This window comes from Ambystoma mexicanum, chromosome 6q (genome assembly GCF_040938575.1).
Source record: "Ambystoma mexicanum isolate Mex_15411 chromosome 6q, UKY_AmexF1_1, whole genome shotgun sequence".
Classification (NCBI taxonomy): Eukaryota; Metazoa; Chordata; class Amphibia; order Caudata; family Ambystomatidae; genus Ambystoma; species Ambystoma mexicanum.
Genome location: NC_090937.1, coordinates 469,681,400 through 469,825,578, shown reverse-complemented (window position 1 = coordinate 469,825,578; position 144,179 = coordinate 469,681,400). Strand labels below are relative to the sequence as shown.

At 44.7% G+C, this 144,179-nt stretch overlaps 1 protein-coding gene across 10 annotated transcripts; it reads left to right on the top strand.

The window, feature by feature from the left end:
* The first annotated feature begins 33,537 nt into the window (after window positions 1–33,537).
* On the top strand, window positions 33,538–121,336 carry CXXC4 (CXXC finger protein 4). 10 transcript variants are annotated; one of them, XM_069630966.1, is made up of 3 exons: window positions 33,538–34,112; window positions 36,819–38,086; window positions 109,528–121,336. In XM_069630966.1, the coding sequence occupies exons 2-3, from the start codon at window positions 37,046–37,048 to the stop codon at window positions 109,570–109,572; spliced, it is 1,086 nt and encodes a 361-aa protein (XP_069487067.1). In that variant the 5' UTR covers window positions 33,538–34,112; window positions 36,819–37,045; the 3' UTR covers window positions 109,573–121,336. The 10 variants fall into 10 exon arrangements, with proteins under 10 accessions (XP_069487067.1, XP_069487061.1, XP_069487058.1 ...); XM_069630960.1 differs by lacking the exon at window positions 109,528–121,336 and having other exon boundaries at window positions 33,551–33,916; window positions 36,819–40,074; XM_069630957.1 differs by lacking the exon at window positions 109,528–121,336 and having other exon boundaries at window positions 33,551–34,112; window positions 36,819–40,074.
* Window positions 121,337–144,179: the final 22,843 nt, after the last annotated feature.

Sequence of the window (144,179 nt, the reverse complement as noted above, 5' to 3'; positions counted from 1 at the left end):
GGAGGCCCACCAGCTAACCTGGTGGTTCTCAGAGGAGCACCTATATAGTCCTCTGGCTTGAGCAGGGTCCTGTCCACCACTGTCATGCTTGCCCAGTGTCTCTCAAACCAGTAGAAGGCTGGCCATTCAAGAGGACACTTCTCAAAAACCTACAAGTGTTTTGCGTGATAGTCACCAGTACTTCTGCGTACTGGTCCCAGGCCCCAAGGGACACTAAAGAAATCTCTACGGGAGCACTGAAGGTGATCCCAGTAGAGGAGGACGGTGGCCTCCACCTCAGGTACGGAGTAGGGATAGGTCAGGCTGACAGCCTGGACTCCAAAGTGCCTTACCCCTAGTTGGGGTCACCACTTCGGTGATCCAGAGCCCCACAATCCCAACATGTGCCCAATGCTCAAAAAACAAGAGGTGAGACAATTCAACAAACGTTTTCACTTTGTAACCATCAATCCACCCCATCATGTTCATGTGCGCTGCACTCACCCAGTCAACCCAAGACACATTCTCTCGTTTCTTAAAATCCCTCAACCATTTAAGATATTGGGTAGGCGTTTTGCCAAACTTGGCGATTAAAGCAGACTTCATGTACTCATACTGACCCCTTTCTTCCACACTCAGCTTCAGAATACAGTCATATCCAGTTTGAGGCACTCTGCTTAACAAACACTTAGCCCATTCTCTCTTATCAACATCATGAACTGCACAAGCCATCCCAAATGCTTCAATACATGGGAGGATATCAGAACCCTCCGCATACACACCAACCAAATCTTTCATAAACTTGGTTGCTGGGGACCTGACACTCACGACTGATTTAGCGGAAGTCTCCACTCGAGCTTTCTATAGCTGGATTCGCTGACATTCAGTGTCCTTGTCTTTGAGTTCAAGATCCCTATTTTTGAGCTCCACTTGCTGTGCCAACTCCTCTTTCTTAATCTCAGCATCTAGCTCCAACTTGCGATATTCAAAGGCTAACTTCATCCTCAATAACTCAAGCTCTAAAGAATTGCTGGGGTTCGGAACAGAGGCAGCAGGAATGGCGGCATTCCCAGAATCATTTTCGGGGACAACCCTCGGGGTAGAGTTTCACAATCGATCTGGTAGTCCACCAGGGCAGCTATCAGCTCCGCCCTAGACTTATCCACAAAGTCTAATTCCCTGGCTTCACAAGCACTCTGGAGAGCCTCTAAGCTCATCCGAGTCAATTTACCATTCGCAATAGATTCCATTGCTTGTAATACAGTTATCTCGTATACGACTAAACCTTAATTTAACAAAGTGCAGATATCCTTCGTAAGTGGCACAGTTATACACTGAGTCTTAAAACCATAAGCATCCGACGGCTGCACCAGTGTAAAGATACCGGTGGGGGGTGCCTGTACTTCCGCTCTCTATATGGTAGAGGAGAGGCACAGAGGACCCCAGCCAAGATTCTCTATTATGGTAACGTAGTCGAGCAATCAAGGCCTAGCTTCTCAAGAGGTGATGCGAGCTGGTTCTTAAGTACAGTGTAGTCCCTGAGCCCCCACGACGGAATGTCCACACACTGTATCGGTTAAACACAGTCTTTATATAATTAATATTTAAGGTCATATACACACAATCACGATAACTCACTTTGTACTCCGAAAATCAACAATGGTAAATATGTACAGTTCTAAAGTGGTACCACTAACGTTACTCGATCTTATTAAAGTGCATATGGTCAGAATGACACACAGATCAAAATAAAGAGGAAACCAGCAGTAGAGAGAGGAAGGAAAGCAGGATGGTTGAGCAATAGGCAGAATACTGGTAACTACCGTTAAACACAGCTCTGTGTGGAGATCCCCCCCACCTGGGCAACCTGTAGAAGAAAGATACAAGCCCAGTCCATATATTGTTCACCCTTAGATTTCCCAATAGTTCTGCAACCCCAAAGTACCTTTGTGTTGTAGCGCTCCGCATTGGGGAAATCGACAACACTTCTTGAGTGTCCTCCCTTTCAGGTAGGAGTCATGGGTCGTCGAGCGTCCGACGGAGAACAGGTCGAGCTACGAAGTTGAGGTGGCCGCGTCGTTCCTAGCGGTGCTCGTTGACAGGGAAGCGTAAACGTCCTGCAAGGAAGAGGCGTGCGGGGCACCTCGGTGTCGATAGTTCTGGACCGCAAAGAGTTGAGGAACTGTGGCCCCGCAAGGACGTCGAGTCGTCGGCATCTCTGTGGTCTTTGGGTGGCGGGAAACCCACCGGTGGATGTTCCTCGGTGCGTCAACAGTCAGGCCTTCTCCAGCAGGATACAGCGGCGACGATGCGGACGAGAGCGTCCTTGGATCACAGTAGTTTCTTAGGCAACAGGAGCACGGCGGCTCCGGTCGGCAACGGCGGTCGGAGACAGTGGCGGTCAACAGTCCGGGTGCTTCTCCTTGGAGTTCCGCAGCAATCCCTGTATCGGGTCGGCAGCCTGTCGAAGGTCTGTCTACCAGGGAGCTTAGGCAAAGATCAGCTGTGCACGATGGTCCCTCGTAGCACGGGAAGAGGGCGCCTTACCAGGTCCTCTCTGGGTCAGTTCTTAAAGCACAGCAGCTTTCCGATTGCGAAGGAGAGCAACAGCAATTCTTCTCGTCCTGCAGGGCTCAAGGTTAAGCTTCACTCCAGTTACTCGTCGTAGTGGACTTCAGCTTCTGAACACGATACCTAGCAGTGAGAGGTCCCCAGATACTGTTGATCTCCCATTCATTCCGCGGGGTCGCACTCAAGCATCCAATCACGACTACGGGCATTCATGCAGGCAGTCAACCAATCAGGTACACGAGGTATTCAGGCCATTCACTTCTCTCCAGACACTCACAACAAGTTATGTGTATTGGGAGAAGTACCGAGCCATTCAACACTCCAAGCTGCATTCATACCGGTTTCGGGCAGGGCTGTCTCAACCCTTGTGTCAAACACCAGATACTAGACAGTCACAACATAGAATGTATATTCGTCACACACTCCATTCACCCAGGTCCCACCCACAGGCGTACCCACAACATACGGTCGTTGAGAAGGCTCCAACCAGTCTGGTCGGCACTTCCCCACACTACCATATGCAGAACTTCCACCCAACATCCAGTTGGGAGAAGGGACAGAGGCAGGGCTTCCCGGGACTTCGGGAAGATCAGGGTAACAGGTGATGGAAGGCAAGAGGCCATGGGGGCCATTTTGTCTCCATAAGGAATCTACCGATTCATGACAGGGCCTGGGTATCCCAAAATGGAGGACGCCACCAGCCCGTACCCTGCTCTATGGGTCACACACAGGTGCCCAAAAACATACACTAGGGGCACAGGGTTGTACCCCTACCCATAAGTAGTAGGGGTACAACCCCTACCACTTAGCCGTAAGGGTATCGTAGCCATAAGGGTATCCCATGGGTCTGTTCACCAAACCAAAAGAGAGAGAGCTGCACCGCCAGGAGTCCCACAAGAACTCCTGCGCGGAAACCACGACAGAACACACGATAAAAAGGCAGTAAAGGACACGGATACGGAGGCCCTGTCCCTCCGATGCATTTCCAGCATCACATCCACAAATTGTATAACAGTTCTTTTGTCAATGAACTGTGTTGGTGGTAACTTTCAACCCTTGGGCTTCCCTCGGCCGGGCTCAGACCCGCAAAATGCCAAGCGGGATCGTTCTTCTCTTTGCTTTATACTGTCTATTGGTTTCTCACTCAGTCGGGCTCAGACCCCAAATGACAAGCGGGCCAGTGCACTTCTCCTTGTCTTCTTAATGTCTTTTCGAACAGTTCATAGTAGACATCCCTCGGCCGTGTTCACGTTTGTGCACATTCTGTTTCTTGTGACTTTAGACTTTGCCCCCTTTTTGTCAGCATCCCTCGGTTGGGTTCACTCTTGCCAACTTCACATTCATAATGGTTTGCGGGACTCACTTCCCTTGCTTTCTCAAAGTTCGCAGGTCAAAGGCTTTCGAAAGTACAGGGATTTTGCTTGACCTCCTGTATGACCACGTGTTGCCAAAAAATGGGGTTGTTTGGGGCTGACTTCTTGCACCAGAAATTTGTTTTCCAACAATTAATTATGGTGTTAGTTGCACTCAATGGAGTCGCTAGGCGGTGAGGAGTACAGGCTGAATGCCGTGGGGCGGCGAGGAGTTAATGTCAGCTGAAGCCGTGGAGCGGCGAAGAGTTGATTTCAATTGAAGCCGCGAGGTGGCGAAGAGTTTAATTCAATTGAAGCCGCAAGATGGCAAAGAGTTTCTGGCTGAGGACCGCGGGCAGTGAGGAGGCAAAGCTGAGGAATAGCTGGAAACTGGATCGAGGGTAGCAACAGTAGAAATGCTGCTGGAGCTGCACCAGGAAGAACCGCTAAGGGTATCGGTGTAACTTCAATCAGAAGCACTGATACTCTAAAGCATTCTGAGTTATTAGCAGCCGGAAGTCAATCAGGTTAGCGTAGGGTCCTCGCATCGGGTATCCGTGGCAACAGAGGAATCAACCCGACGTGAAGGAGCAAACAAGGAAGTAGTTATAGAACGTTATCTCAAGCGCCACGGGAACCACCATCTTAGCCACATAGATGAGGGATGACCAAGCCGTTTGCCAGACAGGCTGGGCTTGGCATTGCGTGTTGTGACAGTACCCTTCCCCAAAGAAGCAGACACCCTGTGGGAGCTGCGAAACCGGGACAACAACAAAGGAGCATGTACATCGGTGGCCCGCTCCCATGTCCTATCCTCCGGGCCGTAGCCTTTCCAGTCTATAAGATAGAAACGAGTACCTTGACCACTTTGGTGTCAATTATAGCGCTGACTTCAAATTCCTCAGAACCCTCTACCATTACTGGTGCAGGCGGACCAGTCATCCTGGTATGGGAACTGAAAGGTTTCAATAACGAAACGTGGAATACCGGGTGAATATGCCAATGAGCGGGAAGAGACGCACCACAGCAGGATTCAAAACACTAATGATGTTGTAAGGACCAATGTAGCGGGGTAGCAGGTTTCAGGTGCTTAGTTAACAGCCAGACCTTCATACCTGTCCGGTACAATGGAGTGTGGGTGCGGCGAGTGTCAGCATACCTTTTAGAGCGTGCCTGAGCCTGCAGGAAATGGATTTTCACTTCACTCTGCAAAGCGAACAAATCATGGACCCAATGCGTCGCTGCTGGGTTATCCAATGGAAGAGTTGGGTCCAAGTGAATGGAATGAGGGTGTCGACCGTACAGTGCAAAGGAAGGCGATGTTTTGGTGGAGTTTTGGTGGAGGAATGAAGTGAATTGTTGTATGCAAATTTGGCCTTCGACAGGACCGACATCCAGCTAGACTGGTGCTGAGACAAAGACAACAGAGATACTGTTCTAGTGTAGCGTTCAGCCTCCGCGTTTCGCTGTCTGTTTGCGGATGATAAGCACTAGAATAGCAAAACTCAATACCAAATGAGGCGGTCACAGCCGCCCAAAAGTGCGAGGTGAATTGGAAACCCCTTTCCGAAACAATGACAGAAGTCAAACCAAAGAATCGAAAAATGTGTTTTGAAAACAGGTCAGCCAGTACTGGTGCGGAAGGAATAACCTGGCAAGGAACAAAAACATCCATTTTGGTAAAATAATTGACAACCACACAGATAGTGTCATAGCCTTGTACTGGAAGAAGTTCCACAATGAAATCCATTGAAATCATGTACCAAGGCATGTGAGGAACAGGAAGAGGCCGTAACAGACCCATAGGTTTTGTACATTGACTTTTACACTGAGCACAAAGGGAGCAAGTGGTAACATATTGCAGAGCATCACGTGACATGGAAGGCCACCAGCACCATTGTTGCAGTAATTCCAGGGTTTTTTGCCTGCCCCTATGTACTGAAATTCGGGAATCATGACACCAGTGAAGAGCGCTCCTTTTCGTCTCTGGGGTAGGCATATAAATCTTCTGCCGGATGTAGGGTAGTCCACTCATAACTGTGATCTTCAGATCAATGAGTGCCTGAGGCGATTGCACCACGCTTGGAGCTGTTCCCTGAGTAAGGGATGAGGCATACAACCGCAGGCCACCTGGTGAGGCAATAAAAAGGTTGGCTCCCCTTTTCCCTGGGGAGTCATATCACCAATTCATGAGAGGGCATCAGCCTTTAAATGAAGAACAGCGGGGAGGTAAGTGATGACAAATTCAAACAGTGAAAAGAAAGAATGCCAACGCGCCTGTCGAGCAGTTAGGCATTTCATAGTGTTATGGGCCAACAAATTACAATGATCCGTATACACCGTGATTGTGTACCGCGCCCCCAAGAGATGAAGACGCCATTCCATAAAGGCGGCTTTGATGGCCAGTAGTTAGCGTTCTGTTATGGTGCAGTTTCTTTCCAACTGGTTCAATTTATTCAATTCAAGAGAGAAGAAGGCCACAGGATGAACGCTTTCAGTGCTCGTGCAATTTTTGTGAGAGGACAGTGCCTATAGCAATGCTGGAAGCATCTGCCTTGACAAAAATAGGCCATAAAGGGTCCGGGTTTTGCAAAACTGGAGCAGTGGTAAAGGCGGTTTTGAGCACAACAAAGGCTGCATGAGCAGCTGGGGTCCAACAAAAGGGCGTCTTGGCACTCGTAAAGCTAGTCAAGGGCAAAGCAATGGGAGGAAAAAGAATGCATGAATCTCCTGTAAAGGTTAGCAAAACCCACAAATGATTGTAACGATTTAACAGAAGTAGGAACAGGCCACTCCAAAACAGCCTTGACCTTAGAGTTGCTCATCTTAACCCCCTCGTCAGTTAGGTTGTACCCTAGGAACTCACCCATGTTAGTGTTGAAGACACATTTTTCTGCCTTGGCATACAGCTTATTCTCCCGTAATCTCTGTAGAACTGAACGGATGTGCTCGACATGCTGGTCTTAGGATCCAGAATATATCAGGATGTCATCCAAATAGATAACAACATATTGGTCCAGCATGTCATGAAAGACGTCGTTCATGAAGTATTGAAAAGATGCAGAGGCCAAAAGGCATTACCAAATACTCAAACAACCCATGGTGTGTCTTACAGGCTGTTTTCCATTCATCTCTGTCCCGGATACGCACCGATTATAATCCCCTTTGTGTTCCAATTTAGAAAAGATCACAGACGATCCCAATTGGTCCAACAAGATGGAGATGGGTGGCAGTGGATACTGGTTTTTTATGTTTATGGCATTAAGGGACCTATAGTCGATGTAGGCTCTGAAATCCCTACCTTTATTTGGTACAAAGAATAGTGGAGAAGCCACGGGAGTCTTTGAAGGACGGATGAAGCCATGCACCATTGAGTCCTCGAGATATTATTTGAGAACCTCATCTTCCTTCAGTTTCAATGAGTAGACACGACCACCTGGGAACTTTGAACCGGGAATCAGGTCAATGGGGCAATCGTATGGCCAGTGAGGCGGTAGTTGTTCAGGCTTTTTCTTTTCAAATACATCAGAGAAATCCTGATGCACATCTGGGATATTGGTCTCAGAACACTTGGTAATCGCCCTGAGCGAAGAAATAGATTCAAAGATAGAACAACAAGGAGAACACGAAACAACGTTGTCAATAGAAATACAACTAGAATCACAGTAATCAGAAGAAAAAGTTACCTCATACTTTAACCAGACTATCTGAGGGTTGTGTGGCCTGGTAATACCATACTGTGGTGTGGTGATCAGATCAAATGTGATCTGTTCCTCATGTCCTGTTTGTGTGGCCATGCAAATGGAATCCATCTGTTCGGTAACTAGACTGGAAATAAGTGTAGACCCATCCACCGTGTTAACAACTTCGTGCTTACATTTGGGCAAAATAGGAGCACCCGCCTGTTTGGCAAATTGTATGTTCATATAGTTGCCAGTGGCACCAGAATCGATATTGCATTTTGGGCACTGGGGTAGGAGGTGATCGGCAGAGCCACAGTACATGCACAGGTTGCCTTTGCAAAAGTTTTCTCTCTCTGCATTGGTCAAAGGACCTTGTACCGTGCCTATCTGCATGGGTTCACCTTTGGTGTGGCTAACAGCCGAGTCCCGAGTCTTGACAGCTGCTGGAACAGGAGTTCTTCATTCTCGCATTCTTTCCGCTCATCTGGCGCCGATCTGCAGAATTAGATCCAACAGTTCAGAAATACCTATAGGCACAATTGGAACCGTAGCAAGCGTGTCCTTAAGACCTTCAGACAAGCCTTTGTAGAACACAGCAGCCTTTTTGTCTTCTGGCCATCTGGTTTCCACCACTAATTGGTTGCATTTAGCCAAATATGAGAGATGGGAAGAATTCCCCCGACTAAGGCTCAGGAATTCCAGGTCCGTGGCTTGCGTTTTGTATCTCTTATCAAAAATGTGATTCATTGCTGTGATCAATGCATCACAATCGTACAGCATATGACTATTTGCTTCCAACAGCGGATTAGCCCAAGCAGCCGCTGTTCCGTCGAGATAAGAAAGCACAAATGCCGCCTTGGTGGTGGAGTCAGGAAACAAGGCAAGGCGACAAAGAAAATGCAGTTTGCATTGATTAATGAAGGTTCTATAGTTCTTTGGATCACCGTTGAATTTTTCAGGTGGAGCTAGAGGGAACTGAGTGGACATCAGCACGGGTACAGGAGTTTGACCTGGAGCTGAATAGGGAGAACGAGACGCTGAAGGGCCCGCCTGGGCACGTCCTGTATGTCCGAACGTGCAACATCTTGGAAAGTATCCATGCTATGGCAGAGATTGTCATAAGCAGTGAGCAAATCACTGTATAGTTCCACCACTAACTGAATAACAGTGGCCAGAGCCTAAGTGCCATCCATGGCTTCTGAATCTGTTACGCCACTACCATGGAAGTATACTCACAAACAGGAGACAGAATGAAACTTCCTATTTCTTTCTTGAACCCCTTGACAGGGGTCTCCTGATAACAGGGCAACCTTTTCCTCTAAACACCCACCATCTGTGGAAAGTACAAACAGGATGGTTGTTAGAGTAAAAGAGCAGTATACCAACTGGTAAGCGCCAAGCTGTAAAGGAGAAAGAAAGAAGGTAATTAGCTGGAAGTTCATAAACAATAATGATCTCTAAGAGATAGTAAAGAACTGACCTGATAGTTAAGCACTATATCCTTTATCCTATATGATGAGTGACTGTTCTAGCTTCAGTGTTTCTGAGCATGGAGCTTTCACCATCGGAGAAATATGTGACCAGCAAGAGTGAATAACAGGTAACGTAAAGTATAAAATAAGAAAGGGAAGGTTAGTAAGAACATACCCGAACGGAATGAGGACAAACTAACGAGTCTTCAGATCTCCACATCCCAGAAGAGCGTCTCTCATATGAGAAGTCCCAAAGTCTTAGTTACAAGAGCACAACAGAAAAGGAAGCTAAATCTGAGTTCATCTGATCCGAAAGGAATCCAAAACCAATCCAAATAAGCAGTCCGAGGTCAAAAGGCTGTGGTCTATTTCTTCCAGTAAAGTTGCTATTTCTTCTTCTGATGTTGAGTAGGAGTAACACCACGTTGCTGCAGAATAGATGTAAGAGACGCTGTGGAGAGGTTACAATGCTGCGGGCGGCGTGAAGCAGAAATGTATGTTTGCCGTGGGACAAATGAAAGGTAAAAGCTGCAGGCGGCTGGGAGCTGGAAGGCTGAGGGCCGGGCGGCGATGAAGTGTTAAATGTGGGATGTTTTTACCCATGCATCCAAGCTCTACCTCAAAAACTGTGCAGTACTGGCATTGAAAACATCATGATGGCCAGAGCTTCCCAGAAAATGCCCAGGGAAAGGCATGAAGAATAGGCTGCTACCCATTTTTGCCGATGTTATGGGCTCAGAAGGGCACTGCCTAAAACCACCATTGGACTACCCACACAGTACCCTGAAACCATTGGGAATGGCAATGGTGATTGCCAAAAGCAACCTAGAATTGTGGGGAATTCATTTTCTTAAATCCCAAAAATGGGTGCATTACCAGTACTCACCACTATCAGAAAGCCGGCATTTTAAAACAACACCAGATTTTTTTTTTGTGTAAAACTGAATAAATGAACCCAAAGCAGGCCAAAGAAAGACTTACTGAGGGGTGGATACAATGTAAAGTTATATTCTGAAGTGACTTGAAGGTTTATAACAAGACTGGCTGAGCTGTGGATTTCAGCAGTTTAAGTAAATTTGGACTGAAAGACACTAAAAATCTAAATGTTTAAAAGAAATGAGTGACCTACTTTTGAGTGTCACATAGGTTTCAATTGTTTAAATGTCATAGTTTTAAACTTAGAATCAGCATTCTAGCTGCATATGTAAAAATGGTTAGTTTTATTTGAATGCAGAAAACTGGGTAACTAAAAGTGACATTAGCTGGGGCCTGGCTTAAGGAACTGAATTCTGCCCACATTTTAAGAGGTTTTTAGAACCGGTGGCATGATCTGGGGGCAAACTAGCAGTTAAGAGGGTATTACTTAAAATGTCTGCATGTGAAAAGTCTGATACTTCATCAATTAATGCCTGCATGCCTTGCACACATTTGGGTAAATTTGAGTAAGAATCCGATATTGGTAACCAGTTAAAAAGTGCAAATGTTGCCATTTCTCAATGCAAGCTCTCAGGAAGAGCAGATTTGGACAGGGTATACCTCCTGTGATATGTGATGGGTGCATGTAATTTTAAACAAATGTGTACCTGTGCAAATATGTCTTTTGGGTCAAAATATAGATTGTGTGTAATTTGACAGGGGTGGGTTCTCTGTATCATAAACAGACCTCATCATGATGACACTTCATTTCATTCCCCCAATCAAGGGGAAGAGGATGAAGTGGCCAATGACAAGTGGAGAGGGGTAGGGTCTAGAAAGCTAGCCTCTCCACCCACTTTCAAAACACATAAAAGCAGACAGTCAGGACAGATAGGGACATTCAATTCCATTTGCTGCAACGCGCTCTGCCGGACCACACAACATCCAGAAGATACCAGATTCAACACTTAGACTTTAAAACTCCAAAGAACTTGATTCAGAACTCAAAGCAAGGGCCTAAACCCACAAACTGAGAACTCTTCTCAGTGGGCCTCAGCATCCAGCAAACCTAACAGCGATAGCAGCATCCAGGAGCCGTGCAGATCAGCGCTGGGTCCAGAGAAAGCTGTGCAGAAAGATCCAGAAGCAGTGCTGTACCCAGAGAAAGCAGAGCAGTATCCAGAACCAGAGGCAGAGCAGAGCTGACCCAGACCGCTGTTCGCAGAACTAGAGAGCTGACCCAGACGCTGTGCGCAGAAACCGTCCGTGGCGAGTGAAGAAAACCTGTTGACCAGATCCGTGGCGAGGCCCATTTATTTCAAAAATATATTGTGAGTACCTAGCAGAACTGTGCAGAACCAATCTCTTAGTTAAAATAATATAATTCAATCTATTTTAATCTAACCAGAACTGTCTCCTAACTGTCACCTGTCATTTGCAAAGCTGTCACCTGTCATTTCTAGTTGCTAGCTGTAACTTGTCACTTTGAACTTTTAAAATTTCAAATCTGAAAAACGACCTTTACCATATCGCTCATATCTCCGTGACGCGATTTGCAAATTTCTCCACGTGTGAAAACAGCAGCTTCCTTGCTTTCATTTGCCAAAAATTCGTTTAACCTGCCAATCATTCCTAGAACATTGCTAAAGTAAGCCTGAACTAATTTAAACCAACTAATCCTCAACCTGAACCTCCTGAAGGGAATTAAAAGCATTTTCAGCATATTTCTCACTGCATTGTCACCATATTAAAAGCATTTTGAGCCTGTGTAAAACTCATATCTATTCTCCTCTAAGCTTGCTGGGAAACTGGAACTCTGTATTACATTGTGATTGTATACCTGAACTGTGTGCTCTTCCTTCAATCTCCTTACATTGTATAGGGGGGGTGAATTGCCACAAAGGGAAAGTGATTACCTTGTCTTTTGTGAAACCATATCAGTTTATTTTCTATACTGCATTTCATTCATTCAACCTTGCATTTCCTTGAACCCTATAAAGCATTCTCTACCACATTATTCTTCTGTCCCTATTTACCAGTGTGCTACCTTATCCATTTCATGTCAACTCCTTAGTGATTATAAAGAAGTGGGCTAGTGCCAGATTCTCCGTTGTTAATCTTTATCATGTCAGATTAAGTGTGATATTCAATTATTAATTTATTATAAAGTGTGATATATATATAAATATATATTGTTTAAATTCTCAAATAAACCTTTTAACTTGCAAAACAGAACTACTTCTTGGCTCAGTGGGGTCAGGGGGATTCCAAGAGAGGGGTGTTATATAGGGGTAGTCATCCAGAACGCATGAACTGGACATAAAGATATATCAATAAGGGTTTCCATTCAGTATCCCAGACTGGCATTGACTTAGCTGTAGTGTTGAATTGAATCCTCTTACATAAATGAATTAGGAAGCTGCGAGGTGGTGAAAAGTAGAATCTCAATTGAAGCCGCAATGCAGCGAGGAGTTGAGGGTTAGAATCCGCGGAACAGTATAGAGTTAAAGTTCAATGGAGCCACGAAGCAGAGAGGAGTGCAGGCTGAATGCTGCACGGCGGCGATGAGTTATTGTCAGCTGAAGATGCAGAGGAGCGAAGAGTTGATTTCAATTGAAGCCGCGAGGCGGCGAAGAGTTTCATTCAATTGAAGACGCAAGGCGGAAAAGAGTTTCCAGCTGAGGACCGCGGGCGGTGAGGAGGCAAAGCCGAGGAATAGCTGGAAACTGGATCGAGGATAGCAACAGTAGAAACGCTGCTGGAGTTGCACCAGGAAGAACCGCTAAGAGTATTGGAGTAACTTAAATCAGAAGCACCGATACCTGGAAGCGTTCTGAGTTATAAGCAGCAAATACTGATATCTTAGACTTTGGAAGGTCATCTCTCACTTTCCTCAGTGAAAGCTAAATTAGCCATATATGTTATGCCACATGTAAGTGTTTTCCCGTTTACCTTCTCACACATCTCTAAATTTGTTTACAAAAGGTCCCCATTTCGGTATCTATATTCAAACCGAATTCAATTGCTTGCATTTGACAAATTATTTTGGCTTCCATTTGGCTCAAGAGGAGTTCCTTGGTTCCCCCTATTTTACGTAATTGCATTTTCCTTAATCCAATGAATCTGATGTCTTGTTTATTGTTCATTTGATGTGTGTCCCTCCAATTTTGGGCCAGTGGAAATTTAGGATCTTGACTACCAATATTCGCTAAATGTTCTCTTGTTCGCATTCTCTGTTCTCTAATTGTGCTCCCAATGTAAACTCTATTACACACACAGATAATTGCATAAACAACAAATTTCGATTCACAATTTTTGGATTGATTAATCTGAATTTTAGTGCCTCTTTAGTCTGTGAATGTCTCTCTATTCCTATGAGCAAATGTACACAGGGTGCACATCCCTCATTTGAAGAAACCCTTTTTATTTGGTTGTAGCCATGTATGTATTGGCTTAGTGTCCACAATCACTAAAAAGGACGGACTTAGTTTGTATTTAAGTGTCTCTGCTCTTTTGAAAACGATTTAGGAACTTGGTTCTAGAAATATACTTAAATCCTTGCCCATTAGCAAAAGGCGCCAATGTTTCTTGATGATGCTCTTAATCTTGAAATTGTTCTTCCATTACCTTGTTACAAAATGTATCTTAAACGTTTCCGAATCATCAGACTTGGATTTCTGTTTCAGCGTTTCTGCTCTTGGTAATTCAATTCCTTTTCTGCACGCATTCTGGATACTCTGACTTGAGTAGACCCTTTTTCATAATCTGCTCCTTAAGAGATGGCATTCATCTTCAAATATATTGGGGTCTTCAAAGTTTGTCACATGGCCTAATGTTGCAGATTTCGGAGACCTCGCTCTGGAATTGTGGGCGAGAATGTTCTAGGTGTATGATGGGTTGGACGTTCCGGATGGGTGCGATTTCTAGGTGTATGATGGGTTGGACGTTATCCCGGTGGTCAACGCTGTATGTGAGGTGGGAACTGAAAAACCAAAGGCCATCATTGTAGTTGATGGAGTGGGTGTGGAGATGCTTATTGAGAGTGCGGCTGACTACACTCTGATAAGCGGGGAAGCATGGGAAAGTGATTTGGCATGCTGTGAAAGCCAGGGTCAGAGCTAACGCCTATGGTAATAAGCCCATTGTGTTCATAGGGGAGTTGCAGGCCACCCTGATGTTTAAGGGAAGGAGTATTGGTAGTCGGTGTTTGTCATTAATGTTGGCAGGAATCTGCTTTCATGGAGCTGGCAAGTGGCACTCAGGATTAAACTTGATCCCAACGCAGATTAACACGTTTATACTGGAGAAAACACTGATGTGTCTGCTGTCGGAGCATTGGAAGGTGGCAAACTGGTTACGTGGACACCCAGTGAATTGGAAAAGATTCTTGGATGTCTCAGAGGATTCATCCACAGGATCGGGTTGAAGGGAGGTGCGATTCCTTTTGCAGCCAAACTCAGGTCCGTGCCTTTATCACTTCAAAATGAGGTGGAGTTGGAATTAAAGATATTACTAAAGGATGGTGTCATAGACCCTTCAGAGGCTTCAGAATGGGTGATCCTAATTGTAGTGCTAAGAAAGGGCAACTGGACCATCAGGTTGTGCATTGACCTATTGACCTCAGGGAAGTCAACAAGAATGTGGTGTCAGAAAGATTCCTGTTGCCAAAGATTGATGAGATGATCTCAGATTTAGCTAGTTCCTTGTTGGATTTGAGGTTGGCGTACCATCAGGTCTGCATGCATCCAGACTCCTACAACATACTGACGTTTATCACACACATTGGCTTGTTTCTGTGTGTCAGAATGCCATTCGGTTTGGTGTCTGCAGCCAGTATTTTCCAGAGAATAGTGCACACCCTCTTGGGTGATATCAAGGGAGTGAAGGTTTACCAGGATGACATTTTGGTGTGGGGCTGTGAGAGGAACGAGCATGATGTAGGTTAAGATTGGTTTTGAAGAAACTAGGAGATGCTGAATAACTTGTTGATTAACTTTGACATTGGAGAAATGATGTTTTGGGACTTCCTCAGTAGATTATCTAGGATACAACATTTCAGGTGAGTGCATAAGACCCAAGCTTAGCACCGTCAAGGCAATAGCTGAACCCCCAAGACTGAGTCGGAGGTGGCCTCATTTTCGGGGCTCATTGAATATTATGCCAAGCTTCTGAGGAGTTTGGCAGATAAAACTGTGGCTTTCAGGAGGTTGACTAGGAGAGGAATACAATTTGAATAGTCTGCTGCCTGTGAGGAAGAGTTTGGGGTGGTCAAGCAGAACATTCTTCACCTGTGTTGCAGGGGTTCAGAGAGAGCTGGAAGATGGTTGTTAACACTGATGCCTCTGAGTTTGGTTTGGGAGCGGTGCTCACGCAAGAATACAGCACATCACAGCAAACAAAAGCAGATTCCTCTCACATGCTTAAGGATTTTGAAGGTCGCTATTATGTTATAGAGCAGGAGGCACTTGCTGTGATCTGGGCTGTTCTTAAGTTCAGAGTGTATTTGTTTGTTAGGCAGTTTGTGATACTCACCGATCACAAGCCGTTGGTCTCCATTTTCAAAAGCAAAGGTCTGGATGGGGTGTCAAGGAGGATTTTAAGATGGATCCCGAGGCTTCAGGGTTTCGATTTTACGGTTGAACATGCTCTATGGCAGTGAAAATGTGGTTGCTGATGCTCTCTCTAGGAACCTGGATAGTGACAAGATTGGGGGTGGTGAGACCAGGATGATATCAGAGACATGTTTGTAGTGGATTACAGTTTACAGGAAAGTCATTGGGCAACAGCGTGCCTAGAGGATGAGGAGTACCAAATCGTCAAGAGGCTGATCAAAGACAAGGGGTGGGGGGAGAATCACTTGTTAGACGCCAATCTTGATGTCTACAGGAGAGTGAATGAGGAGTTGAGCCTTGAAGGAGGATTTCTTTGTAGGGGACAGAGACTTTTGGTTCTGTGAGAAATGCGGGAGATAATTTTTTAATCAGGCAATAGAAGCCACATGGGGATTTGCAGGACAAAATGTATCAATTTGATGGATTTCTGGTGGCTGACCATGGACGCTTTCATAGAGATATTGGTCACGGATTGTGATGTGTGTCGCAGCAGTGACAAGGTGTTGGAAAAACGGGTGCCACCCATGGTGGTTTCCCAGGTGCCGTTGTTGCCATTGGGCACCATTGCAATTGATCTGTTGGGTCCTTTGAGTGTTGCTAGTTGCAGGGGCAGCAGCACAGTGGTGGTGATGGATCTGCTTTAGAAATGGCCTGGGTTGGGGTCATCAGAGATGCCACTTCTAGGAAGGATTGGAAGAGGTGAAGAAGGGCTAAGTAGAAAACCACTGGAAGAGAGGGAGGTGGGGAAGATGTAAGGAGAAGCAGCTGGAGAAGAACATGAGAGGGGGGACAGTGGGAAGTCCTTTGGAGAATCAGGGAGAGTGCCAGAAGGAGAGCGAGACAACACAAGTCTATTTCTTGTGGATGAGAAATAGGAGGAACAACGATCAGGTGGCGGAAAGTCGAGGGCAGTAGATGACAGCTAGCTCAAGCCCTAAAGAAGAGGGCTAGGGCCAATCCCATAGGCACGAAGGAGTGCAGGTTTGATCGTGGAGGGAAGCGAGATAGGGTGTGGAGATCATAGGTTCAGGTCCCCAAGGCAGGGACGTGATCCAGAACCCAATGAAGCACCTAGACACTCTCTGGGCCTATGTCACCTCTGTGAGAGGCTGTGGACTCTGCTACAGAAGAACCCGGACCTTTAACAAAAGTACATGAAGGATCTTGTCAATGGTATCCACCCAGTGGCCATTCGAGGAGGGTCACTCACCGACAAAGACATCCTCCAACAGAGCAATGCTGTGCCAGAGACAATGAGTGATAATGGAGAGTGACCTGAAAGAGACTCTGGAGAATGCTATTTTTTGTATTGTTCTTTATTGAAGTTTGAGTCAGAACCAAGCAAATACAATAATGATAAACAGTGTCGAGCTTCATATCAATGACAGTAAAAAGCAACTCCAAAAGACAAATCATAATTAAGGATGTCCATGTAACTACTCTTGTAGGCTCCTCACCCAACCTATAAACCCTACCCCTCCCCTCGCCTTATCACCCTCTCTGTGTCACCGTATTTACAGGGAAAAAACAAGAATAATCCTATGGCCATTTTGTAAGTGTTAAACTCTCATCTTGCCTATATCTTGTCAGTACTGGGTTTCCTGACATTTTCTTAGTGCACATTATCTTTCAGTCTCTTGCATCACCCTTCCCTGGTCCCTCATTCTTATAGAACTCTAAGAAGGGGGTTCACTCCATTTCTACATGTGCATGGGTTCCTAATAAAGCTGCTGTAAGGCTTTCCATCTCATATATCTCGTGAGCTGTAGTTAACCATTCAGGTTTTGTAGGGAGGAAGTTCCTTTTCCAATTAATAGTGAGACAAACTTGTGCATCAATAACAGATTCTTTGACATGTGTGATAACAATGCATAGCCATCATCCCAGGTTTCTATCCCAAATAAAGTAATTCTGTTATCTATGAATCCCATCTATGGCATGTATCCATCCTAGGATTTCCTTCCAATAGTGTTGTACTAAAGGGCAACTGCACAACATATGCAAATAATCACAGACAGTGGTACAGTTCCTCCAGCAGTTGGTGCTTCGTCCAGGATACATTTTCGAAAGTCTATGGGGAGTTAGATGACATTGAAATAACAAGCTGCTGTTGTGCATCTTATATCGTGGAGCACCACACTGCCTTATAAATCGTTGTCCACACTTCTACATCTTCTTGCAGCCCTAGGTCTTTCACCCAATTTGTCTGTTTTCTAGGTGTGGTTAAGTGGCCTCTTTCTAGAAGAGAAGCATACAGTTTGGAGACAAGCCCTCTGAGAATTAAGTGTTTGTTTAAAGGGTGTCAACAGATGCTGCAACTGTCTATCCCATTGTGGATCCAGCAAAGCGCCCCTTAGCTGCAACAATGCAAATGGTTATATTGTTTCTATGTGTAAGGCCTGTTCCAAATCCTCTTTAGTGAGGAGCGCACCCTCTTTCCACATCTGTCCCACTCTCACTAATCCTGCCTCGTATTGAGATTGAAAGAGGTTGTGGTCTGCTATAAGATCCCAAATGCAGCTAAGAGGTGACAGCCACAACGTGACGCCATTCATGTCTTTAGATCTCGACCACAGGGACCAGAGAACTGTGAGGACCGGGTGCGTTCATTTCCTGCAAGCGCTTATGGGGACCCATAGTCATTTTCCCATGGTCACCGGGCAGAAGAGACCATTTTCTAAATTCACCCACTACTTTTATGCTTTGTCTCGTGAGTGGTCATGCAAGATCCTAAATTGCGAGGCCGTGAAATATTCATAAATATCTGGATAGCTCATGCGTCCATTTTCTTTCGGCAATATAATGGAGTCATATGCTACCTGTGGCCTTTTTCCTGCCCATAAAAAAGATAAGAGCGCATGCTTTATTTTGCCATGAAAGGTGGCTGGTATTGCGACTGGTAAGAACAGAAATAAGAATAGCAGCCTCACCAGGATGTTCATTTTAATCATCACAAATACCTCTGCCGATGACAGGGTAATATTAGAACATTTCTGTAAGTCTCTGGTAATATTTTCCCATAATGGCAGGTAGTTGGTTTTATAAAGAACGCCAAACAGTCTAGTTATAGTCACACCTAAGTATATGATGCCATCTGTTCAAATCTGGATGCCACGGTCGGTTAGGAATAGTGAGGATTGGGAAGGATCCTCTGACGAAGGGATGGCCATTGGTTTATTCAAGTTGATCTAGAAACCTGTTAACGTACCATAGTTTGTTATTGCTGTTATAAGAGATGGTACCGACGTTTCCGGATGACTGATGTATGCCAAGATGTCACCAGCAAACAGGACAAGCTTGTATTCCTTCCCAAACTTTTGCAAACCTTGTATGTCCTCCTTCAAACAAATGGTTTGAGTCAAGGGCTCCAAGACTAGGGCAAACAGCAGAGGTGAAAGTGGGGCCTTGTCGAGTTGTTGTTACGCTGACCCAGGAACGTGTGATGACCAAGTCTACTCTGGAGGAGCTACCAGGGGTAAGTGACCTCTTCCTGAAGCTCGCGGCTTAGAGGAGGAAAGTCTATGCAAGTGTTAACCTTGTATTTCCATTCCCTTTGCAGGCGCTGCTGATCGATGCTTGATGGGCGGCTTCCGAACTCCTACAGGCAGCCGGAGATGAAGATCCCTGAGGATGGTGCGTTGGAAGAAGTTCCCGTGTTGATGGAAGTTCGGGACTGGTAAGGATGCCGGGCGGCACTCTCGAGGGGCTGCAGATCCAGGTAAGATATGTGCGTGGCTGCAGAAGGGGGAAGCAATAGCAGTGCTTCCAGCAATGATGCGGCTGACTCAGGTAAGAGGCGCGCGTAGTTGCAGAAGTGAAGCGATAGCAGCGTTTCCAGCGATGGCGTGGCTGACTCGGGTAAGATGCGTGCGTAGCTGCAGAAGTGAAGCGATGGTGTGGCTGACCTCAAGGTAAGATGCTGGAGGGCTCCAGAGTGGGAGGATACACGTGCTGAAACAGGTAAGGTCTTCGGAGCGGCGGTAAGTGTTACGCTGCACTAGCAGACTAAAGAGAAGCGCCAGCATGTGGGGGGGCCGGCTTATATAGCCTGGCCCCAGCGACTCCCTTTAGGCCCCGCCCTGAGGCCCCACCTTGCCACTCCTCCTGCCTTCTGCACGTGCCTTCCATGCATTGCTAGGGCCCCGCCCTGGTCAGAAGCATGTGCCTTCAACAGTCTGTGTGCAAAGCACACTTTATAATGAGCTTGGTGCCAAAGGCGCCAAGACTGGGTCCATTGGGACCCTGCAGGATGTGAAGTAACTGGACAATGACCAGTGGCCAAGACAGTTGCATGGTTTAGGGAAAACGCTGGAGATGCCACCCTGTTAACCACTATATTTTCTGTTGTGTTTCGATAGAGTGCTTAGATACCTGCGATCCATTTTGGGATGAGGCCTACCTTCCACATGACTGCTCACATAAAGGACCATTTAACCCTATCAAATGCTTTTTCAGTATCAATAGAAGTCAGGGTGGGGTTGTCATCTTAGGTACAAAGTTTTACGAATGTTGTCTGCACCTTGCCGTCCTTTTATATTCCCAACCTGATCGTTATGAACAAGCTTGGGCAGGACCATACTGAGTCTTTCCGCTAGTAGACCCGCATACATTTTGGCATCTACATTGATCAGAGATATAAGGCGATAGGAGTCACATTCGGTTTTATCTCTGCCATCTTTTGGGAGGACTATTATCCTGGCTGGCGTAAATGTTTCTGGGGTCATGCTAGTTTCAAGGATGTTGTTGAAGAGCTTTGCTAGAAAGGAAGCCAGCACTCCACCATATGCCTTGTAAAAAGCAGATGTAAAGCTGTCTTGCCCTGATGGCGACCTTGCAATCAGCCTTGATATAGCTCTGAGTACTTTGCTAACTTCTATGTGAGTATTGAGTGTTTCACTGTCCTCCACAACGCTTGAGGCATGAGCCTTGCTAGATAGTCCTCAAGACAGTGGTCAGCGCATGTATTTTTAGTGGTAAAAGTTTTGTATAGAATTGGGCAAATCATTGTGTAATATCTAAAGGATTAACCAATGTTTCTCCCAGGCTATTTTTCATTTTAAATATTGTTCTTTCTGCTCTCTGGCCTCTTAAATGTGCCGTATGAAGGGTTTGGGCTTTGTCGCCTTTTTTATAAAATGTTTGTTTCAAGTAATGGTGCTGAGATAAGGCTCTCCCATTCCAAATACCATTAAGTTCTTTCCTTAGTTCTCTAAGTTCAGCTAGCAGCTCTTCTCATGAATCTATATGTCAGCAGGATCGTCTCCTTTGATATAATGTTATGTTACAATACTAATTCCTGCAGCATTCTTGTTCTCTTTTTAGCTGTTCCATCTGCGATTAACACACAACAAATGGTAACTTTGGCAGCCTCCCATGCCTTGTTAAGGGCAACCTCTCCTGTGTCATTTTGCAAGAATAAATCATTGATTTCAGTGTGAAGTGTCTCTTTAAAAACTATGTCCTTGTATAGCGTGTCATTGCAAACCCCCCTCTTGCCAATCGGAACGTGTGTCTCTGCGTCTAATTTTAGTGCATCTGAACATCCCACTATGCTAATAGTTGCTTCCAGTATTGTGTATTGCTGGACTGCGTCCAACAAAATGTAATTGATATCTGAGTACGTCTGATGTGGTGGTGAATAAAAAGTGAATGCCTTTGACAATGGATGTGTAGCACTCCTAGTATCAAGTAAAAGTCATGCAAGAGGGAGGATACCCTGTCAAGTATTGGCAGAGGAAGCGCTCTAGCTCTTAGTGAATCCCAATCTAATGTTGGATCTAGCAACGTATTGAGATCTCCCCCACAAATAAGCAGGTCTGTTTTCCATTTCTCTAAGAATGCAAAGACTTCCCTGCAGAACGGAAGTTGCCGCTGGTTAGGTGCATATGCCGAGCATAGTCTAACTGTAAACGACCATATTGTCCCATTTATCACCAGGTATCGGCCATCTGAACTTCTATAAATCTGTGCAAGTTCTAAACCTAATGATGTTCGGTATAATATACCCACTCCTGCTTTTTTTACAGGGCCTGAAGCCCAAATGGCCCTGCCAAGGTTTTGCCTCTAAAGACACATTCATCCCCTTTTTTGAACTTTGAATCTTGAATAAACAGTACATCCAACCCTGACTGTTTAAATTCAAGTTAAGTCATGTCAAAAAGTTTATTTCGGTAATACAAAATATACCATAAAAACCACAGCAATAATCAACAATCTGCAATATTACAAGCATAATTAAAAATAATAAAAAATACCAACATCATTAAAACCATAAAAACATTAACAAGATGCTCAGGTTCAAACAAACCTTAATATAAACTTTCTCAGAGACAAGGCACACCGTAAAAAGAACAGAAGTGCCCACCCTGCATAACATGAGTCTGCCCATAAGAAATAATGCAAAGCAGGCTCATAACAACGGAATACTTGGCCTTGCAAAACTGGTTTTAATGTATGCTCTCTAATGGATAAGAATACAGCACAAAACAATAGAAAATGTACTAAATCTTCTTTGGCCGCCGCACAAAATACACAAGATTGGTCCTCTTTCCCTTGGACCAAGCCGCCATCACTGCTCTCAAGTGAATGCTATTAAAACACGCCCTTGTGATAAGTATACGCTGAGAAGGATTCTGAGCCCAAGAGAGATACTTCCTGATACCTGGGGTCCTAATATTCATGTATCACCTGTTAGCAGGTCTCATGATCTCCAATGACTCTCTTCTCTCTAAAAGACTGACGTACACTGGCTTTCACTGTTTTTACAACATTAGAAGATATAAGATCTACTGAGTATAAGCATTGAATCGCACCCACTGCCACCAGTGAGGCTTTAACATACCTGAGCCAGGGGATCTTGAACTGGGGTCCCTAGGCACCAGATTTAATTAGCTCATGAGTCAAACTTCTAACTTCTAAACTTAAAAAACTGTGAAAAAGAACTCCTTAAGCTCCTTCCCCTCCCTTCCGGGAGAAGTTTCACATGGCAACATTCCTAGCACCGCTATGATCATATACAAAATAGAACACTGTACTCAGTACATTACTGACTGAAGGTCTCAGAGCGTGGAACTGCTGTTCATGGGGTGTTGAATCTGTGAAATGCCCTGGATCAAAAGGCACAGCCTCTTCTGGGCTGGGGTTTGCGATTTACTTCTGTAGCTTCTTGAGATTTCCTCACATCTTCCAACTCTGAGCCACGATCTTCAGATCTCAAAGGTTTCAACATGCTTGTTGCTTCTTCTTCACCTGATACAATTCTGTATTCCACCCAGGAATGATCAAAGTTTAAGGAAAAAGGGAACCCCATCTATACCGAATGCCCTGCTCTTGTAGCCATGCTGTCAATTGGTAGCAGTCTTTCCTCTTTCAAAGGGTGGTTGATAATAGATCCTGGTACTTCCTGATGCGTGACCCCTCAAAGTCTATCAGGTCTCTCTCTCTCACCTTCTGAACAATGTTCATCTTTTGTCTGAAATAGTGGCATTTTGCTAAGACCGATCTCAGACCATTTGGAGGGCCACCGCCCCTGTGGATCCTATCAAATGCTATTTCTAGTGTTGGAGGTGTCTCAAAGAGACAGTTTATTAGGGCTACCACTTGCCGTTCTAGAGAAGGAGCGGTCTCACCTGGTGCTTCTTTCATCCCCATTATATGAATGTTATAACGTTGTTGTCTGTTTTCAAGATCATCTGCCCTGGCTGCCAGATCCTATTCTCTTTGTTCCAGGTCTAGGAAACAACCTTCCATTTTCATCTCTGGAAGGTCTGCTAACATCTGATTGTGCTCTAGTGACTCTAATGTATCCTCTACTTTGTCCATCCCGGTCTGCACGTCTGTTATGGTTGCGGTGATACTGCTTTTCAAGGATCTTATTTTCTCCAATAATAAGCGCACATCCGCTTTGGTTGGCGGCTCTTGGTTGATACCCGGAATGCATGGCAAATCGGCTGAGTGGTGTTGCTCAATTGCAGCTGTGCCGTGGCAAAAGCTCTGCAAGATTGCTGGAGTGTTGGGGTCCAGCGTGGCCTCTGCAGATAGCACTTGATAGCAAACAAAGTTATATTGCTGTCAGCTTTTCACTGTTCTGAATGTCTGAACCTCACAAGCCACTGGCTGTGTGGGGGCCTGCTAATGATTATTGTAACCCTCATCACTTCTCGTGAAGCAGTGCACTGTTAAACCTTTCCAACTAGGCAAAGGCTGCTGCTCAATCCCATCATTGTTGTCGTCCTCTCTGGTCTGTGAACTAAAGGCAGTTAGCTTGCTTTGTTGGCGGGTTGTGCCATGTAAAGCCTGCCTTCAATGACAACGCTTGCTGAGCATCAGATAGTGCAACCCGTACAAGGGGAGTATCTGGGGGCACGCCATCTCCAAATTATTTACGCACCAGGATGTCAAGACTGACCGTCCACCAAAGTGTCTCCTAGCAAGAGGACCTCTCGGCTTGCAGTGATAGCCCATTGATGTGTGTTCCTGTGGCTCATGCTCCTGGTGTCCCGATGGTTAGTGGTGGGCTTTATTTCATTTCCTCTCTTATGTGGGCCCACTATAATTCATCTGAGCGCTAGGCCATGCATTCATATGTACGGCATAGGTTTAGTGTTCTCATGATGGCTTCGTGCAGCTAACAAACTTAATGCACAAAATAATCTCCTCATCGTCTTCCTGTTGTGGTATCCTGTAGATAGGGCCCATGTAGTTATTGCGTTCCTCAACCTATGTGCAACCCTCGGTAGGGGGGTTGATTAATGAAAGGATCCCTGGTGTGTGAAACTGCGCCGGGGATCCCAAATAGAAAAAAAGGAATCAGATCCCCAGTACGAGAGCCGCGCCGGGGACCACGAGAAAGGAAAAAGAAATAGAGTAAAGGAACCTTGCGCATGGGTCCCTTTACTCTTAAAAGTAAAAAGAATATGTTGCATATGCGAGCGGTGCGCCCCTGAACAACAGTAAAACCCTGCTAAACGGTTAGAGGCGGTCCATTTCACGCCATTACACCTCCGCAGCCCGGGCCTCTACGCTGGTGTTGCCCTTGTTAGGGGAACGCTGTGAACACTGTGCTGCTGCCCCTTCAGGTGGTCGCCGATTGCTGGACACCGGGCAACTTTGATGACTGGCGCGCCCCATGGCTGGGGAGGGCCCAATGTATTTTTAGTCCCCCTTGGGCTGATTTTAAATCAAGTGGCCACCTTCCCATTGACAGGTGGCCCACATGGACTCCCTGGGACACACCTGACAGATGTGGCCCAGGTGGAGTGGAGTTGTAGGGGGGGGGGCGCTGCGTATATGTGCTGGGCTGCTGCTTGCTATGCAGCCCAACCCAAACAAGAACTTTGGGGTCCCCCACACTGTTGCTGCCTGCTGAAGTCTGCTGCCATCATCTGCCATGAAAGTCATCACAGAAGAGCGCAGGAAGACAGAAGATAAAGAGAGCAGCAGCAGGAGACGTCGAGACAGCCCTGGCCAGATTGTCTAGCAAGTAAGGTCTTTATAAATAGTTTTTTGTTAATACAGTGCACTGTATAACCTTTTTATATATTTTTAAAGACACTTTAATATTTTTTACGGACTCTTTTGATATTTGTGAGTTTTATTTGTTATTGCGCAGCTGCTAGGTTTAAGGTAATTTGTTTGTAGTGACTTGTGTTTTTCCCCTTTTTGTAAAAGAACTCACAAAACCTGGCTTGTGTGCCAACTAAAAAGAAACGTACACCAGCATTCCATTGTCCGACTTTCCTTTTGTGCTCCGGTTACCTTAACCGTCTGTTTTCTCATTAGGGGTATTTTGGGGCAACCTGCATGCCCTAACCTCTTGATCTTACCTACCCTTACCATCATCCTAGCGAGGTACACCGGGGGGATCTTGAACCCAGGACAGCGGGGTTTGGCGACAGGTAAAAGGCGGGTCAAGTTAAAAGTGAAGGTTTAACTATATATTGTGTACCCGCCTACACCTGTCTCCCAATAAGGTGCATTGGAAGATCACCCCGCTACATGTGGAAGGGAGATCGCTGCTCTGTCAACTACACAGCATTGGGCTGCGGAGTAGACAGAGTCACCCTTGAATGCTTCCAACAGGGCTTCCATATTCGGCCATAGGTGTTGTCACAACGCACTTCTGTGCCTGTGTTCTATGGGCACAATGGTGGCCTGCCGTGAGAAGGACAGTGTGTCTCTGCCCAGCCAAATGTAATCTGAGCTAGTATCAGTGTTGGGGCCTCACGCCGCGCTGGGTGCAACTTGGTTCACCTTATCTAGTGCTGCGTGTCCTGTGTTCAACGCTGCCTTGCCGTTGGATGTCTGACTCGATAGCTCGGCTTCCCAGACAGGTCTTGGGCCTCCCTTGTGCTGCTTAAAACATTCTTCCAACGGTCACCCTCCCATTGCAACTCGAAGCAGCACCGAGCTGTGAAGTACCTCAGCCCGCTGGGGTCTGTGTCTGCTGCTCTCTGCTGGACCGCCTATGTGTCAGGGCCAAAAACGTTGTACCTCGTCGCTCCTGAACCTTCACCTTTGGTGTGAGCATGCCTGACTACTTCCCTCAGTGTTTGGTGCTGTTAAATCCGACAGGGAAGGTCTTTACATTTCTTGTGCCACCATGAAACTTTGCTGGCGAGGGAGATGATGGTTCAGGCAGCCATGTCGTCTGCGCCCACTGGTGGTCCCTGGAGAATGCTTTAAAACTAAGGAGACTTTGTTGACACTGAGACTCAAACATTTTGAGTTGCCTAACATTCTATTTTCATAGTCCTTCTTAGACCTTGTAAAACTAAAACCTTGAGTCGGGTTCTTTGTGGAGTGTACCTGGCTTTGGGACACTGGTGGGGGGAAGATTGATGGTGTGAGTCACTGGCTAGGTGGCCCCTTACAATGTTCGGCCCTGTGCTAGCAAATTGGATGGCTATTGCTGGAGGGCAGTTTGCTTCACTTGCTTTAGAGTTTCTTGTCCCAGCCCCTTGAGCCTCAGAGCATGGATTATTAGTGGGCCAGCAAACCATTTCCCATAGGTTTGCTGGCAAGGCCCAAAGACTGCTTGGACTTCCGCCTATGCTGTGTTTCTCAGCAGGGAACATAAATACAGAAGGACACTGTTATATGAGGTTATCTTCGGGGTCACAAAGTTATTACTACTATAAAACTGTGAGGCCATTTTGGGCTATGTGGCCCTCGAGTGCAGACTTTGTGGAGCTCTAGTGATTCTTTGCCGGGCTGGGTTCTGAACGATTCTGTCCTTGCCCCTTACCATCTGTGCTGTGAGATGCCCTTACTTTGGCGATAAAGCACTATGCAAGCAATCAGCACATCATAACATTATGACACTCATCTGACAGAGCTATGTCTTGTTCCTACATGCAATAAAAACATGTTTCTGGTTGATTTGTCTTAAACTCACTCCTCTTACCCTGCATCAGGATGTCCCCCACAACCACCATCTACTTCCACTTTACGGCCCTGCCCACCTACACTTACCCTCACTAGCCTCCTATTGTTCATCTCCCTTTCTTTTCTGGCGGAAATGCTATTTTCGGTTGTATGGACCATGGCAAGAGGCACAAACCCCATACAGTCCCCTGCAGAGGAACTATGAGATGTGCATCGAATGACCTCTCAGACTATGGTACTGCACGGTGAAATCATACCAATGACAACTGGGTGCTATACAAAACACTGTTGACTTTGACACTGGCATTTTTCGGTGTCCCCCTACACCTCTCTCTCCCCGGGCTCTTTTGGTATTTGAGACAACCTAAGAGCTATGAAGGCGCTAAACAAAACCAAATATCAACAGGTTCTTCCCTCCCCGGTTATTGCGCTCTACTCCTCCATTTCCAGCCTTCCCTTTTCCGACAGCATGTTGAACTGGCGCCAACTCAGAGAAAGTTCACAGCTGGGCATTCGCACCTGAGGAGGGCAAATTGCCCTCCAAATCGTTCTCCTTAAAGACATGATATTTCAACTGGAAATGGAAAAGGAGGATATTTGTGTTGGTGAGTTGAAAGCAACTTTTGCATTTGGAGTGTGGGGCGTTAGTGGCACTTGGGAGGGCGGGGGTGCCAATTAAATATATGGGGGTCATTACAGTTTTGTCAGTGTGGTGAAATTTCCGGTAATTCTGGCACCAGCATTTTAACCACACCGGCAAAACAAGTTTGTCAGTGGGGGCACTGATTTACCTCTGGTCCTGAGATGCCGTTAAATTAGGCCCCCACTGGCAAAATAAATGCTGAAATTGTCTCCATGGACCCCTACGGGAGTCCATGGAATGGGGAATTACTGATGTTTCCGCACCTGGAATATTCCGGTAATACTGGGATATCAGGCAGCGGAAACGGGAGGGTCAGTTTGCCGGTATCCCGTCAGAATTACTGGCAGGATACCGGCAAACTCTTAATGACCCCCTGGGTCCTCGTTCTGCTTACACCAAATACACAGATGTGTGAATGCTCCCCTGGGCCAGAACTCAGTTAAAGCAAAAGAGATTTGATTTGTTTATTTATATTGTGCATCATGACGGAAACTGGCTCCACAGTATTGGGAAAGTGTTTGGATTAACTAAAATACATTTCTCTATTTTGCAAGCATACAGATGCAGTCACTTGTACTGGGATAGCTTGATGTGATATAAACTGGCCCTCGACGTATCTTATGCACTGCAACAAGCTTATTCCCAACTCCTCACTGGTCCAAAAGACATAACCTGTACACAGACAATGCATAGTCCATCCCAACCACACACATAATAAACTATTACAAAAATACCAACATTGACTCGGTGTAGCCAACTCAGTCATTATAAAGTCCCGTATTATGGACTGTTCTGCTTGAGTGCTTACTGCCATGTTGGTGCATACTGGCAGAACACTTCAAGGCCATACCAGTGGCAGGTGAATGCTTTACAAATAGCTCATGCTCGAACACATTTTGTACACCCTTAACTTAAGTCATGTACACCCTCAGTCTGCCATGCACAATCACAGCCAACTCCGAACACACAAGCCATGATGCTTGACAAATGGCCCTTAAATTACTTGGTGTAATCTTCTAAGTACGTACTGCAGGGTCAATTGTCAGGTGGACATTCAAGGAGTTAAGGTAGTCCTTTGTAACATTTATGCTCCCTCTGTGGATGATGGCTCCTTTTTTGGTAAAGTCGCTCAAATTCTGCAGGATTTTGATTCCCCTAATATTGTTTTGGGGGGTGATTTCAATCTGGCTCTTGATCCAATCAAGGATCGTACTCGATTGCAAATGAGTCAGAGGAGGGATCCTACTTTTTGTTTGTTACAGTCACTTGTTGCTGAGTTTGACTTGAAGGATTGTTGGAGATTGCAGAATCCAGATTTGAGAGAATTCACATTTTTTTCTGGATCCCACAATACACACTCCCGTATTGATATGTTCCTTACTGCTGGCTCGATGACAGCGAATCTGGCAAATTGTAGAATTGGCAGTATTGCAGTTACAGACCATGCACCAGTGTTCTTAGACTTGAAACTAGGATATGATATTCGCAGGTCATTCTGTTGGAAAATTAATACCTCTATTTTACAGGATGAGGAATTAGTGGAGAAAATTAGATCGGAGGCGGATCATTTTATGTCAGAGAACAGAACTGATGGGCTAAGTATTAAGACTATTTGGGAGGCCTTCAAATGTACTATGAGAGGTCTTTTATTGGGATTGTCAAGCAGTAAGAGGAGGAAAGTGGAGAAAGAGAGATTGAATGTGGAGGAACGCATTAAAGAGATTACAAGAGATTTGGTAAATGATCTTAATGATGCTGCTAAGAGATTGATACTTAAAAAGTTAAAGAGAAAATAGGATATTTTGGCAGCAAAGGCTGAGGAGGACTTATACAGATTAAAATGCTCGTATTTTGAATGAGGGGAGAAATGCGACCGTTGGCTTGTCCATAGACTTCAGCAACAACAATCAGAGAGGGCAATAACCTCTATTACAGGAGTGAATGGTCTCATAACGTTCAACCCTAGTGAGATTAATGAGACTTTCAAGGAATATTATATGAAGTTGTATCAGAATGAGTCTGGTATCAGTGGTTTAGGAGAAACATTTCTGGACGGTATTGAAATACCAAAAATTACGGAATGTGAAAAATTGCTTCTTGATAAGTTGGTGACTATTGATGAGGTTAGGTTTGCCATTGCTAAGCTGAATTCGGGCAAAACTCCCGGACCAGACGGTTTGCGGGCTGAAGATTTTACCAGAGTCAGCTGTGGTACTTTTGAGGGATATGTTTACTGAGTCTGAAGAAGTTGGTCTATTGCCAACTTCTACCAATCATGCCACTATATCGGTTTTCTTGAAGAAGGATAAAGACAGTAGTTTGACACCTAGTTATCGCCCGATAAACTTCATAAACACAGACAAGAAAATATTAGCGAAATTATTGGCCATTTGTATTGAAAAATTACTTAAGAAGCTGGTGCACACAGACCAATCAGGCTTTGATCAAGATCGTAGAACTTCTAGCAATATTAGAAACCTGTTGATGTTGATGTCGCAGGCCCAGGATTCATGATGATATTGCGGTGTTCCCTCTAGACGCTGAAAAAGCATTTGATCGGCTTAACTGGCAGTATCTATTTTCAGTCTTGCGTGCTATGAACTTAGGTGAGGAATATATTTCATGGATTGCCCTGTTATATACATGTCCAACGGCCAATGTCAAAACTAATGGACAATTATCAAATTATTTTGTGTTACAGAGAGGTACAAGACAGGGGTGCCCACTATTGCCACTGTTATTTGTTTTAGCCATTGAACCACTGGCAGTTGCTTTGAGGTGTGATGCTGGGATTAAAGGACTAAACTTTCAGGGTGTTGAGCAAAAGATATGGTTATATGCGGACGACTTACTGGTGGTATTGAAGGATTTGGCTACATCACTGCCTATCTTGTTGAATCTATTGTACAAATTCCATGATGTTGCTGGCTACCAGATCAATTGGTCTAAGTCTGAGGTTTTACCTATTACACAATGTTGGTGTCTGATTTCCAATGGTGTGACAAAAGGATATGATATTTGGGTGTTTGGCTAACACAGGTGATGGAAGATATGGTGGTAGAGAACATGGCGGATGTGTGTAAAGATCTAAAAATGAGTCTTCAGAGGTGGACTTTATTGCGTTTGTCGCTTTGGGGCAAGATGAACGCTCTAAAGATGAATGCAGTTCCGAAAATTAATTACATATCGGGCATGCTCCCCATGAAGATAAGTCAGTTTTATTGGAAAAAAATGGATAGCTTGCTGCAATCGTTTCTTTGGGATGATAAACCGCCAAGGCTTCAGCTATGGAAGCTTCAACTGCCTATGGAGAAAGGGGGACTTGGTGTACCAAATTTTAAAGCTTATCATCTGGCCTTTTGTAGTCACTTTATAGTCCCATTCTTGAAGGAAACGACAGATAGGTGGGCTGTGGCAGAGGCAAATCTATTAGGCCCACTTCCCCCTAGAGCAATCCTCATGGCCAAAATAGACAATGTAGGAAAGTTCCATTAACTGTGTTCTTGAGGGAGACTTGGAAGAGTATACACGAAATGTTGGGCTCGAAGGCTTTGAAGACTTCCCATGCTTCAATTTAGTTGAACCCGGGAATAGCTGAGAGGAGTAAACCTTTATTTTGGCCAGAGTGGTCTCTCGGTGGAATAAATTGGATTAGTGATGTTCATAAGGATGGTAAATGGATTGATGAAGAAGAGTTATGTGCTAAATATAACATTGATGCTTATTCCAATGGTGACTTCAGGAAATTGAAAAGATGTATAAGGGAGGTGGATAAGCAGGGTGGTACTATTGTGGACCTCTTTCTAAAGGAAAATGAACCAGGTTGTGGATCCATAGCGAGCAGCATGTACAATCGAATTGTGTCCAATTATAGAGAGAATACAGAACAGAGAGCAGATTGGGGCAGGAGATTGGACTGTGTGATTTCTTCTGAGATGTGGATGGGGATGTGTGCTAATGTTAAACTTTGCTCCATAAACTTAGAAGAACATTCAAGACAAATTAAAATCCTCAACAGAGTGTACTGGAGTCCAGAAAGATTGATGAAGAGAGGTTTGATGGATTCCGATGACTGCTGGAACTGTGATAATGGAGTGGGTAGTAAAGAGCATATGATCTGGGACTGTACACGTGTCCGCGGATTTTGGCAAGATGTATGTAGCATTTGCCTGCGGATTTTAAATCAGGATATTGCTCTGGATTTCAAAACGATGGTTTGGGTTGTGATGAGTTGCTTGACGATCTTTCAGTCTCTCATTAAAAAATGTTTTTCAGGGGGGCTTGTATATGCAAAAAGATTATATTAAGGAGCTGGAAATCTCGGATTGTTCCGACGGTGGTGCATTGGATTGAGGAGATGACCTGTCTTGCCAACATGGAGAGAGTGATTTATAGGAAACAAGGGAAGCTTAACTTGTATACTAAATTTGGGATGAATTTCTTAAAATGTACTAGCTCTGAGTTTGTAAATATGTATTCTCTTATCTGCATGTAACAATATTGTTTTACTATTTACTGTTAACTGTTCCTTGCTGTTTTGTAAAATGTACAAATAAATATATTTTTTAAAAAAAAATAAAAATAAAAATAAATTGTTAATGCCCAATGAAATTGGTGCTCATTTTGTCGACCTCAGAAGGATGAAATCAAACTGTGCTGGCAGTGTTTGGCCATCCTCCACTTTATCTCCCCGGCTCAGCAAGCACAACCCAAACCATGCATGGCCTCGCCGATCCACTCTCAGCCACAATATGGCAGAGTAGACATTGCCACCACTCACACTCTGCGCAGCATTAGGTATCCTCTGCACACCCACAGCCACACTCACTCTGCATCCAAGTTGCCAATGAAAAACATGAGTAAGAATTGAATGGGCAAAGCGAGGGGTCGTCTAAGCCGTTTGGGTCTGGTGCGGTTGGCATCATTTGGGCCCTTAAATCCAAAGATTGACGGAATGTTATCTTGCGAGTTACGTTATAAAGTTTGTGATTTATTTTTGGTATTAGCAATCATTTTATTTTGAGAGTTTATTCGCTTGCAAAGGAAGGGGGGTGCATGATGTGCCCATTGGCAATTCGTTGCCCGCTGCATAGGGAATGATGGAGAATGCGGGGTTGGTGAGCCCCCTTCACCATGGGGATCCGAACTGTGGTGACACCATTGGTGTAGGGACCTGAAGTTCACTCACCCTAATCCCGGCGAGATCCACTTGGTTTTTGTCACCCCTTTTTGAGGTAAATAAAACTATTCAGACTATGACGTAGTATGCTGCACTCCAGTGTGAGGACCAGCCACAAATACCGTCATCATGCATTAGGACGGTGTATTTCCCCAAAGCTTATGAAATCCAAATATTTGTACTGGACGCTGTGTAGTTTAATATGGTTCACCAGTAGAGCTTCAATAACTTCCTTATTCTGTCATTCGAACGCAGGTGCGTTGCCATTAAGGCGATAGATTGTTCTAATTCAGCATGGTGTTCGTTTGCAGGAAGAAAAAAAAACAGAATAACAGTGCACCTCCTCCTTACGCTGCTGCTTGGCCAAGGGGCAGTAACAAAGAGCGAAACCGAAGAGGAAAGCGACCACCCCACAGAACGGCCCACCGCACACTTATTTTTTTTTGTGTGGGTAAATGTAACACTTAATCTCAACTCAAAGTTTTTCGCCAAGTCCCTTGGTGTCTGGGAGCAATCGCGCACCCAGCTATCTTGAAAGCAAATATGAAGAAAAAAAATCATGGGAAAAAAACATGGACAGCGCCAGGCTAATGGGTACGCCTGGGTGGATGGAGCGGGCAGGCGGCAGGAGACGTGGCTTCCTAGACGAGGCTGAGCACAGGATTTGCTCTGGGAGGCAGAGAGCGAGGTGGGAGGGACGGGGGGCGACGAGGAGGTGGAGGACGGGGGCAGAGCGAGCAGGGCCCGCGTGTGCCTCTGATTCCCGGTGTAATTTGCAGCCAATCATCAGTAGGTGTCCACATCCCTGCATCCTCCTCACCTCGGCGCCAATCCCCCCCCCGTCCTCCCCCTCAACCCTCCCTCCCTCTGTGCCTTCCAGCCACACGCACACACACACACCAACAGAGAGAGAGAGAGAGGGGGAGAGGCTGCCCTCCCTCCCTCCCTCACACACTGAGCGGCTGGAGAGCGGCGGAGAGCCACGCACAGGGAGAGGGGGGAGCGCCAGCAAGAGACCACCGAGAATAGCAGGCGCGCTCTGCCGCCTGATCCCTGCCCCCTCCTCCCACTCCTCCTCCTTCCTCCTGCCAGCAGCTCTCCAGCACTAAAAAAAGCCATTCACAGGTAGCTTTTTCCCCCCTTTTCGCGCATTTCTGGGGCTTTTTCCTCCCCGCTTCCGCTCTCCGCAGTTTGTTTACAAGTATTAAAGTTGTCCCTGAAACCCGCCGGGGCACCTCTGGATCTGGTTTTCCTCTCTGTGGTTGGAGGTGATGGGCAAGACTGGCGGCGTCTACACGGCCGCTTCCTGCGAGGCTCTCTGGTGAGTGCTTATTTATTGTTATTTTTTTTTTTTTGATCCCCCGGTGGCTGCGTTTTGTTTCGCTGATTTTTTTTTTCTTATCGCCGTCGGTCATTAGCAGGGAAGTAAATGCGCGAAGGGCGACGCAAAGCCCCTGCCGGCGGATTAATATATTAATTAAACCGCGGCGGCCCCTCCCCCTGAATGTTAAATATGACCTTTGATCCCCATGTCTCCGGTAGAGCAGGGCAGACATGTAATATTGAACGAGCTGCAGTCAAGTTGCTTTCTGGAACAACACCAGCCACCTAGTGTGCCCAGATCCAGAATCTTCCTTTATTTTTATTTTTCGGTATGCTTTCTTTTCTGTTCCTGTTTAGTTGGCCACCTGCATTAACAGCCTAGGTAGGTGTTCGCTAGTTTTGCTTGTCTCTCCTGCCTGAAGGTTTTAACAATATCTGTGCATTTAGCATGGCAGGCTTTTGATTTTTGTGGTGGTGGCAGGAATAGTTTAAAAAATGAGCTTTATTTATTTTTCCTGTCAGATTTTATCGTGTATTCCGATGAGAAATCACATTTTTTTGATTTAAAAAATGTGAAAAGGGAGTTCTGTGGATTAATCTTCCTTTGGGATAACGCACATTCTTCGAGCAGGTATTGTGATGGGGATTGGGGGGTGTTTTGTACTGGGCTGAGGTGGTAGGTAATGTCTTGTATGCTCTGTGCCGGGAGCCTTCTGGGGCAGCCTTTGTGCTGCCGTCAGACCTCCCTGTGCATGAGCCGTGGGTGGAAAGGTGGGTTCTGAACATGCACAGTGCAATGCCCTTGCCCCCTTTCCTCCCCCTCCACCGTGATACCGAGGCCGGTTCCGATCTGGATGATTGGAACGTGGTTTACTACCTCCCTCCCCGCCCGTGTGGAGGCAGCGATTTAATATAAACTGGCCCTGCTCTCTCGCTTTGGGATTTTAACGGTTCGTTACTCTAAGCACGAGTCTAATTACTGTAATTGATCACCATTGCAAAGTTGGAATTCGAGTACGTAACTCTGCATGCGCTTGAAATTCAAACTTTGAGTTGTTCGAAGAGCATTGTTTCCACGCATTGTGCACGGGTGTGTGTGGAACCGTGTTGGGTGTCGAGGGGAGCGTGATGTCTGCCTTGTGTGCTAATCGCGGGTTCTTCGCCCGCGTTCCTTGGCACACAGGGGACACCTATTACGCATGCACGGTGGGGACTCAGGAGCACGCTGCCCCCGGCCCCTGTTGGTTTCAGAGGCGTCGGCCTCCCAGCAGCCTGCCAGAGCGCTGTGCCCGCAGGAGGCGTTACATTGTGCGCCTCCCGTGCAGCCACCATGCATTGGAGAAGAAGCGTTGCTCGGAGGCTTCTCCGGTGATTGCCACGGTACAGCTGCTGCTCCCTGGTGAAACTGCACGGCTCGGCTGGTATGCACGGAGTGCACTGCGCCCCCCCCCCCACTCCACGCCTGATGACTGCTCCAGCACAGACCTGTCCCTGGTACATTGAATTAAAGCCCTAGCAGAGCCAGCTGTGCTGGGGATGCAGCCCTCGCAGAGCCAGCTGTGCCAGGGACACACACTAATGACCGTCAGACTCGGAAGGACACTCTGGCAGCTGGTAGCTGATTTTATTTCCCCTGCCTCTTCAGTAGAGATTGCATGTGGGCAGACTCTCTGGTCTCGGATGTGCTGTTGCTTATGGAACACGTCCTGCAATGCATTGCTTCCCATTCACAGATACTTCTTTTCCCCCCAGTTTACTGGTATATTTCCTTGGCGTGCGAAATCGGCGTGTATTCCCCAATATTGGAACCATTCTGGTCTCCTAGGGTGCCCATGCCTCGTTTGCATGCCTAACAGCTCCCCCGCGGGGGTTGTCAGTTGTTCCCCGCCTCCACCCCGCAGGTTATTCGCGTAGCTGTCGGTGTAATTAGGCGCGTGGGGTGCGGGCGCACTTTACACTCTGCATCGGGGACAATGATTGCTTGGGCTGCTGTTATTTGTAGCAGTGTACTAATGAGGTTGATGGGGGGGGGGAGGTGGTTGACTTTTCCCTGGTTAAGGCCACCTTTCCTAATTTGCCTTTCGGGATGCGGTTTGACAGTTGTCTGTCTGCTGATTTGCTTGACAGTTGCCTGTCTGGGGTGAAGCTTGTTCACAGCCCTTTGCAGTTTTGGGCGTCTCACAGAAGTACCATATTTTGTGTCATTATCCTGCACGGGATATGTGGCAATTGTCTGTGTGATATTGGTGTTTTTGATAGTGCCCGGCTTTGTGTGCGTGTTTTTTTTTAAGATGTGTTTCGCATGATGTTTTTTGAGATTGTAATCGAACCTGTATTTTTTTAATAACATTCCTGATTGGAATACTTTATTTTGTTTTTGTGTAGGACGGTTGTCAGTTTCCTGGCCGACGCGACTTTTGGCAATCCCATGTGTGGCTGTGTGCGGTTGTTATGTGACAGCCTCCTGTGGTGGGGGATATTGACAGCGGGGTGGTGATGTTTGACAGTCCAGTTTGGGTAGTGGTTTCCGGTGTGTGACAGGTCCCTCCTTGGTCTGTTATTTTGAAATCAAATGCCTCCTATGCACTAGTGCAAGAGCCTGGGTAATAATCCTTGAAAGTTTGCAAAGACTGGCAGATGTCTGTCTCCTGATTGTCATGTGAACCTGGAACGTGCATTTACTTTGTTTTCTTCTTTTTGACAGATTCGTGGTGCCATGATGCAGGGGAGGATGCAGCGTGAAAAAATGTTGTCTGCCAAGATACCTGTGAAAGAGGAATAAAAGGGGGGGACAAGAAGGCATCCCGGTGCCAGCCGCCCACCCAGCAGAGGAAGGAATATACCAAGGGTTGGAAAAGGGGAGCACAGAAGGCTTGCATCATAGGTGACTACAGCATTGTGGTCCCCTGGTGGCCGCCCTCCTGCCTGGACATGGCCGGCATGAGCGCCAACGTGTGTGTGGAGAGCGGCCAGGCGGGCGCCGAGGCAGCGGGGCTGCCCAAGGCGGATGGCGGCCTCAGCCTGGTGGAGGGCGCGCTCAACAGCCTGGTGGATTACAACTCGGAGATGGAGCGCTACCGGTCCTTTGCCACCTTCTACAAGAGCAACGGGGCCGCCGCGGCGGCCGCAGCTGCCGCCTTCCCGCAGGCCGCCAAGATCGCCCGCATCACCACCCCCATCTTCCCCAGCGCCCGCATCGGCATGTCCCCGTGGAACTGCGACAACGCCATGCAGCAGCTGTGGGGGGCCGCCGCCGCCACCGGGGGAGGCGGTGGCGGGGGAGGGGGCGGCGGCGGGAGCAGCAGCAGGAAATCCGCCATCAATCCCCCGCCGCCCCCGGCGGCTCCCGCCAACAGGACCGGCAGTGGCGGCGGCATGCACAGGAACAACGACCCCCAGCGGCTCCTAGGGGGCAAGCAGCCCGAGCCGCCGCCGCCCCCCTCCTCCGCCGCCTCGTCCTCCTCGCTGCAAATGGCAAACAATAATTTCCTCTCTAGCCTGTCCCCGGAGCACTGCAGGCCCCTGGCGGCGGGGGAGTGCATGAACAAGCTCAAGTGCGGCGCCTCTGAGGCGGACATCATGAACCTCCCCGACCGCGTCGGGACCTTCTCTGCCATCCCGGCCCTGGGGGGCCTCTCCCTGCCTCCGGGGGTCATCGTCATGACAGCCCTGCACTCGCCCGCCGCCTCGGCCGCCGCAGCCGCCGCTGTCACGGACAGCGCCTTTCAGATTGCCAACCTGGCGGACTGCCCGCAGGGAGGAGGCGGCGGCGGGGGTGGCGGCGGTGGCTCCGCCGGCGGCGGTAACCCGGCCAAGAAGAAGCGCAAGCGCTGCGGGGTGTGCGTGCCCTGCAAGCGGCTCATCAACTGCGGCGTCTGCAGCAGCTGCAGGAACCGCAAGACGGGACACCAGATCTGCAAGTTTAGGAAGTGCGAGGAGCTCAAGAAAAAGCCCGGCACGGCCCTCGGAGAGGTCAGAGGCGACGATTACTTCTTCCCCTGCCTGCCCCAGTCCCTGCTCTCGGCCGCCGCCTCCTCGACCGCCTCCCCCCACCAGCCCCCGCCCCTGCAGTGCTTCTTGTCTGGCTTCAAGATGCAGTACCCCTTCAACGAGGCCTCCTTCAGGCTGTGAGGCCCTGCCGCCGCACCATGACACTGGCTCACCTAGCAAGTCACCTTTAGTTTTATAAGGGGGAGGAGGAGGGGAGCCCGGCCCTCTGGGGTGTTTTTGTCTCTGGGGAGTCTCCTTACCAGCTCTGAAAACACCAGAATATAATCACTACATACAAACCAGGATCATTTTGTGTTGAACCTTCCCGTTTTCTCTGTTCTGTGTTTTCTTTCGTGTGTTATATTTCCGTTTAATTGTGTTCATCTCAGCACTTGACACCCACTGGGGTTGGGCCTATTAAATTATGCACATTCTCTCTGCTGCCTGACACAACAGGACTTAAATAGATAAACATCAGTGGAATTGTAGAAATTGTTGTGTTAAAAAAGAGACGCCTGAACGTGTAAAGGCACTTAAAAAATGGAAAAAAAAGAAATTCTAGGTTTGCCCGGGCTAGCGTGTGGCCCTTTTTTCTCCCAACGGACTCTTCGGCTTTAGGCCTTGTTTGCTCAAATCGAGCCACCGGATGGAAGCGCTGAGCGCCTAACCCCTTTCATGGTCACTAGCCCAGAACAGGTTTATATCTGTTCCAGTCTCACAGGCACTACGCATTATTTGGTTCAAAACAGCCACCTGGTCCCCGAGCTTGCCTCCGATTGAAAGAATGGCTCGCATAAGAAAACAATTCATGCATCCTTTTTGACATCACATTTCTCACACCTTTTGTTGACACCTAACTTCATTTGGAGATGAATTTAGTGCAGGTCTGGTAAGATGGCGTAGGACTGAACTGAATCCCTGCTCACTCGCAACTGGCACCCAGAGGCACCATGGCCAGTATCTTCCTAAAACTTATTTCAGGATTACCCACTAGTATTGGAGAGAAACAGGCACTTATTGTTTCATTTTTTTAATATATATATATGTATATATATATATTATTGAACACTAAAGGAAGGAAAATTAGAATCTAAAATTAAATAGACTTTTCGGTGGGTCACACTTAGAAACAAACCATAAACAACTTCACTGACAGAGCTCTGCCAGAAATGAACCTTAAGCAACTATTCACTGATAGAGCTCCGCCATTTTTGGTGCTCTCTGTATGCATAAGATGGAATGGATGGCCGGCATAAGTAAAAACACAGCCCTCGACTGGCCAGCTCGTTAGACTCTGAAATGCTGCTCCAAATGGAGCTTTCCCTAAAACAATCGCCTTGGACTGGATGCACAATTTGTGGGGCAATAGCAAAGTAGCTGTTTTTTTTTTTGTTGGCTAAATGCGAGGGTTAGAGTCACCACTTTAGGTTCACTTCACATCTAAAGGTACCCATGTTGGGTCAGGTTGGGGCGTCCAGCCACGAATGCATTGTGAAGGAGGGGTGATCACGGCCGATACTTGGGCTGTCCTGTTCAGACTTCATGCGGGGTTCTTTCCCTATGACTGCCATAGCAAGCAGGTGTTTGGGGGTAAGGTCCAGCTCTTGTTGAGAACCGCAGTTGAAACATGCAGTGCCCTTCGACATCTTTCGACACTTTTTCACAAGATGTGCTACCTCGTGTTGTAAACTGCTGTTTTAAGAAAGAGGAATTTGAGTGGCCCAACACGCTGCTCGGTCTGTCTTTGAATGTTCAGTCCTGTATCTTGGTGGGCTCTTAGGTCATCTTGCATAGGGCTGATGATAAGGCCCCCTTTTTATGTAGCTAAATGTGTGTGTCAGGACTTTTTAAGGTGTAACGCCTTCTGTTGCAATATCGTGATTCGACGTGGTTTGCATTCCTTTGTTTCCCTCATTTCTTTTCTAAGAACGTGCTATTTTTTAAACAATAAACCTTTTATTTGCTCTAGGCTTCATGGCCATTCTCTTCATTCGCAGGTGCATGTTGGTAGCCTACTGAGCTCACTTTGAATGTCCTGACACTGGAGAACTATGCGTGCATCAGCTGTGCTCCCCAATCAGCAGGGAAGGCAATTCAACCCTGTGGTGACATGCAACTTCATTTTTAAAATACCAAAGATGTTAGAATGAAAAACATGCTAGCAGAAAATAGCACATGTGTTGCACTGTGACAAAGACACCACAAAGGAATGCATCTTAACATCACAACTCATGATAGTATTTCTTACCCCCGTACCCCACTTTATAAGTAACAGGGCTGTAGTTGTAAGGCACATTTGTGGTGTTCCACTGACTTTTTAGCTAACTTGTGCCGTTACAATAGAGGAGAGTCCAGCACGACACAGTACCAAATGTGGAGGTCAAGCCCATACTGCTGGGTCACACCTCTTCTGCTCGAGATCTTAAGGTAGCAAGACTCTGGGCAGGTTTATGCCTTATTGGAATTCTTCCACGAGATATGGCTCGAGTCTATGCACAGCAAGCAATGGGTCCACATCTGCTCACATCCCCTTTCACAAGTTAATAAGCACAGGCTTCCTTCACTGTAAGTGATGTTTCTTAACTCCACCTGTGTTAGGTGGGTGGAGGGTGATATTCCCAATCATTGACCCCCTGGTTCACTGTGACAAGAGCAGAGGGTCTGCAACCTGCTGCGCACCAGATATTTTGAACTATGACTCCAATTATCACTATAAATCACTCCAATCATCCCTGACTGACTGGTTCTATTTAATTTCATCGACGGTTGTAATTTCAATGGGTTTTTTAACGAGTATTTTTTACTGAAAAAACGATCGAAATTTTTGGGGGGGCTCCCCCCAAGACCCCCAATTCCCAATTGTTTTTTTAACAATTTCCAACCCCCACCCCTTATATACACCTTCCCACCCCCGCCCCTATATGTTTTGATGAGTTTATTTCAGTAAAAAATACTTCTAAAAACCCCCATTGAAATTAACTCTGTCGATGAAGGAACGCTATACCCCCCTGACCATTGACTTCTGAGGGCTGATGGGAGTTGTAGTCCAAAGCATCTGGAGAGCTAAAGGTTGCAGATCCCTGGCCTAGAGCCGACAACTACGATTCACTAGCAAGGTCAATGTGGGAGCTCGACATCTGGTCTTGCGCAGCAGTTCCGGATTGAAGGGGTGCATTGCAGGGAGCAAAATAACTGGCTTAGCTGTCAAGTGGCCCTGTGCCATGCATGACACCTTGAGCCAGTTCTCGTTTTTCCAACTACACGGTAGAACTTGGAAACGGTTCCGCATGTCCCAGGCCGCAAAGTTAAAAGCTGGGGCTAGCTCAAGGTGTCACACGTGTGGACTTTTGCCCAGAAGCTAGAAGAGCCTGTTCAGCTTGACACCAACAGGCTAATTGCTGCCATACAAACGTACGTGTGTGTCATTATCTATGTGTTTTGCAAATTGTAAAAAGGAGTGTCTTAACCATAGTTCTGAGCCCTATGATTCAAGGGTTTTAATAATGGCAATCTACCCAGTTTCCTGTGCGCATTTGAAATGCCACAGGGTAGACAGCCATTCATTCATTCAATTTAAACTTTAATAATATGAGAACTTCTCTTAAACAATTTCTCCGTTATGCAGTGAAACATTAAAAAGACCATAGACTCCATTTAACGCATGGCGGGTCCTATGTTACGCACAAAAAGGTATAGTTTCAATCTCATGTAGATATTAGGTATGTATCGCGCTCTGTGCTAGCTCGTCCATCCCCAGAATTGGCGCGAGCTACACAGGTCACCAGGGAACTGCTTTTAGTTCCTGCTCGTTTGCACTTTCTTTGACTCCTGGTACTGCAGGGCTTCAGGGTCGGACTGACATGTATGTGGTTTGTCCTTTTGTGAAATAGCATCATACAGCTAAGGAGCTCAGTGCATGCTGCCATGAGTGCATAAAGCGTCCCCATGACCGAAAGCTACATTCAGAGGTTTCCTTGCTTAATGCCACGTGTTGACTTATGCCAGGGATCTCTAAACTTTGGCTCCCCAGATGTTTTGGACTAAAACTCTCACTAGCCCCTGCCAACATAGTTGGCAGTGTAGGATCATGGGAGGTGTAGTGCAAAACATCTGGAGACACAAGTTGCAGCTACCTGATTTAGGCTGACCTAAGTCAACAACTAACTGCATGTTTTCACGTTATGTGCCACCAATGAGCCTACAGCTTTACATAGGAAAAACATTGCTGTGTGTGCCCATCAAAGGTCACTGTATGGTGCAGGCTCCTTCATTTAATGACCCTGTTGCAAACAAAATGCCTCCCATGAACAGTCAGTCAGGCCTCGGGAGCGATAGGTTCTCCATCATGTACCAAACTTCATCTGTCTGTGTTTAGCATTAAAATAATCAGTTTTAGTTTTTGGAATCTTAACGAAGGAATTGAATCAGAGAAAATGTTCTCTTTATTGTCTGCCCCCTAAATCAATATGCTGCTGGCGCCATGATTAACTCTATGCAGCTCCTGCACATATTGTAATGTCTGGTGCTTATTTGAGCCTCATATCTGAAAAAATAGATTCAATTTGGCGGTCTGTTACACTTCCAGGGCTTTCTGTGGTAGCTGAAGTCACATCACACGGATCCTCTGCAAATCGTGTCCATTGACAGGAAAACCGGTACTAGGCCTTCCCACGGGCCGACCAATAACAAAAACCATCTCTACTTCCAATGTAGTGTGGCTGTTTTCTGCTGGATTGTGAAGTTGGCATTGTTTGTTACCATACACGTTACTAGGACAGAGTGATTGTGCTTTTTGTGAAGCTCCCCGGGGATAGTTTTGGGGGTAGGAGGCGCTATTATGAATAATGTATTTTTTCAGATAGTCGAGTTCCACTATTAACATTTTGCAAGCATTTTTCCCACACTCTGCATACAATTTCCATATTAATAATAATAAATATAACTTGCATTAAAGCACACGAGATTTCTGACCGTTTTCTTGTAGTCCCAGAGCTTTTAAGGCAAACCGTAACATGGTGGCAAGCAAAGAGGGGTGCATACACTTCCTTGTGGCCTAGTGCAGTGCATTCCTCTTGCTTGCTGTTCTTAATGTTATGATTTGGTGGTGGTGGGCGACCTGAGTTTTTTCCTAGAGCTGGTGTCCATGTTCTGCTCTTGTGGGAAACTGCTCTGCTAATGTTGACACAAACTTTTTATCCCAAAGGACCGTGAAACCGAGGCGCACTGGCCAGTGCATGTACTTTTCAGAAAGTTATGGGTGCTTCTCCAGGGCAGACTTGTACAGGTTTGGACTTTAAGGCCGATGACACACACTGAGCGACGACGGGCACAGGTGGGTCAGCTCTTGTGCACCCACCAAAGTTTAGCCCCCTGCATAGTGGTAACTCTTTGAGAGCATTATTGCTGGCTGCGTCTACTGATGTTTGGAGTAGTCCACTGGGGAGTCACACGCTGTTCGTTTATTAAGGTGCCACTTAAGTTTCTCTTTGGCTGATTACTGTGGAAGAATCTTGGTTTGTCTAGGGCTCCAATTGGCTGGTTTTATTTATGTGTATTTGCAAGTGAAGTCCACTATGCTACTTTTGGTTCCTTTCCTGTTTCTGTGCAATTCTGTACCAGTTCCATTTCAGAGGTTTTACCATAGAGGACAGAAAATACGTAGGCTGTATCTCAGTTTCTTAAAACGTCGCCATGGTATGAAATGTTACCTTTCACTGACAAGGCTTTATTTCTCTGCTTGTACATTGATAACATGGAAATATAAATGCCTTTTAAATGGACACATGCGCAGTCGAATGCACTCTTTTCCCCCCATCTATCCCAACCAAGTGATGGTGCTTTCTGCTACTTGCAAGTTACTGGCCTAAGTTTGTTTTTTTGTTTGTGTAATGGAGTTTCTAACTCACTTGTGAGCATCATGTTTCCTTATGATTAATGTCGTCCCCAGATTTCTCTTTATGTTGTTATGAAAATAATATAAATTCTTTGATTAGCTTTCACTTGCTCGGGGCAGTTGGGCGTTTGCCACTGCAGTTGTTGATCAGTACCATGCAGGGATACACATTTCAGGTTGCAAGCTACTAGCCAACCATTGAAAGTCACTACCTCCGTTCTACACATACATGCAGCACACCATTTCTTGCTCGCCAGCATTCAAGCATCACCAGCCAATGGCTTGTGGCAAGTGCACATTTTGAGCACTGGTACTGCTATTCCATTTACCCACGCCCCTGCGCCACTGTGCAAGACAAGCATCTTCCCCAGCATCACAGGGGGCTTGGCTTGTCCGTTTGCACTCGGAACAGTGGGGGAAAGAGTGGAAAACCAGTGCAAATGAGTGGTTTTACCCAGCCAATGGCTCTGCTCATACCATGCGCTACCCACCCAGCTTCTCGTCCCATGCCTCCCCTTGCCACTGCTGGCACAACTTCTAATTTTCACTATCCGCTTATGCAAGTTCCGAAGCTCATTCTTTTCTGTACTTTTGTGGGAAGTTTTGTTCCGCCTGCCAGCTTCATCGCCCTTTCATTTCAAAGTGCCGGTCTTAACTGTACACAACTGGCGCATAAATACTTCAAACGAATGGCTGCCCGTAGGTCTCAGCATTTTTTAAATTACCACCAGTATGAAGTGCATGGGCTACAACCATCCCTATTGACCGAAGAATCGAAGAAGACTTCTGACCCAAATACCCTTCCCCGTCAAATAACCTGTCTCTGTTTTTAATTATATGTTAATCTTCCAGGATCCTAATTTTTTTCTTAGTGATCTATTGATCATATAAGACGTACACAAATCTCCGAGTCACAACTATTTTTTGCATGAGGTGAAGAAACAGCTGAGATGCTGTGGGGTTTGTGCACTGTTTTTTTGCGGCAGTCAAGAGTCTTGTTCTTCTGAAGGATACCTCCACATTGTTAATCCTGCACAAATCCTGTCCTGCTTTCAAGAGGGCGGCCTACTCTGAGTTTTAGATTGGCTTGATGCATATTCGTGTTTGGAGATGTAGTCAGTCACACAGGTGGTTTCCACAGTTCATAGTCTGATATGTCAACTACAAATATAACGTGTGATATTTTGGTCTGAGCTCTGCCCTATGCGATTTGTTTTATCAAAGTAATGCTTTTGGCTCACATGTGGTGAAGAGGGGGTACACATTCCCCCCACTTTGGTAATTGACTGATCTCAGCTCTCTGGCTTCAGAAATCTATAGAACTTTTACACCAGGTGGCAACATAGCTGCTTATCAGGCAGGCCTTGTCTGTCAACTCACGGAGAGCTTCTCTGACTCATGCCGAGCAAATGTTCTTCATTAGGCGGTTAGTGGATTCTGGGCCGAGAACAGCTGTGCTCTGAAGGTGAGGGTGGCATCTCTTCAGGTCCCAGCAAAGCTCAATCTTCCAACATAGCCTAGAGTGCCAATGCGTGTGGTTTGATGCCAATCTGTTGAATACAACAGAACATTTGCTTGACTTTTCTCAACACCACAACACTTCCTTGACTTTTCTCAGGAGCAACAGTGCCACAAAGGATTCTGACGAGTGCAGTTCTAGGGCCCCTCGGAACATGATACAAGATCACAACTTTTGGTCTGCAGAAGGCGTATTGTCATTCCAATATTGAATTTGATGCGTGACTCTTGAGGCCCTCTTTTAAATATGGTGTTAGGAAAACGTCTATTTATCCTCTAAAACCATGGCACTACAACATTTTGCATCGAAAGGCAAAGCCACAATCTACCTCGGTTAATGCTTACTTGTGTTGGAAAGGTGGATGTTGACCTTTTTAGAAGTCATCATTTTCTCCTCAATCCAGTGTAGTATATGTCCAGAATACCTAGGTCCTTATAGAAGTCATCATTTTCTCCTCAATCCAGTGTAGTATATGTCCAGAATACCTAGGTCCTTATAGAATGCTAATACGGTAGGTCCCAGGATTTGTAAAGTGACGACCAGTAATATATATTTGAAGTGCCTGATCGACAAGCACTCTATTTGCCGTAGAAACAAAGGGGCGTACTCTCGGCCCTCCCATCAGTTGAACATTCCACTGTGTTTGGGGGAGAGACTCTGGTTTCTGCTCGGTTTGAGGTTGATTACACAGGATGCATGTTTTTTGTGAGTGTTTATACAAGGACACGAAACCCCATGCTCAGAATGAGGATTCCATGGTCTCCATGGATCTTTGGGCAGTTTCCTATTCAAATAGGGCTCTTCCTCCTCCATTCATTGTCATGCAATTAGGGACAAGGAGACGGCCGGGTGCCTGCCAAAGGCATACTCCTCAGGATGTCACTTTGTGAGAGACTGTGCCTTTTTCAATCACTGAACTGGACATCAGCTACAGAGCTTAACTTAGAGCATGCTGAGTAATAGATTATTTGGCTGTGCCCTCTGAGGCTTTTGTGGGGTGGTGCTTCTATAAAGAGCTGAGAAATAAGGTTTGTGTAAGTAGGATGACTTTCTTGTACTTTCGATGGTACTCTTCGTCCACCAGACCCCTTTCCTAGACTGCAGATATGGCATCTCTGCTGTCTACTCTCTATATAAAACATGGACGTGAGCCAGGACCCTTCCCACTTACCCTGTGCCCTGCTCCATAGTATCCGCGCCTCTTTATTTGATAGAACTCTGTTGCTTTCCATCTTGCATGGTGCCGGGTGGAAAGAAACCACTGCAGGAGCTATGGCGCTCCTAAGATTAATTGAAGAGCAGCGTCCTCAGTTTCTTTTTGAAATTCTCAATGACACTATAATCTTTCTAAGTTCCTCTGGGAGACCATTCCAAGCCATAGGCGCAGCAGCAAAGAAAGCACCCTTCTTTACTTGAGAGAGCAAGCATCTCGGCTTCCTGAGCTGCTGTGTATTGTTGGATCTGAGTGTTCTGGCATTAGCTTTAATATGCAGTACCTCGTTCAGATAAGTGGGACCCATGCCCTGGAGGCATTTATATGCTATAAACAGCAAGTGAAACGTAGTCCTTGCTTCGATAGGTAACCAAAACTTTCATTCGGACATTGGAATTGGGGCTGGGCGATATATCAAGTTTTGGACATAAATCGATATATTTTCTAAAGCGATATAGTATTAGACAATATCGTTAACATCAAGATATATGTATATATCTGTCACCCATTAAATTAAGATGACAAATCAATATGACAAAATGTCCCTTCCTACTTCAGTGCGTATAGGGATCAGTATCCTACTTGCTTTTTTTGTTAGTGTTGCCATTATTGTTGAGATTATGTCCTTTCGATCGCAATCGATTGCAATTTTAGGTGTTTTGCATCTACTGTTCAGTATTATTACTGTTGGCATCTCACATATAGTTGGCTTACAAATGAGCATTTAACTCACATAAACAATATCGAGATATATATCGTATATCGCCATTGTATACCTCCATTCAGCCCGGAAATAACGAGACGACTGTAGGTCCCTATCGTCCAGCCTAATAAGAATAGTCACATAATTGAGGAGAATGTCCCTCATATTGTATTTACTGAATGAATCAACTTTGTTTATCAACTATTACCCTTCCCATAAGACAGGTAAAGTGCACTGGAGAAGGTAAACATGATACAGCTACCCTCATAATGTTGCTAGCCGTGGCAAAAGAGCAAGCGCAGTAAATATGAAAACATTGCTCATGTAAATGTCCCCTCCCTCGACAAAGACTGATATGTAAATAAATATTTCTCCTGTATGAAGGGTGCAGTGAGTTAAAACGTGGTTGTAGACCCTCCTGAGTAGAAGAAATTCCATAGAACAGGGTATTTGTCCCATGTTCTTTCTCAGTAGAGGGGTTTCCACACTCCTTTTTAATTTTGTGATGCAAATACTAAGAACACAGTCCAATTGCTCGGAATTTTCATCGCCCTTAAGCACCCTTATATATAAACTCTCAGACGCCCAATAATTCCCCTTCCAGAGAGTTTCTTCCCTCCCATTACTCATCACCCAACCTGGAAAAAAGGAACATCACCTATCACTTCAAACCTATATAGAGCAATGCATTGGTCTAGGGGTCATGTCTGGAAATGTTAGTCCAGCTGAGGTCACTGCACTTCCCAGATGGACTTCAAAATCATAAACGGTGTAAATGGGAGGCACTGCTTCCAAAAATGTGGAGTCGTTATTTTTGTTGGAGTTGGTAACCCTTGAATGAATGCTCTAGTGGCACCGTGAATGTCTAGACCGCATGTACCACCACTGTGTCCTGGATGCAAGGCAACCAGCTGGAGGCATGTCAGGGGGAGCGCCCGCCATGCCCTGGGTGGGTGAGGGGACTCCACCTGCCGTGTTGACATTTCCCGCCTGTTTTTCACTGCGGTACCGCGAGGTGATGCATAATGGATGGAGGAAGGATCCTGGCGCGAGGACGCGCAATGAGGTCGTCAATTTGGAACGTGAGTTTTATAAGCAGCCCTTTTCCCCCCATGAACCCAATCTTCCTAGCCGTGATTTATAGAGATACAGCGAATATATTTAATTCTTATGAAAATGTATGAATGATACAAAGAAGGCCGTGAAAAGTCGCGCAGTGCATCATGGCGGCAGACACGTGGTGATCTAATGGCACCGCTGATGTGAGCCCGCCATGATTGATGTGTGCGCTGGCCTATGCGCTGCTTGCTATTCCAGTCACACGTCCTCTAATCTTTCGCTCTGCGCTGCAAGTTGGAACAAGCAAGTTGCCTTTCTGGCATTTTTTGGTTTTATGTGACAAAAAAAAACTCTGATGAAAGGTATGTTACAAAATAAACGCGGCCTGCAACCCGTCACTGACTTGAGCGGCGCCCACGCCCCCCATTAATTCTCTTCATTTCCGTCTTCCTCTAGCCCCCAATCTGTGAAGAATATTGGAGAGCCGTTCTGGGATCCACAGTTCCTTGCTGCCGATTCTATATTTTGTTTGTTTTCCAGGGAGGATCTTGGTTTGTAGGTTACATTGGGCACAGAAGGGGGAAGCGTGTTTGGTTTGTACAGATGCAGATACAGCATGGCGTTCTTAATTGCACTTTTTAATAGTGCTTCAAGTTGTGTCATCAAATTATGATGAAAAGGTGCATTTTAGACTTGGGTTTTGGACTTACGTCTGAGAACATAAGTATTGTGTTTCACAAACTGCACGGCTGCAAAAAGGTGATTTTTGCTGAACTGTATGTACTGTGCACTGCACTCGAGCGGATAGGTTTTACGGAAAGGGCCTCGTGGTCCAGTCTTTTCTTTTATTTATGGCTCAGGCAGTGATGATGTTTCATTATATTATATGCAATCCATTTTTACAATAGATGTTAACCCGCACTTTAAATCCAGGTGCATTTGAGCTAGGTGTTTTTCAGACATTGAGAGACATGGGGTCTGATTTACAAAAGTATTTTACAATGGCACAATCCCATTGAAAACGCTTGGTACATTAGGCCCATTATGTTCTAAAGCTTTTATATTGTGCCAGTCACCCACCACCCCCACAGCAGTGTTAAGGCTCTGGTACCTTGTCTGGGAAAATGGCACATTTTGTCCCCACCCAGGGTAACTAGTCTGTTGCCTGTCATGGAAGAAGCCAGGAAAACAGGGCGACAATTGTGTGTGGGTGGAGCAGGCATATGAGTAGGACGCACAGCAGTAACACATGGGGTAGACATAATGGTAGTGAGACCAGGCATCATTATTGCGCAAGGAGGGGTCTGTGTCTAATGGTGGGCAGTGAATCGTGTGGAAGGCTGATCTAGAAAGAGGGACTATAGGAACTCATGGTAACAGGTATTTTCCAGTGATGCCAGTTTCTAGGCCCTTGGCAGAAGTACTAGAATTAGTAAAAGCATGGTTGCGGATGGCCCCAAGATGTGTCCGAGAACCAATGGAAGTCTGGAGGCCAGAATTGTCAGATAGTCTTTATTCTGGGCACCCACCGCAAATAGAGCAGGTACCTAATCTGGCACTACAAAGAGGGGAGTGTTCCCATTGGACTAAGGTTAAACAAAATGTGTTAATTAGTCAAGTATCACAATCAATGTGTGTGTATTGGGCAACCTTTTGTCATGTCTAGTTCAACAAGTTTCCTATAAGTCTCAAAGTTTACAATTGTATTAAACAAAGTTACCGGCATTATTAGACAGAGATCGCTCGAAGATTAAGAAGTAATTCAGAGGAACATATCAAAGTTGTCTATATGCCATAGACACACGAGACCAGGACCAGACATAAACTAGCATCCAAGAAAGATAAAAATTCAAGCACATTGAACAGGTAAATGAAGCATAGGTGAAAAACCTTGTCTTTTAGACAATGTTTAAATTATCTAAATTAAATATAAACTAGCAGATTACAAACAGTCACTTCTTTTATCCCCTGTGGGTAGCTTCACGGTTTTGAGATTGTGATGAGTTCATATGGGCAACATCAGATCCAGTGCATACATTATATCACCTTCTAGGCAGCTAAAACAGTTTTTAGTGTCTATAAAGTCTATTGTTGCTTTTCATGTGCGCAAGATCAAATCAAGGTCATAGATTATATCCTGTTCAGAAAGGCCATGAATCTGTGTAGGCATGGTTGTGCGGTAGCCCCAAGATGTGCTCGAGAAACGACGGAAGTGTGGAGGCCAGAATTGTCAGGTATTGTGTTAGGCACCCGCTGCAATTCCCAGGTATACAATCTGGGAATGCCAGGAGTGACTGAATCAAGGATTGGCTGTGTACAAAGATGGATGCAGGGAACCATGATGGGAGAAAGGATAGGAAGGACGGAGGCGATGATATTTTGTTCCGTTTGTTATTCACAAGTTACGGAATTAGACTTTGTGGGTTAGCTGTGCCACTTCTTGCTCTTTCTCATGCACCGCGTGGTACTGCAGAACACATAGGGCATTGCTTCATAAATTTAATGCACCAAACCCGCACCCCAAGTTGTTAATCATGGAATAGTAATGAATAGGGCAAGTTTCCCAAAGGTATCTTCTAAAGGCTAATATAAGTATAAACCAGCAATACGGTTAGCATACGGAAGCCTATACTTTTTAACCAATGGCAATATTCATGATGTATTTTGGGTGTTTCCAGGCAGTCTTCCTGAATATGCCTTTCTAGATGTCAACTTGGCACCACGTGACAGCCACATGTACGGTTCTGTGGTAAACCCAGTAACTGGCAATGAGGAAGCTTAGTCTCTAAACCCCCACATATTCGTAATGTGTTGCCTGTGTTAGGTTAGCATCTTTGGGATCATGATTGTGCCCAAAATAGGGAAAGTACATGTATCTGCTACCTGCCTTTTCTGCATCGCCTTTCCTCCGACTATGCTCTCTTGATGCCCACTGTGGCAATAAGTCTGCTTTTTCCTCTCAGGCTGTTCCTCCATTTCTCAGGGGACACTTATTGGCCCTTCAGCAATATTATGCACTTGCTTTCCCTCTTGATATTTGGTTTGTAGTCTCGTGCTGTTGAGAATACTCCTTTGCTTTGCATCCACCGGATATTCTACTTGTGTGTACCATGCATTGAGGCACGCAGAGGCTGGCTACGCGGTCCCCCAAATTCATCATCACACTTGTAGATTGATTAAACACACCATGCATGTCCCCCCGCCCCGACCCCCGAGCCCACATTCACACCCAAACAGAATTTTGGTTTTCCAACAGATACAAGAAAAGGAATTCAAATTTAAAAGATTCCCAGATAATACATTGTTTATTTATAAACAAAGTCAACATTAGCAAAGAAAATGTGGGAGGAGTTGTTAGAGTTACAGACTTTTGGATCTTTGTGGGTATAAAAATGGTACGCTCTTTGCTTCCCGCCAAGATAGAATTGATGATGCAGGCCCAGGGACTGAACAGTGCAGTTAAGAAGGTCAGACCACATATAACCCATAGGGATATGGCTTCAACAAAAGCACAGCTGCAGATCCACCAACTAATTAATCACGACTGGGTCTGCATTTCCAGCCCTAAACGGTATCCACTGTCTGCAACCCCTCTATCCCCTCCCTCCATATCCCTTAATAGTCGATCCTGAGAATATACATATTGTTTTACCCATCCCTGTCGCCCCACGTTGTATAGCACTCTAATTGCTGCACCTCAGGGGGAGCATTACCCAGCACACACACACACATACATGCATCAAATGACTGCTAAAAGAAAAAAAAACACGAAAGTATAACAGGAATCTACCACAGGAAGCCTACAAGCCCCTCCAATCGTTCATGCGACTAATTCAAGCCAGAATCGAAGCCTACGTGGTATTTGCACTGAGGCATAACCCGCTTCTGAGCTTCACTGATTGAATCTAAAGCACGGCTAATGTTTTATTTAAAGACAATGACACGCACTAGAAGTGTGACTTTGGCCTTTCAAAACAGACGTTGCCCAGACGTGTGATGCAATACTGTGTCCGCACTTGCACAGTGTGTCTAAATTCTCGTACGAAAATTGCCTACTTTTTCGGTTTGGGCTACTTCTAGATGCGTAATGCAAAGACCATATCGATATTCATTGCAGTTGGGTCACGGGTCTCATATCGTTTTAAGATCTCATGTATTAATATAACACTAGCAATGTATACTATCTTGCATGAAACGAATTCAACGTTACAAATTGGAGAAACACGTCCATTTGTTTACTTTGTCCTAGAAAAAGAGCACTAGAAGTAGTTGTTTTGCTTAACAAATGTAGCTCTTAATTTAGGAGTAATACTTTGACATTTTCTTTTCCTGCCAGGGCCCAGGGGTGGCCTTGTCGCGTTTCTTACTCTCTGGAAGTGAACAATATAACTCCGGCTTCCGTGTAACTCCCACTCAATATATTCTGGGGTGAATATAAACGCTGGTGCTCTCGTCCCCAATAGTGGGTGGTCAAAAACAGACCTGAAGGCGGCAAGGTCCGCAATGACGGGCCCGATTTGTCTGAAAGTGGGTGCGGTGATTAATAGGGGTTGGGGTGAAATACTGACCTATTTAGGCCCCTGCTGCTCTCCAATGCTGCAATTTCTGATATAGATCATTCATAGCTAATTGTGCGGATAAGCAGTTTTCCTGGCACAGGTGCCCATAACCAACATGCTCGCCTGAGACTCGGTTTGCAGGGCTCTGTGGTGAGACCATGTCCGTGCAGTGACTTGAGCAGTTTGCTTCCTGCTGCCCAGCTAGTGGGCTTGTTTTTCTTTGTTCTTTGTGGATGATTTGTACATTCTAGATTCAACATTTGCGAATCAGACATTATGTTCCTAGCTACAGTATCTTTGCAGCTTGTCAAGCTTGTGATGATGGTGACTTCTGGTATTTGAAGACCGTGCATAGGGTCCAGCAGCACTGGTTTCGGTGCCCAGCATAATTACCAGCCCATCGGTCACATGTTGGAGGCAGCTAAGCAAGGGCATGGAAGGGGGTGTTCAGTTAGCACGTTATGGCAAAGCAACCTGTCCGGTCAAGCCTGTCGTCATATCATTCTGTCTCACGACCACTTCTAGCCACCTTATAAAGCTGCACAATTGTGGGTGAGTGATACCAGGGTTAAGTCACAAAGATATGGGCAGCCAAAGTCTTTAAAAAAAATCAAACATACTACTGAGCACTGTGTTCATGCACACCACTGTCATGCCACAGCTAGCCGGGCAGAATTGTACCTCAGGTGTCAGCCGGGCACACTATCCCGAAATGTACAATGAGTATTTTGTAGCCTGCCACCATGTAAACTCAAACTTGACTTTCCCAAGTCTAGTTGCCTGCTTCGTTGCATATTGCACATTATTTCACTAATCGTTGGCAATGCTTGGACACATTTTCACCCAGTAGGATCTGTCTGGTCCATGCTTGTATGTGTTGCATGGCATACTTCTTTGTTTCTGCAAAAGCAACACGGTGGACCTCTCCACTGATTGCACGCTCATGTTCTGCAATGCAGCAATCTTTTTGAGGGACAGAGAAGTTGAGGAACAGTGGGGACATTTCACAGAACCCACAGGGGAACCAGACTTGACACGACTCTGATCCAATAACATCACAGCCCGTGACATTGCCCAACCGTTTGCTTGGATGACAGGCCAGTAATGGTTGTAACTAGGACTCTTGCTTGTCGATCCTCCAAGTGGTGGGATAGAGTGAGGTTTGAGTCTCACAATAAATATCTATGAGAAAAACACATGCATAATGAGTTTAAGTAGAATAGGTACTAACTGCATATGTTTTGATGATGATAAAAAAAATCTGGATTGTACTGTTTTGAGGTTTGATGATGCAATCCCTAGTTTTCCTCCCCATTCTTTTAACGAACAGTCATTGATAAATAGCACTAGCAACCAGCTATGAGAAAACAAAAGCTCTCCAGGCAAATTGACATTGCAAAGGAGAGAAGCAAATGGGTTTAATACGGTGCAAATTGCTGCATAAGGGCTGGCGTTGCCATGCCCGCTACCACCAGAGTGATGTACCTGGTTAGAGACGCCCTTTGGAAAAATCTGAGTTTGGAGACGCTGGCCTTGCTCCATCCAGCTATGAAACATTCATGGAGTTGTTTCCACTCGAGGGAATGCCTACCAATGTCTACACCCCCATTGCTGTGTGGTTCCACGGGGCATATATACTTTGGCCCGGTTTACTCCGGAAAGGCCTGTGCAGAAGGATGGGGATGAAAGAAGGGTTGTGTGTCATTTCATCCCAATTCCAATGTTACAGGATATAGAAGAAGGACCAAGGAAACGTGATTTCTTTTGCTGGAGTTTAACCACATGTTCAAAGGTTAAGAGGGAGGCTTGAGCTGAATAGCTTGAAGGAGAAGCTATGAATGCTGTCCTAAATGAAGGCTGTACCACTGTGAACACAGCCTTTTGGCGCGCATGCGTCCTAATGCTGTAGGTTAGGCCTAAAGACACCTAGAGGTCTTAAAATAACATGTTGATTTCAGGAATGTTCGTGGTTGACCTGACTTGTAAAGCGGGTGGGACCTGCAGTTTCCTACATTCATTCCACATGGTTTCAGTGAAGTCTGTGGCGGCCATGTGATGGACACACCTGCAAAAGATCCTCTGGCCCTTTTAGATGGGCCCCCGCACCCCCCAACCCCAGACATAGGCAAAAGACTTGAGTTTTTTGCACTTGCAATGTTTCCAGCCATGTTTACGATTCTGTGTTCACTGTGTGCATTGTAAAGAGGAAAGTGGCTAATACTCCGGTCTGCGCGACGTTTTCAAACTATAGGCACCCAAATGGTATAGTAACTCATCCCCCCTCCCCCATTCCACCTTCTCACCTGCCAAGCATGCAAGACTATGGAACCTAAAAGTAGCTTTTCTGTGTAGAAAGTGTAACGATTTCCCTGGGAAGCGGAGCATGTCAAATCAGAGGCACGTCGGCCTCTGTCCAAATGGCTGCTGTCAGGGAGTAAAATATTTGGAGCTGCTGAAGCAAAAAATGAAATGAATGAGAAAGGCCGCATTGTCTAGTTGGCGGCCTGATGAAAGCTCTGTTGGAAAGGTCAGGTAATTATGCACGCAGCGCCTGGTGGAGAGGTCCATTAATGTGTTTTTCCTATACTGACCATCGGGGTATTAATAGCCCCGTACATCTGAGCCGAGATTAATTTCAAAGTATACTGAAAGATCAGCATTCATGTCCATGGGAGGAATGTCTGCTTCTGTTTTCCCTCTACGTGTTCAAGGGATTAGGTCTGGCCAGAGGAAGTGCCCCAGTGAAATGCGTGCCCGCAGTCTAATGCGGGCCGCTCACCTGAATGCGTATTACAGCATGCCCATTGGCCGGGGCATGGAATGCCCGCTAATTGCATTGGCAGCCGCTGTACCTGGCGCTGTGGCCTTGTATCTAAGCATGATCCACGAAAAACACGTTCACGGTGGTCTGCGGTGGCAGTTGCAGCCCCGACGGCACATCACAGAACGTCCCAATCCCATAATTCCCCAAGCAGCGCCAGGGAAGCAGCAGGAAAATTAGACCAGTGATTTCCGGCGCCCTCCCCACGTCATATCCGGTTCCATCAGCTGCAAACACCTCTCTGGAAACTGCATTATCCTGCAGGGTAATGCAAGGCCCCCTGCCACTCCGCATCCTATGCTTTCTGTTGCTTATTGAGTTATGTTGCGCCAAGCTTCAGATGCGACAGACATTTAATAATGTGGAGGCCTCGGCTCGGCAGGGGCTAAAAAGATCCCAGCAGGCTTGTTAACGTCTACTCCCGCACATTATGGGAATCGTGTTTCTCCTCCCTGGAACTCTATTCATTTATTTTAGGGCTATAAAAAAACCTGCAGCGTGCTGTGTGCTAAGCCCATTGAATAGCTTTCCTCTTTAAAAGTTTTTTGTATCGTTCTTCAAATATGTACGACTAAAAAGCCCCCTCCCACGTGTATTGTGGCGCGTGGAAAGTGTGTGCTACATAGCAGTACTGTGTGCAAAAGGAAGGCGCATGGTTGGACAAATGTGATCATTTGTATTCTCTTTCTCTGCACACTGTGTATAATAGTGCCCGTGCGTTATAAGAGGTGTGACATGCGTTCCTCGCTCCACTCAGTAGTCGAATGGCTTCATCGTAATCCTGCAGTGCAGTGGTTCAGTTGGCTAGAACTTGACCTACCAGAGAACATATCAACTCTATCCTTGGCGGGTCACTGGTCAATTCCAGACCTGCACAGGTATCTCGGATATAACTTGCATGCCCACATGGCTTCAGACTCTGCTGTCTTTTGAGGTTTTTATCTTTTGGAAAGAGAATTTAATAGGAAAACCGAATTTGCAAAAGTGTGGAGGGTCCCTCTACTAAGAACGAACATGCTCCATATAACCTGCTGTGTGGGATGTAGGAAAACGGGTTCTTTATACAGTAGTGTCAAGGATTTCTTTTGTATCTTTATTTAGCTAGTATCCTTTCTATCAAGTAATTGAATGACAGTGTTTTTTTAAAAAAATATTAATGGATAGGGAAAATACTAAAACGTTGACAACAATTTAATTTGTTATGGAGAAAAAAAATAATGTTTAATCTTCACTGCCTGCTGTCTGTTCTTAATACATATTTTTTGAGTTGTGGCCAAATTTGCCCGTAGTCGTCCTTGTGGCCATACCTTAACAACATTGGCCTTTCAGTATGAAAAACATCTAAAAGTTTAAAACTCCTGCAACTCATTCAAAATCCCAGGGAAGCTGATTGATTCCACTTGCCTGCCAACCCAATAAAGACAACCGTTATGCCCTCCAGGGCTCCATTTTGGCCCATATGCCTCCCCCTTACTAGGAATCTTTGGGCCGCCGATCAGTGCGGCAGTGTGGGTTATGGAATCTCTCGCTGCCTTACGTACCAGCTTAGTAAACCCCGTCCACTATTCATTTAGGGCAGGTGGCTCACGAAGGGTATCGTTGATTTCCACGTTATGTTGATGGCAGTGTCACCATCCATAGGCTGTGTTTGCATTTCACCTCTTAACCTTAGCTGCAGTGTAGTACAGCCTGTATTGATTTAAAATTAATTCATTTTTTCTACCATTTCGGCAGCCTGTCCCAGTCACTGACCTTTCTCTGATTGCACCCACAGCTGAGTGTCTTGAAATGATTCTTGCCATTTAAGATTTGAAGTGGCAGTTTTCAAGTCTATTGCTGCCAAAACCTGTTGGTAATGTCTAAGTATTGACCCCTGTCCATAGAACACATTTCCCAGTACTTCACTGCAGGGGGCTCGCTACTTAACATACGTTTCTGAAGTACACTGCCTTAAAGAGCCTCAACATAGCTTTCAGTTGCTCAAACGGTCCCACAGACCCCTTTATCGACAGTGGACCCGTTGCTCCCCACGCCCCGGCTTGTTGCCATATACTCATGACCAGATCAGTTAATATCTTGAGCAGGGCTCTAGTGTTGCAAACTGGTGTTCTACAATGCACTTTGGACTTTTCAAAGGCCTTGCACTTTGCACATACACTAATTCCATAGATTAAGAGCCGGCAAGGCCGGGCTTTAATCCAGTTTATTATGTCTGTCCTGCGTCGCCGACAGTCTTAAATACGAAAACGTGTTTCTGGAAATGGAAAAATGTGTTTCTGGAAACGGATGCCATTATATTTCAGTTAGACCACATCCTCTTTATCCTGTTGCAGGGAGCAGCCCGGGTACATACCCATAATTATAAGAGCAATAAACCCCTACAGGTAACCCTTTACACAGTTTAGGCTGTTCCACCCTAGTCGCTTGCCCAATAGAATTGGTGATCAAAGCAGTAATGCACATTATCTGCTACTTAGTCAGATCATTTGAAATTGGCTTACTAACATAAAGATATTTAGGTAAAATGAACATTTGAATTGAGTTGATTCGGCCGATCAATGGTATAGGATAGTGTGAACATAGCTGGCAACGGGGGTTTTATGTATCTCCTTGTTGATGTTAAACCCATTATTTTCTGGATTATTACTCAAGTCTCTGCTCAAGGATGCAGAATGATCTGCAGTTGCACCTGAGTGACGAGGTAGATGGCAACATATAATATGTTCATTTTGTACCCTGACACTGGAAAGATTGGGGATTCTAGCCTGTTTCTGGATTCACAGTGACTACTGAAGCCTCCCCCGTCTGGAGTGCAAGTTTATGCTAACATCAGAGGTTTGTAAGGTACAATATTTCCTGTTCCTCTCCATTCATATACAACATGTCTACGAGAATGTGGACATTCCTGTGGTCTTAATTCTTAGGTGTGAAGTCATTTCCATTAGCTGTGAGTTTCGTTCCAAAAGGAAACGTAAAAAAAAGATGGTTGTCCTTTTTTGCACCTCTGCCAAACCCACAACTGTTAATAATGGTCCCATTCTACCATGCCAGGTATCTCATGGCATTTACGAACCACTTGGCACATTATCTGACCCTCTCAGTGCAATTATGGCACCCAAAAACATGTTTACCCGTGATAGACTGACCACAAAAGTGATGGGTGGAAGGTTTCGAATGAATCTAAACCACTGGCAATTGCTCTGGGCAACCTTCCACACCACCGTTTTTTAGCCCGTCTGCGCCATTGCAAAAGGGGACCAGCCATGTGCAAATCAGTCAGCAGCTGCTGCCACATCAGGTAGCAGCCCAGCCTGAACTGCTAGGCCAGGTCCCCCCTGCACAGAAAACCAAGCAACCCCAGACATGTTTCGGCCTTGCTGGACTTCCTCAGTGAGGTGCAGCCTGGTTCCCTGTGGCGCAGCGAGCAAGGGACCCACGTCTGGGCATACCCTCTCTCACAAGGAGAAACAAACTGACCACAAAAGTGATGGGTAGAAGGTTTCGAATGAATCAAAACCACAGGCAATTGCTCTGGGCAACCTTCCACACCACCGTTTTTTAGCCCGTCTGCGCCATTGCAAAAGGGGACCAGCCATGTGCAAATCAGTCAGCAGCTGCTGCCACATCAGGTAGCAGCCCAGCCCGAACTGCTAGGCCAGGTCCCCTCTGCACAGAAAACCAAGCAACCCCAGACATGTTTCGGGCTTGTTGGACCTCCTCAGTGAGGTGCAGCCTGGACACGTGTCTGGGGTTTCTGTTGGTACTCTTGTTCAGAGGAGAATTGCCTAGCATTTCGGTGCTGGACTGCCCCAGGGCAGGACAAAGACTGATATGTTTGGGATATTTCTTCTCTGTGAAAGATAGTGAGCTAAAGACTCTGGGTAAGTCTCTCGTAACCAGGACTAATGTCTGGCAGAGGGACTCCCAGGACCCCCCTTGTTAATTTGCATACCCGTGATAGACCGCATTTGTTTCTTTTTGCCAGAATGCAACTGCGCCTCATGTGGCTCACTTGAGACGTCAGAACCTTCAGTGCCCTACGGCTCATTGCAATCCTCTCTGTCTGTCCAGCTTAGAATTTCATGTTGGTCCTTTAAAATCCCAGGGAAGCTGATTCTTCATTGAAGTTTAGTCTTCATCCCTTCTTTTAGATCCAAATTTTCGCATAAGGTATTCCTCAACTGGATCGTGTTTATGGCAGCCCTGTTCCTCATGTCGAAGTTTGGTCTTCATCCCTTCTTTTAGATCCAAATCTTCACGTAAGGTATTCCTCAACTGGATCGTGTTTATGGTAGCCTTACCATGTGTGCCGCTCACAAAGCGGTAAACAGAAGAAGATGCAGCACGTCTTTCTAGGAAGTTCTAGAAGGAGTTGTCAAGGCTGTTGCTGGATATCCTCACGGTGCACAGGAAACACATTCTGTTATAGCAAATAATCATAAGAACCAAAGATGGAACATACTTAACAGTTTTGCAGCGCCAAATAACTATTTCAGCATGAAGCCATGCAATTGTTTCCCATACACAGTGGACCAAACTCCGAGGTACAGAGCGGTCGCGGCAGGTGACCCCTGCCATGTGAGAATTCCAGCAGATGTTAGATTTGAGTGTGTATCCCAGGTTCACTGCAAGATGGATACTGGTAGTGTAGTACAAATTATAAATATACTACACTGTAGGTAGCCCACTCATTCTGCCATGGACTCCTGTAGTGCATGATCTGACAAAGTGTAGTTCTACAAAACCGTTTTGTGTGTAACAGAATTTGTCTCTTCCTGACATTGAGCTTTCAGCATCCATGAACACAAGCAAATGTATGTGTTAGACCATGTGCTGTTATGTGTATTACATATTATAGAAGATTATGCTGGCCTTTCATAAACCTGGTTTTAGTAGAAGATCCAGCCTTGACTTGGTAAAGTCGCCTTTGTTTTGTTTGCTGCTTCATAGCCTGATAACTTCGCAGAAAATGCATTCATACGCCAATACACTTCTTTTAAGCTAACCTTTTCCAAATTATTTGTTTTAAATTTGATTAGTTGTCCCAAAACAAAGGAGTTTACCCTAGAACATTATTCCATGTAGTTCTGGGTATTTTCTGACATGTTGCGTCACAGTGGACAACCTCTACCAAGACCATTCCATTGGGATTCTCTAGTGGTTATCATTTTTCTATTAGGTGCCAATAGGGAAACTGTTGAGCCTTATTTTGTGATCTGCACTCTTTTCTTTATGCAGTATGGGAAATCCTCGCAGTCATTGGTTTCAATGGGAAAATCACATCTCCAATTGAATCCTGTGGTCTGAGGGATCTCATTTGTTAGTATGCAGTGTACTGACTGGGAGACGTATGTAGGAGTTTCCTTGTGCACTGGACATGCATGTAGAGGTAGTAAGCAAGGGACCTGGGGGCTGAGGGAATAAGGAAGGCACATACCTTCTAATGGCTTGCAGTTACTCTTTAGACATGGTTACATCAAGCAGGCATAGTAGAAAGACACCCATTCAGCACAGTGAGCAGAAGTCATTTTACTATGTCTGTGCTTAAAGTAATACTGTGCAAACCCCATCTTGCACATGTTTCTAAGATATTTAGTAAGCACATGAGCATTTTATAAGTACGCTTTGTCAAATTACAGCAAATTCTGAGAAGTTGCCATCGCCATCTCTGAATGTCCTGTAATTTGACGCAGAGTACTTACAGCCCATAAACCAAGTAAACACATTTCAGTTCTCAAAACACACGCACACACTACCCCATTAAGCAAAGACACAGCAAAAAGACTTTTTAGCTAGGTCTTTCCTTAATGTAATTTGTTAAATGTGTCCCTGTGCAAATGTTGGCACATAATCATCACAGGTATGTTCTGACAGAAGCCAATTGCAGGCATGTTGGGGCAAAACCATCTTTGTTGTGTATTTACGAATTCAATTATTTGGAGCCAACTAGTGGCATTGCCACTTTGATTGGTAATTAGTATTGTTTTTATATAATACATTCTACCAGGTCTTTTTCATATTAGTAGCTGAGAACAACATTTTAAATGTTAGTTGCTCTCGATCTAGGATTTTTCTTCACTGCTATGGTTTACACATATTTAATGACTGAGCCTATGGAGGTCTCCTATTGCCTGCTTGTCTATTATGATATCATAGGTTCGCACATGTTAACTCACATAATCAATTTCTGGATCCTTTGTTAATGTGACATTTTGTTGGGGATCCTGTGGTCACTCTGTTTCAAAAAATCCAAAAGGAATATGCAGTGGGATCAGTAGGGATCGGAATTTCCATAATGCTCCTGAATTTGGACTTCGCTCCGTGGCACAGGACAGTCTCTATTGTCCCTGAAGTCCCCTCACCCATCCCTGGAGGGCAGCTACCATTCTGCATACCTAGCCCTACAGATAAGGGGTGTGTCAGCCACTTTTACTCCCTAAAAGTAGGCAAATACTCCCTAAAAATAAAACTAGCGAGCAAAAGTACTCCCAACAAAAAATAGAAAACAGACCGTGTGCTCCGACTTTCACCCACACAGCTCCATGGATAGGTTTGGACCAGTAAAGCACGTAGTACCACAGGAAGAAACTACTATGGCTGCCTGATCAGAAGAAAAGCTGTAGCTTTCGATGATCAAGAATACCTAGCTGCCAAGAAATGATTACCAAAACAAATCCATTTTCCAGTTAAAAAATACTCTCATTGGAAATTCGAATTACTTTTTTACTCCCTATTAATTCATTTTACTCCCAACTTAAAAAAATAGGAAGTCAAATACTCCCACTTCTGAATCTTATCTGGTGCACTGTGCATACCCATTGAATAACACTTACCTTCCCTTCGAACACAATGCCCACCCACCAGTCCCGGGCTAACATTTCTTTACATTTCTAATGCAAAGCTCAACCCAAGCGATAATGTGTTTTTCTTCTTTTTGATTGTAAATATGTCTTGCTAGAAAACAAGTCTTATTTCGCTAGAAATAAAACGAGTAATATTTGTAGACCACAAGGCCATCTGTAATTTGGGGGCAAGGCCAGGCACCAGAAGAGCAGTGGGGCATATTTTAGGGGCCTCTGGAGAATGACTGCTTGTGCTTCCCTTCAGAGACATGTTGACTGAATCCCCCCAAACGTTTGATGGTACAAGATACTTTGAATCATCCAAAATTCAAGTGTTTTGAAGTTTTCTCACACTTGTTCGAGCAGGTCTAGTCTTGGCACACCAAGAGAGTTGGGATTCAAAGTGGTTTTCCCAATTCCCTGTGGAAAACGTTTGCCTGTTTGCTGTGCTTTATTTGGAGTGAGCAGTAGAGATGAAACTAGGACATTCTTACGCACGCTGTGCCGTTTTTGTTGTATGCTATTCTCTGGAGTGGATGACAGGAAGCCAGTTGCTCCTGACATCAAGCACAGTTATGCTTTCACACCTGAACTTGTCTTCACCTTGGAATCTTCCATTTGAACCCATTGTGATCCCATCTGAATACCTAGGTAACATACTCTGAATCCATGTAACGTGGTCCACGTGATGAAAGTTTCTCAAGTTCACCTGTAATGCTCCGAGGGAGAAGGGTGTCTGCTTAAAACTCGAACCCCCAGTCAACAGCAAAGTAATGAATGAGATGGACCACAAGCCCGAGAGTGGTTTATTGACTTCTTGTGCCAAACCAGTCAACGCTGCCACTCAATGGATTTCTACAGATAACTGGAATCTGTGCCTGCAGCCGGCCGGGATGTTGGAAATTCTTGTTTGGAATCGCCCTTTCTTTTTGATGCTCAATAACGTGGAAGCCATCCGAAGTTCTTTTTGCCCCAGTTTGCGTTTCTTTCCAAACATTTTCATTTGCAGTCTGGAGTGGGACAACCGTCGCTGCCACTTGGGAACGTGTAAACTAGCAGCCTTTTGCCTTTCAATATCTTTCTACTTTTGGGAATAAACAATGTGTATTAAGAGACGCCTTTATGAACCCGGCATATTTTGCATTAGATCCGTGCCAGCGTATACTTGTGGGAAGCACTGTAATAATAACTCGGCGGACGACGCACGTCTGGTGTTTCTGGAAACCGTTTAGGCTCTCTTCTGATCAAGACCTGTTTTCTGGAATCTTGTGTTGTAAATCTTTACATTAATAGGGTCTGCTGCATACCAGAAAAAGTCCATCCACTGGAAGCAAAGCTTTGCTACGCTTTTTCTAAAGGCACTCTCGTCCCCATCAACTCGGTTTTGGATTGATCGTGTCTGACTAGCCTGATCTTGTTGGATTTGGCAGGTGTTTTTCATTTCATACCGAGGGACTTGACACATTGTTGCCCATGTCTTGAAGAAGGATGGAGCTCCACAGAGCAGCACTAGCCAAGTTGTGTTTGTCGAGACAATATGTCACCAAGCGAGTATTAATGGAGATTGCTCCCCTCCTGGATCAGCTACGCCACCTTTATTATCAGACAGCTGTTCAGACAGAGAGGCCCAATTGGATATCGCCATTTATAGTTTCAGGTGGCCACGTTGTGAATCAGAGATGCTTCTGTTAGTGGGATGGTATTTGCCGGAAAGCCTGAGGAGCGGGGGAAGGATGGGACATCCACATATTTCTATCTGCTAACCAAGGAGTCCTGTTGGATCAGTCCAATTAGCTTGCGCCAACAGTGCAAGGGGAGGGATCACCCAGCTCGCATCAATGGTCCACTACAGGTTGTTAGTTGGGAGCTAAGTGCATCTCTGTGATAATTTGATCGTTCACTTTCAATTTCTTATTATTTTGTGCACCTTTTGAGAAGCTGAACACAGTCAAAACTCTTGAGCACAATGTGAGCTTTAGTCCTCTCCGATAAGACTTTTTCTTATCCTGTTATCTTGTGGGTTTAGTCGTCTGGTCCAGATTAGCCATACTCTCTAGCACATATCGGTGAGGCTCCTATAAAATTGTAGTGCCTTGATAAATGTATTATTCCACTCGTGTAGGAATTCCACTGGCGAGCTAGTGGCACACATTCTTCGGCCACACACATATATTGCATAAAACCCTTTTCCATTACATAGCCCCACGACCCTGATAAATAGTATTTTCTGTGTGTGGGTTTGTGGCAATTGCACTGCACAAATCTGTCTATCTTTTTGCACATTCGTTGCAGCCTTAGGTACTTTTGGTATGTATGACTTTAGTCAGCCTTTCCTTCCTGCCCTCCAATTTATTTTGCTTTCATGAATGGCCTGCCTCCACAAATTTGTCACTGGCCTCTTCGGGCCGCTCAACATATGCATGCCCTCCCCTTTTCCTTCCACATATGGTTGCTGCTGCGCGCTATAAAACCATCACTAACTGGATTTAGACTGACATCTTGCAAGGAGTAGATCGTCCTTGTGTTTTCTGCTGTGAGTTAGCCTTCCCTGACTAGCCATCCAAGGCATGGATCATCGTTATAATTGGCTATTTATTACATGCTTAATACCTAGAAGTTTCTAAGCGCAGACCCAGGGCTCGAACCTGTGTTGCTCCATGTCGTCTTGCTTCCAAGGCGAGCATGTTGCACTTGAGCTATCCTCCCAAGCTATCCTATTGTTCCAGATTTTAATAATGTAATGTTGAATGCATCTGACCTACAGAAAGCGCTTCCCTTTCAGCACCGCCACCTCCTTCTCTGGCAAAATTGTCTGAAGCCATTTGTGACAGGGAAATTGTTACTCCATGTCAATGCTCAGCAAACCAGCCACTAACAACACATGCCTTTTTTATTCTTTATTCAATTGATCACAAACAAGACATCATAAGACAAATTCAGAGATGCTAGTATGGAGTCAAGGAATTACAGCATTGTCCCATGCAGGGCTCAAAATGTATGCTAGACATTGGCTAGTGATAATATACTCTTGGCGAGTAAGAAATGGTGTGTTTGTTATGTAGAATGGAGTTGGCGAGTGACATGTTATGCCTGACTAGTAGCTTGCAACTTGACATTTTGTTCCCTCCCATGTATTAACATTAAACCAGTGGTTGGCTTACCGTGACAGGGTCCACAAGACAAGACTGAGAGGGGAGGGGAAGACTGGTAGGGAGGGTTCTAGAAAGTGTGGGGTGCATTTCATCCATGCCCCTTTAGTTGTAGGAATGTCCCCAGATTTTGTTATGCTTCCACTCGACCCCCCCATGCATTATTTTCCGTGCAAGGATAGTTGTCATCTCAAATTCCCATTCCTTGCATATCTTCAACTTCCCCAATATCCTTATTTCTCTTTATCCCCCATCTCATCATCCCAAAAAAGCAACACCAGTGCAGCTAAAAAACTGAAACCGTAGCCCAGTAATCAACTCTAAGACCTCGGCTTTTCCCCTCCATAATGTTCTAAACTGTCAGCAAACCCAAAAACATGTTTCAGGCCCCCCTTGCCTGCATGCACCTCCATCATTAGCTGTCTTCAGTCAGCCCTCAATTAAACATGCGTTCTGGGGTCCATAACTTCAGAAGTATTTTCCTTTGCTGAAGATGTGTCATCGATTGGTCCACGGACGACCCAAAGTTGAGCTTAAGTGTTTGCTTTGCCTCTTCCTACGTAAGATCTCCTCCCAGTTCTTGAGACCATTTTACATACCAGCCCTTCACTTCATTGTGCGCCCCAATCCAGGACTACTGGTAGTAAATTCGACTTATCGTCACTCCCTCCTCTATTAAATAGCAAATAACATATATTGGCCCTCTGGGTGTTCTGCTACAAGTCCAACACATTCCTAATATCCTTACATTTATTTTTCACAGATTCTTCTACTGAATTTGAATTGCACTTGTTCATTTATTTTTCTAATTTCTAGTTTGCTGTGTTTGCAGTTCATACATTTAGCTCTTGTTCAGCAAAATCCACCGATGTTGTCCACATTCCATCCTCGTAATGTTTTCTTGGGCCAGTCAGTGGACTGGCTCCATCGCTCAGAATTTTCAAAACCTCTACTTTTCCTTCATTGGGTAGCTCAGCGTCCAAGTCTAAATTGATTTTAGAGACAAGGAATTACGATCTTGTAAGCCACGCCTAAGCGTATTTCGCTGGATGCTGTGTCCGCATTGGGAGATGGGAGGTTTTCCAAAGGCACCCAACTTGCATAGTGGGTCGATGGTATTTTTACTTCAAACCCCAAGAGCTACAATAAGCCAACATACATACATCCTATGCACAGAGATGCCCAGACCTAAGTGACTTTGCCCCTATTTATGAGAAATTGTACTGCCACCTGTGTAAAGGTAACTGCAACTTTGTTCCTCATAGAAAATATTTATACAGCGGAACATCTTGTTAAACAGGGTGGGCCTCATTCCGAGTACGGCGCTAACCAATGGCGCTATTAACGCCTTGGTTGACGCCGTACCCGGACCGGCAGCGCCTTGGTGGTTGGCGGAATTACCGCCCCATTCCAAGGTTGGCGGGGCGGTAATTCCCCAATCCCCATTTACCCTTCCCCATTCCCATTCTTGCCCCATAGGGCATAATGGGAGTGGGGAAGGCGTCAATTACGCCACCGTAAATTACGGTGGCGTAATTAACATCAAGGTCCCTTAGCGCCATGGTATTTAACGCCTGCTAAAAGCAGGTGTTAAAAGCACCATGGCGCTAAGGGAACTCGGAGTATGGCGGTAAGGGATTACCGCCACCGCTCTCGTTAGCGGTGGCCGCTATCCCTTACCGCCATACTCGGAATGAGGCCCGGTGTCTTTTAAGATGAAAAACGTGGTACCTCATCTGCATCGTGTATTTTCCAACAGAGAATTGTGTAAGATCTCAATTAAAATAAATGTGGTCCCCTTTACAGCGTAGGGCAAACGTTTTTACCCATTTCAACAAATCACAAGCTTCTTCTTTCGAATTTGTAATGAACTATATTAATGAAATCGAAAAAAAGGTTTCCCAATTAATACTGAACTGCTGGACATGAAATGTGCAGCACTGTGATGTCCCTGGCTGTGTGGTGAGGGAGTGGAACTGCTGGACATGAAATGTGCAGCACTGTGATGTCCCTGGCTGTGTGGTGAGGGAGTGGAACTGCTGGACATGAAATGTGCAGCACTGTGATGTCCCTGGCTGTGTGGTGAGGGAGTGGAACTGCTGGACATGAAATGTGCAGCACTGTGATGTCCCTGGCTGTGTGGTGAGGGAGTGGAACTGCTGGACATGAAATGTGCAGCACTGTGATGTCCCTGGCTGTGTGGTGAGGGAGTGGAACTGCTGGACATGAAATGTGCAGCACTGTGATGTCCCTGGCTGTGTGGTGAGGGAGTGGAACTGCTGGACATGAAATGTGCAGCACTGTGATGTCCCTGGCTGTGTGGTGAGGGAGTGGAACTGCTGGACATGAAATGTGCAGCACTGTGATGTCCCTGGCTGTGTGGTGAGGGAGTGGAACTGCTGGACATGAAATGTGCAGCACTGTGATGTCCCTGGCTGTGTGGTGAGGGAGTGGAACTGCTGGACATGAAATGTGCAGCACTGTGATGTCCCTGGCTGTGTGGTGAGGGAGTGGAACTGCTGGACATGAAATGTGCAGCACTGTGATGTCCCTGGCTGTGTGGTGAGGGAGTGGAACTGCTGGACATGAAATGTGCAGCACTGTGATGTCCCTGGCTGTGTGGTGAGGGAGTGGAACTGCTGGACATGAAATGTGCAGCACTGTGATGTCCCTGGCTGTGTGGTGAGGGAGTGGAACTGCTGGACATGAAATGTGCAGCACTGTGATGTCCCTGGCTGTGTGGTGAGGGAGTGGAACTGCTGGACATGAAATGTGCAGCACTGTGATGTCCCTGGCTGTGTGGTGAGGGAGTGGAACTGCTGGACATGAAATGTGCAGCACTGTGATGTCCCTGGCTGTGTGGTGAGGGAGTGGAACTGCTGGACATGAAATGTGCAGCACTGTGATGTCCCTGGCTGTGTGGTGAGGGAGTGGAACTGCTGGACATGAAATGTGCAGCACTGTGATGTCCCTGGCTGTGTGGTGAGGGAGTGGTAGCTGTACGTCTTTGCTGGTGAACCTTTTGCAGTCTCTTCAGTCAGAAAGCTAGACTTTCCTTGTATATGTCTGTAGGTTTCACATATTCCAGTGTTTTCCCCACCTTACTTTAGTGTTTACAAAGAAACCTTTATATTCTGCACACGCAGTGAAACATTGTTCAGTGTTCTAAAGTGCTCATTCTAAAATGTGCCCAGAGATTTCTTCCCGTCTGCCTTTTTTTCCAGCTTACATCTGTATGATTATAAATGATCAAATTGGTGAAAAGTGATAGGCAAACAATACTTGTGACTGCTTCGAAGAAAACCGGAAGTGATTTTTAAGTGACCAATTTACCTAGGATTCCCTCAACTCTTTAGCTGCGTGCCTGATTCTTGGTCAATCTGGGATAGTTTACCCCTTTTTCAAGCTGTCCATTCCAGACAGTACATTTTACTTGGCTTCTCCTATTTATACATAGCTACGTACCCTGTTTGTCTTAATCGGCAATTCAGATGTCTCTTCTCAATGTACAAAGATTCACAAAGATTTGTCTATTCACAGCTTTATATTAACTTCAATCCCTTTCAATTGCTTCATCATACATGACTTGCTTCAAATTGGTTGGTACACCTTAATTCAGTTGGTTGTCTGCTACAACCTGCTCAGAAGTCACCGTAGGTTTTTGGTCCATATTAACTTGTATGCCATAATCCGTTTTTTTGGCCCCAGTTTTGAATTTCTATCCATTCTTTTCAATAGCAGTCCTTTTTTCTGTGGAACAGTGAACGGAAACCTCTTTCTTGATTGAGGAGCCTGATTGTCCTCCATCTGGCATTCATGCCAAGTATGAAAAAACTATCATCTGGTCCGATAATGCCAAAGTGATCATGCAGTCTCTCAAGGTGGTTCTAACATTTTCTCACCTTTTTTCCTTTGCCGTTGTACATTTCTCTCTCTCTTTCTCTTGTTAATTTTGGCAACATTCCCAGATGCAGAAAGCAGAAATTCCATATGAGGGTGACTGAGATTGCAGCAAACTCCACCTATTGAAGGCAGTGGTTTTTCCCCGCAATCCATGTGCCATTTCGCATTTTGGAGCATTCAAGTTGAAACGCATTCCTTTTGATGGAAACACGTTCTTGCTCTTCTAACTCAACCGACCAAGTAAAACTGCTCCCGTCGGGGTATTCGTTCCTGCTGGTGGTGTTTCTGACTGAACATTTCAGCCGGGAAATTGGACCATCAGACCACTTGCTGATCCTGTTCGCCATTTATGATCCAACATGTTATGTATGTATTTTTTTAATAGGTCTTGATTTAATAAAAGTTCCCAGGCTTCATCTTTTCTTAACAGGCTAAGTACAGATGACTGTCAGCGCTTGAATCATGATTGGAAACGGCCTTCGAAACCTACCCTTCACCTGGTCCCCTTGGGGCTATCGGGCTAGTAACGTGGGTGTTGTAATTTTGAGTTTGATGCTTCGGAGGATGTCTTTCTCTTTTTTCAGAGTCTCTTTGTTCGTTCTTATGGTCCCAGCAACATTCTGTAAAATATGATTTACTGCTGTGCTTGATGGTGTTTCTGCTGCATAATATTAGGTGATGGCAAGCATCCTGCGGATTGTTGTCTTCTGTGTACTTACAGTAGCGCCTGCTATTATGTTAAGTCCGCTTGCGTTAAAATGGCACTGCTATTAGTTTCTCGTATCGCCATAATGTAACGTGAGCCTGGCTGGCATTTTGGGATTGCACGTAATATCTGCAAGCATATTTGTTCCAAAATATTAGCACAATCCACGGCATATGTAATCAAAAGAAAAATGTGGTTTCCGAAGAACCAACATTGTAAGATTTTGCTCAACCAAGTAATTCAAATATTTTTGATTTAGGTTTTGTTTGTCGAGCCATTTTTCCCTTTAGAAAAATTTAAATTGGAAGACCTTCTACTACTTCCTTGTGTGTAACATTGTTACTTAAGCATTTGTGAATTATTTCAGGTGTATATTAAACGGTTGTATTTGTCCATAGGATTTTGCTGCCTTCCCCGTCGTTCTACTAACTGAGATGGGCCCCCTCATTCTGATTAGCCCCCCCCGCCCACTTGTGTGCATTACAAAGTGCAAAGCTGTATTACAAGAGAATTAGTCTGCGTACTTATTTAGCAGTGCATTTTTATTAGCATTATGGGCAATTAAAGAATGTATAAGAGAAACACTTTACGGAGTAATGGATTTAATAGCAAGCCAAATAAGGTCGTTCATATTAAGTTTGGAATCTGGGGCTATGTTAATTGGGGTGCATGACTGAAGATCACGAAGCAGAACCTCTTCTAAATTCCTTATAGCGTCTGACATTTTCCCCTTGACTCGTCCTAGTGAAAACGTTACAGGTGTGAGGTAACTCTGAAAAACAGAAAGATGATAAAATAACTGGGTAACCTTGGCAACAAGAGAACTTCAAATCTGTCCTTCTGACTAATATTCTGTTGGCTGAAGAGTTGCACTTCATAGCATTCGTTTTTGACTCTTTGTTACATTATTACCATGCTGATCTTGAACTTGAAACACTGATCCAGTTTTTCCTAATCTTATTAAAATATTTCACTGAAGACTAATCCTCATGGGGAAATTTCCAACGTAATAAGGGTCGACATTAAAATGTGTTTTTATGGAAAGGGCTGTGATGACTGCATTGACTGAACTAGGAAATGGTGGGAACAAAAACAGCAAATAAAAAAAGCAATATGTATGGACTGCTGTAGCTGATAGGTGTGGTCCATTAGCATAAGTAGAGCACCCACTTCCATCCACCGAGCAGAGCGGTATGCATTTGTATGCAAGTGTCTACACCCTTGAGCCAAGACTACCCACACTGCGCAGTGGCGTAATTGCTTCTCAGTATTCCACCAGCATACCGGGGGAATTGATCAGAATCATCCAGTAATGGAGGATAGCACAGGGGCAATGTGCTGGTCTTGGAAGCAAGACCACAGACATGCAGAAGTTCAAATCCCTGATCTGCACTTAGAAACCAAACTCGGGTATTAAGTGCGTTGTAAAAAAAAAAACATTACATTAAAATTAAAAAAAAAAGAAATAATGCACTGTGTGAAAAACGGACCACATGTTCATGTTTTCCCTTTTGCCAGGTGGAATGATCTATTTGCCCCAGTCATGCTTGGTTTCCTGTCTAAGCAGAATAAAGACTAGTCTGTTTTGTGTTGTCTGGGCCCAAAAATTTTTTAGGGTCAGACTGGGGAGGCTGGAAAGCCTATGTTGGCCTCGTCAAATAATCAAAGTAATATTTCATCATTGTATAACATTTGCTTTTTCTTCATATAACTGGTTTTCATAGAAAGTGACATATCACCGAAGATTTTTACAAGAACGAAAATGGAAAAATTAGCTTTCTACCCAACTACATTGATCAAGTCAATTAGATGGTCAGTCCATGGGCATTCGAAGTAGAAATTCCCAAAACCACATGGTTGATACTATGTTGAGATTTGGGTTGGGGGTGAAGGAAAGTGTATTGTATGGAGGCTGTATTTCTTCAATTGAACTATTCGTTTTCTAACTGTAGTGTTAGGCTCAGAAAACGTTGATGTTACTTGAAATTAATCTGTTTTGTCTTAATCTTCTGTTTCTCAAAACTGCAGCTCCCTTAAGATCCCAAATCCATTTTCCTAATGTTTTTATTTTAATTTTTTAATAGCTTGTAATTGATCATTTGACATTAGTCCTGTCTCCTCACTTGAAAAGTAGATGATATAGTTGTGATTTCCTTTAATTGTTAAATGTTGTGTTTGCGTATTCCTCTCCTTGCATACTTGTGACTTGTTGGCTGAAACTCAAATAGCACAAAAAACAGAGGAACGATGGCCGTGCAGCATTGACCGCTCAACATGAGGCACGTTCTTTGCTGCTTAGGTGTATGGTTTCATTATATAATCCCGCGTTTCCTTAGGAGGAAGAAATAAAAAAAGTAATTTCATCTGCAGTTTATCTCCTTCTGCAGGATAGCATGATAGCACCGAAATACTCTATAAGAGCTGAGACTTTAGGCTCGGGTGGAGTGAGGATGGAGTTCTGTTGCAAGCATGGAATTGACATCCAGCAGTGGAGAAAGTCACCTATTCATGTACAGAGTGTGTGTTTCTACGTTTATATAGGGCAACCTTGTCTCTGCTTACGTTTAACCTCACAAATGGCATCACTGATGACCTAACACATTTCATCATGGTATCATACATGATGCTGGAGAACCCAAGAGTAAACCTGTCTGTTTTATGTTGATTCACCGTACATTTTGTAACATATTAATTTATTGAAAATACTTGTTTAGGTTTGATAAGCGCCGAAATGTTTCCTTTTTCTTTTTAGAAAATCTGGTGAAAGAACGAATGCCACATTTTGAATGGAGTAGTTTTCATTAAGTAGTTTGACATTCCTGCTGCAATCAAGTTCGCCTACTGCTGTTACTGGTTACTTTATATATAATGATATGCTGGCTTGCTTGTTTGTTTTCTCCCTCAGTTTAAGGCAGTCTGTTTTTGTTGACCATGGAAGTGGTACTTTCTGTTCTGCTATTGTTAGGTGATAAAGCATTATAAGAAGTCTGGAAGCCATGGCAATGTCACTGCTGTTGGCTCTAGTCCCTCCCATTAGCTCCTAACCACAAGGGCAGCAGCAAGAGGCCATGTTTAGTATTTTCATTAAAACATGATGTTCACAGAAGCTGAATTTAGTTGCAACTAACTGTGACATCATGTAACAAATCATCCTTATGACATCATCAAACATAAGATCCCACCATAATAACAGCGTCTAAGACAAACTAGAAATAATATGATGCAGGCAATAATGGCTCACTTCTGGTTTATGGCAATTAGTAAAGGTGCTAATATAAAGCAATGGAATTTGGGATAAGAGGGTTCTATCCCATATACTTGACTTTTTTAGCTAATTTGCATACAGACACGGCACTGCCCATGTGCTATGAACTGAACGTGAACTTCTGGTGATGTTTACTGGCTTAGGCTGATAAAGAATTCAAATGACACTTCTCAAAGTGCGCCATCCATTTTTAATTGTTGATGGTGCCCCGCGGTTAAAACGTGTTTCGGCCTCGAGGCCTTTTTCAAAACCGGACATGCACTACATAATCATAAACAATAAGCAAGAAATAAATGTGTGTGTGCAAGACAGACAAAAAGGGGTTTGGAGCAGGGTGTGAGTGTAAGGTTTTGGGAAAAATAGGAACAAAAAATAGAAAAGAAAGTTTGGTTAACATAATGTAAACACGACTTCGTGTACTCATCATGACCTCTGTCTTTGTCATGGTACAAATACTACAGACATTTGTATGCAATCGCTACCACCGCTAATTTGATAATAATTGGGTCATTTAGCATAAAATATCTGCAGCTGGTAAATGATTTTTATCTCTCCAGAGCACCACAGGGACTAAATCTCACCCACTTGCATGATGATCATTTATATTATTTTGGGGTGAGTAACATTTTTGTATTAATGATTGTTTGCAATCTAGGATTCCGGTTGGGTCAAGATTTTTTAACACAAATTTGAGGTATACGTTCAATCCCAATGGATTCGTTTTGACACGTATGCAAATTATGAAAACTGGTACATGGAGTTCATGTTAATCTTTTCAGATGTTTTACTGAGATTTATATTTTTGTCATTTCAAGAAGCAATTTTAAGGATCCTTGGGGAGAATACCATTTTTGGATTAATTACTATTTTGACATTACCAATACAGTTTGTGAACAGACATACAAAAAAGTCTGTAGTATTTGTACCATGACAAAGACAGAGGTCATGAGGATTACACGAAGTCGCGTTTACATTATGTTTGCTCAATTATTTCTAAACTTTTATTTTTGGTTTTTCTCTTTTTTATTAATATTTTTCCCAAAACCTTACAATCCTACCCTGCTCCAACCTCCTTTTTGTCTGTCTTGCGCACACACATCTATTTGTTGCTTATTGTTCATGATTATGTGGTGCATGCACGGTTTTGAAAAGGGCCTCAAGGCCGAAACACCTGTTAACCGCAGGGCACAATGAACAATTAAAATGTATGGTGCACTTTGCGAAGTGTCATTCATTTGCACACGTAGTAAGGGGATCACTCCTTTGAGACTTCACAGGCGACATAGCTTACATTAATAGCCAGCTTCATCGGTCAACAACCCAGTCACAGAGAGAATCTCCCCAAATACCCCAAACCTATCTTTATAACCCTACTTGGTCAGGCTGTACTGTGTGAGATTTGGCTGAAATGGCTAATTCTAATTTCACATTTCAGATGGAAGGTTTTTTCAAGTCTTGTAAATCCAACATAACTTTGCTAATACACATATATATATTTGTGCGTGTGCGTATTTCATAATCGTTGTAATCATTTTCATCTCTCATGTGATATATGGATTGCAACCAATAGTTTATTTACAATCCATGGTATATTTACAGATCAGAAATACTCTGTATTGAGCATTCACCATGATGAAATGCTCTAGTACCTTTATCACTCTGTTCTAAAAGCAGTCCCCTATGCAATGAAGACATTTGAGTACTCCAATTATGACTTTACACCTACCCACTAAAGAGTACAACAGACCTAATAAAGGGCAGTTCCCGAAGTCAACGTATCAACATATGGCTGACAACTTGCTGTCATTATAACAAATCAAATGGTAGGCCTTGACTGTGTACATTCGTAAAGGTCAGGGCAGGTGGCCTGCAAGGGTCAACAATGTTAACAAACACTTTCATGTTGTGAGGACACATAGCAATCAGGACTAGAGTAGCGAATGTACTGGATGGACAAAAGTTGTAATCGTTTGGAGTGCCAGGGTTTCAAGCCAGCATTCCACTGCACATTTTGGACTATGACTCAAATCTATCTCACCATTGGCTATGCTGGGTAGGGCTAGTGGAAACTGTAATTTAAAACCTCTGGGGATCCAAAGCTTGCAGACTTCTATATTGCATCTAAATTGTCAATGGTTGGGCTCAAGAGCAACTTTCTGTAGTTTCCCAACCATTATTTACAATCCTTGAAAAATGTTTTCAGACCTTCATAAAATACAGGCTACATTGTATCTGTGCTATATGGTCAAATACAGTCAAACATGTTTCCACAAGGCTGGTACTTATCAATAAGGTCATTGAGGAGGTCGCAGGTGATATCACGCCTGATTTCTCATAACATGTCATCACTGATGGCATCTGACATGTCCTAAGTGGCTACGGAGTATAGTTAAGTGGAAGGGCTGTAAATGCTGAAGGTATTGTCTAGTGTGGACACACCTTGGCCTACATTCAGTGCTTGGTTGGAATCACCACACATGTAGATGTCAGGGCGAGTGTGCAGGAAAATGTGGCCTGTCAGTGATAGTCACATGGTGACAGACACAGTACAATGTCAATGCACATGTGCAACATACTGGGAAATATAAATGTGTGGACAGGGTACCCAGATACTTTGCCATATCACAGGGATAGTATTTTTAAATGCACACGCTGACCAAGCTTTGCACCTGGATCCACCCTTGGATGCAGAAACATGGTTTTTAAATGTTGCCTCTCTTTCATGCACGCTTGATCTGTTGCAACTCATTGGGCCTCATTACGACCCAGGCGGTAAGGGGTTTACGGCAGCGTAAACAGCGCCGACCCTTACCGCCTGAGTACGAGGTCCCTTAGCGCCATGGCGGATTTAACACCTGCTTGACCATGGAGTTAATTACGCCACCGTAATTTACGGTGACGTAATTAACGCCTTCCCCACTCCCATTATGCCCTATGGGGCAAAAATGGGAATGGGGAAGGGTAAATGGGGATTGGGGACTTACCGCCCCGTCAAGGTCGGAATGGGGCGGTAAGTCCGCCAACCACCATGGCGTAAACATAGTTTACGCCATGGTGGTAAAGTCACGGCCCAGGCGGTAACTTACCGTCTGGGTCGTAATGAGGCCCATTATGCCATAAGGGATGTCAAATGTGATATCATTAGTGATGTCATGAGGGTGCTTAAGGGATGCACAGTGTGGGCCTCATAGTTAAGATGGCGTAGCTTCAGCACCTGTCGAATTTCAGGGGTTTTATTGCATTAAATCGACACCTTAATGTCACTTCAATTAATGTTTTTTCATTGAACTTCAAGGTTTTTGTTTCACTGAACGTATTCTCCTTAATTTATGTATGGTGATCAGACTTAACGCAACAAAACCTTTGAAATTTACCGAATGTGGGAAGTGATGACCGTCTTAACTCAGCTCCTTGTAGATGTCCTACATGATGTCATTGTTGATCCCTTCTGCTATGATATGTATGTGCTCATGGGCTTTGCAATGGGGCGGGGACTGAGTTAAGACGGTCATCACTTCCCACATCTGCTGAAATGCAAGGGTTTTGTTGCGTTCAGTTTGATCACCTTAACTCTTTCTTAACAAACTTTTTTCCACTGAATTTTATGGGTTTTGTTATACTATAGTTTCTTCAGGGTCCACTAGCTGTGCCAATTTGCCGTGGCCGCTGTACATGTTACAAGAATCATTTTTTCTTAAAGACCCATTGCCCCTTGCCTAGTAGAAACAATCTCTGTGGGTGCAAAAATAATTTTCCACACCCTATTCCCCCGATAACTTACCAGAATCATTTCCATTTCCCAGGGTAACATAGCAGTGTGTCGATTCTCGTGATGTAAAATATAGTCTTCCCCATCCTCACAGGCCCTCACTATTTGTCACCCTCCTATTTTCATGGTCCCACCATTTATCTTGATTGTTTTTTCCTGTCCCTGGCCCTCTCCTCATCGTTTGAGTGATGCTGTTTTTTTCCAGTCGCGTCTTGCGTCGTTGTCGTGGTAATCTTGCGCAATTCCCCATATAAACCGAAAAACACCCAACACTGTTCCCCGTCCTCAAAGGCACTCACCGTGTGTCCCCCTCATCTTTTTTTGATCACCCCACTCGCCTCAATCGCCTGTTCCCTCAATAACTCTCTTCTATTACCTCCTTAGCTCTAGTGTGTGTGACTCAATTTCTTTTCCGATTGTATCTTGCGTCGTTGCCGTGTTAATCTCGTGCAATTTCCTCGATAAGCAAAAAAATGTTCTTCCTGTAATTGGCTACCAACTGACCACCATCTTCACAAATTCACATGGTGTTCTCTTTTCCCCTTCCCCACCTCTAGCCTGATGTGATTGCATCCTTTTTGCTCCTTCAAATAGCATTTTGAAGACTTTCCATTTTCGGCTTCCCCAAGTATTATTCTGGTAATTGCTTGCATTGAGCAAAAAAAAAAAAAGAAAAATGATGGCTTTTCATTTCTAAAAAAGCCTCTCTGCTGCAAAGCACCAATAATAATATACAAGTGTTTCTGGGAGCAAGGGGCACAGATATTTTCAAAACTACTGTACAATCTTACCCCAAACCAGACCAGGAAATGAAAGGGCTGATTCATGAAATTATTTGCGCCGAAAAACGGGGATTTGTGCGCCATTCTGCTCGCAAATCCCCATTTGTTAAACAGGCCTTTGCGGGCAGAATGGCGCACAAATCCCTGTTTTTTGGCGCAAATAATTCCATGAATCAGCCTATTAGTCACGCTTTGTGCCTGAGTTGTTTCTCATTTCGTCCAAACCTGCCCGGTGGCTTTCGCTCTATGGCTGTTCAAAAATTGCAGTAGTAGGCCGAAAATCTTTCCCAATATGTCCAATTTGGAAGGGTGCCCAAATCCGTCCAGCGAGTCAAAGGTTATTAGCAATAGATTGTTGGGAAAGGTCTATGTACACATGCTTCACCTTAACTGGCGCCTATGATATATATTTGTATATATCTCACGTTATGCTACATGTTTGCAGACCTTTCTCCGGAATTAAGGTTTTGAACTGTTGAAGCGTAGATCAGTTGATAAGTTTAAGATGTTTAAAATATATGGTATACAAAATGCATAATGTAAGCATGAATATGCTGGTCCTTATCTACAAACCACTCTGGCTTAGGCGTCATGATTTATCATTTCACCTGCACCCCTCATTTGGCATCTAAGGATCATACTACACAGTTACCAGGTACGTATCCTATCTGTCTATATGCATATAGATGGGTGCAAGCATACACACAATGTGTTAAGGAATGCATCAAGTCCCCTCTTTTTAATTTAAAATATAAGCATGGCTGAAATCCTGTTTTTATAATACTTCTATAACACAATTCTAATCGCTGCCAAACATTCTACTCGGTTGTATTTTCCTATGTACTAATTATGCCCCCACTAGCTATTTTAAGCCTGCATGGGTACTGCAAGTTAACTTTATGGAGGGGGAGTATTCAGCGTCTTCCTGTAGAGAATGGTTAGCTCTATAATCTGTAATTCCGCATGGTTTAATGCAGGAGCAGCTGTATATGCTTGTCAACTGACATTTGTGCAATGACTGAAAAGGTGCCCTTTAGTTTATAAAAGTAGGCTCGGATTCGTCTTTGCTTGCAGCAGCTGTGCAGGATTGTCTTTCCTAAACCTGGTCTGAATGTTAAATCTAAACCTGTTTGGAATTTGCATGCAAATTTCCTCGGCAGAGGATTATGCATATCCTTTAAATACAAGTGGCCCAAGAAATAATTGATGCTCTTATCTACGCAGCCTATGCAGTGAAGAACATACATCATAATGATGCTGCAGCGGTCCACTGTTCATGCACCAAATAAGTTGCCAAAGGTAGGGTATGAGCCCCATTCAAGATTACAGCGCAGCATGAGTATAACGCACTGGAGCTTTCTAGGGTGATTCAGAAGGAGGTGCTGCTGCTAACCCTCTTTGCAATATCTGCGCGCAATCATCATGTGGCGCGTGCCCAAGAATCCCAGGAACCCAGAGTATGGGAAGTTTATTTGCCACATCACCTCACATAGTTCAGAATGCTAATATCAAGGTTAATACAGACAATCAAAGTGTATCGTCAGTAGAGGGGAGCAACTAGATCCATTATTCCAATCCATCATAAAATATGAAAAATTGAATTAACAAGACTGTTCTGTCTAAAACACAATCAAAATATGTAAGCATGCACACACCAAGAGGTTATAGTCATTAGATCCATTCTGCTCCAGAACATAGTTAAGTCTCAAATATAGTGGGTGTGGGGTCCCCCTCACAGAGAACAAAGAGAGTCAGATAACCTGTTCTATGAGTAGGTCCCCACTCAGGAGGCTCTACAACCAAATTTGACCTCCATGTACCTTTCACAGACGTGATATATCTCAGTCTGGTCCCACAGCGTCAAATATACAACATAGTTCATACAGAGTGGGCCCAGCAAGACTATTCTCCTTGTTGCTCTTTCTAAATTGAATTTCCTGACCCAGTCAACCCATTTTCTTTCAATTTGGTCTCACTGAATGCACCCTTATATTCATGTGATTTGTGTCTCGTGTTCGATCGCCAGAGTGTAAAAGCAAGGTGGTAAACCAAGGTGCTCAGGGATGCTAAACGTGTTTTGACGGTGGAGAAGGATACGGAGGGGATCTATGATTGCTTCTCCTCATCTCCCCACCCCTGCAAAACGACCTAGTTTTACACATGCATGAGATTTTCATGCCGGCATAACAAATAATAATAAAAAATATTCATATGGAATCTGTCTGCATTTAGTACCTTCTAAATACAGGCTTATGCCATAGGAATCCATTGTAAATACTGTCCGTAGCGTGTTATTTGCAGGCAGCATTTACCTCCTTTACAAAATGGAGAATCAGATGAAAGACTAAAGGTAATTTCACCTGTTTTTTACTCTGTCATGTTCCGCTCTGTTTTGTGAATATGGACAATCCCAGGCAGGGTACCTAACAGCACGTTGGTGGTCCTCTGCAGGCAATTAGCAACTTTAATAAAATGCCCGTGTTTGTGTTTTGTGGCATCTTCCTGCCAGTAAGCCCCTTGTGTGCCACAGCCTCCTCCTGGCACATGGAATGTTGATCTGCTTCAATGACTCCTTGCCCTGCACATCCCCTGTGCAGAGCGTTCTTTAATAACCATTAGAGCACTTGTCACTTATTTGACCATTGCCTGACTATTTTTGCCCACATTTGATTGTTTAGATTTCGTCTCTTATTGGATATTGTTTTGTGGACCCTGCATATTTGTTGTCGCCTCAGGTGCTCTAGTTTGTCCTCTCTCGTTCCTAAAAAAACACACCGTTTTTTATGTTTGACTGTCCGAACCTTTGCCTGAAAGCAATTGCTGCTTGCTGAAGCAATGTGAGGCCTTTCGCAGCACAGGGGTATGTATGGATAGTGGAAAACGAGTTCTGTTTCTATACTGCGACTCGGCAATACACTTTATAAGACAACAATGACGAAACAAGGTCACCTTTGGTTCCTTCATTATTTTTTGGGTTGTTTGCGACAGGTGACCTTTACCTGTCCATAGCATTTGCCACGGTTTTCCGTGCACACCATCAACATATCACACATTAAGGAGTTACTTTCTTGGAAAGAAGTCCAAAAACGAATACTTGAGTTACTTTTCCTGATACTTCGGAAAGCAACCCAGCAACCAACAGTGGCGTCCACCTATAGAATCTCGTGCAACCTTCGTTTAAAATCAATAACTGTGACCGCATGGAGTATATCTGCAATGAGACGTTTCATTCCAGCCCCACCTTTCCATCCCTAACAGGTAACTTCATCCTCTCTAAGCTCCAGGAGAGCCGGGCCTCCGTCTCAAAAGTTAGATACTTAAGACAGACAGTCGCCAGGAGAAGTGCTCAATTCATATTTTAACTGGTTGCTCAACAAAGACAATATGATGTTCACTGAATGAATGAAAGTGGCATAAGAACTAAAATGGCGAAGATAACTGAGGAGAAGTAAGGCAGGCCTAAAAGGTTCAAGCGTTTGTAAATAACCATGATCTGATGACCTGCAGGCCAGAGTCCCATGGGAACATGGCTCGGTTTCAGCAGTACAACCATTTGTGGAAATTCGCTGGAGATGAGCAAAGTGAGCATGTCTTGGGTGAAAGTGGACGTGTTATGCATATGTTACAGAGGTTGCAAAGTGGACCCTCAAATTGCTGTCCAATTAACTGGCTTCAATGCCAGGTAAGATACCCCAAGAAATGATACATGGAATCATCTGGAGCCCCCGGAAGAGATGTGTAACCTAAGAGCCAGCATGAAAATAAATTCTGCTAAACCAATCGTGTTGCCTTCCATCAGTACACTGCAAGTAGTTTGCCAAAGGGCATGTCAATGCTTGGTCTAATTTACCATTTTTCCTAAAGGCACAAACTACTTTAGCATATGCTCCTCTTGGAATGTGAATTTCACGAAACTCTTCTCAGATGTGGACAGTGTTGAGTTGGTCCATAATTTGGGTAGAAAGTATCATACAAGTGAGGCCAGAGATAGGCCTATCAGTATTTAAGGTTTTGTTAATAACAGAGACGATGCAAGCTGCTTCTGTTGTAAATGTATCTGAAGGAACAAGATTGAGGAACTGGGTTAGCAAAATAGAAGATAGAAGGAAAAGACAAACACATTAAAAACACCTGATGGCAGTAAACTGGGCCTGGGCAACCAATGCCATTAAGTATAATACAGTAGGGGCCTTTATTGAAAGAGTACAGACAGAAGGAATAATGTCAAGCCACAGTGAACTGAAATGACCTGCCTTGGGATACGTTGTTAATTTTGCTCACCACATTATGAATAATATTGATCTGGTCAACGTTATGAGATAGGTGTGAACATTTGAAGGAACACAAATATAGGTGAGTGTGTTGTTTTGATTTTATATAGTAGACGGAGACTGTCATATACCGCGACATGCGCTGAGGCAACTAATCCAAAATAACTTGATTATCTACTGCAGCTTTACAGTTGGTAGCCCTCCTTTCACTCCAGCTGGCCACTAGGCCCTCCCTCCACTTTCCTCTGCGCGTTCCATGAGGAGTAGCATGTAACTCACTTGATATTATTAATAATAATATTACTAACACTAACTTTTTTGATCTGATTTTTGGGCAGTTGTAGTGCAGCCCCCCCCCCCCCCGCACTCTCCCTATGGCTGTATGCTGTAAAATCTCCTCTCCCACTGCCACCCGCCGCCCCTCCTCAGCAGCAAGATCTAAACATCAGGAAGCCAGCATAACCTTCCGCACTGCTGTGGTTTGAGGGTGAGTAGATTAGAGAAGGCGTGGCAGACCTTGCTTGCTGTAAAATCTCTCCCACTGCCACCCGCCGCCCCTCCTCAGCAGAAGGATCTAAACGTTAGGAAGCCAGCATAACCTTCCGCACTGCTGTGGTTTGAGGGTGAGTAGATTAGATAAGGCGTGGAAGACCTTGCTTGCTGTAAAATCTCTCCCACTGCCACCCGCCGCCCCTCCTCAGCAGAAGGATCTAAACGTTGGGAAGCCAGCATAACCTTCTGCACTGCTGTGGTTTGAGGGTGAGTAGATTAGATAAGGCGTGGCAGACCTTGCGTGCTGGAAAATTCGTCATACATGTTGTAGAATATGATCAATGCAAAGCAACTGCTATAAAATGAGAAAGAAATCAGGTTTGATAGAAGACATTCCAAACTCCAGAGCAGGGTCCTTGCAAGCTTTTTTCTGGCTGGATGTTTCTAACCACTATTCGCATCAACCCCGGACAGGGCTCCTTCCAAAGCCTTGTGTCTGTGATTGCGTTTTTTCTGGGAGCAATCGCGATACAATCCAATCGTGTATTGACCAAGATCCTTTAAGCCAGGTACCAGTCACCCTCTCTTTTTATGCACTTGAACATACTCGCCCTTAGCACTTAAGGGGTACATTTAAAGACTTTTTGTAACGTTTACATACCATGAATGCTTCCTGTCCTTGAAGACTGTTTCACACTTGCAATGGGAAATCTCCACGTTGAAAACAACTATTAAGCACCTAATCACAAAGTGCTTGGATCTCCCAGCTGGGTTTTAGTTTAGCATACTCCCACTAACTAAACCCTCCCAACCCTCCTTCTTTTTCTGAACCCACAGGGTGCCTGGAAACCACAAAAAGTGGCATCGGTGTGCGGTATAAGTCCCTATAACATACCACACAAATGCATGTGGGCGCCGCATGATATCTCTGCCCCTGGCCCCGGTTGTTTTGAAACTTGTAAAGTTCCTGATCTCGTCCCTTCACCAGTTCGTTTTACTTTCCTGGAGCACTGGCTTATTCAGGCCGAAATCTTAATGAAATGTGCTCACTTTTCAAAAAGCCCCCTTTTCTTATTGATGATATGGGGGAGATGCAGTTCGTGTCCAGGCAGCTGCTTTTGATGGAGAACTCCGGTCTCCCGTCCACACTGCCACTGGGAGGTTATTTGCTGCTTGCAGTTCTCTTTTACTCAACATAAAATGTCTTCACAATGAATGCAAAATACAGCCAATACTGTTTCCTCCATGTGTGCGTTCACCTAGACCACGTATCTCTTTCACACACTGTAACATGTGGCCATACTGGTCTTCCTGAGAAATGTCTGCTTTGTTTCAGTTGTGCAGCCGCCTGAGGAAGTGACCTATGTGGTCTTGAAAGCCAGCCGTCATGACATGTTAGCCAAATAAAGGTGTACATTGTGTAGGATGTTTTTATTTCTTTTTTTTAAAAAAGGTCCAATTTCACTCCTTAGGACAATAATCCCTGTCCTGCTGGCGATCTCTGTATGCTGTGTAGAGGGTTGGTGAGTGTTACGATTGACCGCTCAGGAGAATGTTGGGAGTGTTCTTATGTGAGTGCTCCTCTCCATGGGTGTCAGTTGTGGCCTGAGCTGGTGTGATTGAGAATTTGTATCATAACTAAGAGTAACTGGAACCCTGAACTGTAAATCTGTATAATAAAGACTACCTGGCTTTATACTAAAGGCTCTACAGCGGGTCTGTGTCTGGACATCAGAGCTTCTTCCTTTCACAAAGTTCCCCACACTCAAAATAGTCCATGGCAGTGTGACCAGGCCCTATGGAACTAGCATGTTAATTATTCTTTAAGCGTGGGAGTGGGCTGAGTTTGCAACAATTCTTTATGGAAATCCAGGCTGAGCATACTCGCCCTCAGCACTTGAGGGGTCAACATTTGAAGACATTTCATTAAGTTTCCATACCATGAATGCTTTCCGTCCTCCAAGACTGGTTTACACTGGGAAGTACCGTACTGCTCGTTTTTGCCAATTCCTAAGCTGGACACCCAATTCCCTAATCGAGGCCAGGTTGCCAAGGGAACCTCTGCGTGGGGCAGGCACCACCATTCCATACCTTGCACGTGATGACAGATAACCAATCCCTGAGGGCATGCCAGAACGGCCACATGCCATCAACAACATGACATGACACTCTGCCGTGGCTTTGGGCATGATTGCAAAACTATGGCTCTATTTTGAAATTGAAATAGATACAGTTCTATTTTTTTTGGTCTAAATATGGAAATATCTTGAGAACCTGCAGTTAGACAGATGGTGAGCACCGCCCTAATCCTTAGCCTCGCGTGCCCTGCAAAATCAACTTAAACAGAAATGCTGGGGTCCGTATAGCTGAAATTTCTCGCCCAAGTAGATATATATTATTTCAGACCTCGAGGGCCCTGGAGATTATTTAAAAGATATATGCATTCCAAGTAGTTTTTCAGGTTAGCCTTTTGTGGTTACCCTCTGCCATAAAACAGTATTTCCAAGATCCACATTTTTAGCACAGGTCAGAGAGGGAGAGGAGAATGTTGCTTCTGCCGCTGTAGGCTTGGTTCCGGTTGCATAGCTCAGAAACATTTCATATTTCCCGATCAGCAAAAAACAAAACAAGAATCCCTGGTACATTCTGGACCTCTTGTTTTTTTATTCCCACTGGTCACTAAGTAAAAAAGATGTAAAATTGGTACTCGGTCTTCAGCCTTTCCCACCACTGCGAGTAGCCCAGTCAAATTTATATCACACATTTATTTAGAATTCTAAATAAGTGTGTGATATAAAATTGACAGAGATTTACTATTACTGATACTCCATTATTTGAAGCGCACCAGTGTCAGAGGAGACTTTCTCTTTAGTGTTCCTGGACCTGCCGATGGCTTATTATGCATCCGGCATTCTTCCGGTTCAGTACAAGGACAGTACGTTCACCAGCAATACATAGGCACATTTTATCACCCACGGTCCCCTGCATTTAAGTCATGGTGTAGGCTAAAATAAAGCGGTTTCAGTGTAACACGGATGGCTCAAGAACCACGCATGTCTTCAAGGACATCTCAAGGTCGCTATTAGTTTTATTTGGGCCCTACGGCCGTCTCCCATCTCCCGTGGAATCCCCAACCCAAGCGTCTGTATCCCCAATGAGTGCTATCGAATGGTAACCCCTACTGTCTATCAGCTGGCTTTTTCTAATGGTGACTACCTTAAAGTAGGGCATCCAGAGTCCCCTAGGGAATGTCCAGCTTTCCTTGCTCGAACTAAAGGTTAGTGTTCAAAGCAGTTGCATAATGCCGTGCTTTCGCTCTGTGGTATTCAGATTGCTCCAGTCACACCCGCTCGCTCCTTCCTATCGCCTCTTGCTAAAACCCCCACCTTACTCCTCCCACCAGCACGCTGTCCTTCAGATCTTTCACTCCTAGGCCTCAACTCCAGTCTTTGTCACCACTCCCCCCACTCCACTTCTCTCTCCCACCCATGACTATTCTCCTCCCACTGATAGTCTCCTCCAACTACGACCACTGTCCTCCCGCTGCTACTCTCCACCCAAAACTACTCTCCTCTTCCCTCTCCCACTACACTCCCCATTGCACAACGACTACACTCCTCCTCCACTACGCTCCTCCTCCTTCCACTACCACTATTCCATTCCTTCTCTCCAACCCACATAAACGCCCTATTCACCCAGCATCATTTATTCTCGTCACCTCTTACACTAACATCTTCTACTCACACTCTACACAAACACACACCCAACTGCAATATCCTTTCACTCAATACCTCACATTCTCTAATAACAGCACCCACACTCTGCCAAGTCCTCGTCCCTCCTCTACTCTTGGTCCTCCTGCTCATTCTCTGACCTCAGCCGCACAAACCGGAACTCCCTGCATCCTTTTTCCTTTATTATGCATTCCCCTTCCTTGCCGTAAGTCAACTCTCCTTGACCAACTACCTGCTACACTTCTACCTGGGAGGGGTTTTGGAACACAGAAGCCACAAATGACCCGTTCAGCCCTCAACACCCCTCTCACCGCCAGACCCATTTGTCTCTGCAAAACCACTGCATTCTGAAATGCCCCGTCCATTTTGGGGTTTGGTTTCACTAGAGCTGTAAATCCTGTCCCTCTTGGGACTCGAAATGTCTGATCAAGTCTCTGGGGTCTATGGGGCGTTCACCCGTTTAAGATGGCTGTTTGCACTCTGGGTCGCACTGAGGTTCAGTGATGCCCAGTCTTCGCAGTGGATAACTGTTTCGCTCATTCTCTACGCTGCTCTCCATCTGTGTGTCACTGTAGACGTTAGCCCAGGGCGGATTGTCTGTCCACTCGCAGGTCTCTGTCTCCCTCACTTAGGCAAGCATTTTTATCTAAAGGCATGGTGTACTGCTGTACAACTGGTTGGCACAAAGGGAAGGCGTACTGATTGGGTCCCTCCAAGCTCTTCCCTTCCCCTTTAGGGATGCATTTGGGTTTGTCCTGCTAGGCTCTCCAGCCCCCGCTGAAAAGGATCCTACCGCTCTTGACAAGTCCAGGTTGCGGCCCTTGTCCCTGGTGCTATTTAAAAAGGTGCTCTTGGGAGTACGACACGCGCTAAAGCCATCACAATTTATTTCCAGCTGTCCACTTGTGTTTGATGGACGAGGGACCCTTTACATTTCTGTCTTGGAGTTCTGCTCACCAAACCACATCATCAGGTCATTTCGGTGAGCAGATTTACACTTGTGGATCAGATGGGGCTAAGTGGGGTCCAACTGATCAGATGAATCCGGTCTCAGGCGCCAACCAAGCTTCATGTCAACTTGGCGGACTGTTGGCAGAAGTCCTTGGTTTAAGAAGACCATGTGTACAAGAAGAAAGTGTGACACTGACAGACCCTACCCCTGCATGTGTTGCATACGCAGAAGGGAAGATTGCATCTTTTGGCGTGGGCGCCATGCAGTGTGGCTAACATCTCCATTCTCCATCTGGCAGAGGCATAGCATGTTCAAGCTTGTTTCCTGAACTATGGAATACAGGGCCCTCCTGACTATGACATTAACTGTGCACTGAAAGTGACGCTCCAGCTCCAGGAGGTTCCTTGCATGGTTTTCTGTGCCTTCTGCAACTTGCTCTACTTCTCCTTACCGAGAAAAGATTGCTACTCTGGAGCGTACCCTTCTGTGGGAGAGACAACTAAGTTGCCCTCCTTTCCTGAGCAGAGGGGCAAAACTATTGGGAAAAGCAAAATCACAATGAATCTAACAGCCGCTTTATGGGACAGGCAGATGTTTTCCTTATTGTTTCAACAATCCTCTCCACTTTGCCCAGTAAATATCCTAGTTTTCTAGGTTTCCGCAGATAATAAGCAGGCTATTCTATCCTCTACCCGGCTGCCTCAATGTTTTGGCCTGCGACTGGAAAGGCTAGACTATTAAACCCCAGGTGTATTAGATGAATGCCTGAAGGTCACAGCCGATGATAAAATACACACCACTACCGAGCACTCCACTACCGACAGCTTACAAATAGAGGAGAAATCGGAAATATATATGTTTTATTGTATTATGGTTACTTGTTTCGCAAGTGAGGGAAATACAAACAGGCTTTTGCCAAATCGATTCCAGGCGCACGTTGAGCGATCTCCTGATGTTCGCAAAGGGGAAACAAGTCTGACAGGCACTGGCAAGACAATGATTCGTGTGTATCGGATTCTAATTGAACAGGTTATTAAAGCTGGTAGCAGAATCCAAACTCTCACCTTTGAGTCAGGAACCTGGATGATCTTAGAACCGAGCACCTCAGTTGCTATTCCAGTTGATGCTCTGCAATTATAATATTTGAACTGAGATCCTGCATCGAATGGTCTTTCCCCGTTGATATGAAGTTCAACTGATGTGCAGGTCTGCACGGTGGAAATAGATTATTGGTGGAGGGTTGACATGGCACTTTGCATCTGTTGCTCACGGCAACACTTTTAGCGCTGTGTAAGATTGGTTGATTTGCAAGTGTAGGTGGCTTGAATAAACATGAATTTGCTCCCGGTTGTTATGATATGATAGGTTATTTATAACGCGCTTAATACCCAGAGGTTTCTAAGCGCGGGCCCGGGGATCGAACCTGTGTTGCTCCATGTCGTCTTGCTTCCAAGGCGAGCACGTTGCCGCTGAGCTATCCTCCCGATGTTAGCATTTGAAGTCCAGTGACTATAATTCTCATCTTTTGGAAGGTGATGCTGTTTCATCAATGAAAATAACCAAGGTTTTGGGAGGTCGATTCTGCTTTTCAGGGATGGAGATCCCATTGGAAGCTAAAAAAATAATCTAATTTGTTGGGGTTTTAAAGATGATCCCAAAGAAGTTGTCCCTCTTCTAATGGGTGTGAGTGTGTTTATTACTTGCAGCTTTGATTGGGATTTTGTCAATTAGGTAAAGGTGGCAGATTGCAAGCAAATATATGTTGTATTTGTGTTGTTAATACGTTTATTTTTATTTAAGTAGTGAAGTGTCAGTCTTCGTATTTTGAGATATAATCTTTTTATGTGTTAATCAAAGCCTAGCTGTAGAACAATTGTTTATTGTAGTTGCTACAATTTGTTTGCGCAGTCTTCTTATCCCGATACCCCAGATGGAGAAATTAGAAACGTGTCCAGGATTTCACTTTCCAACTTTTTTGCTATTTGTATTTAAAGAAGGAGGACTAAATGTCGGAAGCTTCCAGGGTCTCAAAGCAAGAAAGGGAAACCTGTAAATCGTCATAAAGTTTATTTTAGATTCTGGAGGTAGAATGATGATGCTTGATTTCCCCTGGTGGAAATCTGTATTTTGTTCAAATGTAGCCCTGCTTTGCACCTGGAAGAACGAGCTCAACCTGCTGAGCTTAGTTTTTGGTACTAGCTAATCTGCTTGTTGTTGAAACCATGCTTTTGATGCCACACATTGACTTCTTGTCTCCAAACTGAGCCAGCATAGGTTGAAATAATGAGACTTGCATGCTTTCTAGTTATCAATAGTGTGTAAGTGATTTGTGAAAGGTATGCAGCACAGTTTCCCACTGATTATTACGTCAACGCGTGCTTGAAACGGAACCTTGTGCTAGGACCCTAAAAGCCCACTTGTGAGGAAATTGCTAAATGCCCTTTAGCATTCCATACTTGGAAAATGTCTTTCCTGTTGCTAATATGTTTTCCAGGATGGTGGTGAGATAAAGGCATTCTCAAATGATCTACATGAGACTTAAAAGGTGGCTAATTATTCCTGTCTTTGACGTTTGTCAACATCTTCTAGTCCACTTTTACTGAGCTTCAAACCTCACAGGGCCAGACCTAGCAGAACATGTCAGCTGTCAGAAGGGATTTGCATCTTGCACGAAATATCGACTCGCACCTGTTGCCGTTTGATAAAAAGGAGACTCGATTTCCGGTTGTATTGTACATTGCATTGTTCTCTGGGTGTGAACAGGCGGAAGAGGGGGCTCATGATGTGTCCGTTATAAGGTGCAAGCACATTACTACTAGCCTTTTATTCTGATGCTTTTCAAGACATGCACGTGGACTTTGGCACGTCCATTCACATGTTTGACTTGAGGTTGGTAGAATAGTTTGCTGGACTGCCCTGTAATGTTGCTATACACGTTTTTCTTCGGGTCCCCACCTCTCAAGTTGCCACTTCTGTGAGAGTGGCCTTTTAGCGGTCAACTACATCCAGTATTGTGTAGAAGGCAATTGAATAAGTGGGTCACAATTGGTAACCCCTCTAATGTCTGTGCCACAAAGGAGTGCTGAAATGATGCTGGCAACGCACATTTTATGACGTCTAATTCAAGTTTGATTCAGGAAAAGTTCTGCTGGATTGCCTGGGATTGTTTTGCTCTTGACCATCGGGCGTGAACAGTTTTGAGACCTTTGCATGCTTGGGCATCTGCAATAGTTCTCTAAGCTATTGTAACTCCTGAAAGGGCGAGGCATTCAAGCATGTGTGGGCCATTGATTCAATGGATGTGCCCACCCAAAGAGTAAACCCCCCTTAGACAATCATTAAAGGCTATAGAAGGCTCTTGGTATGGTAGTTGATGACCTTGAAGGAGTTTCACACTTTCCTGCTGGTGGAACCAGGTGGGGACCATTTAGTGGAATGGTTGAAGGTCTTCATTATATGTGCTATTGCCAGGATTGGTGATGGGGGGTGCAGGAGAAGGAGAGAGGGAGGTATTTTCTGTAAATACATTCTGCCAGTCCTTCTCTACCTTCCCAGGTTTCCTATAAAGTCCAACTAGCCAGTATCCCGAGGGATGAGATCGGAGCATGGGGGCCAGAGTTTCAAATTGAAACGAAGGCCACGATTCAATAATATACATAGGATGATTTCATGTAGTTATTAATCTCTAGCATAAGTAGAACTGAAGAACATGCTTTGAGGAAGGTGCCAATGTAGTTGAAAGAGGTGGCAAAGGAAAGAAAAAGATTCCCTAAATTGTGTATGTAAAATGACAAATTCTTTAAGTAGATTAACGTGTGTACGACCAACAGATGATGTGGCTGGTGATGCGTGCCTGCGATAACTTTCAGAAGTGTAACAAGGGGACAAAAGAGAGTGAGTGTCTGGGACACAGCATTAGACTGCAAACTTAGAACGCTTCCACGCTGCCCTTGGCTACTCACCTCGCAACGCCTACCTTGGAGTGTGTGACTTTATACTCTACATAGCATTGACACCTAAACGGAGGTGCCAAATAAGGCATTGATACGTCTACAGTAAAAGTGCCCTTAATGGAGAGGCTGCTGCCCAGGCAGGCCCTTCCTTGGGAGGCAGCCCATTGCCTAGCAGCAGTCCAGGGGGCTGATCTTCAAGGGTTTAGACATGACCTTGCCCTGCTTGAGCAGTGAATACCCATCGTGACGCTGGGCCCCAGTCGCGCGTGGTGCTGCCGCAGAGAACCCTTTGCACTAATCTCATCCTGCATATTGGGCGTCTCCTGTACTTCCTGAGGCCCCAGTGGGTTTTCATTTCAACCTGAGCAGACTGACTTGTCCTTCAAATGTAATAATGGCGATGTTTCTGGGCAGAAAGCTATGTGGCTACACTCCCTTGTGTGTGCTGGTCAACCAGGGGAGAGAGCAGTCTTTTCGTTTGAAGGGGAAAGACCCCTTTTTTATTGACTCGTGTGAGAGGCTTTGTAGTAGATATCAATTACTAGCACAATTGGTAGGAACTAAGTGATCTCAGAGACTGTGCCAATTTCCGACTGTTCATGTGCACCTTAAAGGAAGCGTTGTCATTGATTCTGGGGGGGGGGGAATATTCAGTCATTTATTTCAATATCTCTTAGTCCTAGCGAGTTTTGAAGACTTGGTGGCATTGGTGAAAAAATGACATTCTATAGGTTATCCTCTTCTGGTTATTGCTAATGAGGAGGCAGTGATCATTTATTAATTTATTTAAATAATTATTTGTCGTCCCGTTTTGACCACTGAATATTTACAGTGTCACCAAAAGAAAGCGGTTGGGTTCAACTTTCTGGAAGACATAGCAGTCTCCAAGCTTGCACAGTTGGTTTGCACCACACAGGCTCATTGTGATGCCCAAATGGAATCAGGGGTTAACAAGGCTGGCTGATTGCACAGCCATGCGGTCCTGCTCTTTTACCCAGACGCTAATCATCTCTGCATGGCGAGGAGACAGATCCGTGAATGAAAGGTACAGGATACTGGGACACTACCCCTGGTTTCCTTTCACTGCACGTCTGCTGTGAGTCTGAAGTGATCACTGTCCGGAGCACATGTGCACAGCACAGATTTGTAATGGCAGGGCTATGGCAAATACAGTGTCTGCCATGGCTCAGGTAATTACAGTAGATTGTTCCTACTTTCTCATATCCCTCGATAAGCAGGCACACACCACCGTAATTAAACAGGTACCTGGGGATCAGAATGATGATCCGTGGCATTGCTTGAGCAATCTGCATGAGCCAGGAACCCCCCTCGGAAAACCCAGATTCAGGGTTTCTGCGTGTCGCTCCTGCACTTCTCTCCTACTCCTCGTTCACCCTCATAATAATTGTAGGGATTCAGGAAAAAGTATGGAAAATCATGTTTTCGTGCTTTTTTCCTCCACATCTGTGGCAAACAAAATACAGGTATTTATGCTGTGTGATTTTGTAGGGAAATCTATGGCCCATCCATTTTCAGGGCTTGCACCTCTACCAGTTAGGGACTGAGATGAAATATACCAAAGAGACTGTGCAACTTTGCCTCGTTTGGTCATCACTGTGCTTACAGACATCTTTTCAGCAGGCCATACCCTGAGGTCCCAAATTCCTTTGAGGCCTGATTGTCCTATCCTACTCCCATAACTTTTGTTATACAGCAGTCAGATTGATCGGCAGTCTGGGGAGAGCAGGCCATGTCTCCCCCCCTTCGTAGAACACTGCAGTGGCTTGCAGTTGAGGACCATATTAAATTCAAGGTAGCATGCATGATCTTCAAGTGTCTAAAGGGACTAGCCCCGGAATACTTAAGCAATATAATCTCTCCTTATAACCCTTCAAAAACACTTAGGTCAAGGGACCAACTGTTGCTGAGCAGCCCCCGGTCAGTATTTGTTACCAGAGGAGACATAAGATTTGCCGTCTTTGGTCATAAACTCTGGAACAATCTACCGCAGAAGATCAGGGAGTGTCAGACACAGTTTCAGAAGGCCTTAAAAACCCATCCTGTTTAAATAGTAATAATACAGTTACCTGGTGACTTCTCTTCTGCTCTCTATCCTCATTCTATATACATGTGGTTCCAACTGCACCTTCATACGGTTAAGTCCGTCTCAGGCGCGTTATAAATAATCAAAATCAAAAATCAAATAATGGTTTGCCCTAAGTAATATGCACACCTTTGTATTATCTTTTAATGTAGAATTCCTTACATTGAGGTTTTCACTCATTTCGAATACTCCTTGTTGTTCTTAGATATGCCTTTTAGCAAGCATACTAGCCAAATCAGATACATTGTCCTACAAATATACATTTGAACTCATAACACCTTGTATGAGCCTAACAGATCTCGTGGGTAAACTCCATTCTGAAAAGGTATCTTGATGACTTTTAAATGACTTGGTGCAGGTTGGTTACAGCAGTGACTCATTTTGGAGAAATACAAAAAGTCATGGGTAGCATTTTGGAAGCATGGAATGAGGGTGGGGCATAGGTGTTAGATGAAACCAACAGTGGGTTGGAGCGGAATTGTTTATGCCACGAAACCCCATTACATTTAGTATTTTTATGGAGTTTTCAACTTTTCTTGCAAGGGGGAATCATTAGTTGGGTGGTGAAGTCAATGAGGACATGACACTGCAACCAGAACAACTAATCATACTATTTTGTGGCACAACACACCTTTTTGCTCCGAGAAACAAGGAAATAGATAGAAATATGGTCATGGTCATTAGTTTACACGGTAATGATGAACTCGAGAGTCTGCGTTCGTTCGTTCGTTCGTTCGTTCCTTCTCTTGTGCGGCACAAGAGCTCATCCCTACTAAATCCCAGACCGTGTTTGTGCCAAGAAAACATGTGTTGCTGTCTTTGACGAGATTTCCCATGTTTAATTGATTGAAGTTCGAATCCATGGGTTCGGTGAATGATCCGTTTGCCACAAAGGCTTAATCCTCCGGATCCCCCTGGAGAAGCTCCATGCATTGTCTTCTAGGGGCTGCTGCAACCCAGGCTTGGGCATCTCTTTGTGCGCAGCTTGATGACATGAGCAGGCTGGATTTCCTTGTAGAATGAAGCATCATGAACCCAAAACCTAGAATTCCTTTCGGTGATTTAACTGTATTTAAGCTACAACACCCACATCCTAAGAGGCCTGGAACAACCTTCCGAGCTCAAAAGCCTAGTCTTGATTCCATCCCTGCTTTGTGACCAGATGAGACTTGTGAAGCTCCAGTGTACTATTCATGAAATAACATGGGCGTGGGGGGCAGGGTTGGGTTGTTGCCCTGCGGTAAATCTTTGGAAACATGGGATGCATACAATCTCCTTTAGTGCGCTTCAAGCATCATAGATATTAAGGATTCTGTCATCCTGTTTGTGTTCAAAGAGCGGAAGTGGATCCGTTTGTTTACTTATTGGCTGTCCCCTACTACATTTAAAGTAGATCACACATGATGTGACTATTCGCCATCTGTGTAAGCTAAGGACATACATATGTATCTGGAATTTCAAACACACATGGCAGTGAGTTATGACCTATCGCCTTCGAACCTTGAAAGCGGGGGAAGTATGTCAAGTTAAAATTATAAGCAACTGCAAGTCCACAATTAAGGCCATATATCACGCCATGTTGCAGTGATTACATTCCTCATCTGCCACCGATGCAAACTTGCCTATGCCAAATGTGCCGGTCAGTTATGGGAAGATCGGCTCCCTCTTGACTAGGACATTAAGGAGGCCTCCTGAATAAGCCATGTAACGTGGTGACGCTCACTTCAAGACCCTTCGACGCGCACTCCCCCCTCCTAATCATGGAGCTCTAGAAAGTGCATCCATTTTTATTCTCAAATACATGAGTTCTGCTGTATTCCCAGTCACATTACTGCATGCTGCATCTAACCTTAGTACATTTGGTCATTTTAGCAGCCTTCTGGGATTATGAGTTTACCGCAGCTGCGGTGGGTGGTAAATTAATATCAAACATGCAGTCTTCAAGAGAAATTCATGCAATATTCCAAAAATACCTTCTTTCTTGTCAGTGTAATGTATTCATTTTTGTGCATTCCCATCTCTGAGAGATGGAAATGCATATCGGACAACAGTTGTGTACACCGCTGTTGGCCCAGGAGGAGCAATGCACAGAAGGGTCCCTGTTGAGCCATCTGTGCATTGCGCCTCAGAGATGACCACATTATCACTCCCTTCTGTGGGTCCCCACCATCTTTCCTGTAAGTTGAAGGGATGCACTAATACCTCACTTCACCTGAAGAACAAAGACTTTTTAGCATGTGGGAGGGGTAATAGTGTTTGCCACCACCTTTGGGTGGCGTTAAATATATGATGTATTCCCATACAGAATCCCATCTTTCCGTGATGATGTATTTAAAACGTGCAGACTTCCGGCAATAGCCCCTAAGGTATGCATCCATTATCAGGCTACATGGTGAACACATGTGGAACCGCGCAGACAACTATCGCTGACGGTGGATGTGGAAACACATGAAAAAGTCAAAAGATGGCCGCCACCAGGCTGCTGTACAGCGCTTTAGTCATCCCGTTCATTACATGGGCTTAAGGGCCTTCTTCATAACAAATGGCCTTCGCAGTCGGGCAGTGGCAAAGCTGAACCGAAGACAAGGCAGTCCCAGGATTTGCAGGTGGCACTAGTTATGCCAAGTCTGAAAACTCCCTACGCGTTTTAGTCGAGAGGGTTTCCAGCACGGTGCTTCTTTTGATTGCTCGAGTTTCTTTGAGACTTCAAGAGTCTTAATGCCTGTGGACCGCGCGAGTTGTTCTTTTCTGAAGAAAGACTTCCCCCTTGCAGTTCAGGTACCACCTGAAAATCTCCTCCCTGAGTGTCATATGCAATACAATTATCTTTAGAATGTCAAATAAGAACGAATTCATTGGGACAGTTGCCTCGTTATAGATTTTGTTTTGTGCTTTTAGGGAGTCATGGGTTGGCGGTGGGTTGGTTGCGCCATGTCCAATTCATCATCAGGAGATTGCGCTGTTGGTGTGACTGAGCAACACACGTGATCTATAGAGGTCTGCAATGGCGGGGCATGTTCATGGAGTGGTGGGGTTGAAGGAAGTCACTGGCTACGCTGAGCTCAGATTGTCGAGGGTTAAGGAGGGGAAAGGAAACTGATGAGGGGTATGAGGAATTCTCACGACCAACTTGGATAGTGCTGGGGTTTATGAAATGATAGAGGACATGAGTTTTCAAATGAGATATTTTTCCTTGGAATGTCATTTTTAGTTTGGGCTATTAGGTAGTGCTAAAGCACCACCTATACGCCAAAATGGTTGCATTAGAGTACCGATAGGGAGAAATGGCATATCAGGAGGGACGCAAAGCTTGCAGGTGTTCTGTGGTTATTTACCCACCCATTGACTGCCCCTGGCCAGGCTAATCCCTATGACCATTCGCTGCCCCTCCCTGCCCAAAACGCCTCCTCATGAGAACCCCTTGAGCTCGCCTTAGTTAAGCCGTACCATCAAACTGTGTGCTCCAGTGGCTGCCTGTGTTTTTTCAAAGCAGTTTTTCAGAGTGAATGGCTTAACTGGAGGTGTAAACATGCTACTGGTGTAACACAAATGTCTTAACCAGGTTTGCCTTCATCCACTCGATTTACGTGCACTATGCGTGTTCTTTACTGACGTCCTGTTAAAAACAAGCATTGGCAAAGCCAACAGTTTTGGCTTGTGTGTAAGTATTAGGCATTTGCCAGGCACTGTTATAATATGCCCAGGTACTCGCACCATTTTCCGCCTGCTTCCATCCATGGGCAGTTAATTCCCAGTGACGTTCCCATCCCTACATAAAAAACCAAACTGTTAGCATTGACAATGCTTGTTTATTTTGTTTTATGAGGTGAGGTTTTTAATAGACAAATTGGCACGGGGGAATGTATTCTTTGTAATGTACCAAAAATGACATTGAAGAGATAAGATCACATTGGACTGAGACGGGAACCTTACCTAGAAATCTCTGTTATGTCATTGCTTGCACTTGCCACTCACTCCCCGTAACGTTGTCTATTGACAGACTCTTCCCACTGCCCGTCTGCTCACTGTACATTGTTATTCCAAAGCATTGCACCTTCTGCTGTGTCGTGTAGGGAGTGGATGTGTAAAAGGGGGCCTCTCACTCACTTACGAACGGTGTGGCTAATTCGTCCTTTGCACCATAAATTGAGCAGTCTTTGATCGCTTCCCTCCCAATCACTGTATAGGTTTTGTGTCTGCTACAGTTTCTTTCTGATTGTTCAGAGTTTGAATTCAATATGTATGTGGCAGGAAGCTGCTAAACTGGGTTTATTGGAAGCATGCAAGACTTTTACCCCTTTGGTCATTTTTATTGTCAAAAGTGAGGTTTGGGAATCAGCACAGCTGTTCGGTGACTCACGGCATTGGTTTGCGGCAAGGACGGAGAGCACCTTGGTTCCAAGCAGTTAATGCTGTAACGCATCCTTCTTACATCCAACTCTCTCTCTCAGTTGGCCTCGTTTTTGAAACGGCCATACTAATGTGGCCGGGCTGCATAATTTATTTAACAAGTGAAATCTTTAAAAAAAATTGATCCCCTTAGACTTGACTGTAAAACATCCATTTGGGGCAGTGCCTGATGGGACGTCCAGGGCTATCCCCGAAATCGTTTTAAAGGTTGATGATTCAGTATGTATGCATATGGGGGAGGTAGGCGTATGCAGGTGTGCGGTAGGGAGCGCAGGGAGACGGGCATGTGGGGGGCCCCTAAACAAAAGAAAATGGAACATTTCATGATTTACTTCCTCGACCAAACTTTACCAGGTTTAAAATGATCACAGGTGAAACAATGTTAAGGTGCTTCACGGGATCAACTAGTGCTCTCTTCTGGTAGCAGAGTGAACACGTGAGCTTCCCCTTAGAATGAATGGGGTGGAGCAGATAAAGACAAACATTTGAACTGCATAAGAAGTGACATTAACATTGTCCTGAAAATTCAATTAAAATAATAATGTATTTTGGGATATATAAATAAAGTAAGAAATGAGTCAGTAGAATTGCCTGAAGAGTATTGAGGTCTGCAGCATGCTCCCGGTAAAAAGCTGATATGGTGATACTTGGAGGGGAGTGGGGGGAGTATTTGTAATGGCTTGCATGGTAGAAAGTGGCGATGGTAGGAAAACTGAAGAAATGCCCTCCTTCAAGGTGTGATGATACCTCCGGGCCTTGGCCATAACAGGCAGGTCTTTCTTTGATGTTTACGAGCAGTGATTGGAAGTTGAGGCACCATTACCTTAGAAGAGCAAACATGTCAAGGGGCCCAAAGCGGGTGCCCCGTAGCTCAAGAAGGCACAAAGGTCTGTGTTTCCCCCCTTTAGGCTGGTGGAATACAGTCAGGAGGGAAACTCCCCTTTACTCTTGTACACAATTTAGCTTTCATAGGGGGCTAGCGGGCAGAATTCAGTGCAAGGGGTGGTCCTCCTGCGGAACTCTACATTCTGGGCGTGTTTGGGCACTCTCCTATGTATCCCAATTGATAAGTCTACTTCACTTTTCTGGCAGCCATGGCTACCTGTCTTCTGTCTCCGTGGTTATGACGAAATATAATGAATCTGGTGTAATGCAGCAGTTTGAAAGGAAAAAGGGGAGGTGGGAAAGTTGAGCAGCGGGGGAAGAGAGAGCCCGGCCTGAGTCACGTGACTTACGTGCAAGAGCTGAAAATACAGGCACGCAATGCATCTAGCCATTGCCAGGGATTCTATTTAGTTTGTGAATGTGCCCTTAAAAATCTATCAATTTCTTTAAAACTCTGCAAACTACTTCTGTCTGATTACGGTTATTGTGTCAGTACCGGGACACCAACATGGATTGTATTGATTTGTTGGTCACTTTGTCCGAACCGTGCCTTTTCTTGGCACTGCAACATGCTACTTAATCTGAAACAGCTTTGCAGCAGCAGGAATATGGCAGCCTAGCCAAAACACCAAAATAAACAAAGCAACATAGGCAAGTGACAATGGGCATTCCATTGCACGTGCACAAACCTGAAAGTCTGCGTTTTCAGGGTCTTCTGCGTTCACCGGCTTCTTCCCCTCGATCACCGGGATTGGGCTCAGAATAAAGAGACTATGGCTAAACAATAGGATGGCAGTTTTCCACACAAGGAGGCAAATGGTGGAATGCCCTGCCGGCCAAAAGGAAATAGCAGGAATACCGCATAAGGCTTGGAGAAGCCCTTAAAACATCTCTTTTTAAACTGGTCTTCCATTGCCCAGGATGAGACTAGTACATGGCCCTGATGGCGAGACACTTGAGTTTACTCAAAGGAAAACAGACTGCCTAACGCTATAAAAGCAAGGTTTATGTACAAGATGCAGGACAGTGTCCCTGTTCCTGTTGTGTGTCTTCTCTTGTTCATTTTATTATTATTATTATTTTTGTACCGCACCACATGCCTGTGGGCCTCAGGGTTTCCTCTTTCTCTTGCCCCCTTTTTTATAAAGGTTGCCCTCTCCTTTCCTTCTTGCACTAAAGATGCCTCCTATTGGCATGCAGCCCTTTACAAATCACAATAAATAAATAAAACGAATCACAAATAAATGAAACGAATCACAATAAATAAATAAAACACGGAACAACTTGCTCAGAACCATACATTTAAAAAAATGAAAGAGAGTACAAACTCCAAGATTTCACTGAATCCACTGCACAGTTGAAAGGCTTTTGGTCATCTTGAGGGCATGATGTGCGAAACCCTCTATGCAAAGGCACTATTACCTAGAACCATGTACCGAAACCACATTCGATAGAATAGCACTCAGAATTTCAGGGCAGCCAGAATCCAGTCTTCAGAAAATCCTCATTCACCCAAGGAGCCTGAGTGACCCTACTAGGTAGGTTGATACGGAAAGACACGCCTGGGCCAACCCATTTTTGTGACCTGCATATTCCAGATGTTGTACTGTCCTGTGTTTGTATTATTTTGTAATTGTGTATATTGAGGACATGGTGCATCGACCAGAAGCACTCAGCCCAGCACAGACCTGCCAGCAGGGACCTTACCAAAGCTTTTTCACACAGCGACTAGTTGGTACGTGACCTGGTGGTGATGGTGAGATGGAGGTAGATGACTCTGAGCAAATCTAGAGATACTCCAGATGACATTTCCATCTCTAAATGCTTTGGAGGACTGAGTGCAATGGCCAAGATTTGGCTTGATGCCAATAACACCTGAAAATAGCATCATTCCATGCGATGAGCGTGAGCCAAATTGTTCATTTTTAAAATAAAACTCAAAATTTCAACTCACTCGTCCTCAAAATGTTCAGGTTTGCCTACATCTATGGATCTAGAAATGCCACTTGTGCTGACTCTTTACAAATCAATTCTCCCCTGTATATACTTCCTGACCAGAATTTTTACTTGGAAGAGGGTAATTATATGGCGACGGAGCCAATGTTTAGAAAAGGACACGTGAGTCAGAGGGTGGTCTCTTTCTTCATCAACTGAGAGTTCTAGTAGAAAGGAGCTGTGGAGAAAGTGTGTATTACATAGTAGCCCAGTAGTCTGCTCCAGAGGATCTCGTACAAGAACATCTGTATATTTACTTACTTATCGTGGCCATGAGAATTCGCAACTAGTTCATTATCACAGAAAAGTCTAAGGGATTCCTAAATGGTTGGCTCATCCATGCTGCAAGGAGCAAAGGAACTATTATTGCGTTATGCTAGGAAAGGTAAACTATGAGTTCAGAGTGCTGCCTGTCATGTAGAGGTGGATCCCGGAAGTAGTCACAAAAGGTTTTCCAGTAGTTAGAGGTTACCCACATTTGTCAGGTAATCTACCCATATTTATTCTAATTTCAACGACTGGCTCCTGTTAGGGAAAGTGTAGTATTCTTGCACAGAGCCCCCCACCCCCAAATTTGAGCGCAGACTGCAACATAAACAAAGCTCATGTTTGCCATTCCTGAAACAGTAGACCTACTAGAAAATGGGGATATGCAGTTATGCTTTGTGTCCTTACCGCCTGCATCATCCCCACACAGCACTGACAAGCCAGGAGGAGATAACTGGACATACTTTCAGAAGCAACAAGAAGAGTTCAGGATGCTAGAGAACTTATCCCAGCCCACCCCCAACAGGACATTTTCTGTAAAAAGGGGCTGTTGGCTGACTGTTGAATCTGTTGAAATAAGTGGCCTGTACACATTGCCCTCCTAAAGAAACACTGGGCACTGATTATAGCCTATGGGGTTTATGAGTAAACATATGAGATGTTCGCACAAAAGCCCTTTTGGAAAGAGAACTCGATGATCTTAGGTGATACCACCTGCGAGGTTAGGGCTACGAGGATAGCGCTGACATGTTTCCTTTCAGTGCTTCAAGTGAAATAATTGCAGTTATTTCAAAAAACGCAACATTCAAAATTCAGAACTGCATCATCAGAAGCACAACCGTTATAAAACATTGGCGCTCAGCCAACATAGCTTCTTGATTTCTCAGCATGTGTAGATGGCATAAAGCAGATAATTTGGCTTTCTTAATTAAAGGCAGCCAGGGCTCCCACAGATTGTCACTAATTAAAAACCTTGGCCGATAGGACTCCTTGGGGGAGCGCTTTCAGTTGGTTCATTGCTATAGAAGAAGATATACAACAACAACCCTTTGCGTACAACGTCCCAACAAAGGTGCCAATCAACACATCTTTTTTAAATTAAATGAGTCAGAAAATATCTCTATGTTTTTTCACCCCCTGACTATATGGGCTAACCTGAAACTGAAGCCTTGGAAGGCCAACATTCTCCTAATTTGTCAACACTGACCACACAACTTTAGTTTGCTACGCTGACCATTTTCGCTTAATACTTCAACTCTTCCTAAACAGCATGCCTTGTCTCCAAACATGGAAAAGATAATTCTTTACAATTCAACCTACTTGAATTGTGTATTTTGTCGTCTGCTGCCCATTATTTGAACACTGACGTGTTCTCCTGGAATCTATGGAAATTCTGTGAGAATCCAGAAAACCCTCTAGCAGTAGGTAAACAGGGTTTAGAGTCAACCTTCATTTTTTTAAAAACATTTTAGGAAGTGATGTGGCTGCTTTCGGGCTTGGGGACATTTCTTTTTACAGAGTTTTCCTTCGAACGTGATTTTCATTGTAGCCTTTACATCAATGAGAAGAGTTTGTGCATTTATGTAGCTGCCTATTGGAAAACCTGCAGCATTTTATAATGTTATGCAGGATTTTTATAGGGTAGTTATGCCATTCATGAGACCTCAAGCTGCTAAAAATCAGAAATCATGTTCTTCTGACTCACCTGGGGCTTCCACTTCATGTTAGCTCATCGCATTGATCTTCAGTTTTTTTGGTGACGGGTACAACTTGAGCAATTTCTTTGTACATAGGTTGCTTAAAGAGCACTTATGTGTTTTGTTAATAGAGCAAAGTATAGAGCTGCTAATTGTGACTAGTGGATGAGCAGGTAGAGAACACACGTTTGAAGCAAGGGATTGCAAACGCATTGTAGAATGTCCCAAGTTCTGTTATCGGAATTTCTCAAATGTCAGCCACCCGTCTACTGCCCATCCAACTTCCTGGGTTAAAAAAAAACACATCCACTGCCCATGAAAGTGTCAACATGGCAAATCAGTCCACAGTTTCCGTATACATAAATCGAAGACTTAATAGTTCCCGGGCAAGGCATTGCCCCACTAACATGGTCACCAGGAGGTGCCTTTATCATCTCCTTCAAAAGTAATGTAAATGGTCAGCCACGTGGTATATCCACTGCCACTCTGCAGGGTGTGAACAGGGCCTGTAGTAATTTCAAAACAAAAAGAGGCTTCTTGATAAGTGAAGCCAGGGAACCCTTCAGCCAAGTGCAATGCATTTCCTGAGGATGCCAATACTGGAGAACCATGTGCTCTAGTCATGGTCCAAAATCGCATCTTGCAAACCTTTGCACGCTCCACTTTCTTTTATGAATAGGTTTGGGGACATGGGGGTGTGAAAGGTGCCAGCGGCCGTCATAGCTGGTTATGAGGATATCACTGTGTGTGTTTGCTCCGTGCCTTTGTTTCTGACTCCCATGATTTTGTCACATTGGACCAATTGCACAGAGTTGCATTGTTTTCAAATGACAAGGGAATGGACATCATACAATAAAAAATGTGGTTGTACCGGTAACCTGTTTAAAGTGTGTCTGTATGAAACATTGTGCTCCGCATGTAGCACCTCCTTTCTTACATCATCAGTGTAAGGCCCGGTAGGATAGCTCAGGGGCAACGCAACGCACGTGTCTTAGAAGCAAGACAACACGGGTTTGATTCCAGGTCCTTAACTTAGATTCTGGTCCCCGGTATTAATACACGATTCCTTCATGAAGGGCTTTCTTCCTGACAGTGACGAGGCTGGTTGTTCTGCCCAATAATGGCCTGTCCGCTCACTTTAAGAGCAGTCCATAGAGCAGATATTGTAGTGTGAGAGCCGATCGCTCATGTGAATATGATTTGTCATTTTATGGTCTGTGTCCACCTCTTTTTCCAAGAGAAATGTTGTGGTCATGTTTTCTTTTCAGAAGCTGTGCCCTATGAGCCTAGCAATTCGAAGGGAAATGCCGTGCTCCTTGCCCATTGTTTATCAGTGGTTGAATGTAAGACTTTTCTATAGCCCAGTTTCCTTTAATGTAAGAACAAATGGCCTTCGTTGGAATGCCATAAATATATAATCAATTCTGAATATTTGATGCTTTCCACGCGTTCATGGAAATGTGTTTATTTTTTATACCGCGAGTCGTCTGCGTTTGCAGGAGATTTCCAGTAAGCTTCTCTTCTCTCCAGCGGCCACGCTTTACAGCATTAACTGCTCGGGAAGCTGGGCCTGCGGGGTTTATGTTTGAGCATCTCACGGGAACAATGGCGCCGTTTGCCAGGGGTTTGCACCTGGAAACGCAGCGAAGGATGTATCGAACAATGGCGGCCATCTCGAATTCCATTCCTTGCCTGCGCGCGCTTTCCCCTCCCCCTTCCGGAGGGAACCTGTCTCTCCTGTCACTCAGGATAATGACTCCGTGCAAGCAGAACCGAAATCCAGAAACCCGCTGTAATCCCATCAGCAGTTGGATGCCCCAGCTGGGACTCCAGAATGCGCCCCCACAGAATGCAGCCAGCACCCACAAGCGTATGCGTCCCTGCTGTAAACAAGCAGGCAAGCTAGACTCGTGCCATCTGACTCAGGATCAAATGAGGCTTTACAGGGCATCTGATCCCTGGTAATTATTATTCCTCATACTGTTTTCCAAACTGAAAACAATCTCCACAAGAAATGGTGCGCATGTATGAACAGTCATTACTCAATGACTGTAAATGCAAATGGGGGTATATCAGACTAATTGCTGGGGCAGGGAAAGGTGATCGAGTCAATATAAATACATATGTATGTACAGAAGCAATAGAAAGCAACACATATTTACATAGTGGGTCCACTTGGGAATGCGTATTGCGTTATGGCCCAATGAGCACCGGAGACATGGGGAAGCTTAACAATTAGTTAATGTGGTGAGTTTGTACTTTCATGCAGAGTAAGGTGCAGGCTTTTTGTCGATTCTTCTTGAGAAAGAGGTTGCTCTTCAGAATACTGTTCAAGGAGTCTAGAGAGGTGTTCGAGCTTAAGTCCAAGATGAGGGTGTTCCAGATCAGGCACGTGAAGAGAGCGCAGGACTGCAATGGAAAATGGGGCAAGGGGTTGGAGTATAATAGTGATGGGAAGTTGGCTCTGAGTTTTTGAGCAAAGAGGGGTTTTTCGGGGAGCAAAGGAAAGTGGCATGAGGTAAGGGTGTCTGGATATTGCTTCTGTTGAAGGCTACATTCATGTATGCAAGGTGACGTTTCAATAAAGAGCCTTGGCATGTTATGTTATGGTACTATGCTTTTGCACTGCGCCATATCACCACTGGTGCAGTTTCAAAGCACCACATCCTTGCTACCGACATATTGTGCCCCCACGGATGGACCATACTATGAGCAAAGGTGATGTAAGGGAGGGGAAAGCGGCAAAGGATTTTGCAGACAAAGTGAGGGAGTTTGGTAGGGCTAAATGCTTGTATTAGTATGGATGTGTGCCTGGCCAATCCTGGTTGACGTGAATGCACAAAATACCTGTTGTGTATATTTATAATACTGCAGGTAAAATCCTGAATAATAATTCTGGGCCTTCCAAGTGTCACAGATGGCCTCAAGAAAACACCAACTCTCGAAGGAGATTTCAAGGGTTTTTACTTGAAGAATCGTAAATGGGCTATATCTCTTCAAGGACAGGCTGTACCCTCGCAAGCTTCCCTGAACCCCAGGATGATCACTAGAGATTAATAACACCTACTGACAAAGATCCTGGCTGGTGGTGATTGCCTGAGGGATAATGCCATTTCGAACTATCTCCCTCAGAACAATCTGGCTGCTCCCTGACCTAAGTTCCCAATGCAGATTAATGTTAAGATAGGTGCCCTCCAGTCACGCGGGCCCCACTTGATCTTTCCACTTCACTTTCCTGTGCTCCTTGGGCTGATGCTCTATCCTTCCAATCCCTCCCATCTATTCTCCTTCCCTTCCACCCCCCACTCTCATCTGTCTCTTTGTCTCCCATGCTTCTGCTATGTCCCTCTAATGTTCTCTCTTGATTCTCCTCAATACCACTACTCACCCTACTCTGCACACCTAATATTCCATTCCCCTCTGCACACTATTACTACTACCACGCTCCCCTCTCCTCAGCACTGCCAGACTCATCTCTCTACACTACTCCCGTCCTCTCTCCACGCTACTACTAAACTCCCCTCTCCACACTACTAATCTCCATCCCCGCCTTCTTCCACAGCCACCCTCCTTTGCTCCCTCAGTCACCTTCTCATTCACTCTCTACCCTTCCTACACTAGCCGCACTCACACACCTAGCAGACTCAAACCCAAGTACCACGTCTTCCTACAAACTAATACCGCACATTGCACACTCCTTGAATAGTGCTCCTCACGCTCCTCTGCACCGTCCTTCCTGTATCTGTTCTCTTAGTCCTCCTTCTACTCCCTTGACCTCACCCGAATAGCCCACACCTTCCTGTTTCTTCCCACTCCATTGGCTCTCTCTTGCCTGATAACCTAGGCCAACCGCCGTCTTTCTTCTGCCCGGGGGAGGTGCTACAGGCGTTCAAACACATAAAAAGAGGTCTTAAACCCTGCTCCCTTCTCGTACACTGGTCCGCAGGTTCCAGGCAATGGCGGGCCACGGATCACAGTGCCTGTTCCAGTTCGTCTGAGGTATGTCCGGCATGTTTAAAGTGCCAGCTCTGCAGCCCCATCACAGTTGAAAGTATTGCCCTTGCAGGTTTCACTGGGCTTGTTGAAATTGCTGCAATGTGGAGTGGTGCACTCCTCATCCTCACCAACGCTGGGATCCTTTTTCCTGTGCTGGTGTGTCTGCAGATCATGCTTTATTTGCTGGGCTGGTGAATGGGTTCTTCTGGAGCATGGCAGCCCTATGATGTCTCTCTCCCAGGCAGACTTCTCAGTTGTTCCTACAGCGCTAGGCATGCTGGATATTGATATCCTACAGGACAGAAAAGAGACTGCCAGCATTGTACACTGCAAGCATTGGGTAAGGAAATAGGGTACTCCTTTGATGCAAGCAGGCAGAGATAGACAAGGACGGTGGTCCCCCCAGCTCCCACACCCCACCTCTGGAGCAGGACTGGCTTTAGTGGAAACTCTAGTAGGCCTCCCTCTCAAAGTTAAAAGGTGCCCCTATCCCCTTTTGAGAGGGTCAGATCTCTGAAGGCAACAGAAGGCAAATCAGAAGGTGGCCTAATCCAAGAGTTTTTGAGGGGAATTTTGTTGGTAACAATAAGCAAGGGAGTGGGATGGATAGAAGGAGTAAAATATGTCCTACCACATTCTAGATGTAAACTATCGCCACATAAGGTCACCTTACAGCATTGAGGTGCGGAATGGAGAGTTTTCAGTCCACAAGCCAAAAATGTAAGAACCGCTCTCGTTCTCTCTCTGTACAGTGAGGAAAATAGGGGGTCTCGAAACTGAACTGCAGCCATTGCCCCCATGTGGGGGAGGATACAGTGTTTGAAAAGCATCAGGACATTGAGTAGGGTTGCTCTGAGAGATTAAACAGCAGAATCTACTGGCGGAGCCTACCGTCACTCGTAGAATGTTTTGATCAACCATATGTATCATCATCCTAAACTGCGCATTTATTTTTACTTGAGTGAAGAACAACATATTTGTTTTCTTTCATGCTTGGACACAAAACAGATGGGGATCTGTATGAAACACTGATTTTAGTGCTTTTAAATGCCTTCTCCTCTTTCTCTTCTTAACGTGACCCCACTGTGTGCAGATGTTAGCGAGTCCACACCTTTCTTAATAAATGGTACTTAATGTCTGCAAAATCTACCAGTTTAGAACATGGGATTCTTAAATATAAGCTAATCTGTTGTATATCAGTGCTTTAAGAGAGATGATAAATCAAAAAGGTGGTCTTGTTCACATTCAGTCTGCATATTGTAAATACATTTCTCTGATTTGGTTTGTAAATAAATTGGTGTCAGTAAATAAATCACGTTATCAATCAGTATGTATACAATCATTGACTAAATTACTCGTATTTTGTAAATTAATCACCTATGAGAAAGGTGGGGGGGGACAAGTACCACCAACGTGGGTTCCTGGTGGCTGTGCACAAAATCAAAGAGCATTTTGGGAACATAAAAAGGAACACAGATTTGTATATTTGACAAATATGTCTGTGATGGTGATTCAAGCGTGCAACCCTTCTGAGCATGTCATGCACACTGGGCCTGGTGCTCATTTAATTTGTCACAACACTCACCCTAACAGTAAAACATCTGTAACCATGAACCATAAATAGAAATTTGGGAAGCCTCAACTTTCAGGTCTATGCCTCTGATGGCCCTGCTTGAGCAGAAGACACCCTCTCATTTGCCAAAATGCATTCTGACAGCTTGTAAATCGGTTGTTTGGTCTGTAATTCTCAACTAGTGTCCGTCTCCTGATTCGTTCAAATAAACAATTGGGTCAGGAGTTTATTATTGGGGATCTGGATAGTCCCTGCAATTCTCAGCTGGTGGGAGACTCCTGCAGCTCACTTCCAGACTTCTGATGCACACACAGGAAACATGTTAGGAGCTTATTCATGGGGTAGGGAGAGAGTCCCAGCAGTGCTCAGCTCCAGACCAAGTTTCACAGTCTAGGAGGGGTGCCGCTCCCACACACATAGTGCCCTGTATATTGCGGATTCTGTCATTTCTTAATAGTGTGTGTGGTTTTGGCAGCCATATTGGTCAACCACAGGGCATATAACATACCACGCTAGGTAAACCTTTGGAACTTGTTTGATCACAAGTTAGTTTTGTACTCTGGTTTATAGAATGATTCTTCAATTTGCTTAGGAAAAAGCACAAAGATAAAAAGGCATTGCCCAACCCAGTGTCCGTGCTCATTCCACATTTCATTTTGCCCCCCATAATTCTTTTTTGTAATATTCATTTTTGTATGTGTTTGCATGCTTGAACTAGAGGTGATTGCGAAGGCAATTGTCCGTATAAGTTTTTCAGCACACATACGTGAATTTCCTGCTTTTAGTGAAGTGCTGATCTTTACGCAATTTTGATATATACATTAAAATATTTCATACATTGACTGTGAAAATGGGACCTTTTAAATGCCAAGAAAGAAAGCTTAACAATTTTTCTTGCTTTTTTTTTGTAGAGGACACCAGTTCCCAACGCCGAAGCTTTCCGATGGTTCTTTTAAGCAGTAATAGATCTTATTTTCAAAGCAGTCTGAAGTGACTGGCAAGCAAAAGTCTTTGCTTTAGGAACTGCTTGGCCCACCACTGAAGAAAATGCTCAGACATTATTTTTGATCTGTGTATGGGGTGTGTCCAAAAAATAATGACGATAAAATCTCAACATATCTAGGAGTGTCTGATGAATTGGCCAGCAGCCTTCTTCTAGATTGACGGAACCCTTTTCTTTAATGTAATTTAGCTATATTAGTGAAGTTGTGTTCTACTTACAAAATGGCTGTAAAAAAGTTTGGGTAAACCCCCTATTGTAAAAAAAAAACATTTAACTTTGAAAAATAACATATCTAGACTTGTTTTTTGGGAATCGATGTTTAAGTACTGTAAAATGTACAGATATCAGCTTGTATTTTTTGCATTTAGACACAGGGAGACAATCATGTCTGGGCATCTGTGGCGATTAACAGTTTTCTGGATACATTTTTTTTTTTAAGTTCCATTTCTATCACAGTGTGGTTCCACATTATTCTGGAGCAATACGTTTTAAGTTTTAAATATCATTACTTTGCTAATTTTTCACTAGCAGAAGAACATCTACATCACTGTTTTAACAACCATCTGCCAATATAGGGCTGCGTAGAGTGATGATGGAGGGTTTTACAATGAAAAATACGTTTCTGCAAAAGGGATATTTTTGATGTCGTGTGCCATCCCTTTACTTGATGCTGATATAAACCAGGCCACCTTTGGAGCAGCGGCCCACTACATTCTGGACGTCAGAAATGATCTGAGGTAGTGTCCTAACACAAAGTTATGAGTCTAATTGAATTGCCTGAAATCACAGAGTACATTTGTGCCCCTCTGGGAATTTCTATTTTGGCCGTAGCTGTATAGGCTGTGGGAGAGGAATTTGTGGATTGGTTGCGATACTGGGGTAGACTTCTGCTTGAAACTACCAGTTATTCTGCGCCCTGTCTTAACCACCTGAAGAACGCCTGACAAATGCTGTTTGCTGCTCCAGGGGTAAAAGTCCCAACAAGCCACTGAGCAGAGCACCTGAGCAAGTTAGAGTAAGGTTAGAGACACCACCAGCATAAAAACAAAGCTGCAAAGTTGAAATGGGTGCCCCGGGTTGTCATATCTCAGACAACCTTTTCTCTCATCCGATCTTTCATCCGTCTCATAACTCTTATCGGTATCTGGTCAATGCATCGACTGCCAAACCGTCGAATGCCATACCATTGAAAAAAATGAATCGACAAAAAAAGTATTGAATGCATTTTTTTCAATGGTAAAGGGTTTAGTTTAATTATTTTGGGTTTTAAAGGTTAAAAAAGGAGGTTTGGGGGGAACCCCCCATTAAAAGTAAAAATAAAATGCATTCAATGCTTTTTTTGTCGATGCTTTTTTTTCAATGGTATGGCATTCAATGGTTTGGCAGTCGATGCAATGACTATGAACCCCCTTATCACTTCCTTTATGGTGATGAATGGAGTCTCCAGATTCCCTCTCTCCTCATTTCCCAATTCTCACATGCTTGTTGCACACTGTATCCATTTGTAAAACCCCAATGGCGAGAGGCTTTGACAGTTGCAGAGTGAGAAAGTGAAATGAGAGTGTGGAGGACAGCAAGTTGTTTTGCCTTTTTAGCCCTTTTTCATGCATTACATTAACTTGTAATGTTTTGTTATGTCTGTCATATCTTTTCTACGCCTTGCTATGCCATGATATAATTTTGTGTATGTGGCTTCAAGATTGTCTGCAGCCCCTTACCAGCTATCCATTGATGTCTCTGACTGCTCCCCACACTAACACCCCTGAAAATCTATGTTGTGGCCCACAATACACATACCAATTGTGCCACCCACACATGGCAAATTAACACCTCTCCCAAAGAACCTCAAACTTCAGAACACTGCACCTCTTCAACCAACTTACATTAAATTTCACAGGCTTGACCGCTGCATCTTAGCACCATGGTTACACAATACAGCAGACACAAATGCCTAGATGTTCTCGACACAGAACGCTTAGCGGCTGACCCACATGCAGAGGTTGGGGTATTTTTGTTCTTCATGTGTTAACGCACCATCACATCTATCGCACATTTTACCTCTCTCCCCAATAACCTTACCAACACACCTTTCTTGCAGAGCTACCGCATTGCCTGCCGGCCATGTCTGGGGATGCTTGTGGTCTTGTGCAGAAGGGATGTGACCAAGCCGTTCGAGCTGGATTAGTCCTTTTGGGGTGGCACAAAGCCTGATTTGCATATGGTCTTTCCTCTTTTGTAATGGATTGGCAGGTGAAGAACGATGGTCTGGAGGGTTGCCCACATCAATACCAGAGATTAAGATGAATTCTAAACCTTCCAGCCGTCACTTCTTTTGTCTTGCTTGGCCATGCAAATGGCAACATGGTGTGGCACAAATCCCAGTAAACTAACATAACACTTTTAATTAATGTGCATTTGAAATATAACTTTTTGAAATGTGTATATTTTTTATCAATCAGCAATACAAATTCATGTGTACACATAAGAGAAATCGGTTTTAAGGAAATGGACAGATAGTGATCGATCTGGGATTTATGTGATTTCACCGAATCCACTTCACCTAAATGTGAAATCTTTGAATTTCTTTTTCTTCACATTTTTTTTTATTATGCAGGGGAGACGCCCGCCCACCCTTCCGCCTACGTTATCCTACACCCTTACACCACCCCATATATGTTTTAAAATGTAACCACTTACCCAACCAAATTCGAAGATATTTTATTTAGAAAATGTCTTATTCGGTGAAATGGTATTCATTGAAATGTAGGTACACGATCAATCTGTGGGCAGTATTTTCTCTTTTCGTGGAATTCATGCACAGGGATGCCTAACTCATGATCATTTCATTAGTTTGCTTCGGAGTTTGGAATTATCTATTTGTACCCCTAGTGGACTGACTATGAGCTGGCACTGATTGACATAAAAGGTTTGTACGCAACGGTGTGATGTGCTTGCCTTTGACCAGACATGAAAATGTCTAATTCATTTTGATCGATGTCTTTTTTTTAACTTGTTTGTGAGGCTGTCCGTTATCTTCTGCAGGGAGAGTGATCCCTTTTCTTGCCCTTGTCATCCCAATGTCATTACAGTTAGTTTCAAGTTGACCTGACTGCATTTATAATAAGTTAAACATAGTTATCAAAAACCTTGTTCAAGAGTATGCCCAGATCAGCAATGGACAACATGTTGGTCTCCATATGTGTTGGCCTTCGACTGCATAATCCCTCGCTATTAACTTTACTGGCATGGGCTGATGTGAGTTGTAAGGCAAAACATCTGGAGAGCCGCAGGTTGCCCGCCTTTGGTCTAGATTGAACAGAACTGTACTGGTGTCAATGCTCTAAATATGGAATCATTGCTTGAAAGGATATCATTTGGGTGCATCTTCACTCTCTATTCTCACCATTGGTCACGTGACAGTCTCACAAGTCATTAGCCTGATTTGGCCCAAGTCAATTCTTTTTACCTTTAGCCATGGATGGTCAACTCAGCCCCTCAAGGGCTATTTAACATGAATATTGTTAGATACATTCTAATACAAAGTGTCCAAGTCGGAAATAATTGATATTAAATGATGTTCCTAAAACATTAACCGGTTGGTGGGCTTGTTGGCCCGAGTTGTGCAAAACTGCCTTAATCAATTCTTCTGTTTTCTACCCCTGGTGAGCTTCCAGTATTTAGTTAATATATAAACGTTTTCTTACATAGACACACTTGCTTCTTTTGGTTGAGCCAAAACTTCAGCAAATCCAAATGAATTCCATTCCCTTCACCCCAACCTGCCCATGAGACTAATTGGCTTTGGTCCGGGACAAGGTGGTCTCTGAGGGGGAAACATCTGTTCCCTATCTGTGTGCTGCATTTTGGACCCCAAGACAAGGAGCATCATGTTCACAATATTAGCCTAGTGGTATATCGCTCTCCTTGGATCCACTCCAACAGAGGGTGGTGCACGTGCCAGTCTGAAACCCTAGTCTTCAGACTCATACTTGGCATATGCACACATTTTGATGTAGCATCTTGGAAACTTGCAATCATCTCCTCACTTCCTGTTTGTAGGACAGCCTCTGTTCACTTCCTGTCTTGTGGTAGTTATTGTCACGTTTTTCAGGTACATTTTTACCACTTAGAGCTTAAAAATCTTGAAACGCTACTCTTTTTTTCTCAAAGTGCTTTGCAGCCTAACTGAACTGGCACTAAACAAACCTGTCGGTCATTTCATGTTCACCATTTTGAGGCCTTCATTTCTTTGTAATTGGAAACATTTTCAATACGATGTGTGCATGTTGAAGTTTTAGATCGCCGTCCATGTATCTATTGTGCACAGACTTCTCTTGTCGTGCGTTTTTAACTCATCATGATACATCAGTAGTTGTCGCTCCACAGATGCCTAAAGGGTCTGCTTTCTGATGTCGTCATGTCAGATCCGAAGGGGCTCACGAATGTCACCCCATCCCTTTCCGTTCAATGGGGAAGCAGTACAGCGTCTTCACAGCTACGTTCTTCTAAAGAGCCACGCTGGACTTCTTTCAGCACTTGTTTTGGGACTGTTCTTGAGGTCTAAAACCAATAACAGGCTTTTGCGGGGTGGAATGGACAAGACGAATACCTCAACACTTGAGATGCAGTGCGGAGAACAACACAGTAGATCAGTTAACATGCACACTGCTGTTTGTGCGTTTGCGTGTGTGTCTACTTTCTCTAATGTGATATACATGACAGATATGTATATGATGCAGACATACATGGTTGATGGGTGTAAACAGGATAAATTAGCACTGCCCTAGCGAGTCGGGATTTGTTCCACACAGCGCTGCCTTTTTTGAGTCCGCAGAACCCAAAGAGCGAAAGAGAGCCAAGTGTTATACAGTACAACCCATAGTTTCCTTTTTTTTGTATGAAGCAAAAATATTCAAAGAAATATAAGTTCAAAAATAAGTTCAAAAATAGAGAAATAAATGTAGTAGCGCTTCTGTTTCTTTGTACGCAAAGCACAGCACAAGTCTTTTTGTCTGTTTTTTGGCATTTTTAAGGTGTTAGTGAAGCGCTTGAAAAATGTTCTACCTGCCCACATCCACAGCTTTGCAGTATAAATTGGAGCGCTATAAAATATTAGGCCTTTCAAAAGAATTGTTTCAGGTAAATGGCATTTCCCTGGGCTACATTAGCACTGAACTGGAAGCATGCCACTTCCCATCTCTCTTTTCTCCATACCTTCGCTAAATGACATCAAGGTACAGGCTCCATTTTGGAAATTTTGGAACTGGAACAGCATGACAAACATGATTATAAAAAAGGAAGACACACTAAATAAAATAAAATAATTATGCTTAAAAACAGTTTGATTAAAAACAAATACATAACTTTCAATAAAAATAGGAAATATCCAAGAACCAATTGCAGATATATGTTAATCGGAAGGAATGCAGATAGAAAAGATAGACAGTTGAGGTAATTGAGGTTCTTTCTCTAGTTTATGGTAAAAGCAGAAGGAATATGGACTTGCCCTCAATTACATTTGCATATGCAAATATTGGTGAATTATCTTTGTTATTTCATCTGCCTGAAAAACACTGAGGTCCAGGGGATTTTATGTGTATTTTACCATTTGAAATGTAAAAATATAAAGTACTTTGCAGTAGACCTTAAAGACATATGTTTGCTACGTGCAATATGTGTAATGGCAGCACGGTGTTATCTATATATTTTAGCGCAGGTCCAATGCGTCATAACACATCTACATTTACCTTTTGAGTAAGGGGCGTGCCCCAGCTGAGAAATGAGGCCGTTTCAATGTCTGTGAGGTAAAATGTGCGATTCCAGAAATGGCATACGAGCAGGGATACAAACCTTGTGGGTGTTGTTCAGTTTTATACCCACCGATGGACGGCCCATGGCCATGTTAATCCACCCAGTTCCTGCCTCGGATTAGTTTGGAGCCGTCAATGTTCATAGTAGTGTGACAAAAATGTTTGACCAACTCTGCTTTCAGTCACTCGATTTATAAGCACTGTGCGTGTCTTTCACTAAAGCCTGTTAAAAACAAGCATTGGCAACGCCAACCGTTTTGGCTTGTGTGTAAATATTAGGCATTTGCCAGGCACTGTTATACTATGCCCAGGTACTGGCATCATTTTGCAGCTCCCTATCATCAATATTCAGTTAATACCACGCCAGATGCTTTCCCCATGCATTCACAAAGGCCAAAACTGTTGGCATTGCCAATTCATGCTAAGATGTCTTCTGTTACTGATTAAGGTAGAAAGCTGTGTTTCATTGCCCAATGGAACTACTGGTCATACATTACCCATATAACTATAAAACCGTTTCCGTTGGCGTTTCCTTGAATCAAGCTTGTAGTTTAACCTTTGATTTACATACAGATTTACATTTTAACCACTCAATATATATAACAATACTGCTGCAGAGTGGTCGCTGTATTGAATGTATTGCACGTCGGTTTTCCCTTTTTTAGGTCTACTTAGCACTATACCCAATGGATTGCGGCAGGAAGTAAGAAGAGCTAGCTCCTGTCGTGCTCATATGTACAGATATCCAACCCCACGAAATGTTGCACATTGTAGGTCTACAAAACATTTGTCATTCAAAATATTAGTCAAGTAGGCCAAATGCCCGCCCATTCTTAGCAGAGCAACCTATTTCATGTTTACTGTCACACAATGCTGACAGTCTGCAGCACCAACCCAAGTGCTCCTGATAATTCGCTATTTTCTATTCAAAGGGAACTGTTTCCAATAATACAGAGCGCCTAGAAATCCCAAATAATCTCCTCTCCAAAGTTGTGAGTTCCCAAATGATTGAGCAAATGTTTAATTCTCTTCCAGAAACTGTAAACACACATTTCAGAATAACTTGGCTACAATATACAGAGTAAGAATCTTAGGCTATTCAAATTAAAATAGCGTGCTACATATTCATTCATCAAAATTTGGAACAGTGGATTGCCAGGGAACATCAGAGGCATAACTAAAGCTATGTTCGTTAATGATCAGAGTGTTGATATAAAAGAAAGCGACATGTTGATACCTTAACGTGGCTTATTTTGTGAGCTTTCGTACTGTTCGCCGCTTGCTAAGGCAGAGATGCAATGAAGCTTTTGAAAAACATTACAACACAAATAGCACCTCCTGATATTCCTTTTTTCTTTATCTGTGCCTGTCTGTGCACCTGATTTGTAGTTTTCCTCAGAGAGGCATGCATTAGATGCCGAACCCCCCCAACACATTGCCTTCTGAAAGGTCTGAATGGTGCAATGTGGTGAGCGGGGCAATGGTCCGTTGAACTCGATAGAAGGGAAAGAAAAAAGACAAATGAAAATAAACACGCACAGCTTACCCTGTTGGACTGCTCCAAGGAAGGCAGGAGGGGATGGGAAATGTCGGTCATGATCGGTGCAGTCCAGTTGAAACTCGGTATGTCAGGCTGGTCCCCTTGCAAGATCAGTGATGGCGCAACCATCCACATATCAGGCTTGTTCCTCTAGAAGGCCAAAAGAGAGGAGGCACAACCATACATGCGTTAGGCCTTTGGGTAGTGGACCCCAGTGTGGCACGTTCTTTTCAAAAACTATACTGGGGGGCTATTTAAGCTGTAATGCTTTTAAGTTTTTCAAAAGCTTAATTTTCACTGGTTTTTATTTTCGATCAACACACTCTCCAACCCTTGGCTAACACAGTACAAGCCCATGAATATGTGTGACCATAATTCTAGCACCGTTAGTACCTAGCTTTGATACTACTGCTGCCATGTAAAAATGGTTGATGCTGTTTACATTATAGAGCGCTCTGTAGTAACGATTACAACCAAGGTTCAATTCTATTAATCCTTTTTAGATTACCAATATCTTTGACTCTTGATACATTTGCATCAAACTTTCCAAAAGAGTTATTTGGCTTGCTCGGCTAATTTCACAGAATTGGGCATCGCGTGATTTGGTATGAATTGCCAGTTTGTTGCAATCTATGTTTTTTTAATCAGTGAAAAGGTTAAGTAGTTTATATTTAAACCTTTCAAAATATCTTTATCAACATTTAGCTGCCTGTCCTATACTTATGACCATAAGATGCCAGGAACAGTCTATAAAGCAAAGTAAAGGTACACTCCGGCACAACCATACAAATTCACTGAAAATGCTTGGAGGTAAGTTCTTAATGAAATTCCTGCAAGGTCTTGCAAGACATCAGCTACAATACTTAAGAAACTGCACCACATCTCCCAACTCCCTAGTCCACCCCACACATCTACTGCAGGCAATCGTCATCTGTGGACAGACCTTCGTTTGGGGGTGGGATTGTTAAATTTAGATGTGCATTATAACTGACAAATTGAGGTTGTTTCGGTCGTCTATGTAAATTTTCCAGGATATATATATATATCAGTGAATTGGAGAGCATTGAAGTGCAGTCTTAGGTGTTAAAGAACAGCTAAACCAGAAGCAAGGTACTGTTTTGGCAAAGAAAAACATGCTTTTTTGTATTTTGCATTGCATGAACATCTTTCATTAGATACAGAGGTTTCCAACCTGCTACAATACCCATGGTCCTTCATTATTGACTTTGCTGGCTTAGGTCGTTGGCAGTTCTAGTCCAAAACATCTGGAAAGCCAAAGGTTGCAAACCCCTTCTTTAGACTAACCTAAGAAGTATATCCTTCTGTGGACGTCTGTTTGGTAGAGGCACACTTTCATGACAAAAATAAATGTTTCTTTTTATTTGTAAATGGTTGAAATTATAAGTAAAGTGCAACCTTTCGTGGGGTGGGGGGGGCGAGGCTCTCCTTATTGGGGGAAGTGAAAGACACAGCTGTGCCTAATTTTTCTCAGCACCTTGATGCATTGATTTATTGCTGGAACACTGTGGGGCTATATATTCCTACATTATATCATCGACTAACAAGCCAGTACATAGTCAGTTGCACGACATGTGGGTATATACATCTGTGTATGTAAGGTCTACCTGGAATACAAGCCTATTATTCACACAGGCTGTTTCTATAACACAAAAAAGTGATTGTTTTGTTCATCCTCAGGACCCAACTAGGGAAATATAGGCATGAGTTGCAGTGCTGATGATAGCGGTTCTTCGTATCAAATCAAACATTATAGCCAAAATGTGAACTGTAATACAGCCGCTTACTTTTAGGCATCTTCTAATAGGATGGAAAAACAAAACGGAGAAAACCCATTGTGATTTCAAATCATTATCACATGACCACAATGAAAGTGCAAACACTGTGACATAACGAGTATGAAAATTATTGAAATATATTTCACCATCTCGGTGAAGTACAAGCGTCTATTTGCCTATAAAGAAAAATAAATATGCAAATTTAAAAAAATGTGATCGCTTCATTTTCAGACATTTTCGCTCGTCAAATGAATCTGTATGTCGTAGATACAAATGTATGGATACAACATAACTAGGTAGCTCGTTTTTTATATTTTATTGTCAATTCCGCAAAATAATGAATCAATAATGGAATTCTTCAGCCGGGTTATCAATGAAATAAAGTAAACAGTCACATATGAGACTCCTTGCAAAATACACCGATCTAGACACTTTTGATTCAGATGTATAAGTGGTATTTAACAACCTTTTAGAATTCCTCTAACAATATACATCTACTTCCAGCAGGGTTCTAGTATCAATTAATTTAACTAGGGATAAATAGAATATAGATCATTCAGAAAAAGAACGTAAAATTAAAGCTGGGAGCTCGCGCAGATGGTGCAACCATGAAGTAAGATAGCACAAGTTGAAAATGAGGGTCAACATCTCCTCACAGGAGCCCTTTGCGTATTAGTTGAGGTTTTTAATTTTAGCTACCATCACACAATAGGGTTGGACAATTTCAATGGGCATGCAGTGGTACTCATATTAAATTAGGATGGGCTTGTGCATTAAGACATGTTAGACTGAAGAAATACCTGTAGAGTGATCGGCTGAAGGACTACTCGCACAAGGAATGCACCATTAGCGAGAACGCGAGCACAAAGACTTTACGACTGTTTACCAGGCCGTCTGTTACCTACCACTGGACCAGGGAATAAGGAGTGCCAGGCATGAAAACCAAGCAAAGCCTTGTTTGCACAGCAGTTGGCATGCTTGGTGTGCCCATTGCCACGGAGTGACGCCTCCCACAGAGGTGGACATGGCATTCAGTTCAGTCTATACCTTGTGCTGAGATCTCCCAGATACGTTTCCTGCAGCCCCCTAATGCTGCATGTATTTCTTCATGTACTTTTCTTTCAGAATTGTTAGGTCTGTGTGTATTCCAATTGTCCTATTTTACATGTCAAATTCCCAACAGTTAAGCACCTGTAGGTTCTGGAAATTAGTTTGTTCTGTCTATTTATGATACCAGATAGTTTCCATTTCCTTCATAACAAAGAATATGCACTGCCTGTTGTACTCAGGTGGACGCTTTTCACATGCTTCACCATCCACCAAGTGTAACACTGAAATGCTTGCAGGCTTAAAACTCAAAACGTTATCCAGTGATATCATTGCTGGAAATAACATTGAGGGTGACTCGATATTTCTTTAAAGGCATTATCCAACGCTGTCGCCAAATATTCTAGGAGGGAGTTTGTTTATATGATTGTACCAGTCCTAAAATATGTTGGGGAGGGTGTTTAGTGCCTTTAAACAATATATCGAGTCACCCTCGATGTTTTATCCAGTGATTATACATATAACCCTCAAAACGTTTAAGCCATTTTGAATGTTTCTGAAATATACACTCTTCGTCTAACCTTCTCTTAAAGGGATATCTAATGAATGGCGTCAGATTACGCCACACTACCCAACCAGACAAAAGCAAAGTCTGGAAGTCTTGTTGTTGTTGATGTTGCAGGTACAGCCAACGGGAGGTGAAATGTATCTTTTTCACTAAATTGTTCCTTTAATGTTTTTAATCCAAACCAGACAGGGTGCAAGAACTGTCAATAAGGTGGTGGGCAGGCACTTGTACTGCACGCCAGACTCACTGCTTAAGAAGATGGACACAAACCTGCACCCGTCTGTACACTTGAAGTTAAATACCCTTTCAGCATAACAACATGACTCTTGGTCCAACCCCCTGGCATGCAACCTTGTAGCAATTAATGTAAAAACATAGACAGTCTTCTCACTGGGTGATAGTGGAATAATAGGAGCGAAACCTGTTAAATGAACATAGGGCCGAGTACATCCATCATAAAAACAGTAGTGGGTCTTTGATCATGGCTCGATGCACAGTGATATCAAAGAGCCGGCTCTCGTGTAGCAGCTAAATAATCCAGATTTTTGTTTTTTATTAAATTTGCCAGTTTCACACTGAGCTGTGCTCTGTTCCCAGCGACTAATAGACAGCTCCCACTGTATCTTAGGCGGGGATTACATTACCACCATTGCAGGGGACTGAAAGACTTTACAGAAACATTACATGACCCAAAATGTATTCCTGGCACAATGTTCTATTTTTTCTGATTCGTGCAGTTATCTATTATATTTTCTAATAGATATTTGTGTAAGGTGTATGTATGCTTGTAAAATTATGAAAAAAAAATCCGTTTTGAAAAACATTGTATTTATGAAGAAAATCACGTATCAGGGCATGTACAAAATTGTAAAAAAAAACACATTAAAGTTGCCCAGTAAAGTTGTTTTTGTGACATTTATGTGTTTGTTGAATAAAGGATTTTAGTATTCAAAAGATCTTTACGTTTCATAAAAATGTTGTTTTTTTGATCTATAGCAATAAAATGAATTATAACTAACGTGAAAGTTAGAATGAGTAGGGTGTTGTTGGCACTTGCCAGAATCCCTTTAGCTACGTGAACCGACGCTGTTGTGTTTTAACGGGCAGTCGACACACTGGCAATGTGCATTTGGCAAAATCACCTTGTGTCCTATACTCCCTCCTATGACTTCTTCGAGTGTTGCAGTGGCAGCTACGCATAAGGACACAAGAGATTTCAGATACCAGCACGCGTTTTTTGAGGGGAAAAACAGGTATGTATAATGTATCATTTTCGATGGAACCACCATCTAAATATTGCAGCGCATGCAATGCTCGCCTCCAGGCTTGTCATAGAATTAATTACAAAGCATGACTGCACAACATTGCATTCTGGGAAGCAGAAACCTGCTACACATTGGGCCTGTGCATCCTCATCAGAGCAGGGGGGTTGTTTTCCCAACACGTTTTCATAGCTCTCAACCATTTGTGTTGCAAAGGCGGGTGAAATCACCCGATTTTGTTTTTGGCGGGTGAGACGCCCATTGAAATGAATGGGAGTGCTGGAGGCTTGGCGGGTGAGTCAGCCTTTTACAAGGCGGGTGACACCCGCCAAAAGCGTGTGAGTTGTATTGCACTCCTCATGTTTAATGGGTAGGTAGGTTTCCTCCAAACATACAGGTATCGATCAATGAAGCCGTACAAGTCTTGCATTCAATTTCGGCCACAGCTTATTGCCACGGATTGGTTGAAATGTATCGACCTCCGAAGGATGCAGGGCCGAGTCGTCGCTTCCGCCGGATATGAAAGTGCGGAGTGCAGGCTGGCCCCGCTGTCTGAGGCTGCGCACAATTCGTGAGCACGCCACTCATTCGTTAGTCCCAGTAGGAGCGGCCTTCGCTCTGGCAGCGCCCTGGGAGAAACACACTTTGGCACCCCCATTCCATGCCCTACTCCTCAAAAAGGAGGGAAAAATCTTCATACCCCAGTGCAGCACTATCAATTCATGGCACCATGACATGTGGCAATGTGTCTGGATTTGCTGCCCTGTACTGCATGTTGTACACAAATAAAAAATAAAAACGCAGCTTTATTTGAGAATGCAGGACAAATGTACTAAAAAACATGAAAACTACAAAATTGTTCACAAGGTAGCATGCCCTTAAAGCGCCCATCATTGTGAAATAAAGAAAAAAATCGGTTATAGAAATGCAAGTGGGACAGCAGCGTTTCATGCCACTGCTGTAACACATGACATTATGACCCTGTCATCATACATTGTGCGCGCCCCTGCATCTGTTCCAAGCAGGCGCTGGGAAATATGTTTGTTTTCGGCACATTTTTAAGTGCATCCAGTTTCTGAATATATGATGCGCTTTACAAAGCACAGCAAATGCCTCCTGATTTTTACTATTTTGTAAAGTGGTGAAAAAGGGCACCCGAGTCAGCCCACCTAGGATGCCCTTTGTGAAAGGGGTGCACCTTTTATTGGCACAAACAAAGGGGATGTGCTATTCCTTCTCGTAACTTGCACCAACAAAGGTTTTCAGAATCTGTCACTATGAGAAACCCTTAAGTGCCAGGCTATTATGCGAGTCTATGTAAAAAGGATGAGCATACTCGTCTTTGGCACTTAAGGAGAATGAGTTTTCCGGGATCACACAATGCAGTTTTGGCGCTTGCCAATCATGTTTCACAGTCCTTGTTGAAATTAGCAATAATTGTGAATTTTCTACTCTCAAGAGCTAAAATAATACTGTTTTGTACGCCTGACTTGGGAATGCACAAATCACATGATAAGCCATCATGACAACATTTTTGAAAATGCTTATTGTGACGTCCCGAGAGTGCACTGGGCATGCGCGAGCCTCGTTTGGGCCCGCGCATGCATAATGGAATAAAGGAAGTCCGTGCGGCAGTTGCAGCCGGGTGATGCAACCGACAACATCGCGTCCTGCATTTCTGTGCATGACTGTGTGCATGTATGAGTGGCTCCCCATACACCGCTGGGCCACACAACACTTATGAAACATGTTTTGATGAGTTTAACTTCCTTATGGTTATCTTTTGACAGACTTTCATATTTGTATCCAGTATATGTAGAACATTTGAAATTGTGCAAAAAAGCAAATATGTTTTTGTGTCAAATGAACAGACTGGACAATTAGCCCACAAGAGGCCCGGCTTGCTGGTATGTTGTACTTTGAGTGGGCATAAAATTGTTGATCTATGTAACAAGTGCGTAACACACTCAGCTATTTATGAACCATTGTCATAATCTGTTCTAGGTTCTTAAGTGCTCAATGCCCCCACCTCCGCCTACGGTGCTTCTGTGATGGAGGTGTGGAATTCACATGACAAGTCACTTCTCCAGCATGGGGTCTTGCATGGATTCAGATGCTCATAAATATTCTCTGTCATCAGGCTGGGAATCCTCAGTAAAAAGAAAGCTGTTTAGTTCGAAACTTAAAACTGCTCATCTCTATAGCCTATCAGTGTCCTTTGGGTCATACTGCTCCAGCCAATAACACTCGTCCTCCTAAGGTCACCTCGAGGCCTGTGAGACCTGTGGCCAGAAGAACAAAGAACATTTTCCTCGAGGATCGGCACTTCAAGGGCCTATATTGTCTTCACCCTGATCACAACGCGAACGGATGCAACAACTGCTGAGCTTCTCGTCGAAGACGAAGTAGGATTACCACCAGATAGTGGCTTGGATCAAGCAGGGCAAGGCCTCTGATGTGGCCTCCCGGGGCAGTCATGCCTCATCCCAGGCTGGCAGGTCCAATGAGGATACTCTCTCTGGAAGGAAGAGGGCAAGGTCCTTTGAGGATGCTCCTTCTGGCGAGATGCAAAAGAAGGCAAAGATCCGTGCTCCACCTGCTTCTTCAGTGGTCGCTATGGCTGTGGGACCAAGTTCTGAAAAGGGGTGGTCTTCGTCACCATATCCGTCAATGGTTAACTTGCCGGCTGGTGGTTACCCTCCTTCTGCAAGGTAGTCCCATCTAAGCACATGTCTGGAAGAGCAGACCTTCTGGAGGCCTGTTGGCGGCTCCGCCATCTTTGTTGCCATCAGTGCCGTCGGTCCCGTCGATGACAACCCTGTCCACCAGGACTACCACTTTGATGGCGTCTTCGTCAACGACCAAGACCACTGCACCATCAAAGATCGCTTCGTCAATGAGCTTCTCGTTGACGAAAGCAGGAAAACCAGCTCTTCCCTCATCGATGAAAAGTTCATCAGCGACTGTCATCTCAACCTACACGACGACGGCTACTCCGAGGGTCTCTTTGTCTCTGAGGCCTCCGTCAATGGTCCTGATCATGACCTCCTCGTCGGTGGCACCTGTTCTTATTCTGCAGATTCCCATCGTAGCCTCCTTCCCGAAGGATGTGGGTAAAGTGAGAGACTTGCTTCCACCTACGATTTCCTGCCCATGCCTGCCAAGGTGTCTCCTCTGACTCCCATGAGATCTCTGAGGAAATCTCTGCACATCTACACCAGTTCTGAGGATAATTTTCCAGAAGACTTCTACTCAGACCATGAGGGAAACAAGGGACCCATGTCACAGGAGGGATCATCGTCTCATGAGCCATACCAGACCACCCTAGAGATAAGGTCTTTATCGGCCACTTTTACTCCCTAAAAATAGGCAAATACTGCCAAAAAATAAAATAGGGAGTAAAAATACTCTCAACAAAAATTAGGAAACAAACACGTGGAACCGTGTGCTCCTGCTTTCACCCACACATCGCCAAGGGTATGTTTGGACCAGTTGTGCATGTTTTTCCACTGGACGAAACTGCTATTATAATGACTGATCTGAAGAAGTAAACATGTATATTGTAATGTGCATGAACAACAAAGTGCAAAGAAATATTTATTAAAAAAACATTTCTGTTTTTCAGTTCATACATTTTTTTCCACGGTTTTCATTATTCACAAAAAATCATTTTACTCCCAACTTTCAAAAATATGGAGAAAAATACTCCCACTTCCATATCTTATCTGGAGAACTGATACCAGCCGTTTGACTCTAAAAGATGTTTCAGCCTAGCTCCTGCACCGGCTGCACCATTTGCACCCCCTACTGCACCGAGGGATATGCCACTGGACATCCTGACCACGCTGCATACTTTGGTGGCAGGTATTCCTGCTGCTCCTGTACCTAGTCCAGTCAAATGTCCTCCCAGGCCACCTAGGCGTCAGCCAACACCATCCCGTACGGCGGCTGACACCCCTGTACCTGGGCTATGGGCCTTTCCCCCGTTGGAAGAGGATCCAGTTCGCACAGACACTGGAACCGACAGCACTGCGACTCACACTGATGAGTATGAGGATTATGCTTCAGCTGATGTGGAAACACCAGACGTTGACATGACCACCAGGGCTTCACCACCAGACGTAATTTGCTTCTTCCACTCCATCATCTCGATAGCGCCCAAGCTCTTCAATGTTATGCCGGAAGAGAAGAAAAAGGAAGGTGTAGTGATTTGATATATTACTTTTTATTTCACTGTTAACTGTTCTTTATTATATTTGTTTCATTGTTGTCTTTGATTCTTGTTATCACGTATGTTTATGTTCGATTGTGCCTGTCCTCGTTTCATCTGCACGAGCTCATGGATTTTATGGTGGGCTCAGGGAGATGGAATGTGGGCAGAACGACAGTTGATTTGAAGGGAGCCGTTGGGCCCTCTCGAATAAAGCTAAAAAAGAAAACTCCTTTCCTTGTCGTGCCGCTTACCTTACAGAAGTCTTCCTTTTCAACAAAGAGAGTCCTCAAGGAAGACGGTTGTGTTGGACAACATTTAGGAAGACGGATTGGCTATCATGAAGGCTCTGAATACCACGCCATTGAAGTGTGACTTCAGGACTCAGTGGTGTCGGCTGCCACCAGGAAGCGATCATCCAACCCCTCGTTATCATCCATGGTGCCCCCAGACCAGGAAGGCAAGAAGCTTGATGCAACTGGCAAGCGCATTATTTACACTGCAGCCTCCACCATCAAAGCCGCCAACGCCCTCGCCATCCTGTCTCGATATGGCAGGGAGCTTTAGGTACAAGCTCGGGCCCATCCTGGATGTCCTCCCTGATGACAAGAAGGCTGATGCTTTGGCCCTATTCCAGGAAGGGGAGGTGGCTTTATATCAGGCCATTACAGTTGCGCTCGACATAGCAGACCCAGGGTTCTGCCAGATGGGGAATGATGTGGTCCTCCGGCGCAAGGGTTGGCTGAAGGCTACACATTTTCGCAGAGACGTGCAGACCATGTTTGTGGATAGGTCGTTTGAAGGGGACAACCAGTTTGGGAAGGCAGTAGATCACACTCTCCAGGCCATGAAGGCCGTCATGGAGACAGCATGCTCTCTGGGGACCCTGCAGCAATGGAGGTCGTCCTTTTGTTCTCTGAGGGGGAGAGTTTCCAGTTTGTGCTCCACCTCCCAGGAAGCCTACAGGGGCTGCTCACAGACATATTGCACTGGAGTCCAACATCGTCGTCATAAACCATCCAGGACACAATTGCCCAAGCTGGCCTGAACTGGCCGTGGACCCACACCCCCACTTTCGCACCCGAGTGGGAGGGCACTATGGAACATTTTCAAGCAGTGGATAAAGATCCGCACAGACAAATGGGTGTCGATGTTCTTCGACAATGGCATTCTTTGGAATTTCAAGACAGGTGCCCCTAAATTCCTCCTGCCACGCGTCAAGAACTTCACATGGCCCAACTGCTACCTGAGGTTCATGAGATGTAGCCAAAATGGGCAATAGAACTGTTCCCTCAGCGCCTCAGGAGGGTGGCGACCGATCCTAGACTTACGACACCTAAACAAGTACATAAACTCCCAAAGGTTTAGGATGGTTCATGTTGCAGCATGTGCTTAAGCAGCTGGAGGAAGGAGCTTTTCTGGCAAATCTTGACCTGGAGGGCGCATATATTTCCACATCCCCATTCATCGCAAACACCAGAAGCTCCTGTGTTTTGTCATCCAGGGGCAGCACTATCAATTCAAGGCCCTGCCCTTCGGCCTGAAATAATCTCCGAAGGTATTCACAGATTGCTCCGGTAGCAGCGCACCTGCGCCACAAAGGAATACACATCTACACATATCTGAATGACTAGCTGATTCGGTCCTGCTCTCACGCACTGCCACCCCAGCACACAGCGGAAACCATGCACTGTCAGACTTCGCTCAGATTGTCCATAAATGATCCGAAGTCCTGCCTGGTGCCATCACAGAGAACTCTATTTCTGGGCGCCCGGTACAACACAATCTTGCTCAGCAGCTTTTGACAGCATCCATCGCAACAGTCCGGTTCATCACATTGCTGTTGGGCATGATGTCCTCCTGCATCCATCTGGTTACCTTTTGCATGCTCCAGATGCAGCAACCCCAGGAATTCCTAGACAACAGGTGGCAGCAGGTCTGAGGCACATGGACAGAGAAAATCACCCTCAATCAGGCATTCCATCATCTGTACCAGGCTATAGTCACTAGCAACGCCTCTCTGGAGGGCTGGGGGCTCACACAGGACAATCTCACGCCAGAGGCTTCTGGCTCTTGCAGAAGAAGAACTTGCACATAAATGTCCTAGCGCTGCGGGCGCTCTTCTGGGCCCTCAAGTCGTTCCAGCTTCAGCTTCAGTCTTCACAGACAACACCACCACCATGTTTTACATCTGGTCACAGGGCGGGATGTGCTCCCCTGCTCTCTCCCTGGAAATCCAATCCCTGTGGTGCTGGGCCATTCTTCAAGACATGTTCTTCGCCCCCTTCCACCTGGCAGGCGTCAGGAATACTATTGCAGACTCGCTCAGCAGGGAGCTGCGTTCCTATTAGGAGTGTGAACTTCAACAAGCACAATTGCCTCATCTCTTCAGCGATTGGGGTCTTCTCCAGATTGACCTCTTTGCAACAGCTGCCAACTCCAAGTGCCGGTTGTTTGCCAGCAGATATCCTCAGCCGAGGATGCCTTCTCATTCACCTGGAAAGGGGCTCTTGTTGTACGCCTTCCCTCCGATTCCACTCCTGTTACGTGTGATCAACACACTCAGAGGTTGCCATTGCAGGATGATCCTCATTGCACCAGCGTGACCGAGGCAGATCTGGTACTCTGATCTTCTCTATCTGTCAGTGGTTCCAGCCATCTAGCTGCCTCCTCTTCCCGACCTTCTATCCAGAGAAAATGGAGCAATCCTGCACCACGACCCAGCGTCACTGGGCCTCACGGCCTGACTCTTACAGCCCTAGAATTTGGGCACTATTCCCTGCCACTCCAATGCAAAAAGATCCTGGCCAAGTCCAGAGATCCCTCTACGTTGTCTTGCTGCAGGCACAAATGGAAGTGCTTCACAGTGTGGTGCAAAGTACGAAGATCTCGCTGCTGCGGATAATGGCTCTGCAGTTCTTCCTGTATCTGCTCTCACCGGCTAAGGCTGGCTTGACCCACGCCGCCATCAATGTTCATCTAGCTTCCATATTTGGTACACACGAGCTCCAGGAAAGCTCACCCTATGGTCGCACAGACTCATCAAGGAGTGCTTCAAGGGTCTCTTTAGAACTTTTATTCCGGTGAAGGCTCCTGCCCCGGCTTGGGAACTGAAGGTAGCCCTGTTTAAGCATATGGGCCCTCAATTTGAGCCGATGCAACAGGCCCCTTTAAAGTTTCTATCGTGGAAGACCGCTTTCCTAATGGCCATTACCTCGGCCAGGCGGGTCAGGGAGATTCAGGCGCTCTCCTGCAAGCAGCCGTATTTGTCCTTCCACGCTACCAAGATGGTGCTGCGGTTTCATCCCACTGTCATTACAAAGGTTCCATTGGACTTTCATCTCAATGGGCCTTTGCTGCTGTCAGTGTTCATCGTGAACCCTTCTATGCCTGCTGAAAGGGTGTTACATACAATGGACGTTGTTCATGCTGTAAAGTTCTTTGTGGCACTCACTAAAGATGTTAGGAAAATGTCCCAGCTCTTTGTCGATTTTGAACCTGTTGGACATGGGAAGGCCCTGTCTAAGGCATCCATATCCAGGTGGCTCTCTGGCTGTATTATGCACTGTCATCGTCTGGCCAGCAGGCCACTCCCAGGCCGGCTGAGAGCCCATTCCACCAGAGCCATTGCAGCAACTACATTGTTTCTCCCTGGTGTTCCCCTGCTCCACATCTACAGGGATGCTACGTGGGGGGCCCACCCACACATTCACAAATTTCTACTGTGTCGACAGGGATTCCAGAGAGGATTCCCAGGTTGGCCAGGCGGTGCTACGCAACCTGTTTGTTTGAGGTGAGTCTGTTCTAGGGGTAAGTGTAAAGATGGTCACCAGGGGAGTAGCTTAGGAGGATGAGTGTCATTGACTGGGGGCAGTGTGACTCATAGGACACTGATAGTCTATAGAGGAGACAAGCAGTTTTAAGTTTAAAGCTAAGCTGCTTTCTTTTTACTGAGATTCCCTGCCTGACTACTGGGAATATTCTTGAGCATGTGAATCCATGTAAGACCCATGCTGGAGAAAAAAGGCTACAGGGAAGTCGTTCCTTATGTCCCATGTTCTTTATGTGAGCCCCACAAGCCTCACTCTGAAAGGGGCAGTCACTATCTAAGCACAAACACCCGCCCAGCTATCATCTGTTTCCTGAAACAACTGACATGTCTGTTGTATGGTAAGCAAGACTCTACAAGCGGTGTGCATCAGTAACTTGTGTAGTCTTCGGAAGGGGAAAGGTGGCTGTCCCCAATTCTGCCCTATTTTCGGGGTTTGCCGTGATACTGGCAATGCCCGTTTGACCACCAATATCAGCCTAAGTTTCAGGGGTTGAGGAGACATTGGCAATGTCTATTTAAACACCTACATCTATCTAGGCAAGGGCTCCAAAGTCTGCTTTGTTTTTATGAGGCTCCGACAACTAGAAGCAGATTCGTTTTGGTTGTCATAAAAATGATCCTTCTCTTCATGGCTGTGGCACCTAAACCATCTGAGCATGGATTTTAGGGCGCCAAGTAAATTCTTTCCCAAACAGGAGCAAGGATTTTAGCACTGGTATATGTGAACAGGAAGGCCATCATATGTGTGACTCCTCAACCATGTTTTTTTTACATTCTTATGGTTGTTAATAGAGAGGTATTGCGACTGTGGTGTCCCAGGGCACATGTATTGCTGGGTGGTCGTCTTAAGATTCTTTTTTTAAATTAACTACAGTCCCTGTGGTCATACGGCCTATCACACCTACCAGTATAAATTTCAACTTAGTTTATTTCATTTAAGTGAAGTGGTCTTGTGATCAGTATATTCCGCCAGGAAAGGTGAAACGGTACATAAATTGTGATAGAGTGAATGCACAAACTATGCACAACATTGATCACAGACGGCGTCACAGGATTAATCAATCATTACAACCTCCTTTGCACCAGGCAGCCAGCTTCCAATGGACTCCAGATTGCTTTCTGCAGAAAAAGGAAAGTAAACATTCTCAAAGTTCCGAATCGCGGTTTTAATAAATAGCCACTGCTTTAGTTTAGTAATTATGAAAAATGTGCAATGAAGCAATGTCCCTCTGCCATGCTTTCAAAAAAGCCAGTAAAATATCACAGGCATTTATCGTGGGTCCATAAATATAAAATCGGACTTTGTTCACGGCTCAGAATCCAGGAGGGTCATTCTAACCAAAGAAATGTAGTTTTATTTAACCCTGTAACTTTAAGAAACCAAAATTTACATCATGATAAAAACACATACGTACTGCAATATAAAAATGGCTTCCATGAGTGTGTGACATTCCTCTCCGCGTAGGTTTCCCTTTAGCTCACCACTGTGGGTGCATGTGTGATGCTTTGTGGCTGTCCAGCACTGTACCATAGAGATTGTTGTAAGCCGCTGCCCGATTTAACCCAACTTCCAATGTTTTGCGTTTTTAAATCTTCACTTTATATTGTGAAAATAATCAGACCCAGTAAAGAAACAACCTTAACGGGCCCAGTTTAATTGGTTACAGATGCCCCCACCCGCCAGACAGCCCTTTGCAGAGATCAGCATCCACTCCTTTATCTGGGGTGTGACGTCTTTAGTTAAACAGTGTGCATGCGCGAGCCTCGTTTCGGGCCGCGCATGCGCGGTACCAATAAAGACGGTCCGTGCTGCAGATGCCGCCGGGACCTTGGAAAGCATAGACGTGTGTGTTGTTACTCCGAGTGTGTATGCATGCGTGTGTGAGTACAAGGCGGCCCGAGGCACGGGTGCGCCCATCACATTGGCGACGAGGTGGGAGGCAACGGAGGAAGCGTTCGACACGCGCGAGCGTGTCAATCATGAGCATTTTCTTCAGTATGTATCCTGGACCCGACGCGAGCGATGGCGGCCATGTTATTTTTGGCACGTGAGGCAGTAGGGGCCCACAAGGGTGCTTGTGCACTGCCCACGTTCTGAGGGATAGCATAACCTCAATTTTTGGAACTTTTGCAGTCCTCCAGCGCATGAGGACTGCAGTCTGACTTGACACCACAGGTTCTTGGTGGCAGGGTGCCAGGAGGACCAACCAGGGGCTGATTGCCAACCACGTGTTGGAGGGGATCATCACCGCAGCACCACAGGGCCACAGCTCACGCATCCAGGTACGTCAACATCTGTCTAAGCCAGGTTTACGGCCTCTACCATCAGACTGAGGTGCCTGTGCGACCTGTGAAGATGACGGACAGCGATGGAGAAGCATTTGCGACACCGACGGTGGTGCGTAGGCAACATGGCTCGTTGCTAACAATGCAGGAATTTGACACTTCTGGCCCACCTTTGAAATTGGGCCCAAAATGGCTCCTGTGGATCAAGAAATTAGATATGTATTTCACAGCAACTGGAGAGACAAATGATGATGCGAAAAGAGCCACACTGCTCTATTCAGCGGGGATGGATGTTCTCCGCATCTATGAGTCCCTAAACCTGCAGGTAGTGACGTATGCGGCCGTCAAAACGGCACTTCAAAACTATTTTATTCCATTATCCAATGTGGACTTCGATAGATTTCTCATGTGCGGGGAGAAGCAGCGTGAGGAGGAATCTCTTGGTCAGTTCTGCGCACGTATGCGACAGATGGCAACCATCTGCAGGTGGGATAACGAAGAGGTCATGTTTCGCAATCAGGTGATCCAAGGTTGCAGTTCAGGCAAACTACGGAGGCAGATGCTGCGGGAACCAGGTATGACTCTAGTTCAAATATTGGACAGCAGCAGAGTGTATGAGCTGGCCGACACGAGAGGCGCGAAGATGGACGCAGCGGTGCGCCCCGGAAAATGTGAAGAGGCATTTGCAGTAGGAAAGCAAGCTACGTCAAAAGCTCGCTGGAGCCAGAAGCGCCAGGAGGCGGCTCCTGCGCATGGGTCTGAGGCCATATGTCAGTACTGTGGGTATGATTTGCCCCACTCTGAAGACTGTCCCGCCAAGTCGAGGGTTTGCGGCAGGTGCAACAATCCCAGTCACTATGCCAGGATGTGTGTCGCAGCTGCCCCAGTAACCACGCACCGAGGGCCGGCAAGGGCGAGTGGAGGTGGCTTTAGGAGACAACGCTCCATCGCTACACTGGAGCAGGACACTCAAAGACTCAATATCGCGGAAGAAGAGAAAGAGGAGGAGGACATTTTCTTTATTTCGAATCTCGCAACAGGAGTGAAGAAAAGGAGGCAGCCTACATACGTTGTTGACATTCAAGGTGCCCCCACCCAGGTACTGATTGACACCGGGGCCTCTGTTTGTGTACTTGCCACGGACCACTACAAGGCCATCCTGGTCCCGCCACCATTAGATGTGTCAAAGGCAAAGATATTCACTTTTGGGGGTGACACACCACTACCCATTCAAGGAGTGTTCGTGGCGCCCGTAACTCGGGGGGCCAAGACCATCAAAGCACGATTTTTCATCACCAACGTTAGCCTGCACTCACTGCTAAGCTGTGCTGCGTCAGAGGCGCTGGACATTGTGCACTTTGCCCTTGAGGTGTACCAGCTGGACATAGAACAGTTACTAGATGAGTTTTCCAGCCTTTTTAAAGGGTTGGCAAGTTAAAGGCTCCCCCGGTGCGTCTACACATTGATGACACCATTCTGCCCACAGCCCTAAAGCATTGACGAATCCCTTTCCATCTTCGGGAGCAAGTAAAGAAGGAATTACAGCTGCTAGCCGAGATGGACATCATAGAAAGGCCGACGCCCTAGGTATCGCCCATTGTAGTGGCGCCAAAACCAAAACAGCCAAGTGCTGTCCGCATCTGCGTGGACATTCGTCTCCCGAACACAGCCATCAAACGGGAAAGGCCTATAACACCAACGTTCGATGTCATTGTGGGAGAACTACAGGGGGCCAAATTGTTCTCCAAGTTGGATCTGAGGTCGGGGTATCACCAGCTAGAGCTCCGCCCAGGCTCAAGATAAATTACGACATAACCACACACGAAGGCCTCTATCAATTTAAACGCCTACGTTTTGGCATCTCGTCTGCGGCGGAAGTCTTTCAAAATGCCATTAGGGGAGCGCTGGCTGGTCTCAAAGGGGTGCTCAATATGAGTGATGACATTCTGGTTTTTGCTGAGTCCCAGGCCGAGCATATGAAGAGATTAAAATCCACTTTGCAAAGGTTGAGGGAGCTGGGCCTTACCTTACATCGAGGAAAGTGCGAATTCTTCAAGGATCGTATTGGGTTTTCTGGCTTCATCTTCCACGCCAACGGTGTTTCGCCAGACCCGGAGAAAATCAAGGACATCTGCAAGGCTGCGGCACCCCAATCCCCCACGGAGGTACATAGCTTCCTGGGGTTGGTTAACTACTGTGGGCGGTTCATTAGAGGTCTGGCATCCCTATCTGAGCCTCTCAGAGCTCTGACAAAGAATGAGGCCATGTGGGTGTGGGACAAGAGAGAACAGGAGGCCTTCCAAGAGATCAAGAGGGCCCTTTCAGATCGGGATACAATGGCTTATTTTGACCCCACCGCAGAGTCCGAGATTGTTGTAGATGCCAGCCCGGTGGGACTGGGCGCAGTTCTTATGCAAGCTGACTCCAGAGGAGACATGCGCCCCATCGCATACGCGAGTAAGGCTCTTACCGACACTGAAAAACGCTACTCGCAGATTGAGAGGGAGGCGTTGGCTATTCTGTGGGGCTGCCGACATTTTCGTCTGTATATCCTTGGAAAACCCGTGACAGTTGTGACAGACCATAAGCCACTTCTGCCCATCCTAGTTGGTGTGTCGTCAAAGCCTCCCCCGCGGATTGAGCGCTGGATGCTCATGCTCATCGAGTACGGGGTCAAGCTTGTTTACCGGCCAGGAACGAACAATCCAGCGGATTACCTGTCCCGTCACCCGAACTATGAGCGAGGGCAGGGACCCAGTGAACTGGTGGAATGCCAAGAGTTTGTTCACAGCATTGTGGAGAGTGCGATGCCGGTGGCACTGTCTAGGGTAGTAGTGGCTGAAGAATCGTCAACCGACGAAGTGTTCAAGATTATTCAGGCTGCCATAAGAAGTGGGGACTGGAAAGAGGTGCTCCAGAACAACACCAGGCGGGAGGTCATGGCCCAGAAAGATCTTCAAGCCCTCTGGAGAGTAAGGGATGATCTCTCGATATCGGATGATGGTCTGCTGCTGCGGGGACGGCAGATTGTCATTCCACGGACACTGAGGGCTCGTGTCCTGGAATTGGCACACACAGGACATCAGGGGGTCGCAAAGACGAAGGCGCGGCTGAGGCCCAAAGTATGGTTCCTGGATCTGGAAAGCCTAGTGGAATCAAACGTGAGGAAGTGCCTGCCGTGCCAAGCGGCAAGTCCCATAGAGAGAGCTCCACCCATCAGCTCCATGGAAAGGAGTGAGAGCCCGTGGGGCACAGTCCACACTGACTTTGGATCGACTGGGAGGGGCATGTACTTTTTGGCCTTAGTCGATCAGTCGTCGAGATATCCCGAAGTGGAGGTAGTAGAGTCAACGGCGAGCGATCACACCATCATGGCCCTGGACAAAATGTTTGCGACTCATGGTTTTCCCGAAATCCTGTGCTCCAACAATGGGCCGCTGTTCACGGGGAGCCAGTTTTTGCGCAGTACCTGAGAGAGAAAGGGATCCACCACCGGAAAGTTTTGCCCCTCTGGCCTCGAGCGAATGGAGAGGCTGAAAGACTCATGAGGACCTGAGGACCCTTAAGAAATTATTCAGAATATCGGCAAATGGAGGGGGTGAAACTGGTAGAGTTCCTGCGGGAATATCGCACCACGCCTCACCAGTCGACCGGAGCTGCCCCGGCCGATGCCTTGTTTGGACGCTGCCCGAGAGGTTTGATCCCGGAAATTGAGGGCCGTGAGCCCGGGGTTATCGACAACGACAAAGTCCATGAGGATTGAGCGGCGCGCAATGTGAAGGAGAGTGTGAGGAGAGGTGTGCAGGATAAAGAGGTTGCAGTGGGAGACTCGGCGCTCGTGCGTAATTGTCGACCCGAAGGGAAGCTGTCGCTCCCGTACGAACCCCATCCGTGGACCTCTACCCATGTCAAGGGGACCATGGTCACAGCGACCAAAGAGAGAGGGACCGTCACCCGCAACAGATCCTTCTTCAAAAAGGTAGATGTCCAAAATCCGGAAGAGGAATCGGAAGAAGTTTCCCTGCCCGAAGCAGTGGCTGAGAACCCGGCAGTGGACTTGCCAATGGACATGTCGCCACAAACTGATAGCCCCGCGTCGACCACAAGGAGCAGCAGCAGGTATACCATGCGACATGATCGCAGACTGCCGGTTCGTCTCAAGGATTACGTCCTTGACTTAGGAGACTGAGCCGACATCCAAGTCAGGTCAGCGACCCCCGTTGGGTCCGTTTACAGTTACCATGTTTAATGTCTTGACAAAAGTTGTTTCTGTTTAAAGAAAAGGAGGGATGTGACGTCTTTAGTTTCGGGCCGTGCATGCGTGGTACCAATAAAGACGGTCAGTGCGGCAGATGCTGCCGGGACCTTGGAAAGCATAGACGTGTGTGTCGTTACTCCGAGTGTGTATGCATGTGTGTGTGAGTACAAGGTGGCCCGAGGCACGGCTGCGCCCATCACATGGGGGAGAGGGTGCTGATCTCTGCAACTATTAATAAAAGGGATGCCTAGCAGGGGACAGTGCCTCACCTTTTCAGCCTTAATTGTGGCGCTGTCCCTCGCCAGGCATTTATTTAGCTAAGAGATCGCTGCATCTTTTAGCTAAAAAAATGCCTGGCGAGAGACAGCACCGCCATTAAAGCAGAAAAGGGGAGGCATCTAGAGACCGAAGCCTTTTTACCTAAAGTTGGAAGCTCCTGCGAACAAACTTGCCAGCTGCCTTCGACATGATGAAGCACACCACCTTAATTAATTATTTGAAGGACATTACAAGCATCATCACTATGGCCTCCAATTGGGCTGCTTTCTTCCCCAGTGAATGGGAGCAACAGGTGACACCTGTCGAGCCCATCTTCAATGTCCTGTGGTGTGCACCTAAGATCGGTCCTGCCACATTGCTTCATCAATGCTTGCATTAAATCAATGGTTGACCTAATTTCCCCTTTCTCTGCCTGCACCCAGTCCTACTCTGTTGACACACAGATCACATTCACGTTGATGAATACCCAATACAATGCAGAATGAATATGTCCCTGCTTTTCTGCATCAAAAACTGGATGACTGACAACTGTTTATGCTTGAACAAATCCAAAATATGGCCCTGTCCTTCATGTGTGCCACAACCATGGTGGCCCCCCTGACTATGGTTGTTAGTCCGCAAAAAACATAGGCATTAGTTTAGTTAATGTCTCCTTTTGAGAAAGTCACATTCATTCTGCCACATGCTGTAATGCATCCTGTCATAACTAAACATGTCACAAAAAGTAAAGGTAACCGGGGCCTCTGTACTATCGTACCTAGACTTCTGTAAATCAGCCTAAAGGTCTAGTTCACCAACTCCATGAATTTCAAAACAAGACCGCTAGACTGATCCTGGATTTGAGGCCTAGGGACCATATCACCTATATGCTTGCCTCCTCACCCTGGCTTTGCGTGGACAAGAGGATAGCATTCAAGACCTTGTGCATTATCCACCAGGCCTACGGATGAGGTGCTCCTGCCGATCTCCAACCGAAGATCTCCATATATTACCCTGTCAGTGTCCCAAGCCCACGTCTTCCTCCTCCCAAACACCTGCCCAGTACTAGAAAATAATTTTGGTGGTAAACTTCCAAACACAGTGGAAGCTTCTCTGTGGAACAACCTGAGAGCAGTGAGCCTCTGAAAGCCCTGTTCCATAAGCAGCTGAAGACCCACCTTTTCAAGTTCTCCTTTCCCCTTGAAACTCTGGTTTAAAACGATCTCTGCGCTACCAACTGGAGGACTGCACTCTCACCACTAACTATACAGTTGTAACCTGGTGCTTGCACTTACTGGCGTCTTGTACCATGTAACGTCTACAATTCTGTGTACTGTGAAACGTCATGTATTGTTTCTTGTTCTTCACCTCGTCTCCCCCAGACCCTCCACTGTTAGGTCTGGCTCTCTGTCTGTTCCTGAATGTTCCAAGCTTTTCAGGTTCAGACCCTTATTATTTACCCCATAACTGGGGCACTACGAAGCAACTGAGTTTGCGGATTGGTGGTTTACAAAAACATTATACATGAATAAATGCATGACATGACAGGCACTCCAGGGAGTACTGTGACAATAAATGTATTCAATCAATTTAATAAAAAAACATTTAATCACCACATAATGTAACCGCTAGTCTGGGAGGCATGCGGATGACATAAAAACTCATACATTTCATCCACAAAGAGATTTGTTATATGTGTCTTCTAATGTTACACCCATCATTAAAATCCTTAGGTGCTTCCTGTATCGGTCACATTTCACAAAGGATATCACATGGCTTACATGTCAATCATAGTGGCCATCACTGAATGTAGATTGACCTTCAGATCCTTGTACAGCCCTAAGTAGTATCTCACCCAAGAGTAAAATACATTTCGAAAAGGAGGGGCCAATTACTAAATAATACACTTTGAACATTATATTCATTATGTAATATTTCATGAGACAAATGCAAGAATGCATCCCTTCAATATTTATCCCTGAAAGCAAAAATAAAGCACCCAGCTTGTTGTACTCTGCCTGAAGGATACTCACTATCCATAGTCATCAGATTATATTTTCAAAATATTAGAAACAGGAGTTACCTCCAGCTAAAACCATACAAAAGCATTTTGTAGTTACATAAAGTACCATGCACAAAGACATGAGAAAAAAAAGAGAGAGAAACATAGATCATTAATGACGTCCTCTCCCCCAATAGTCATTTATAATAAAGATTATACTGTATAGTTAAATTAATCTCAAATCCTTTGGTTGTAGTGTCTGAAAACGAATAATCATCTGTTGCTTCTATATATGTCAGGATCCCTTCTGTGTTGCACCCTCTTTTATTCATCATGACTCTTTATAAACCAAGAAATCTAAGGGAGCATGGGTCACTTGAATGCGTTTCTGCATAATGTACTACCAGTGAGTGTTTATGATCCAACTTCCTTATGTCCCATATATACTTTTGGATCCACAATTTCTTACAACCTATTGTTTTCCCAATATATAGTTTGTCATAAGGACATGCAATAAGATCTACAACATATTTTCAATCACAATAGAGAAACAGATGCATAGCCCCCCTTACGCCGTTATCTCGTGTGTAAACCTGAGTCCTACTCATCCAATACTTCGATATAGCACAATTATTGCTCTGTTGTTTTCCGGACCGGCAAACTACAAGTCTGCTGGCGGGTGCCGTTCCTTGTCCGGCGGAACGGCACCCGCCAGCAGACTTTCACAGAAGCACCGGCACCGTTATTAATGGTGCCAGTGCCTCCGTGGTCCCCATCCGGTTATTCCGGCAAGTCAGACGCCAGTAAATCATTACGGGTCCGGCGGCTAGCTGCCGGTTTTTCCGGCACGGTTTCCGCCGGACTCGTAATGAGGCCCACTGTCTATGTAGCAGATCCATAAAGTAACATGCTATTTATATAGAGTCATGTTCTTCCTCCTTGTCCATGTTTCTTCCCAACTTTCCACCATAAGGTTAGTGTAGATGGGTCAAAACATAAGCCCCGTAGTTGTAGCTTTCCTCAGCCTGAAAATCTGGCCATTAAATAGAAAAAACATAGTTATTCTGACAAACATCCATCATTTTAAAAGGATTTCATTATGTTTAATTTAACTAGCTGATTTAAGGTCAAGAAAACTTTTTACTGCTCTTATCCCTTATAAATGTCTGATGACTGTGTACATTGATTTTTATGACAAGGATTACCAACATATAACGAGATTCCAAAGGAATTTAATTAATGTGAGCTGTAACTTTATGTATATCTTGCACGTGTTTCAGTTAAGTTTCCACCCATGGAAGAAGAAACCTATTTACATACATGTCATGGTTCCCCGTGCCCGCCACTGGTCTTTGTGGCACCGATAGAAACATCCTTCACGCTAAGCGTGTACTGCGCCCAGCCTTGTCACCTGCAAGATAGCACCCGCAATGAGCAGTATGCTCGTTTACGTGCCTCACCCATCATGGCAACACGTAATTCCCAACAGATACTGTGGTTACGGCACTGGTTACAGCTCTGCAGCGTACTTTAGTCACCGGCGAACAATGAACCCTGCATCTCAACACTAAAGTATTGTTTGTCCTTAGCTCAGCGCCCTCCTCTCCTTCTCCTGAATCATTACCTTTCCTGACTTGCCTTCTGTTCTACTCGCTTGCTGCTTGTTAGTCTCCTCTCCGTTGTCCCCATCCTGGCTGATCCTATTTTGTTGTGCTCCTCCAGCCTCGTAGTGCTTCCTGCCTTTTTGTCTTTCCGTGGACCATGCCTCCTGGCAAGTGGATCTATACTGCCTACAAAGTTCCATCTAACAAGATACTTATTTTCTGGAACGCCTGCTACAACTTACCATCAGACTTGGGAAACCTTCAACAGCTCTAGGGTTTCCCCCCTTGTTGTTTTTTTTCCTAAACACTTGGAGGCACACTCCAGATGTCACCAGGTCTGACACCAGGTCTGTTTTCACTTAGCAGGCAGGATGGCATCCAGAGAGAGTCGCCCATTTCTTCAAGACACATCGCATCAATTCTCATGTCAGCCTGAAATCTGACAATACACTTTACACAAATGAAACCTTTCGAAGTCACAATAGGCCTACCTGGAGGAGATTCTGCTGATGTATGCACTTTGGGGCAGCAGATAACACAAACAATTATAGAGGACAGTAGCATTCTGAGATGCACATTTTGATCTTATTTCCTGTCTTTCTACCTATTGTTATGTCTGTAACATTATGATACTACTTGTCTTATATATTTGAGTAAGCTTCTCTCTCAGTACCCCAGAGGACAACAGTCCAGCCTTTGTCTGATGTTTAATTACACATTTATTTTGTTATCCTAGGGTGATTAAATTGCTTTGGTGAGTCTGAAAGAAATGTTGTGAGGATGTACATTATCACACTTTACCCTGGAATCTAAGAGAATTCAGTCATCAAGTACCATTTTCTCAAAGTTTGATAACATGAAACTGACCACTTTCTGTAGCAGCAAAGCACTTTCAACCCACTCTTGCTGCTAACATAGAGATCACTCCACCAGGTCGGGCCTTCTGTGTATTAGAACCACATGCGTTATCTAAACTTTCAAGAGATAATAACCATATTGTCTTCAAAGTGTGGAGTTCACTTGGGAGAACTTGCTTATCAGCCAGGTTATATCAGACCTAGTAGACATTTCTGAGTTCTCCAAGAAGAGGATCTTCAATTTTATCATACGGGAAGAACCATGAAACAGTTAACATGTTTCTGCCAAAGCAAAATTCTGAAGAGGAGAGAATCCCACTCTACCTCCTAGACCTTCATCTCATCAGGGGCAGGTTCATAATCAGAGAGACCGATCACTAATTCCGTATTCAAACTTTCTTCTTCTGATAATTCTGTTCATCCTTGTTGTTCCAAGATATTATTACCATCCCCCAGTCTCCTATTTCGTACCGTCTGTCTCCTATATGTCTGCTGCCTTCTTTTCTTTGTCTGTAACTTATGCCAGAACATTGATTTCCCTACCTCCATTTCCCCATTTTAAACAACTCTGTTGCTTTAAAAAAATTCAACAGATCCAAATTTATTTTAATTATTTGTCTTTCAACCCCAGAACTATACACTTCTTCCATAATCAGATGTGAATATGGATGTGTAGTTCTGTCCAGCTTTATAGTCCAATTTACCCTGATTACTTTTAGGGACTATCCGATCTTTAAACCCATGTTGATGTTTCTCAGTATTAGTATCTATGACTGCCAATGATTCTTTAATTCTTCATCTGAATATCGTGAGGGAATCTGAATCTGAGTAAACATACCAACTACTTGTTGCGCTATTTTCATATATTTAATCAATGCCTTCATCACCTTAATTGAACATTCTGTGGTTATTTACCACCATTCTTAAGAGTTTAGGCTCCAGGTAATCGCATGATAGACCCATCAGTAATCTTATGCCTGGGGAATCCTCTTAATTTTAAGATAGCTCCCCAGTGATGTCTATCCCCACTATTTGTGAATGTATTTTGAGTTCACATTCTCAAGTTTCATTACTAGATCTTTAAGTTCCCTGTTAAATGAGGGTGACTGCTAATCTACCTTGTTAACCTATTCTCTCCACCTTGCTTGGCAAGTAAATCGGCCATGATCAGTCCTCATGCTTTTCTCCCAACTGGCCAAGCTACGTTTCACACTAGGCTGCCAAGCTTACGCTGAGGTTGTCACAAAAATCACTTAATGGTTCTTACCTCATTTTTTCATGTTGTATTCACCCTCTGACTTCAAACGGACCTTCAGTGAAGCACAACAGACTGTAGAAGTTATCAGTGTTTCGGAGTGTGCCTGGTGGGGGTCACCCCCATTTGTTGAGATGACTTTCGATCCTTTTTTATTTTTTATTGTGTTGTAATTTATAAAGAAACTTCACAAAAACCATTAAGACACAATATTTTTCAAAAGCATGACATAAAAACAACATTTTACATATAAACATATATACACTAAAACTGCACAATCAATTCATTACGCAAGTATTAACTTAACAAACGCTAAAACAGCAATAGATAACGAGGTCTGGTGAGCCGCCAGAATTCAATGCCAAAGTTGATTAGAATCTACACCATAATCTTGTAATACAAATGTACCTACCCAATGCTGACACTTTGGCAATAGTTCTTCACATTTAACAACTAGATTTTTAAGAGTCTCAAACATGGCTTTACAAGACCAACATACATGATCAATTTGTTAAAAACCCGCTTTTTGGTTAAAAATAAATTCAATCTTAACTTGCTAAAAACATTTCTCTAAAAAAAAAAATGTTGTTTTAGTTTTATAAATACACCATTTCAAATATTAGCAGTGTTTATAGTTCAAGCCACATATTCACAGGTTTATCTATTTTCCTTAAATCGTTAAAACAGCTCTAGCACACTTATTCATGCTTTTTTCACTTAAAACATCATTTCACATCTAAAATGTTCATATTTGTAGAACAGAAGAACAAAACAAGGGAACAAAAGGTAGTAGCAATACAGTTTTCAGATATCACTTTCACCTTTTCACAAAAGATAAGTTTTAAGATTTAAGAAATCATTTCTAAAAGTGCATGATGGATGACGATGGATGACGAAGCAAGTAAGGAGAGATCACAGAAAAAGATTTCACATCCATTTGTGAATGGTAAAACAAACGATAGTTCATTATACATTTCCTATTCAAAATCTGATCATCCAGTTTAATACTCAATTAGGATTTTCTTGGATTCTGCACTAGCTCTAATATATTAGAATCATTCAAAAGTAATTTATCCTTGCACGAGTCTGCCCATTGGTTCAAATCCTGGCAAGACCTGCTCACCTATAAGGCAATCAGATCTATAAACAGACTGTTACCAGGTGGAGAGAATTTTACCAAAAACTGCAGTTTTTTCCATTCAACCTGAGACTGCAAGCATAACAGTCTGAATTCCTGTCTGATTACACTAATTGGAACTCCTGTAGGCAAGAACAACACTTTCCGCCACAATCAAGCCTCAACGTTATGCCACTCGGTGATAGAGGTTGGGTCTCTGCACCATAAATTGCCCTTATAAAACTTCAGTGGCATAATGGATAAGTGCCCAAAGAACAGTTCCAGCATTTTCAACTGTGCAGCTGCCACTTTTACTTTCGGTTGAAGGGATCCAAACTCTGTAACTTTATCTGGATGTTTAGAAAACAAATTTGCCCCTGAGTATTTAAAATGCTCCACTATTTCAATCCCGGAGAGCCATAAAAAAACAATTTAACCTCTTTTGATTCTTGGCATTTTCCGGTTTCAAAACGAATACTTTTGTTTTTGAGACATTTACCTCCAGAGCCTATCTGGCCAAGCACGCAGCCATCGCACTTAGGGACCTTTGCAGATCAATAGGAGTCTGGTCAAAAAGGACCAGATCATCATAAAGAATTCTCAAGTTCCCTAAGTGCGGAGGACATGCCTTAACCAAATTCAAGGAAAGTCAGTAATGTAAAGGTCAAATAAAAATGGAGCTAAAACGCAGCCTTTGTGAAGACCTCTATACGTGAAACTTGGGCAAGAGAATCTATTTCTTTGATCCAAGAGCCCTCTAATTCTTGAATCATTGTAGAGGGCAACCAAAATATTTAACAACTCACTTGGGCAACCAACTGTGTTAGATCTAAAAAAGTAACAAATAATGGCTGCCTA

Coding starts and splice junctions, on each gene's coding strand:
- CXXC4 (XM_069630960.1), top strand. CDS start 37,046: ATGGCCGGCATGAGCGCCAACGTGTGTGTGGAGAGCGGCCAGGCGGGC.